This window comes from Heterocephalus glaber, unplaced genomic scaffold (assembly GCF_053883595.1).
Source record: "Heterocephalus glaber isolate CG9 unplaced genomic scaffold, H.glaber_assembly_v1.0 deba00001587, whole genome shotgun sequence".
NCBI lineage: Eukaryota > Metazoa > Chordata > Mammalia > Rodentia > Bathyergidae > Heterocephalus > Heterocephalus glaber.
In genome coordinates this window covers 3567375-3687677 of record NW_028258365.1, presented here as the reverse complement: position 1 = coordinate 3687677, position 120303 = coordinate 3567375, and the positions used below count along the sequence as shown (strand labels likewise).

The 120303-nt window shown below is 37.1% G+C and overlaps 2 protein-coding genes and 1 non-coding gene across 5 annotated transcripts; 2 read left to right on the top strand and 1 right to left on the bottom strand.

Annotated features, from left to right (window-relative positions):
- Positions 1-10752: 10752 nt before the first annotated feature.
- On the bottom strand, positions 10753-104147 carry Hhip (hedgehog interacting protein). Of its 3 annotated transcripts, none has more exons than XM_021247697.2 (14): positions 103299-104147; positions 97502-97694; positions 91637-91793; positions 90731-90932; positions 48101-48252; positions 47302-47475; positions 46549-46692; positions 42112-42230; positions 39816-39939; positions 38963-39093; positions 35991-36072; positions 20811-20959; positions 19037-19113; positions 18053-18222 (listed from the first exon to the last, which is right to left on the bottom strand). In XM_021247697.2, exons 1-13 carry the CDS (start codon positions 103575-103577, stop codon positions 19079-19081), a joined length of 1941 nt encoding a protein of 646 aa, XP_021103356.1. In that variant the 5' UTR covers positions 103578-104147; the 3' UTR covers positions 18053-18222; positions 19037-19078. The 3 variants fall into 3 exon arrangements, with proteins under 3 accessions (XP_004868964.1, XP_021103356.1, XP_021103355.1); XM_021247696.2 differs by having other exon boundaries at positions 18073-18222; positions 19058-19113; XM_004868907.3 differs by lacking the exon at positions 19037-19113 and having other exon boundaries at positions 10753-18222; positions 103299-104146.
- Positions 40343-40444, top strand: LOC147823370 (small nucleolar RNA U13). The gene has a single exon (XR_015443998.1). It is a non-coding gene; the product is annotated as a small nucleolar RNA U13 (small nucleolar RNA).
- Positions 103837-108029, top strand: LOC106008046 (uncharacterized). The gene is made up of 3 exons (XM_087193392.1): positions 103837-103917; positions 104146-104453; positions 106345-108029. The coding sequence occupies exons 1-3, from the start codon at positions 103837-103839 to the stop codon at positions 106544-106546; spliced, it is 591 nt and encodes a 196-aa protein (XP_087049518.1). The 3' UTR covers positions 106547-108029.
- Positions 108030-120303: the final 12274 nt, after the last annotated feature.

Below are 120303 nucleotides of genomic sequence, written 5' to 3'. Positions count from 1 at the left end.
TGAAATACTTTAAAACAATCTTCTAAGAACTCACCAAGTAACTTCTTAGCATGAAACAAAGAAGTATGGAGGCCAGTCTTCACATAGATCCATGAAGAAGTATGTAGAAAATAGGTTAAAAATGAGAGTTTATGTCCAGAATGATATCGCAATGCTTTGTGAAATAAATGAAATCGACCATCCACCAATTGCTGTGTCTGATATTCAGTATGCCTTTGAAAACCTCTCTGGATTTTGTTTTTACAAAGCTGCTAATATAGTGAGCCTAGCAATAAAGAGCAAACTTACCAACAAATTATGACTCCATGTATATTAAACTCATCAAAAATAAATATATGAAAATAAATGTTTTCATTAACTTGATAATAAATATTATCATTAACTATTAATAAGTCTTACTTATTGTGGGAGGTAATACAAATATCTAGAAATTTGGAGTAATTAAGTTATTGTGACTTTAATTAGTTTTTTAAAAAAATGAATGAACACATTTAAATAAACTTTAAATCTCTCTTCCCCTTTTCTCTTTATCAGAAATAAGCAATATTGTTTATGACGTCAGTGAGATGCTAGGCCAATTTGGTCTGTCAGCCCTTCAAAAAACTGTATTTGTGTCCATGGAATGCTATCTTCAAAGCATGTTCACTATATCATCTCATTGGATGTTTGCAAAAATGTAGCAGTTACCTTTGCATCTGTTTTGTGAAATATGAAAAAAGCAGGGATGATCATTTTTTCCAAATGTTGATCTCACAAGATGAGACAGTAGAAATATCACTAATCAGTGACTGCTGAGACTCTGACTCAGTTTCCACTGTTGGCCTAGCACCCTCCAGGCATGCCATTATCTAGCATAAGGTGGGTCTGAAGCCATAAGCACAGAGTAATTTAAAAAGTCAATGGCAAGTCATAGTCTGACACATGATCTTAAGCTACATTCTGAGGTCAAGTGAATGTAAGAATTGCTATTCTGGTCCATCTACCCTTCATCTATTGTGTAGCACTTTTCTAGGGATGTTCTCTTTGAAGCCATCCTTAAAATTCAGGTGTATTTTAATGTCAATACTCATTTAGGGCTTTTCCTTTTGCACATGTCTATTGGAGAAAGAAGACAGCATTTTGCTTAATTCTATATTTCTTCATTCTAATAGCTTGTTGGTTCCTTTTGAGAGTTTAGCATGTAGAAGTGCCTAAAACATTGCTACTTGACGAGGGCTGTGTGGAGCAGCAGCAATACACTGCCTTGAGAGCTTGAGAAGTGAGATCTCTCTCCATACTTAGTGGATCATTTTAACATGCATTTTAACTGGATTTTAACATGATCTCTTGTTACCTGGTGAGTACGTTAAGGTTTGAGAAGCACTGGCCTAAAATGAGTATTAATCAATGGAACTGGGGCTTGGAGACCTGGTCACTCGCAGCATCTAAGGTTGAAGAAACCACACATCTTTTCAGAGATATGGTGTCCTGATGGCTTAGCTGGTGATGCCTACTGTCCAAGGTTTCTGGGCCGAGGGGGTGACATTGGCCTGCAGAGCCAAATGAGCATGTCCTTTCTCCAGAAAACAAATGGCCATTTTAAAGTGACCTACTGTCAAAACTTTTTTTTGGTCTTTGATGTCAAATTTACTTCATTGGCAAATAATTACCGACATTTATTTGTTGTGAACTATGTGCTAAACACTGTGCTAGCCACTTGCTTTGGTCACACAGCAGAGAATGGACAAGAAGTGCTGAGGATGGATTCACCCAGGTCTGTGTGAGTATGAGCCTGGGCTCTGACACTCCTTTCCCTGTTCCTTCTTTTTATTCCTCCCCACATCCTTCCAGGGCAGGCATACTGACATTAGCGACTGAGACTCAGTTAAGATAGAAGAACAAAGAGTTAGTATATCTAAGCTATGGAAACAGTCTGGGTGCCTGTCAACTGAAGAATGGATTTAAAATGGAGTACTATTCAGCCATAAAGAAGAATGAAATCATGTCATTTGCAGGAAAATGAATGGAACAGGATATCATCATATTAAGTAAAATAAGTTAGGGTTAGAAATACAACTATCACATGTTTTTGCTCATGTGTAGGAGAAAGGAAGGGAGGGAGGGAGACAGAGAGAGGGAGAAAGCACTGAAAACAGAAGGGAGACTATTAGGAGAAAAGGAAGGGTCTAAGAGGGAGGAGGAAGAGAGAAAGGAGGATAACGAGGGGTGGAATGATTAAAGTATGTTATATGCGTGCACAAATGCCCCAAAACAAAGCTTATTAGTCTGCATAACTAATGTGGGCTAATAATCAAAAAAGTTAAGTTTGGATGTTATCCATTTTTGATGCACTTTCTTTGCAAGGCAAGAGAGCATAATGCTAATGCGCATGAGCTCCGCTGCGCCACACGTGACTGTTGATCCCTGGCAGTGTGACTAGTGTAGTGAAAAACTCAATGTTTAAATGGCTTCATTTTCAGTAGCTTAACTTGAAAATGTGTAACTTATTCAATATTTGGAAAGCTGTTCCTTGGCACAACTTGGGATATATGAATCTATTTTTTCAGTCGTGAATCATATGCAAACTAGATATAGAACAATATTTTTGATGATCATTTAGTGTTTGAATTAAGATGTGCTGTAAATACAGAATATCTGCTGGTTTTCAAAAACTATAAAATGTAAAGTGTTTCATTAATAGTTTTTATATTGATTGTATATTGTGATAATATATATGCATTGAATTATTTAAAATATATTAGCAAATTTTGTATCACATTTCTTTTTACTTCTTTTTAATGTGGCTAGGAGAAGGTTCAAAATAATACATGTAGTACATATAGTATTTCTATTGAACAATGTTTCTTCATGGCCAGCCTGCTGGGTTTGGATCTTCACTCTGACCTAATAGTTGTGAGACTTCTGTGTCCCTCCATTTCCTCATCTGTAAATAGCGTGAGAGTACTTACTTACCTCATATAGTTGTTGAGAAAGTTAAGTGAGTTAATGTATGTAAAGTGCTTTAGGGGGGATAATTCTCTGTGGATGTTTTGTGATTCTTCACATCTCATAAGCAAAAACATTGAACACCTTTTTTCTGAACTACCATTCAGATGCTTGTTTAGCAAACCATCTTAGAAGACAAAAATAGCTTCTCCTTCTAATGCAAAGGTCAAGAAGATTTGCCTACTTCCTATTAAAAAAGGTTTTGAATCCCTAAGATCAAAGTTCCTCTTCTGTAGCTCACCCCACTGCCCATGCAGATATCAGGTTCTCCCTTCTGTGTTCCCTGTGGAGACGGGGGCTCAGGGGTCTTCCTATTGGTTATAGCTACTAGCATGAGTAATAAAGTGCCCTCTGTTTCTGACCCGGATGTCTCCTGTCTTTTACCACCATCCACAAAATTGTGGCAGTGTGAACTTGTCAGCTCCTAAGCAGAGTGAAATCTCATACCCTCCTCAATTCTTAGAACAAGTGCATGCCACGCAGCACCTCACAGATGTTAGCTGTTATTGCTATTACTCCCTCACTTGTTTCTGTTCAGTTTAGCTTATGTCTTATCTTAGTTCACTATTTTAGTGTCTATTTCCATTTAGGAAGATATCTGTATTAGCTTTCCCATTGCTGGGGTAAATTACCAGCCCCTGCAATTTAAAGAAGGAGAGGTTATTTGGCTCATCATGGTTTCAGAGGATTCAGTCCATCGTATGCAAGCTCTAAGGCAGAGCATTGTGGCAGAAGGTGGTGGCAGAGCAAAGTCACCTAGTTTATGGTGGCTGGGAAGCAGAACAGGGGAATAGCACCAGAGAAGGGGCCAGGGACCATATATATACCCAAGGTCACGCTTCCATGACCCACCCAGACACACCTAGCAGTGTGCTCTACTAATCTCCTAGGTGGCTCCCAAGCTAAATGTTATGGCTTGTATCTAGTTGTCTCCTCAAAGCCTCATGTGGTCATAGGTGTGTCTTTTGGGAGGTGGCTGGATCTAGGGTGTGTGATGCTAGGATTAAGTCTGTGATGCTGGGATTAAGGGTGTTCCACCTTGGGTGTGCAAAGTACCAATCAAAGACAGACTATGTAAAGGTGCAAATTTCCAATGATGAATGTCATTATATTGTATACCTAAAATGTACCAATTATTAGAATGAATAATCAATAATGTAAAATAGGAATAAAAGGTCCAAAGGGGTAGGGGTAGTGGGAGGGGCAGGGGAAAGGAAAGAAGGGAAAGGAAAAAATGATGAGAAATGGAAAAAATGGAAATAAAGTCTTTGTAAATAGGGAAGGGTGGAGGGCATGAAGGGAGGGCTAGGAATGGGGAAAAAATAAGAACCAAGATGCATCATATAAAGGTACAATTCCCAATGAGAAATGTAATTGTGTTGTATACCTACAATGTACCAATAAAAGAATTTAATGCAAAAAAAAAAGAAATAATCTGAATCCAATACAAATTAAAAAAAAAAAGGTGTGCAGTGTGTGTGGGATAAAAGGGAGAGGCAGGCTTGCTGCTGTTGTTTCTGTTTTGTTGCTGCTTCACTGCTTTGTTATCTTCTGCCTGGCATGAGCTGTTTCTTCTGTGACGCCCCCTTGCCACCCTGGCTTGGAGCCAGCCGACTGAACCTCTATAAACTATGAGCCAAAATAAACTTTTCCTCCTTTAATTTTAGGTGTCCAGTGTTTTGTCTTAGCAACAAGAAAAGTAACTAAGACACCAACAAAGTTGACAGTTAAGTTTAACTGTCCAAACAGCTTTTACTCTATCTTTGGGTCTCTGTCGTTGCTCTAGCCATTGCTTTATTGCTTATCCCTCTCATGGTTATTTTAGGTTGTATGTGGTGAAACTATTAAATGAATTGACTCTTATTGATCAGTATAATGAATTTGACTTTCTTTTTTTAATAGTGCTTCTTGTTGTTTCCAAATTTTTCTCTTCCGGGAGAATTTTATAGTTTCATAAAAGTTTGACTAGTTAATATTGTTTAGTGAACAGCACTAAATTTGTCTCATAGGACTTTTTTACATCATTTCAGATATATTCACAACTCTAAGTAACATGATTATATCTTGAGATTAGAATAAAGTTATAAAACTTTATTTTGGAAAATTCAGTATACTCTGACAGCACCAAATGTGGCTGAGGATATACAGCAATAGGAATTCTCATTCATTGGTGGAAATTCACTTCAGGAGAGTCTTTCTTTCTTTCTTTCTTTCTTTCTTTCTTTCTTTCTTTCTTTCTTTCCTTCTTTCTTTCTAGACTAAACATATTCTAATCCTATGATTCACAGCAGAGCTCCTTGGGATGAGTTGAGAACATGTCCATACAAAAATCTGCTCATGGAAATTTACAGCAGCTTTTTTCATAAATGCCAAGACTTAGAAGAAACCCAAATATCCTTCAGTAAGTGCATGAATAAACTGTGGTATATCCAGATAATGTAATATGATTCACCACTAAAAAGAAATGAACTGTCAAGTCATAAAAATACACTGAGGAAACCTCAATAAGTATTTACTAAGTGAAAAGGCAAGTCTGAAGCAGCTAAATGCTCCATGATTCCAACTATATGTCATCCTAGAAGAGGCAAAAATACGGAGACAGTAAAAAGATTGGTGATTGCCAGGGCTTTGGGAGTGGAGGGAGAGGGATGCACAGAAAGAAGGCGTTTTTGGCAGTGAAACTACTCAGTATGATGCTACATTAGTAAATATATGTCATTATCCATTAATCACAACCCACAGAATGTACAATACGAAGAGTAAACCTTAATGTAAAAAATGGACTTTGGGTGATTTGATGTATCAGTGTAGGTTCATCACATGTGACAATGAACCACTTTGGTGGGGGATGCTGATAATGGTAAAACCAGTGCCAATGTAGGAAGCAGTGACATATGTGATGTTTCTAAACCTTCTGTTCCATTTTTCTGTGAAACTAAAGCTGCTCTAAAAATAAAGTATTAAAAATAATTGGTAGGGCACTGGGGATTTAGCTCAGCGTTTCCGCCACCTGCCTCGAAAGCGCAAGGACCAGAGTTTGATCCCCAGTACCCCCCCAAAAATAATAATAATAAGTAGGAAAATTTCAGTGTAATGCAGAAATTCACTTTCTATTTTTTTCAAGGTCTGTATCTTCATTTAAATATATTTAGTCATTTAGCTATTTTCCTTTTACAATTTTTTTTCCCAACAGGAATCTTTCCCAGTTTTCAGTTGTTACTACATATTATCTTTGTGTGATTTACACAGCCTAATGCTAATGTATGTTTATTTATAGTACAAATTACTTTAACAACTGAGCTTAAGTTTAATTTGAACAGAGGGATGAATTCCAACTCACATGAAAATATTGTACTTGTTTGTGGGAACATGACACTATCGCTGCAATTAAGAATGGCGGGTATGATGACAACAGGACACAGAACCAATATCCTGAGGACAAGCAAACACATGCATGCACTCAGTGCTGTTGTGTGTATTCTACACAGCTGAACCCAAGCCTCAAACTAAGAATTAGGCCATGCTAGAATTTGGATATGGAATGACCTCTAGTGTTCCATGTGTTAAAAGCTCGGTTCTAAATTGGTGCTATTGGGAGATTATGAAAGTTTAAAGGGAGAGGGCTTACAGGACCTATCCTTGAATGAAGTAGTGCAACAGCGGTTTCTTACTCCCTCTTTTGCTTCCAGCCATGAGATGAAGAGCTTCCTCAGCCACATGCTCCTGCCAGGATGTGCTGCTTCATCACAGGTCCAAAAGCAATGTGGCCACTGAACCATGGACTGAAACAGAGAGCCTCAAAATTTTTTGTCTTTCTAAGTTGATTAGAAAGCTAATATGGGCCGCATCATTATTTCCTTCTTAGAAGGAGATCCACTGAGGCTTTTCAAGTATTACTCTTCTGTTAAATAGTCTATCAATAATGAATTAGGCACTTGCTCCTCTGTGGCCCATGTGCCGGTTGAATTACCACAGTTTGTCAGAGATAATCTAAGGCTCTACCCCAGGGCTCTGAATTGGAATCTGTATTTTAACCAAGTCCCCAGATGACTAAAGGTATAGTCCATTGAAGTTTGAGAAGCACAGCTTTAGCCAATGAAAATGAGAACTTCCTATGCTCTGTAGCCATTCTGGGGGGCATCGGGGAGGGGTAACTGTGTCTCCTCCTCTTACCCCAGATTTTTGTGCTGAAGTCCTAACCCCAAGTACCTCAGAATGTGATCTTATTTGGAGAGAACATCTTCACAGAGGGAGTCAAGTCAAACTGAGGTCTATCTAATATGCCTTGGGTCTTTATACGGGGAAATGTGGACAGAGACACACATGTAGAGAGAAAGGGACATGATGAGATGAGGGAAAATATGGCTTAGAAGAAATCTTTTCTGCCCTTCCAATTCTGCTGGCCTCTTGGTTTCAGATTTCAGGCCTTGAGAACTATGAAATCATGTATTTCTCTGGTTTCAGCGGCCAAGTGTGTGGTACTTTGTTAGGCAGCCCAAGCAGACTGCTACTCACAATTATGCTTCTGTATCTTGAACTGACCACTTGAATCAGCTAGGAATTTATGCCCTTGTATTTGCTCAGAATACACTATTATCTGTCACGCAGGTGCCTACAGCCCTCCTCTTGGGTGCATAACTAGTTCCTGAGGGACAATGATGTTTCTGGCAGTTGCAAAACCTGATGTGAAGTACCCAGGCGGCAATGCAGCTTCTCTGTAACAGTGCACTTCTTGAGCATGAAGGAAATGCTGGACACAGCTCAGATGGTGTTTGGAAATTTAGAGTGAAAGCTGTAGGAGACATGGAAGGATTCAGGAACGAACCATACCAGGATGGGGGTAGAGAAAACGAACACCCCACCTGGAGAACAACCAGAAAAAGCAGCACAGAACCAGAAAGGTGGAAGAGCCAGGGAGCAGGGCAGGTTGGGAGATTAGAAGAAATAAGCGAGCCTGTATTTATAATTACTTAACCACCACAAATTAAGGAAATGGAGAAGTTAATGTGTCTCTAGCTGAGAGGTGTAATTTCAAACCTGCAAACCTGGTGGATCCCGGACTTAGTAATATTTCATATGATATGTTAGAGGTGAAAGGACTTGAAAGCTCATATTTTTCCATAAGGTAGCTGATTCCCAGTGCAGTGAGAGATGTGTCCAATATCACCTGGCTAATTAGCCGGAGACCCTGGTCCATGCCTCACAGCCTTAGGCCAGGGTCTCTGCTAGTATGTCTGGTGTGCACGGCTTTTGGTAGCTGTAGATCATAGAGCAGAGAGTCTATGATAACTTGCTTTACATGAAGCACATGGATTTTGCATCAAGGAGTTTTAATTATAAGACTATAAATCTGTCAAAGGGATCTGACAACATCTTATTAAATTACTAAAGTGAGCTCGAGTAGTTTCTGATGCTGGCATGGCCCCAGGAAGAATGAGTTTTATAGTCAGGATTTACCCAGCCTTCATCTTCTCTCCCCCTTCCCCCTCTCCTTTTTTAATTGTTTTAATCAAAGGAAGAAATATTGCATAGAAATCACATATAAATCAAATTGTAAAAATACTTAAGAAATTGTCTTCCTTCCTTTTATTGTTTCATTTTTTTAAAAAGAAAGATAGGATTTAATCTCCAGAGATACCTCTTTGGAACTCTAAAGACCCCCCTTTGTTTTTCCTGATAAGACACTAAGTGTGGCTGATATTTTTAACTGTCTTTGCATTAGAAATAGTACAGAGGTTTCAAATTTTCTTTTAAAAAGTTAGTACAGAAGGGGCAAGTTCATAGAAATACCAGTCACATTAGCTGTCAGACTCCAAGGGAAACCCGGATATGTTATTTATAATAGTACAAATGTGTGTTATGAAAATTCTCAGTGATGACTGTGGGACTAATGGCCTTTTTCACTGATAGCTGCCTTGGAAACATAAGTGTTCTAGATCAGCTTCGGAAGTGGAATTCCTCTAACCTTATTTTACCGTGATCACTCTGTCCAAGATACGGACTTACTAACATGTTCTCCTAAAGAAGATTTCATCATGTGCCTATTAATTTGTTTAATGGTGCTGGGGGCAAGACCTCTAGCATGAGACACTCCCCCCCGCCCCCCCCCCCCGCTGCAGGCCACTTTTTAGTCCCACCACCACATCTTCTCTTCATCTGTACCTAAGTCACCCTTATAGATAGGTATATCAATAAGAATATAAAAAAGAAACATGTAAACAACTTCAAATGTTTGTAACATGGGGAATTTAAAGCAGTGAATTGATTGCACCAATGATGGCAGAGCAGGAAGCCAAACGTGAGACAAGAAAGGAACCCAGAGAGGTTAGCTCCAGCAAGAAAGCACTTCCATCCCTAGGTTATCTGTATGTACTATTTTCTCCTACTGTGTAGGGACACTTCTAGGTCTGTCAGAGATTCACAAAGCAGAAGACACTTGCAGTAATCAGAGGGTGCTCTTGGGCTAAGCCAGGACGCATGCTCACAATGGGAAGGCAGTATCTGAAGGAGCACGCTGGTGTCTGGGCCTTGGTGGGAATCAGCCAAAGGGTGGTGTTAGCTTGCTCAACTTCAGACTTCTAGGAAGCAACCTGAGCTCTGTGACACTTCATGAGTAAGTGCCTTGTCACACATTTGATTCTCTTAGAAATGGCAAACTCTTGGCAGAGAGGCAGCTTTTCCTCTCAGTAAGTCAATGACATACATTTACCCAAGCGGATTGCACTCCTGATGAATATCAGCAGATTTTTAATTCATTTTTAAAATAGAAGATAACTGTAATAGGATGTCTTTAACTCTTTGGGGAAGATACTAGAAGGAAATAGCTGGGTCAAATGGAATTCCTAGTTTGAATTTTTTTGAGGAATTTCCATTCTGATTTCCATAGTGGGAACAGATAAAGGGATAAATAAAATGTGGTATTTACACACAATGGAGTACTACTCTGTCATAAGGAATGATAAGCTTGAGTCATTTATAGGAAAAAATTGATGCATCTTGAGACCATAACGTTAAGTTCAATAAATGAGATGCACAATCTTAAATACCACAGTCTCTCTTATATGAGAAACCCAAATTATAAATAAAGATCAAAATAAAGGCTAGATAATAGGAAGTAGGGAGATAGGTCTTTGTCAAATGACAAGACAATTAGAGATGGAGGGAGAGGAAATGGAGGGGAGGAAAGGGGATGAAAAAAGGAATTAAGATGTGCTGTGTACATGTACCAACTACACAGGAGGGGTGTAAACATGTACTGCAAACACGTGCTCATCAAATAAACAGCAGATCACACATTATACAAATACTCTTGATAGCATTAACTAGAAATCAAATGGCAAGGTCAGCAAAGTTCTGGGATATCTAAAATCAGCTTCTTTTTCATCTCTCTTCCCCTCTACATGCTTTTTCCCTTCAGTTTGGGAACTCATTATTCTAAATGCTCTTCTACATTCTTCTTTTGTTAGTTCTTACTCACTAGAAAGGATCAGATTGAGGCCATTTACAAATTAGAACAGATTTAAAGGAATGGAACATCTTCATGGTTGCCTAATATATCTATACAATGAAACTGACTCTGCCACTGACAAATATTTTGGGAGAAAATGTTAAAATTAGAACATGAGAAATGAAAAAAGCTAAAAATATTTGGAAGTAGGTTGGGTATAGAATTTTTAAAAAATCAACACTCATATCATCAGTCTGAATATTTAGGAAAAGTTTTTAAAATTCTAAAATAAAAAATAATTTTAAAATAGCACATATGCATCAAGTCATAAGATAAAGTTTAATACATTTGATCATGTTAAAAGACACAAAATAGAGCAAATCTAACCAAATTTCAGGCATGCATTTACATAAATATATTAAATTAAGAAAGGAAATTATACACTTAAACATCCTTTTTTCCTAAAAATCATTAAATCCACAGATCAACAATAAAACCAATTCTCTGCATATACCACTTCAAGATACAATTGTTCTATTTAAGATAACACAAATACACTTGTTAGAATTTATATGCATTATACATATATTATATATTACATAGATAGTGTGTATACATTTGTAGTGTTTGTACAGATAGATAAATATATTTACATGGGTGTGTGCACACATACAGATGCACATGGATGTACTTTAGGTCATCTGTACTATTACTGCTAGATTCTAATGAGCTGAATTGGAGTTGACTGAAAATGAAATTGTCTTTTGCTTCAAACATGTTCAGCATACCCATTGGGCTCGAAACCTTGTCCTTATAAACGTCCTTGCTTTTTCTACAGCACATAATCATGCTAGGCACTTCAATAAATGTTTCTGATAATCAAGGGATGGAAGGTGGAATAGTATATCAATCAAAGAGAACTGTATGTTACATAACTCGATGAAACAAATCAGATGAGCTCGAACTCAGAGGATTATGGGAATCAATAAGTTTGCCTGTTATTTTTCAGGAGAACATTTACAGAAATCCTAATGAGTTCATGTAACAACCCTGCTCCTTTAAACTTGTACCTGCCCTGCTTTTACTAATTGTTCATATCTATAGATCTATATCTATATATCTCCTATATATTCTTCCACTTACAGAAATCCAAGCATGGATTTGTTCTGAAATCTCCTATGAGTAAGGATATGGGCAAACTGCTCTAATTTTCAACAACCTAAAGGAAAATGAACAACTAGGAAAACCCACGTAGGTTAGAAGAATGAAACAGGTGTCTATTCTTTAAAGTTGGGCAAAATTAATCACCGATAAAACCAGGGAAGAAACAAGGTTTTCCTTTCAGTAGTTTTTCATGCTTGCTCATTATAACAATTCAATAATTTTTTCATGTAATTAGATAGGTTTCTTTTAAAAATAAACTCTACTATATATAGCATATCCTAAGGAATCCAGATAAAAAAGTCTATAGTAATTGAATATCATTTATCTTGTTATTTCATAGTTCTTGGTAAAATGTATGTCCAAACATACCCCGTGAGTGTAGTAAGATATAGGCAATATCTTATCTTTCCTAAGGTCCTTAATTTAGTTTCTCAATATTAGCTTATGAAAGGATCCTATTGTAGGTGAACTCTTTCTTTTTTGCGGTGCTCAGGATTAAATCAGGGGCTTGTGCATGTCAGGCAAGTGCTCTACTACTAAGCTACATCCTCAGTGCTTTTCAGAATTTCACTTTGATACAAGGTCTTATTGGGTTGCCCAGAAATGGCTTTGAACTTGTAATCCTCCTGGCTCATTCAGCCTCCAAAGTAGCCAAGTGTGTGCCACTGACCCTGGCTGAACTCTTAATTTATTCTAGGAAAGTCATGTATCTGAGGTTAAGAATATGAAGAACCACACAACATACATTTTGGCATAGGTCACACCAAACCTGATCACACCTTGTTCATGTGCATGGAAACTACTCCCTAGTTATTTTATTGCAGAGAAATGCACAAGAGTGGTTTCTGTGAAGAAAAAGTTTATGTTATATTTAGCCATTAGGAATTTCCCATCATTGTTAGTGATCAATTTTTCTGTACTAAATGTACTGAGTTATAATATGGTATTTTTTACTTACAAGGTTACAATTGAGATAACTCACCCTATGTATGTTACCCTGCTTGTATATATATGTGTATATATACTTTGAACTTAAGTATAAATATTCTACATATTTTTAAAAACCTCATATGAAACATGGTGTTTGCTTTATGATGTACATGACAGATAACCTTAGAATGAAGGTTGAATTAATGTTAGAATGAATGGTAGTGTTAGTGCCATTATTTTAAACATCACTGTTGTGTGGCAAAAACAAAAAACATTTTATGCATAAGATTTTATGATGATGAACAGAAACTATTCGTTATTTTTGATTTTTTAAACTGATTGATATTTGACCTGTACAAGTATATGGGAAAGGAAAGGAAATGATGGGTATATCTTATTTAATTAGGAATTTAAGAAAAATGCTAATCTTATACATGAACAAACCTCTTCATAGCATCTAGGGAAATCATGACTCTAAGAAAATAGCTCCACCATATTACCATGAATATGTCTCACTCTCCTAAAATTATTTGAGGACAATTTTCAAAACTTATTCAGAGGAAATAGGAGGAAGAAAGGTTGAAATTGACTGAAACTGGTGTTTGGAAGTTTCCATGGCCATGGTTCTAGATACTTCTATATATGGTTTCCCACCTTCCTTGCAATCATATTAATCATTGGAAATATGACCAATTTGTGTTGGTGTGACAGAGAAAGAAGGTAAAATAGCAAACTTCTATTTCAGATATTCTAAAGAGGAACTTTCTGATGGGATTCCTTCAGCATTCCCAGTAATATCCCCATGAACTTTCTGGGAGTAATGAAGAAATATATACATTTGCTAGGCATGGGACTTTGGTCTGAATTCTCTGCAAGTTCAGATCTCATCCTGGGGTAGGGAAAGAAGATTCTGAAATCTTCATTGAGGAAACACTTATTTTTTCCCTCATAGATTTGGAAAAAAAGATTCTTCAGAGTCCATAAAAATGGCTGTTGCTTGGGTAGGAAATAGCTTCTATTGTTCGGTATTATTAGCTCAAGCTCTTGAAGAGCTATCCTGTGGATAGAATATCATCATGGAACATCTGGATTGGCAGTCATATATGCTCTTCATTATTTCCTTCATTGACTTTGCTAGATCAGTCTAATATGTTATTTGTCTACTACTTTTCATGATACATATTTTGAGCAAATATGATACCAGATGAGGGCATTTTTCAGGAAACTAAAATATCATAACAGCAAAATCCACAGCTATCTGCCCTTGGACATCTTCATTATGGATATACTAAGGACATGTCTATTTACTCAAAACCAAAAGAAAATAAATGAATGGAGGAGAAAGAAGAGGAAAGAGATTAAAAGACAGGGAAAGAGAGAAAGGCTAGATGTGGGTAGAAAGAGCTAGAAGGGAAAGAGTGGATACAAATATCTTAGGTAACATTCTATACAGATCCTCAGAAATTAATTTGTTAATCAGCCAACTACAACTTCTTGTGATACATTTTTGTTTTTCCTTTTAAGAATGTAGATTTGGTGTGAGAAACTGAAAGTGTAAATAAGTACTAAAAGGTATAATAGATAATATGAAATAGGAAGAAAAGGGGCAAAGGGGAAGGGTAAGTGGGAGGGATAGGGGAAAGGAAAGAACGGAATGGAATTAATATGAGAAAATGAAAAAAAGAAACAAAGTCTTTGTAAACAGGGAGGGATGGAGGGGTTGAAGGGAGAGCAGGGGAAGAGGGAAAAAATAAGAACCAAGAGAGATTATGTAAAGGTGCATATCTCCAATGATGAATGTCATACTGTACACCTAAAATGTACCAATAAAAGGATATACAAAAAAAAGAATGTAAATTTGGTTTCTCTTTTATAGTCAAAGCTAGTAGACTGAACAGGAAGTTGGTCTAATAAAGGTTTAAATTAATGTGTACTTTGAAAGAATCTAGATGTAGCATGTAACCCCATTACACTTAGTAGGGTTATTATGTAATTTGTTTCAGAGATCAAAATAGCATCAAAAATATGGATTAAAATTACCAGTACATGGTTCTATAATAATTTTCAAATGAGTAAGTAGGGAAGAAGTGAGTCATGTGAATGACACAGTTCTCTGGCTAGGCTGTGTGTATGTGTGTGTGTGTGTGTTACATGAATTTCTTCACTACTTCATTGTGGGATAGATCTGTTAATCTGAGAAAATGTCTGAGTGTTCTTTATGATGAAATAGAAGATATATTTTACAATGGCTACATTGAAATAAAATTCTAAGAAGAAAAGGTATTCATAGAAGCACCTTTGCCATCACATAAGTTTCTTGAGTCTTTCTTCCCTTTCACATTAAGGACCTGCCAATTCAGTTTTCATTTTACAATCTTAAATAACTGTCAAAAAATCAAGGTTCTATGAACCAGGACAAAAGTTTGGCAGAAATAGTGGTAGAAAGGTTATTTGTAAGTAAAACAACCATAGCAATATTTCATATTCAATTGACACCCAAAATTTATGCTCTAGAGTGAATAAGGGGGTAATAATACACATTTGCCTAGTCTTTATTTTTCTTACACATACACATTCATACCAAGAACATTTTTCTTCTACTTTAAATTGTGCACTTTATGAACTAAACAGATTTTGCCTTTTATGTGATGAAACAATAATTTTTCCTTAGCTCATGCTTTTTAGCCAATTCCTATCTGCCTCTCATCATGAATTACTGAAGATTATTCCCCAGTGGGACATTTAAAAAATCTACTTGAAAGAAAGGGTCAAAGAGATTTTTTTTTTTGAATTGGCCACTTAGTTTAAAATGTGTAGCCATCAATTACCACGGCCCTTACTGTTTTCCTGAGAAGAACAACAACAAAAATAACTCCACTGACTTCACCTTTTTGGCTTGAGTTTAACATCCATGGATCTTGCTATCTTCCTTTTAGAACAATTTGGGCTTTTATTCTAACAACCCACAATAGGGAAGGCAGTGACACCTGGGGCGCATATCCCTTTCTCTCAGTCACTTGAAACTCATCCACTTGGGCAAAGGCTATATAGAAAAAGTTGGGTCTGGTCAATTTAATATAGATTAATTTAAATAGCAGAACTAATGGCAGGAGAACACCTTTTATTTTGGGAAAGAAATAGAAAGATTAAAGATGCAAGAAGAAACACTTAGGTTTAAAGATTTTGCTGAATATACAGCAGAACACTTATTGTTTTCAATCAAAGTATACATGGGAGAATGTGTAATAAAACTGCACAATTTGACAGATTTAGACAGCTGGCTCCCTCACAAGAAATTCACATTTTGTTAATGTCACCCACGTTGAATGAGGGATGATTAGATGGTAAGGTCCATTTATAAAAATGGTTGTCAGGACATTTTTTTAAATTGTAAAACTTTCTGTGATGGAATTCAGTAAAAGGGCTATGAAGAGAAAGCCAGGGAGACAAAAGATTGCTATTAACCTACAGATGCAGGCTACTGCATGGTTCATTGCAAGATTTGTCACACTGTTGGGCCAATGAAGTGTTAGTGAGACTAGAAGGAACCACCCCTTTTCTGGGGTAAGAGGGCAATTTGGTCTCCATGCTCATTTAATCCTGAGACTTCTTTGAATAGACTGTCAATTGAATCTAAATTGTGCAAAATTATGCATGCACTTTTTAATGCAGGCTATTGTTCACTAAGCACTGAACCAAGATTTCTCAACCCATTTCCATTTGGCATGAGGTCACTTGAAACTTAAGTAATCATATATGGAAGACAAGAACAGTGTACTTAACCAATCTTTCTTTCTACATTGTGGTTTCTATATAAACACTTTGCTTTCATTGCAACTCTCTCTTTAAAACAATAGAGAAATACTAGCTACCAGGTTTTGAAAATTATTTAATTGAGGCTCACATTCTTAAGGGTAAGGAGCAGGTTTGGAAAGTCAGTGCTGCATAAGCTATACAATTCTACAATTTAGATTCTAGAGGAATGGATGTTTACAGAAGAAGGACGAGAGTGGGTGTGCCCTTGTCATGAATAGAGGTGTCTTTTCAGCAGTGCAAAGAGGCTTGATGATTTTATTAACATCCAAAACTGTGAGAAGTGGCCAAACCATTAAGAAAAATGTCTACCAGACTCTTTGCAGTTTTAAGTTAGAACAATGTTATCTCTTAAAAACCTGAACGAATTTTTACAGAAAATTTATTGATACATTAACCAAATGGTATTTTCACTGAGGTCTGAAGGAGCATATACATTAAAAGTCATATTCAGCAGGAATTATTGTATTAAAAATTTGTACAAGTGATAGCTTACACAACTGAGATTGGATAAAAACCAGTGAACTCTTCTCCTGGGAGGTTTTGATTCAGTGTGAAATCTGCCACATTCTAATCACATATACTCTGACAGTCTTGCTATGGTGAAAGGCACTTTACAAATGTTTAATGCCGGAATTTTATAGGAATTAGCTGTTTTCTTGCTTTCTCATCTGTTGTTAATGATTACATGTTTGCAAAAGGAAACACTGTTAGATTAGATCCACAGCACATTAAAGACTGTTTGCTTTCTCACTCCCCTTCCTTCCAATTCAGTTGGTGAAAAATGTAACTTTAGTATTTTACAGGACAGGTAAAGGTGTTTCATCTAGGTGATGTCTATATTATAAAAATAAAATAAAAAATATAAATATGTAACACAAACCCAGTGCCTATTGTTAAATAAAATATACAATAAAAGCAGACCTTTCAGGAAGATTGATTTTAAAATATGCTGTTATGATTTAATTATAAAACATTTAAAAACAATCTTGAGATTAAGCTGAAGTAACCAGATTGCCCTGCCAGATAAAAAGGTAAGTGCATAACATTCTGTAATTGGATACATTGATAAAAATGAAGATTATAATTTTGTGTCAAGTTGCTCATTTAGAAATTGATCAGGGAGTTCTGAAACATTCTCTTATTTAGTCCTTTAATATAAAAGTATTGCTTTTTTATTAGATCCATCAGATTGCACAGTGGTGTTTCAAAACTCCATTAATGTTGACTTTAGTAGTTACAGACAGAAAATTCTCTGGAAGTCAAATAATCTCTTCTGGTTACATAAAAATTCCGTTATCAATTTACAATGGAATTTCTGTGTAAATTACTCTGCACAATGAAGCATATATATATATTTAAAAATCCATCTGGCTGGGGATTTAACTCAGTGATGCCACCGCTTGCCTTGCAAGGACAAGGCCCCGAGTTCAATCCCCAGTACCAAAAAAAAAACCCATCTGTTTTGCAAACACATGTATTGGGGTTGTGAGTGTAGGTGTGTACGTGCCTAAGTGAACAGACATACCAACATACACACAGAGGATCTGCACATTTCTGGAAATTATTTTTAAATTAATAAAGGAAAATGAAATCACAGGAGTGTGTAGCAGGATAGCAGTCTTTCTTTTTAATGACAGGATAAAAAATAAATGCCCATTGGAAGGAATATTAAAACAGTCCCAGGAACTATACAATGTAACTTGTTAGATCCAACAAATAAGATGTCATGTCAATGATCTGACCAAGAATACCTGCCCTGCTCACTCTGCGGATGTTTCTGTCCACTTGTTCACACTGAGGACCAAGATATCCTTTTTTACAGAGGCACTTGTTCGGTCTAACACAGACACCTCCATGATGACATGCTGGCTCACATTTTGCTGGGAGAGAAAAAGAGCAACAATATCACACTCGGGTTCTGTATGTCAGAAAGTGTTGAGTATGAGACCCACAAATATTTGATTAATAAGATAAGGTAGGGAAAGAGGAGGAAGATAGTCACAGAGTGATCTGAAAGATAAGTATGTAAGTAGGAAAGGTTTTCAGACCCATAGTTACTTGGGGGCCAGAACTCAGCAGACAGTGGGAGACATTTCTAGAGAAACAGAAATCATGAGAATTTGAAGAAATCATGAGAATTTGAAGAAGCAGAGATCACGAGATCATTTCATGATCATAAGACTATTTCAATGATTTTAACACAAAGATTTCATTACTGCCAAATCTCTGCTCCACAGGGACATTTCAACAGAGGCCCTTCCAGGCACGTGAATTCCATTCCTCCAGGATAGGATCTCAACAGGACCATACTGCCTAGAGAAGGAGGCCAGGTAAGGACAGCTTGGAGTTTGGTTGGGATGGACTATCCACCACATGGACCTCCTCAGGCTCCTCCTTCCCTTTGCTTCCAGGGGTTGCAGAGCACATGCTTCTCTTCAATTATGGTACATTTCCTAGTCCGTTCCTGGGACAGTGCAGTTGGCCAGCAAAGAATGTTCTGAACGTTCCTTTCTGGGTTACTCCACAGCACTGAATTTCTTCATTAAAGAATTTGTACTACTACAGTATAAGTGGAGAATGTAAAGTTTTACTGCTAAAATGAAACAAAGGCATAGAATTTGATATGTAAATTGATTGTAATTTGCAGATTAGATAAACCTGGAGAGTGCAGCCATTGCAGACAGAATCAAATACCTTGAGTACTTTGCCTTATACCTTGAGGGGTCAGGGTCATTTTCACCTTTTCAAGTGCATTTTCCAGGGGTCTGTGGCTGACACATGGAAAAGGAAGAATAAGAATTTTCTCATTTAAATTTGTGGGAGATGAGTAAATCATGTGGGTATATGAATAAATTCTTGCTTCGGTCAAAAATATCCAAGACAGATTACCTTTATTCAATACTCTGGCTTCTCTTATATGTTAAAACTACTTAAATTTAACTAGTAGAAAGATGGAAGGAATTTCACTGAAATAAAACTACATGTTAATTCAAAGAATGCCTATTTCCATTACATCACATATTACTTTTATCTATTAAGGTCTGTATAATGTCACCAAAATGCAAAATAATTTGTTTAATCTCAGTTTAAACATGTATCTCTAGAAGGCACTCCATAAATATTTGGTAACTGACTACCTACATGATACAAGAGGTAAGGCAAAATATAAAGTAAAGAGTCCAATGAAGTGGATGCTATATAAAAGAAACAGAGAGATAGATATTGTCAGGCATCAAGGGAAGGAGAAGGAAATACATTATCAGGAATTTGAATATCATTACAGTTGAACACTGATTCTTATTTTTTGGTCAACTAACAAAAAGGGAGGTAGACTGAATCAATACAATGTAAGCAATTGTTTTAAATAATATAATTACTTAATTTCTATTGAGTTTGAATTGATACCTCCTTCCTGGATAAGCAATCATGGTATTGGATATGCAATCATGGTATTAATCAATTACATAATGTAATACCATTAAATTGCTGAAGCAATTTAAGCTTAAAATGTATACTGTAAAAGTGACTTTGCATGTTGGTTATTTTTGTTAGACAATACATAAAGTAGGCAAGTTATGGTTATAATTTTTAAAACAAATAAATCCTTAGAATAAAAGATAGTATTTATGAATTAAGAACATTATTAAATATTAATTTGGGACTTAACTTTTCATTGGCAAGAGGTACTTTAATATATAAAATAGCAGGGGTCAAAGTATTTTCTAAGAAAGATGTATATATGCTGATTGCTTGATATGCATCTTTAACACATAATACCTTAAATTCTAGGCTTCTAAATTTATCCAATTTTTTCATGTCACATCAAATAGAACTTAAATGTCATTGCACAAAATTGAGGAAATCTCACGTTCAAGGATAGAATAACCCTGAATAAAAATCTCCTTTGCTGTCTGAACAGCTGCATACTTAGCTGATGGTTCACAGGGGAGTAGCAAACAGAATGAAAAAGTCTCGTAATATGACTCTGGATAATTACATTTTCCCTTTTATTTAGTAACACTCACTGAAAAACCCCATTTTTAGTGTGCTGTAGCAAGAAAGCAAGCAGTAAAGCTGGGAGGGCATTTATGGGGTGTTTGGTAAATGCCAGGACGGAGAGAGGGGCTTGGCAAACACTAAGTCACTGGCTGGTGTGTGCGCACAGAATCCACGGGTGGGCGCCCCATGGAGATGGCCTGGTTGGGCTGTTCTCATTTTTTTTTTTCTTTTTGAAAGGACTCAGTCATTTAAAGTTCTTTTATATAATGGTTAGCTTACATATGTGAATAGTTGGCATTAAGGAAATGGGAAACATTTAATTTTGAAGTTCAGAACAGATGAGCACTAGTATTATTACAAATAGCTAAATATTTTGAACACAAGGTGGTGGTAGAACAGGGATGCTATGTTACTGAGTACCTAAGAACTGTCCCACCCCCGGTCTTTCTGTGACCACAGAGATACTAACCGATTCTGCAGAATTCACCCTCCCAGCCTGGACTGCAGCAGCAGGTGCCCGTTGGGGTGCAGTAGCCGTTCCGACAGAGCGGGGCACACTCTGAGCTCAGGGTCTGTGCAGGTTGTACGGTGGCCCTGCAGTCCTCAGGCAGTAAAGGTCTGCACCAAGAGACAAAAGATGAAACTGTATACTGGTTGAAAATCATAGCAGAATGAAATCTAATGAGTCTATAGCTTATAAGTTCTGTCTCTTTCCAAAGACACCCTTTTTTCAAAGAACTCAGTCAATTCACAACTTAAGTGGAATAGAAAAAAATACCTACCAGGGAGGAAATGAACTAATCAGTTTTGAACCAAAGTGATTGGTCTGTCTGGCAATGTCACAGAGCTGACAGCATTCCTCAGAATGACCACTTGCCTCCTAAAAAGGCTGGAAATCAAGTTTTGTTTTCATTTTACATTTCTTTTGAGATAATTTTTTTAGTTTTTTTTCTCTTGAAAGGTTATATATCTGTATATTTGTGTGTATTCATAATCTTGGGTCAAAGCTTAAATTCTTCATGCAAAGAAATATGTATAATGGAAATTTTATGTATATGAATATCAGAACCAAATTATGATGTATAAAATCTGATTTTATCTTGTTAGGAAGAAAAGGAATGCTAACAGTAGCAAATTGAAAAATCTTATTGGAATGTAAAAGTTCATAGATTTTTGTTTTTATTGTTCTGTCACTGCCATCACTTACAGGGGAAACCAAGAAGCCTTGAGAAGATTTTTAGGGTTCTGTTTTGTCATGTTGTCACTCAAGATGGGTGGGTCAGGCCAGCCTCAGGGTCCCGACTGCTCATTACCTAATCTTCTGGGAGGACAACATGAATAGGCTTTCCTCTCAGTATGGTACCTGGGCCAGAGGGTAGTGAGAAAGCTCTTGCATTTAAAGAATGTAAACAAACCAAACGTCACCATCAGTGAAGTCACCTGCAATAGGATGACCAAAATAGTTGGGGTCTTTAAGAGCCATAACAAAGAAAGTGATCATTACAGGTCAAACCACCACAAAAAGTAAATGAGGGAGCTGAGCTGAGATAAGCAAGTAACCCTGCAGGCTCACTTTTCTACAGTTATGCCCTTATGGCAATATGAACAGTGGTAATAATTTAAGGCCTGCCTTCAGGCTGTTTCTATAATGACTTAATCCTGTATATATTAAAAATCAAAATATTAAAAATGTATAGCAACTTCTTCAGCTCCTCTCCCTAATAAAAGTCCCACTCTGCATTGAGAACACTGTGTTTTGCAACTTATGCAGTAATTCAAAAAACTTCCTTAAATCTTTTCAGCCTCCTATTTAAATCTGGAAACAGTCATTTTATGGGAAACTTCCTTAATGGATTCATGGACTGAATGTATTCCTATTCAGAAAACATTAACAAATATTTTCCACGTGTTCCCCAAGGTAGTCTTTCTGGGAGTAAGGATGGGGTGGAATAAAGTAGAGAAAATATTAAATGGTCATGCCAAGAAAAGCAAGGCCTTTATCTTCAGTGTCTTCTTGCCACTGTTGAATACCCCACGGCTGCTCTGCTTATTCCTCATATAAAATCCTTGTTTTGATTGTGAGACAATGGTGGTATTTCTCTTTTTACTTTTAGACAAGGTCTCACTGTGTAGTTTAGGCTGGCCTTGAACTTGTGAACTTGCGGCAATCCTCTTGCCTCAGCTTCCCTAGTGCTGGGATTACAGGTGTGTCTGGCTCATGATGGTGGTATTTTTGGCCACCTGAGAAGCAATTTTTCAGTAGTTAGAAATTTTTGTGGATCATGGGTATTGTTCTAATCTTACTGGTGACCGAAACTGTAGAATTTTGTGTATCTATGTGTTGCTATTTGTTTACCCTCTTTGTGACTGAAAAAAGAAGATACCCCAGGGTCCTGGGATTTACCTCAGTGGTGCTGCACCTGCCTCACAAGTGCAAGGTCTTGAGTTTGATCTCCGGTACCAAAAAAAAAAAAAAAAAAAAAAAAGAATATACCCCAAAATACAGTATATCCAAAATATATTACACAATGTAGGTGATGCAAAATATGCTTGTGCACAAGTCACATACTACTCCACAAGATGGTTTATGCTTAAGCAGGTAAATCTAAAAGATTTATCTTTTTTTATCTTGATCCTTTAGATCAAGAATGTAGCTGGACATGGTGATACATGCCAGTAATCCCAGAGCTCTGGCAGGTTGAGGTAGAAGCCTCAAAAGGTTGAGCCTGGGCAACTTAGCAAGACACTATCTCACACACACACACACACACACACACACACATACACACAAGGGCTGGGGATATAGCTCAGTGTGAAGGCCCCAAGTTCAACCCCCACCACCATACACACACACACACACACACACACACACAAAGAGTGCAGGTGAGTTCAGTTACTCAACAGCTAAAAATGTTCCCTGTTTGGGGCAGTGTATATGGACACTGGTTCATGCGCACTAGGAAAAGGAATGAGAATATGACAGATAGGGACCCAGTAGTGGAAGACAGTTCTTTAGGTAAGAGCAACTAACTATTGTTTCTCTCCTGACCCTCCAATTAGATGCTCGTTTTTGCACAGCACATTCCAATATATAGAAACTGAGATTATGAAGAAAGTTCTAAGTTTTTTTTAAACCCAAGTAAATGCCTATTTGTGGAAGTAATTGTTTCACATATAGGCATTATGATCCTCTCAAAATTTAATATAAATATCTGGAGAAATGACCTTTTTCTATTATGAGGTTAGTAACTAACATTTATCACTTAGCATGTTAAATAAATCTTCTCCCCTTCCTTTAAACTGTATTCTATTGGGGGCTCCTTTAACATGAAAATTTATGTGAAAGTTGCCTGTCGCTTAAAGGACTTCTCCTAAAGAATGAATTAGTCTATCTCTCTTTTCCATTCTCCATTGAAATGAAACTTTTCTGAGGACAGAAGCTACATACTCTTCAAGTCAATCATTTTCTTAAGCAAGTTCTATGCTCTTTATGGATAAGATAGGAATAAAACAGGACCCTGATCCTCATGGAAACTACAGGTGAGGACATGCATGAAAACACAAGAGTATAATGCAGTGTGACCATTGTTAAGATACAGGTGAACACGGAATATCATAGGAATAGAGGGGGGGAGTAATAAGTTTATGATGGAGAAAGAGATATCTCTGTGTCTACAGTTTAGAACTAAAAGTAGATGAAGATACAATACTTTGGTGACTTCTCATCTATATAATGAGAGATGACATTAGGAGCTGGGAAAATACTGTGTAGTGTGTCAGTAAATGCTCTTAAATTAAATTGAATTCACAGAGTAGTAACTTTCTTAAATAAATTCCATGAGAACAAGTATTTCCTCTCTTCTCTATATCTCCCCAGGACCTAGAAAACATGTAGCCCACACAAGATGTCTGTTGGATAATGAAAATAATAAGAATATGGAATTTTTAAAAGATGTTTGTTTCTTTTCTGTTGGATAAGAATATTAGGAATAATATATGGTATAGTAGTGGAAGAATATCATTAAATATAATTGCTATACTTTTATGTAATAAACATAAAACTAAAAGCACTTGCTATATTTCCAGTGTCTATTTTAACTCAATTATTCTAAATTTTTCTAAAGCCTAAATTCATTATATATGATGTATTTTAATACTAGCTGTAATCCTAGTAAGTAAAAAAAAATACTAAAAAGTCAGTGTAAGCATTACAATGACTGTTTTTTCTCCAAATGAGAATTAAAGTCAGCACATTTAAATTCATTTCTCTAGTAAAATATTTGGTAAAGTCTGATAAAGGCCATTAGTGATCCCAACTCTTCCCTTCCACAAGACTGTTGTGGTGACATTTGACCTTCTACTAAAACTTGAATAGGATCCCTTTACATGGAATAAGAAAAAGGGATGAAACAATATCCTTCAACTTTATCATTATTGCCATGTTCAAACAGCCCATGTTAAGTATACATAAATACCATCTGTCTGTCTATCTATCTAGGTAGAATCTAAACAAAAATCTAGACTATGTGGTTTGGACAGATTAATTCATTTTCATATTTACTTTTATTAGCCACACAACTGGGTGTTAACTTGGGTGTATGATCTAAAAGAATCACTTTAGGAGTCTTTTTCTTCCTTTAAAAAATTACTTTTTAAGCTATTAGAACATTAGCTCTACTGAATGAAGTCAGAAGTGCCTTTCAAAACAGAGAACTGAATAAAGAATCTATCAAGCAAATTGTAGTGGTGCCCTGCATTTGATCCCCAGTATTGACCAGAAAGAGCTTACTTGTTGACAACTGTCCCCATAGTCTCAAACTTAATTTAAATCAGAAAAAATTCATATTTCCTAATCTCTTCACATGCCAAATAATGAAACACCAAGGGGTTAGTGCAGAAAATTGCCTAGCATTCTTTAATATATAAGACATTATTTTCAGAAATTTAAGATGTTTTCTTAGAAACTTCCTTTGGCTGGCTTTGGGTAGTGGTGTAGAGGTTTGGATACTTTCTGGAAATAGAGAGAAGTTAGGATGCCTGAGTAATTAGGCACCTCATATGTGATGATTTCTTGTGACTAGGAAAGGCCCAGAGTGAATATCACTGGATAGCAGGATTATGGTGGCTTTGATTTAATGACATTTAATTTAATAAGTGAGCAAATAAATCAATAAATGAGAAGTCTTCTGTGAAATCGTGTGGACATACTGGGATAAATCGCACACGAACTGGCTGGCCCTTCAGAGTGAGCAATGCAGAAACCTATTTTGTCTTTCACAAAAAATAAAGGGCTCATTCTGAAATTATTAAGTATTAGATTTTAATTTAAGGGAAGGGTGGAAGGGGTGAAGGGAGGGCAGGGGAAGGGGAAAAAAAATAAGAGCCAAGATACTCATGTAATGGTACAAGATCCCAATGATGTATGTAAATGTATTTTATACCTAAAATGTACCAATAAACTTAATGGGGGAAAAATAGATTTTAATTTAATTTAATTGTGAAAATAAGATGAAAGGTCATGAGTAATTTATAAATGCTGGCTCTGTGGAGGGTTTGGAAGCTGTAATAATGCTATAACCTCTCTTAGCAATCTCCGTAAAGGGGAAGGTGAGGTAAGAACTGCCTGACTCCTTTACCCATAGCCACACCGGGTCCCCTGAATGTATTTCCTACAATTGTAACATTTATGAAACAAAATTTTCCTCCATGATTTCTTCCCATGCTTATGAGTTAGGGAAAATGAATAAGTCTAAATCCTCATTACTCAGTGTCCTACTAGTATGCTCTGGGATTTTCTTAGAAATGCAGAACCTCAGGCCCCAGTTTGTCAAATGATTTGCATGTATATTCCAGTTTTGGAGGCACTGTTTCAAATTAGAGCCATTTTCCAATCAGATACAATTAATGTGGCCATTAATTAGTGTGTTCTGGACCTTTCAAGAAGGGTATGTGGTGGATTCTCACAATTGGGTGGGGTCTCGCCTCTGCATGAGGAGAGTCTTTCAATGCCACAGCAGGTTCTAAGTCTGATGAATTTCCTCATTCTGTAAATGGTGTGAAACATGCTGATCCTTAACCACTCATTATTTTTAAAGCCAACACTCAGCTGTCTTCTTACTTCAAGAAGGAAATGGATAATTTCTCATGATGGAATACATTTCCTTGTTTCCCATCTGTGTGGCTCCAGGCAGAGGAATAAACATTAGTATACTACTCATTGTGCCATCTTTTAAATACTCATTTTAGTGCCTTTTTCCGAGGTCAACACATAAATCGATCTCCTCCATCCCCCATGTTTGCCTTTACTCTGGTTGTTCAGTGAGTTGTTTTCCTGGCCATTTTGATATTTTTTCTTTTCAGTGTCAGTGTACTAAGGAGGAATAGCATTCTAGATTGTGAGGGTTTCACACCATGTTTTGGGACTGTACACAGCCATTGGGTAGCAGATTTTTAAAGTGAATCTGACGGTATATTAATTCAGTTGGGCTGCAAGGAACCCTAAACATTTATAATACAATCATATTCAAGGTAGAAGAATGTAAAGAAATGGAACATATTCTTGTGTAAGCATATAATATCAGTCTCACAAGGACTTCAAGGCAGCCCAGATAGCAACTAACTTTTCCTAACAGTTTATCTGTTTGAGCATATCAAGAAATGCATATCACATGCAGGATGCAGAAATGTCTTTTTTATATTTTCAAGTAACCTTGCAATTGGAATAAAAGGAAAGAAAGCTTAGAATCAAGAACAACTGAATCTGTGTGCATTATGTATCATATTAAATTTTTATTTATATTATACATTTCTAAAATTTTAATTTGGAATGGATAAAGCCAACATTCTATATTATTTCTAGATAGCATCTGGAAATTTCTCTGTTCTGAAATATGCTAAAACAAATGGGTTTGGGCTTTGGCCACTGGCTATCTTCTCTAACAATGTCATCTGTTTTTGTTTTTGCTTTTTTGAGACACAGTATTACTACCTAGTTCAGGCTGACTTTAAACTCACTGTGTAGCCCAGGCTGGTCTCTACCTCACAGCAATCCTTTGCCCTGGCCTCTTGAGTGTTGGGATTACAGGTGTGCATCACCACTCTTGGCATAATGTCTTCACTTTGAAGTTTTCTGAGGTTTAAGTCTCTTCCCTCAAATGTTAGATTCACTTGCTCACCTCTGATGCTTACTAAGAGTGTTGATTGGCTTTAACATCTGGGAATTCTTTACTGAGTTGGCGCTAAACCCGAAGGAGGCAATAGTGACCTGGTGAGGAGAGACACAGCTTTGGCTGCCTAGTGCTAATAAGATAAAAAATTTCATAGTTACCTGTTCAATTTTGTTCTATGGTTAAAGATGCAACCATCATAAAAGCAAATAATGGAGTTACTTTCATGTTTCATTTTATCCCCAAGATAGATATTTGGCTTTGTTATTCTTAGATTTAAGAGATCAGGGTAGGTAGGAAAGATGAAGTGGGTTCACACAGTTGGTTACAGATAGTACTGGAATCTTTTCAAAGCCCAATGTTCTTCCCTCTTACTTTAGAAGAAGGTAGCAAGGTACTCGTATTTCAGGCCCTTTTAAGTTCACCATCTAACACCATTACCACAATACACAAATATTTAATAGGCCATGTGAATGGTTATGTTTAATTTTATCAACTTAACTCAATGTCTTAATTTCCATGAGAAAATCAGGACATGAAAAGTTATGAGATCACTTAAAAGCAAAACCTAAGAGAATGAGTAATGGAACTAAATGATAATGTCATCTGCTTTTACATAAAAAGACAAAATCCAGCTTATCAAATTGCCTTAGTTAGCTGTTATATTGCTTGAAATATCCTAACTTCTGGAGATGGCCAAATTACAAAGTATAGATGTTTCTACTTTAATTCAAAGTGTATGTTCCTGAAAATGTTTGTATTCCACAGAATTGCATACTAAAAATAATGTAGCTATTGGACTGAATGTTGTGCCTTCCCAAATGTATGTGTTAAGGACCTAATGCACAGTGTGATGTGAAGTAGAGCTTTTGAGGGGTAATAAGGTTTAGATAACATTGTGAGGATGGAGCCCAGAGAGATTTCTCACCCTCTTTCCCCATTGTGTGAGGGTGCAGTGAGATTGCAGCTGCTGCAAGCCAGGATGAGAGCCTTGTCAGGAATCTGACCATGCTGGCACCTGATCTTGGATTTCTCAGACTCCAGAATTGTGAGAAATCAGTGTCTGTTTAAACCACCCAGGTATTGTGTTATAGCAGCCCAACCTGATAATGTGAAAAGCTTTTATGGAAAAATCAAGGTCTGCACAAAGTTGTAACTGAAGCACTAACAACAAAATTAGTTCTTTGGGAGAGAGTGAAACAGCTCAGCAATAGCTGGAGGTTGCCTCAGGAGAGACTGGAAACAAGCAAAACCAAGGTGTAATGGAAGTGGACCCCTGAACACTGGACGAAGTCCAGTCCACAGATGGCCACGCAAGGCTGGGGATCTGACTTCTCACCTATGAAGGTTCTTTCTGCCTCAGCAACAGCTAGGCTGAGGGCAAGCTCCTTTCCTTAGCATTCTAGTGGGACTTGCCTGAAAGCTACATAACTTTCACGTATGCAAAAATATGAAAAGCTGCATATACTTTTTATGCTATTCAGTCATCATTCTCTTTTATATATGAGATGATTAGTGTTAAAGAAAATCTCACTGAGGCAGGACAGACTTGTCTGGCAAGCCAAACCATGGTGAAATTTACCTGCCTTCATATATCCTCTGGACCATTAATTTAGCAATTAATAGGAAAACACAGGGGTTTTGCATGCTTATGAAAATACAACCAATAACTTTTTTCCTGAATTTACCCATTTTCAATGAGATGAAATTAAGGATAGTGACATCTAATATTAACAAACAGGATGAATAAATTGATTATAATATAATTCAAGAAGATGCAATACTTTTAGCAATCATTTAAAAAATAAACTATTATCTCTTTTCTCCCACGTATAAAGCAGTAGATCTGTTAGTGTTTTAATTTCCATATTATGTGAAGGTAGAAAGCTTAAACATCACTAAATGCTTTTTTCCTGCCCTATAAAAGAGCCCCAAAATATCAGTTTACATTCTCTTCAAAGATTATTAGGATGAAAAACTCCAAAATTTTCCGTTACACTTGTTGATTTATTTGTCAGTGTTGACAAAGAAAAGTCATTTAAGCCAGAACTGTTTTAACTCAACTAAAATGAATTAGTATAAAATGATGCTGTTGTAGCTCTTTATAAGCTACAATTTCCTTTAGAAAGTGTCTTTTCACAAAAATTTCCTGTTTTAGACATATCTAATGCAACATCAAATCTGCCTTTGCCTCACATATTTCAGGAGCTGATGATACATTGCCTTACAATGAATGCATGAAATATTCAGACAGTCTAATAATGTCAAACTTCCAGCATTGTCCTAGAAGGGATGGTGTCTGGGGAGAGGAGGACATGGGACTTAAAAAATACTTTTAACAGTTTTTCACTCTTAAGAAACGAGTCTCATTTTGAAGAATATATTCTTCATTATTCATCTTCTCCATTTTATATATTTTTAACAAATCCTATTTTTAAGTGGGGATTCAAATTTTCATAGCAATCTATACAATCACTATAAGGGAATATATTCCAACATTCAAAATTAATAGGTTAAGAGACTACAATTAGTATAAAACATAAAATTTCTTTAAATGCTGTGGTCATCTGTCACAGCTCCAGGAAATGGGGTATACATACAAGTCATATATGTTCTCACCATTAAATATGAGAATTGATTGATAATTAGCTTGACTGAGTTACTGGACGTGATGTACATTTGTCAAAATATCATGTTGTACCGTTTTTCCCCTTATAGTTTTCTTTTCTTTTACTTTATGGTACTAGAGGTTGAACCCCAGCTTTCACATTGAGCTACATCCCAAACCCTTTGTTATTTTTTTGAGTTACTAATTTTCCCAGGTTGGGCTAAAACTTTTGATCTTTCTAACTTAGCCTCTCAGAGCACTGAGATTACAGGCATGTGCCACTACACTAACCTTCTTATAGCTTTCCATAGTTTCAGTTACTTGCATTCAACTGTGGTCCAAAAATATTAAATGGAAAATTCTAGAAATAATTAATAAGTTTTAGCTAACTTTTACTATAGCATACTGTTATTTTTTTATTTTTTATTTTTTTGGGTACCGGGGATCGAACTTGGGTCCTTGCACTTGCGCAGCAGGCGGCAAGACCACTGAGCTAAATCCCCAGCCCTATTTTTTCATTAGTTATTGTTGCTAATCTTTCTCTGTGTCTGAAGAATTTTTTTTAATCACAGGTATATTTGGGTACACTGGAAAAAACATAATATATATAGGGTTTGGTATTCTCTAGTTTCAAGGAGCCGCTGGGTGCTTGGAATATATCGCCCAGGGATAAAGGGAGACATATACATTGTAGACATATACAATTCTTGTTAGTCAATTATACCTTAACAAATCTGGGGAGAAAAAATTTAGAGTCATCTTGATGACTGAGAAACTGGTGAAGGATTTGTAGCAGGGCAAGAAATAGAATTAGTTTTGTATTTTGCAGTGTAAATATAAATTTGTTAGCACTTTGAATAAAGGCATCTGATTATTTTAAAAAATAGGACATATAAGACATTTAATAATATGATCGTATTATTTTTGCATAAATTATTATATATTTTCTATTTATTTTGATAAATCTTTTTTTTTGGTACTGGGGATCGAACTCGGGACCTTGCGCTTGCAAGGCAGGCAGCGGAACCACTGAGCTAAATCCCTGGCCCTGTATTTATTTTGAAATAGGTAATGAGTATGTAACATTGCACATATATTACCTCAGCATATGTAAGTGTGCCTGTATATGTACATATACATATGCAAATCTTGGTAAGGTATGAATAACATTCTAATCACACTAAGGCCATTGCCATATATTATATATTCCTATTCATCCATTCATTACATATTTTGACTTTGATCTTACCCAGTTCTTTTTGTAAAATGTCTTTAAAATTCCAGATGTTATGTGGCAGCTTAGGGAAGATTTGATGTCAAAAAAGGGATTTTTATTATACATGAAATATGGCATATTAAAAATAAAATACAAACTGGCAGAGAAGTGTATATTCATTTTTGGTTATTGGATATGCATAGTAATAACAGCAAAAATATGGAAAATGCTTCCTTGTCTTTTAGACTTCTAATCCACCATGCTGAATGGATTTTTATAGGGCATATACTTGCTCATGACCTCTAGTGTTAAGAAATTCTGTCATGTTTGAAAACTAGTCCCTTGTGGAGCCTGTATCCCTGTTAATAGCTGAAAGGTCAATGGAGCTGCTAAACAGTTTGCATTACTGTCAGGGTGGCCATGAAAACACCACCTGCTGCAAGAGGACTTGGCAGCTGGGTCAACAGGCACTGTGGGAATTTATCAACTCAGGGGGGCCACTTGCATAAAACTTTGACTGATGAATTGGGACTAGACTGGCTTATTGGGCTAAAGCTGCTCTATTATGTATGACTCTCTATGGGTTGACAGAGCTGCCTGAGACACATGTGAAGGATAAACAGAACTGATTTCTCCTCATGAAGTGATTTTTGGGGAAAAAAAGCATTCTAGCATCCTGCATAATAAGGAGCAGGATGAAGATGTTACAAAAAAGTAAACAAAGGGCAATAAGTGGCACCTTGGGGGAATCCTGAAGAGGGAAGAATGGGAAAGAAGCATGAGATGCAGTTTTGGATAGTGGTCACAGGAACCTGGGGACACAACATTTCTGTAAAGTGACCACTCCAGCCTGGAATTTGCATTGTTAAATGTATAGACATCTTAAGGGAATGGTCTCTGTGAGTTGGCTTGGTAACAGATAAACAATACACTGAAATATAGCTAGAGTGGGTACACAGTAAGTAAATCACCATGATTGTTCTTAATAAATGTTATTCTTAATAACTTTGTTTTACAAATTCCTGGAGAAATAAACCCTGGGAATATTTCAAAACAAAGATAAAAAAATCATTTGATCTAAGTTCATCTAAAACAAACTTAAAGAATCTTCCGTCTTTATTAAAAAATTTGTATTCTATCTATAAAGCTTGGACGTTATACAACTCTGCCAGAAATCTTTAATTTCCACCACCCAGGAGCATTTGATTAATTCTGAAAAGATTCAGTATCGAAAGCATCATAGGCACAACTTGAATATTTGAAAATCAGCTATTAAAAGCTTTTTAAAGTTCCAGGGATATCTGTGTCCCAATTTTGAAACTATGGGAACCTCAGAAGTTGAGATTACCTGAAAATAATTCTAGGATGCATGGAATGAGCACCAACAATACTAAAGAATTCAACAGGTTTTAAGGATGTTTTTTATAACCCTCCTGTGCCCTATGTAGAAATGAGGCAGGGAAAGACTGATCATCTGTGCTTTTTTGATAGGTAAAGAGGCACAGTATTGGGAAATAATTCATGTAGGGTTCTATACTGAAGGTGTTTCAGAAACCAGACCAGTTGACCCCTGTCCTGCCTGTACAGCCTTGCTCTTATTTGACTAGTTTCAGATGGCACTATTAAGAGAAATGGGAATTACTGCCCCGATCTTGTGCTCCATATATCTAAGTCTGTTTTCTGGGACTCTTAGCAGATGGAGGCGCCCAGGCTAGGACAAGCTGAATCCAGTACTGGGGACCCTGTGATTTCGCTGAACCAGCTGCATGGCTGTTATTGCCTTGATTCTAACCCCACTCTGCTATGAGATCCCATTGTTTCACCCATGAAGATATTTCTGATCTCCTTTCAATGCTCTAACTTAGAGGTGCAATTCATTCCTTTCCTGCTTCTTTACAGAAGTTTTTTTTGTTTTTCTTTACAGAAGTTTTTTTTTGTTTTTCTTTCCTTCAATAACTTCTGAGTTCTAGGTAAACTTGACGGAAACCTGGTTGTATTCTTTTATTTGTGAATTTTTATTTTCTTCATTATACATTTCATTTTTCTATCAAGTTACCTCACCATCCTTTTCCAAGGAAATTGCCCAACTGTTAATGATTTAAAACTTCTGTAAATGATTATGTGATTTATAGCTTTAGACCAAATTGTCTTTATAGATTGAGATGGTAATATTGGAAACTCATCTGCTTTTGCCAAACTTAGATATTACATGTGATTTCTAAATTCCTTCTGTATGTATGTGTGTGGGGAAAGCCTTAAAAAGAGATCTTATACTAAGAATATAATTGCTATATAGAAATCAATAATTTTATAATTTGGTATTTTCTCTTTCAGGACTATAAATCAATTGATGTTTGAAAGTTATTCTAAAAATATTCTAATACATCTAGGAGTTTCTCCACAAGAATAAAATTAACTTAAGAATTTAACTTGAGTTAGATTTTTGACATTAAAAAATATATATAGAGAGAGAGAGAGAGAGAAAGAGTTGATGAGGTTCTTTCTTTAAATTTTGCCTTAGAAGTTTTAGAAAAACAGTTTGCTCTGATGCAGATATCCTGAACACTGCTATGCTAGTAATTAGCTCATGTTTCCAAAATAATCTTGCTCACATACTTAAGTGTCTGCTTATACAGAACTTCAACTCATCTAGGAAAAAATACTATAATAATAAACTTTGGTGTCCAAATCGCAACAGCATGAGGCTCCCAACAAGTGTTTATGAAAACAGTTTAATTTTGGAAGTTATGCCTATGCCTGTGTACAAGGTTGGTGTCATTGGGATTCTGTCACCTCCCCCACCTCTTGAAAAGCAAACACAAATCTGAACCCTGGCCGCACACATGACATGACTCACCAGAAACAGGCTCTGTAATGAGAAGCCAGGCCTTCAGCTATGTCACTCTGAGACCACCCTACTTGAGGGGGCCCTACAATCACAAAGCCAAGGTCCCTTATGGAAATCTTGGTAATTAGACACTATTAATGGATTGAAGGTGTAAAATTCGCCTCCACGCACCAAGAGCCGAAACAATCCAGATGCTGAGATAAAGATTTTTTTGTGAGGGGGAGAGAGAATTCATTATGATACTACCAAGAAGCTTAGAAAAGCATATCAACTTTGACGATGTAATGGAACAACACTGACTATTTTGAAACTAATCTCATTAAATGTAAGTGAAATCCCTGTCCCTCATTATGAATCATTACAAGGCTGCTATTTTATGAATTAACATTAGCTTGACTTTTATTCTTAAAGTTGCCAACTTCAACAATCACCTAAGTGTCTGATAGCTTTTTCATTCATTGCTTTTCTCAAAAAGAACACTGATTTTACACTCAAGAAGGGAAAAGGAATCCCTCTGCTTTATGACACTGTATGGAGGGGTACTTTGTGTCCGAGAATATGTGCACTCTACAATAGAGAAGGGAAGCTATCAGTATTCGACATGTGACTGACATGTGATGTGCCCAACAGGCCATTGAAAGTTGATTTTTCTTTTTGTTCTGTAGTAACCAATGTCAACCTATATATCCTTCAGGAAAGAAAGTGTTTTGTTGTATTTGAAATGGACAAGAATTCTCCTTTCATAGTTGTCTTTTTCAGGAAAGCAAGTGCAATCAACAGTTTAATAGTTTTTTGTTTTTTGTTTTGGTACCCAGGATTGAACTTAGTACCTTGCGCTTGCGAGGCAGGAAGTGGCACGACTGCTCTAAATCCCCGGCCCAGACAGTTAAAAGTGGACCATTTGGTTAACTTTTCAGATCATTAATTTATTCTTTTGAAATAAACTTAAAATTTAAATAAGTGACTGTAGAAGGAATTTGAAATTGCAGCACAGTATGGCTAGAGAGTCACCACTACCAGTGTTCAACATGGCCTGGTCATATTTGTGAGGACACTTAATTTTGTAATAGTTGTTTCTGGTGACAAATGTGTATTAGACAGCATGTAACTGTAGCAGCTTCTAAGAGTATCCACCTCATCCATGAAATCAACAGCTGTTTACTTAGGGTTCAAGATGACTGGAAAGTTGTGTGGGTGCTGACGCTGAGGATAGGAAGGAGCTAAGGCAGGATAATTATATTCCTTAAAGGATTAAAACATTTATATCTTTGTTATTAGCTGAGGCAAATAACAAAACATTCTTCTATTTTCATTTGGTTGGTCATAGCAGTCTTCATGAGGAGCTGTGAGCTTTTGGATAGTTTTGAAATGAGGCTCAGATGTTGCGCTGCCAAAATAACATCCTGATTACCTAACAAAAATCATACTAAGCAGCTGTAACGTCTGCCAGCATGTTTCTCGTTTTCCCAAAAATAAGGGGTTTATTGCTTCCAACACCAGAGTTGAAGCCACTGCCTCACACGTTGGGTTCCTCTCCCGGGTTTTACCCGAGAACTTTGATTCCACAAATACAACGTGCTCTGGGATGACAGGAACAACTTGAATGAGCTTTTAAAGTCCCGAGAGGCCACTTGTGACCCTCATGCACTGGAGGAGAAGGTCCCCTCAGGACAGCCCATAGCATATGGGGAGGGTGGAAGTGTTCATCTCGGCCAATTGCCAACTGCATCGCTTCTATTACTAATTTGAATGACCTAAAACAACGTGAAGAAAAATATTACCTGCTTCAAAGGGATAAACAGAAATCTCACCTTTTCGGATCCACAATTTTGTAGAGTTTTCCATTGTGAGTCTGGGTCATACTTTTACTGCTTGATAAAATGTAAACTTCACCTGGTGAGAGAAATAACGGTAAGCTAATTCACAGCATGACACTGTTGCCAAGCAATTATTATCTTCCTCTCTGTCAATTTCTATCTCCATCCCCCCTCAGGAAGATCATGCGCCTAAAGGTTGTGGCAGTGTTTCACAGATCTGTCTTCACCATACATCCAAAATGCACTTCTTTCCACATCCCACTATGACTCCCACTGGAGGAAATAATATCTCTCACTTGGATTATGGCAGCAGACTTCTAATTTAGCACCCTATTTCTACCCTGTTCTGTGTTTATTCTCAACGTTCACCCTCCAGCCACCCTTTTTGAAGGAGTTAGATCATGTAAGTTAGGTCAACTTCCTTTGTTCCAACGCCCTCCAATGACTTCTCATCTCTCTCAGAGCAAAATGAAGTCCCAGCAGTGGCCTGTTGAGTCACTTGCTGCTCCTCTGACCTCATCTACAAGTGTGCTCCCTTGTTCACCCTATTCTGGCCTCACTGGCTCCTTGTCTTTGAATATGTGAGGCCGATTCTATCCCTGGATTCTGTCTGTCTCAGGCTCCTATATTCTTGTAGGTCTCTACAAGGTTCATTTCCTCCCTTCCTTCAAGACTAAGCTTAAATCTTACCTTTTCTAACTGTACTATTTAAAATTTCACCTGCTATACTTGGGATATAGCTCAGTGGTAGAACTGTTGCCTAGCCTGTATGAGGTCCTGGATTCAATCCCAGCACTACAAAAAATAAAAAATAAAACTGCACCTTCTCCAACTCCTCCAAATCCCTTTTCACTATTAGATTTTCTTCAAAGCATTGTGTATCAATTGACAGGCAATCTATATTTTTACAAAACATTTATTAGTGTCCTCCTTTACAACATAAATTTCATAATAGCAGTTTATATTTTTTTGTCTCTTGATCTGCCCCTGTATCCCCAACACCTAGAACAGAGCTTATTACAGAATAAGGTACTTGGTAAGCATTTGCATTCTGCAAATGCAGTGTTGAATGCATACATTTTATCTTGATTTATTTCTTGGTTATCCCAAGTTGTTACTGCTAATTAATAATTTGAGGTGAGATGAGGCATGCTCATTTTAATATTTAGATTTTAGGAAAGAACACCCTTGTTTATTACCACTTCTCCCATATAAGTCAAAGTACAGAAGGAATTACATAAATAGGAAATTAAAAACGATGATTATATGTTTATAAGGTTTTACAATTTATAACTGGTTCTCACTTATGAAATGGTCTTTGACTTAATCTGTATTTCTCTATTCTATTTTTAATTGTGCATCAAGCATACTTAAATACTTTTGTACTTCTGAAAAGGTTCACACTAAAAATACAGACTCAATAGAAAAAATAAAAATGAAGTTAAAAAGCAAAAGAATCTTTGTTTTCCGAATAGTTTATAAGTGTACTTCATTTAATCCTCACAACAAAGGCATCTTGATTTTATGGTTAAAAAAGTAACACATCAGACTGATTTTTTCACTCAAAAGGTGCAAAAATGTACTCATTTTTTTACATGGCTCTAGAGAGTTTCACATTAAAATGTAATTCATTTAAAGTGTTTTTATTTTTACTACAGGTTATACATAAGATGGGAGCATTTGGGGAGTTGAGATTGTACATGCTTTATTTTTTGGCTCTATTCACAAAACAATATAGTATTACAGGTACAGAGACATTTGGGATATTTTTATCAATGGTAGTGATGCTAATATGATTGCAGATGAGTAGTTCTTGTAGTGAAGTCTGGGAAAACAAAAATGATTCAATCACAATATCCAAACATACACCTCTAACCCTGCCACAATTTAATAATTCTTAAAGTTTGTGAATGAAATTTAAATTACATTACAGATTATATTTCTGATTCTTTTGAGTGGGAGAGAATATAAAGGAAAAACTAATTGTAAAATGTAAAATCAGATGGAGTTCTTTCCATCTCTGTATTCCTATGGCTCTGAAATGTCTTATGCAATTCAGGAGTCTTGTCTGAGGCTTTTATTAATCTAAGCAAATGGCATGAAATTATTTCTGATGAATTTTTTATTTAATGTAAAAAGAAAATCCATGTGGACTTTTACAGAAAATACACTAGTTTAGATAGGAAGCATGTATTCTTCTATTTCTATGCCATCTTTATCCATTTCTGAGGCCAAGGGAACATCATAGCCATAGTTTGAATATTGTTCCTTACAGAGAGATATAAAATATACATTAATCCCTATAATATAAAATAGTAGAGAATAAAAATTTCACTGTCTGGTTGATCATATTTCAATTTCAACTTCTTTTTTTATTTAAAGCTGTGTACATTTTGATAAACATGCCAAAACATATTTTACCTACAGATTGTCAATAAGAAAATTTCTGTTCTATTGGAAAGAAGATCTATAACTCAGATTATCTTGCACAAACGTCATGCTCCAATGGGTGAGAGAGAGAGAGAGAGAGAGAGAGAGAGAGAGAGAGAAAATAAATTTTAGATTTTGATAGCTGTTTTTCTATTCCAAGATACATGGATACATGGGAAGGTTTCTAGATAAAGAAGGTTTCTAGATTAAACATTGCTTTCATACATATCAGAAATATCAGCAGACATTTACAATGTTTTTTTCTGGGAGTCTCAAAGATTTTTCTTGCTCCTGTCTATTTTTCTGCTTTATTACTTTTATTATTTCTACAATGAAAATAAGATATGAAGACTCTCAGGGGAATGTTCCTGGAAAAGAATATGTAACTGAACCAACTTTAATCTCTCTGGTAGGTTTTCTTTGTTGGATTCCATTTCCAACAAGTAGAAGATGAGGCTGTTATTCTTTAGGTCAGAATATACTTTCTTGAGCAAGGAAGTGAGAATGGAACTTAACAGAAGTAATTTTTACAGTACCTAATTCATCTTCTCCAAATCCCAAGATGTGACCAGAAAAGTAGCCTCTACAGGAACCACTAGTGCCAAGACAGAGTGGTTTTTCTTGCCATTGCTTGGTCACAGGACTTTGCTGAAGAGTTAAGAAATTCCTACAACAAAAACATACTGTAAACCTACAATAAAAATATACTTTTGCTTAAAGATCACAATAAAATGTTTAAGATCAAAATAATTGTACCATGGACCTGACTTCTCAAAGGAAAAATAATATAGCTAATCATGTTTATGAGTGCTGTGAAATTCTCATATGCAGAGAAAGCACTTAAAGATATTTTGTTTGGAGGGAGCATTAAAGTACTTGAGTATAAGAAAAGCTCTTCCCTTCAACTGGAGAATGATACAAAAATTTAGGCTAAAATTTAATTTTGTAGAATTCCTATCTATAGATAGAAATTTAATTCTATTGCTCCAAGTCCTGAAAATCTGGTAAAATAAAAAATTTTTATTCTCCCAAGATAGTTTTTAAGGCGTTTTTACAACTCATGCAAAATAACAGGTTTCAAATTATTCCTTGTCATGGTAAATTTTTGTTGTGGATGAAGGGAAGAGACTACATTATACGAAATGTCCATCTAAAGACTTTTCTGTTTTAAAAAATTATTTTATAAACTTGATCAAGTCTTTTTAAAACCATCCCTTTGAGAATTCTTCAATTAGCCTTTATATATAGCGTAACAAAAGGAAATCATATGTGTGTTCCAGGTATGATGCCCAATGGGAGACAGTCACTTTTGAATGTTCTGTGGAAGTTTGTCAACTTATCCATGGATACATCATTTGATGTATCAAAACGAGACATCAGGAAACATACCCACTGCGATCTCCAAACACGTAGCTTCCATACAGTCTTTCAGATTGGCAGCCTCGGTAAACGAATCCACCAACCAAAGGACCATTACTGAATGGTTTGAATTCTAAAAGCGATGGCTCACTTTCTGGAAAGAAGCAGAGCATTAGATCAAATGAAAGTAAGAACAACATAGGCCAAGATATTTAGTGCAAATAATTAGTCTTTGTTTAAATACTATCAAAATTTATAAGACCTCTGTATACAGCTTAATGAAATGAAAATGGTCTGCAAATGCTTGCTCTTGTTATAATTGTCATGATACACTGAATTTTCAATAAAATTAGAATCTAGATATTTTAGAGATCATGGTAGCTTCAGAATCAAATTACTTTTAAAAACAATTTTCAATATTTTTGTAGAAATGCTTTTACTTATTTAGTTAACTGAACCAGGCATCTGTCAAATTATACAAAATTTTTTAAAGTTCACACTTTAATGAAAAGTGAAAGCATAGTGCATAAAAGATCTTTACAATTACATTTATTGTGATCCTTCAGTTCATGAGCATGATGACTGGGTGTTCATGCCACATGCATGAGATGTGCCACCCTCCAGCCTTCTTATAACTTTGGCACATTACCCATTTCATGTGAAAAAAAATTATATTTATTGTATATTTAAAAATGATCACTTAAGTAATATCTTCACTTAAAATATTGTTTAACAGTTATGTTTATGGAGTTGTGTGGTTAACAAAGTCTACTCCAATAATTCCTTTTGAATTACAAGTGTAGAGTTCCATTTCTCAATGTTTCCATGCAGGCTACTACATACGTGAGTATACATACACTAATTGCAATGGGAAAGCTCTAATGTCAGTTACAAATTAATGTGAAAATTACTTCTTAGTATTTAATGTCAAGTAACTCACCATCAACAGGAAGTGTTTTATCAAAAACCTTTGTGGAAAGATGGTAATTTAAAGCCCTCTGCTTCTCCCATGTGATTATGGTAAATATGATGTAATACAAATTAGAAAAGATTAGAGAAGTTTTAAATACTCAGCACCCCACAAGGCAGCATAACTGAATGATTAATGTCATGAACTATTGAGTCAGGCTACTTAAATCCATCTTTTCCCACTTTATGTTGTGTTATAATTCACCTTTTTGTGCCTCAGTTTCTTCATCTATACAATGTGGTCAGTGATAGACTTGCTCTATGAATGAACTGAGTAACATTTTTTTTCTGTAGGATTTGGCATGTGAGCACTGTGGATGTGTATTATATGTATGAAAATTCATAAATGCAGGGCTGTTAATACTGCAACTCGTTCTGGCTGAACCTCAGTTAATGTGATTATAGAATTTAGTTTAATCTACAGATGCAGCCAAAAGTCCAGAGAACTAGGGGCTCATTTGATTTTTTTGTAAACCACATTATACTTTGGTTTGGCTTTTATAAGACACACACACACACACACACACACACACACACAACTCTGGAAAAAAATTAAAAAATAACCAAATACCACATGAACTAACACAGCTGCTTCATTCCTGGTGCTAAATAAATATCTGTATTGAATGAGTAAATAGAAGAAGCAATCAATTTAATAATCTTAATCTACTATGTTCCCTGAATCCTAATAATGTTTAATATATTGCTTCCTTCAAAAGGACTATATACTAAAATATTAAAAATACTAAATGTTCTTGCACTTCATTATCCAGTTTTATATTTTATGTGTTCTCTTTAAATAGTAATCATGTTATTAAAATTAATTTTTAAACATCCCATTCTCATACCTTATTTTCACAAATCAATTACTTTGTCTAAAATGAACACTTTTTTTAAAAAAAAAAAAATCACATTCTTATATAAAACACTTACAGTTTTCCTAATAGCTGAGATTAGCATGTAGGTTATTGAGAAATTTCTCACCTTTAACACTTATTTTATTTCTGTTTATAAGATGTTAGCACAAGTTCTTCCTTATTACATTAAGTATATAGAAGTTATTCATCTTGATTCTTAGATGAGAATCATACAAGCTGCTAACTTTTGAAGTAATTAAATTGTGTGCACCTACTGAGAACCATGCCATCCATGGGAAATGTCATTAGCCAAATAGAGTTCTGAGGGCCTATAAGAGTTTCTAACTTCAAAAAGTGAGCAGTTTACTCTCTGGCCACCGGTAGGCCAGTGTTTTTATGTTTTCTCAAGTGCTTATTTTGGAAAAATCCTTTTCCCTTCAATTAATATGCTAAAACCAAACTCAAACTAACTCGAAATCAACAAATTATGTTTGACTTACCATAATCTTTTCCTTTTATTATCTGTAGAATTCTGGCTGATCTGTTTTTTCCATTGGAATCTGAACAAAGTATTGTTAAATTGATGCTTATATCAGTGGGATGTCGATCCACAGCACATCTGCATAACAAAAGAGGTGGATCCCCATTAACTCCTACTGGGGTATCTTTCAGACTTGGACTGGGGATTCCTGACATAGGACAAAGACCTCTGTGGGCTGGCAGAAGATCCTGTGAACAATTCAGTTTGGATTTTCTAGAAACTACTAAAAGAATCATTACATTTTTGTTCATTCTGTTGAAGCTTAATTTCTTCCAGACTATATTCTAAGTTTCTTTTGGCATCTCCCTCTACTATGAATGTTCACACTGTCTCAAAACATTTGTTAGCCTGCTGTTAAGGAACATTTCCTGTATAATAGTTGAAGCTGGGCATGGAGGTCCACACCTATAATCCCAACACTGTGGAAGCTAAGGTGAAAGGGTCATGAATGAGTTCAAGATCAGTCTGGCTACATAGCAAGACCTTGTTTCAAAGACAAAGCAAAAACCACAAAAATTGGTAACATATAATGGTTAAGAATCAATGTCACCGTCAACTCACATCTATAATGTAATAGTATTAGTCCTATTTTCTTATATGGACCACTACATTCTAAAGCTCAGGATGCTGTAACAAAGGGAAACACGTATGTTCCCATTCAGGGAATAAAATTAAAATGTACCCGGTCTCAGGAAGTGCTGTCTTTCGCATCAGCTGTCTTCATGTTCTTCACCCCTCATATGGGAGCCAGAATATCTGTGATGTAAGCCCCTGACTATAAGCTCTACTAGGGCAGGGATCACTTGAATGTTTAAGTTAGTGAGAGACTAGGACTGGGGGAAGAATAAAGTCAAATAATATAATTTTTGAAGTTCTCAAAAATGTGCAAAACAGGCCTCCATTGTTTTTAGGTTAGATCTTGACACTGTTGACATTTTGGGCCAGCTCACCTTTATTTGGAGAGGCTGTTCTACAGATTATAGGATGTTTGGAAGCATCCCTGGCCTCTACAACGAGATGATTGTAGCTCGCTCCACCCCCATCTCCAGTTGTAAAAAATAAAAAATGTTTCCAGACATTGCCAAACGTTCCCTGGAGGCAAAATCATTCCTCTGAGAATCACTGTTTTAAGCCAACAAAATCCATTAATCCAAATGAAACCAAACCATTGGGACCATTAAATAAATTTAAAAATCAACAAAAGTTTTGAGAGTGGGTGCCAGGTCTTAAGTGACATAAGAGCCATGTAGCAATTATTAAAAAGCAAAACAACACAACAACTGTTGTCTCCAAATGATCCCATTCATATGGAAACTGCCTCTGGCCTGCTAAAGATGGGTGATTTGCTGGGTGGCAACAGTTCCTTTACTGTCCTCTTTAACTCAATGACTCACATAATACAATGCCTGGCAGGGATCATGACAAAGACATGTTGGGACTTAAGGTGGAACTAAATTCACAAAGGGTAAGAAAATTTTCCTGCATCACTTTTCTTTTGAAGATGGAGAAACTATGACAAAAAGAGGCCTGACTTGTTTCCAACCAGAAACAGCAAATCCAGATGAAAAGGCCAGCTCTCCCAGAGGTGGAATTGCTAGGGGCTATGAGCATAGCTCTAGCTGAACACCAGGGCCACTGACTATTTGATCCTTCTAACCTTCAGTTGTTATGTTAAAAAAAAAAAAGGCCAGTGAAACTAACCAGGATGATATTATGACAGTGTATACACATTATTGTCCATTCGTCCAAACCTATAGCATGAATGTAAACAATAACGTAAGCTGTGGAGTCTAGGATCTGTTCATCAGCTGTAATAAGTGTACCATTCTAAGGGAGATGATGATACTGGGAGGGGCTATACTTGTGCAGGGGTAGGGGGTACCCTGGAAGTATCTATACCTTCTGTTCAATTTTGCTGCAAATCTCCACCAGCTCTAAAAATAGTATATTTAAAAAGGGGGTGTAGGGTGTGGGTAGGCGACAGATGTCATCTACCTCAGAGTACTGCTGAAAAGCTTAAAGGGGAGACTGTCGAGGGATAGCTGTTGAGCACCCTGCAGCAAGGAGTTTACAAACAGCTTCATTTTAGTTAACAGTTATTTTAGTTTCTTTTCTGCTTCATTAAATATTTTTTTGCTTAGAATCCTCTTGGAGGGAGAAAGAATATCAACACTGACTTTCCCTTCAGCCTTCTGCTGTCAGAGGACGTAGGACTCCATGGCACAGGCATCTTGCCTCACGGATGGTCTATAAAGCATGCACCCCCGCCCCCGTATTTTTGCACCATGGCTCGGAACCCCCAGGAAGCTTGTGAGAAAGCTCGCGCGGGACTGTGGTAACTCAGGCTGCTCTACTTCAGAGTCCTGCTTTGAGGTGTCTGTGAGTTCTGAGCTATAGGGATGGAATGTGACAGCTTCCACCACATCCTGAGCCCACCTCAAGTGTTCCCTGTCGAACAGATTTTAATATCTGCTGTGATGCCAAAAAGAAAATGAACTGTAGGCTTGGGCTTTGATGGAGGGGAGATGAAGGGCAAGAGGGATTATCAAAATAAAAGTTTGAGAAATACTCACCTTGCACATAGTGAACACTCAATAAACATTAAATAGCAATAATATTGAAGCAATACTCTTAAGTGAAATAAATAGGACACACATGTGTAAATAGTTTCTCTGGTGTGAGTAACTGAAAGTGTAAATAAGAACTAAATGTATAATAGGTCATGTGAAATAGGAAGAAAAGGGGCAAAGGGGAAGGAAGTGGGAGGGCTAGGGGAAAGGATAGAAGGGAATGGGATTAATACGAGAAAATGGAAAAATAGGAACAAAATCTTTGTAAATAGGGAGGGCTGGAGGGGTTGAAGGGAGGGCTGGGCAAGGTTGAAAAATAAGAACCAAGAGAGACTATGTAAAGGTGCAAATTTCCAATGATGAATGTCATTATATTGTATACCTAAAATGTACCAATTATTAGAATGAATAGTCGATAATGTAAAATAGGAATAAAAGGTCCAAAGGGGTAGGGGTAGTGGGAGGCACACGGGAAAGGAAAGAAGGGAAAGGAAAAATGATGAGAAATGGAAATAAAGTCTTTGTAAATAGGGAAGGGTGGAGGGGGTGAAGGGAGGGCTAGGAATGGGGAAAGAATAAGAACCAAGATGCATTATGTAAAGGTACAATTCCCAATGAGAAATGTAATTGTGTTGTATACCTACAATGTACCAATAAAAGAATTTAATACAAATAAATAAATAAATAAATAGCAATAATAACTTAGCTAGTAAATGAATGAATGTGGCCAGATACCTCTTAGTATGAATAAGGGACCACAGATTGGATGGGGCTTTCATCACAGAATTTCTATGTTATACTTCAAAGTATTTTTTAAGTGTACCTAAAATCTCTCATTTTATATACTTTGTAGTTTTCCTTTTTTTTTTTTTTAACGGTTCATTACAGTATACAGCACCAAGCAGCTAATATGAATTCCTTTAGTGTATATAATTTTCTTTCAAATAAAAAAATGTTAATATTTAGCTCAACTCCCTGCAAATTGATACTACTTCACCTATTTTAAGTGAGGCTATGATAAAAAGAACTACCAGGTATCAGGCACCTATTTTGTCCTTTACCTGTAGATTTTTATTTGCCCATCACAACATCCTTACACTGCCAAGATTTGAATACATCTTGCAAAGTTGATGTGTCGGAAACATCACCCTCAGTGCAATCAGCAGCATTAATGGGTGGGACCTTTGAGAGTCTCAAAGTGGGTCTCGAGAGCTCTGCCCTCAGGAATGGATTAATGCTATCACTGTAGGAGTGGTTCAGTTTTCCTAGGAGTGAGTTTCTGATAAAAGGCTAATTTTGCTACCTCTCTTTCCATTGTGGAATGCACACAGCAAGGGGGCCTTACGAGCTGCTGGCATTATGCCTTTGGACAGCCTCCAGAACCTGAACCAAATAAATTTCTATTGTGTATAAATTACCCAGTCAGTGGTATTCTGTTATAGTAGCATAAGACAGACTGAGACAACATGGAAAATAAGATTTAGGTGTTTAAATGAATCCAAAGCTTTATTACTTCCCCAAATTATTGAAGTCTTAGTCATTATACTAGTCCTGCAAAGTTTAATAGAACCCTTCAAATTTTGAAGTCAATTTTTCTCTATGAATTTTTTCTTTTCTTTGTCTAATCTGCTTTCTCAGTCAGATTCAAACATTACTAGAAAAAAAGAGGCCTAACTACTTGGCCATATAATGACCTGGTATGATTTTAGAGACTCAACCTTGGATACCATCCTTGGCTGCTCTGTGACTTGCCATCATCTTCCTTTTTCTACTTCCCAAAGCCAGGCTTCCTTTAAGTAGATAAGAGGATAGCTTTGCATTCTCACCTGCCTGGGTCATGGATCCCATAGGCAAACACTTCTGGAGGCTGGTTGGTGCTGTTGAAGTGTGGATTGCTTTGTGGGATGGAGTAAGGCACAATGCACATGTCTGTGTCCACATCCAGCCGTAGCACTGAGCCTGTGAAATCGCTGAGAAAATGGAGGATGGCATAAGTGTTTCCTGTTCAGGTGATATAGTTCACCTAGACTAAATGTGATAAGGTTGCTGCATGGATAAAAGAATCGTCCCCTTTTCTGAGAAAATTATCCACATTCCAGATCCTATATGGTCAGAAATGAAAGGAGGGTATTCTGCTTCCCTATGAGGCACTGCCCAAAGACACAGCTTGAAGGTGACCAAGGGCTGCAGTATCAGTAGAACATTGCTCTTTTGCATCTGTCCCCTTTAATCTTAATTTTTGCCAATCTATGTAATTTATACCTCCCAAGATGTCAGTTCCTTCAGCAGCGTGTGGGGAAGCCACACACGGGTAGGGCTGTCTGCTTCTGAATGCCAAGTATAGTAGGGGCAGCCCCCTCAGAATTGCACAGCAGTAACTCATTTTATGACAAAGGAAACATACACAGGGAAAATATTGAATCCCTCTGTATTTTACAAATGCAAACACTGACAACGAAAGTTAAATATGTATGCAGAGGGATGTACTTCAGAGATTGTTCTTAACTCACTGGTTCATTCCCTTTCTCCTGCCAGTGCAAACATCTTAGCATCCAGAGGCACTGTTGTCAGGTTTTTACCTTAACCCATCCATTTCTTCCATATCATCCAGTGTGATCATTCCATCCCCAAGAATGATGTACAAAAAGCCGTCAGGACCAAAGAACAGTTGACCCCCTAGATGCTTTCTGTGGAGCTCTGCAACTTCAAGAAACACTCTGGCTGTTCTCAAATCAACTTGATGGGGATTTTTCCTGCATCGTGAGGAGGAAAAAATACCATGATTGCTAAAGATGTACGGTGAATGCACGACTAGTAGTAAATAGTACACAAATAAAAAAGCAAGCATTTGGCACATAAAGGAAACAAACTTGAAAAGAGTTAAAAGAAGTTACTGAAAAACTGCATTAATTTCTAAATTTTAGAAGTAGTGTTTAAATTGAAAAATAATTGAAGGAAAGTGCTAAAGCTATCATTTTCCTCAATTTCTTTCTTTTTTAAAATAATTTTTTTATTAATTATATTGGTACATTTAAGGTATACAGTATAATGACATTCATCATTGGAAATTTGCACCTTTACATAATACATTTTGGTTCTTATTTTTTCCCCATTTCCCTGCCCTCCCTTCAACCCCTCCACCCCTCCCTATTTACAAAGACTTTCTTCTCATTTTTTCTTCCTCTCATATTAATTCCATTCCCTTCTTTCCCTCAATTTCTTTTAAAGATATGCTTACAGGGTTTTAAGCTCAGTAGAGATTTTAATTACTGCCACTGTATGGCTACTTATTTGTAATTTTTAAATCAAAAGCTTTTGATGAGATGAAGGAAAAATAAGATTACAAAATTTGTACGGTTCGATGCATTTGATTGATACCTGGATACTGTGTATTCCACGACCCTAAGAATGTGGTCATGAGGCCCAATGGCCCACCGTTCTTGGTTGGTGGTATAAGACACATACAGCTTTCCATTTTTCTTGTAATTGGGATGGAATGCAAGGCTTAGCAGTCCTCTTTCATCTCCTCCCTGCAGTCAAATGAAAAACACAAAGAATTGTGAAGTTAATTATGTTCCTTATTGTGTTTCAACTGGAACCCCGAAAGAGTCTCTTTCTTTCTTCTAGATAATCTTTGCCCAACCTGTCTTCTTTTCTTCCTTGCCTACTACAAAAAAGGATTATAAAACATTTTACTTTGTGGAACTCTTTAAGGGTTAGAACAAGACAATTGTCTTGTGCGGTTATCTACGCACAAAAGTCTCACGCCACTTTTGTCAAGTGATTTGTGTATGTAATCTTGGAAAGCTAGGAAGACAAGTTTAAGTGCTGTGAAGCATTCTTTCCTGGGTTACTAGGTTGCTTGTAGTTCATGGAAGACAAATAAAAAGGTTACAATCAACAGCCACTTCTAATCCAAGTCCTCAAAACCTAAAACACAGTGTGAGCTGCCAACTCCCACTGTCTTGGCAATATGTTTAGAAAACAGTTAAATTGCTTGTGTAATATGTAAACCTTTGTTTCACCCGGAGGCATCTACATCAGTTGTCGCAACGATGGTGGTCTGTTCATCATAGCTAGGTAACAGGCGGCCTTGGCCTGTCTACATAGAATGAGGTATTTTTACATCCATCCCTGTATAGTGAAGGATGAAAAGTGGGAAGAGAGCAAAAGGCCAGGGCTGGGGTAGATGGGGGAGAAATACTAGAGAAGAAACCGGACACTAGGAAATAAAAGAAAAATCCCAAACAACTTTCTTTTGTTATTATATGAATGTCAAGGATTGTATATATTAGGCATGCCAAATGCTGTAACAATTAAAACATCATCATGTTCTTAAATAGAAAGGCATTTTATCTTTATTTTCTGCTAATTCAGCTTGTTGAAATTCAATATGGGCTTAGGATTTGTTTTATCCCATGAGTAGTCTAGGAATTTCTATAATGAAATCAGAGCATCTAAAATTATCTAGATCAGAGACTTAAATTTCATATTCTAGTAAGCCAGTGAACATTTCTCTGCAGCCTGACAAGTTATCCACAGTGCTGAAAAACATGGCCCCGAAACTGAACACTGCAACTGCCTCTAACACATCACCTACTGATTCAATTAAACACCACAGTATCTCCTTTGGCACAAGCTATAAGAAGTTACTTTTGAAGCATTAGAGGAGGAAACAAAAATTTGTAATCCTGCAACTTTCTTTATGTAATCACTCTGGAGAATGGAACACTCTCATGTTTGTATCCCACAGAAATCATGTGTTACTTGCCAAGCATGTAACCATTTGTGTAGCGCAGTCTGCATGGATTTGAGAATTCAAAGTTTTAGGCATAAAAGTTCATCCAAAGTTTGAGAGGACTACATATAACAAAGTGCTTGAAAATATCCAAGAACTCTCAAATCATTCTCCAAGTGTCAAAAAGTTCAACCATTTTGCACACCACAATAAGCTTGATTTTAATTTAAACCATTAGATAAGATAATAATGACTATGATTTATGAATGAGCTTCTGTTTTTTGTATCATCTTGTTATGATGAGTTTTATATTAGCTGGATGTTGCTCTTTTCCTTCTTATATCATTACTAAATAAATGTCTCTTGGAGACTTCAGGAGCTGGGATGTATAACTAAGGGTGGACTGTGGAAAGGCCTTGGCACATTAAATCTCCTTGATGGGTTGTCTAAGGAGTCCAGGGGTGGGCTTTCGTTGGTGATTAATTCCCCTTCCGAATGTATTTCTCTTTAAAGCTGTGAGTGCAGGTTAAGTGCTGCATGCCTGGCTCACTAATGTTTGTGCTCACTATAAGAAGCTTTTGTTGAAAGTAGCTCTTTGTAGTTTTAATCGAATCATCTGATGAACAATTTGAATTGGATAGCAATGAGGTCTAAAACTGTGCTGGTTGCTTTTTCAGGAATTAGGAATGTAGATTAACACATTGAAAGAAGACAGATGAGAAAATTCTAAATCTATAAAATAGTAGACTGTCAGGCATCACATTTGATTATTGTATTTAATCTTATTCCAGGTGTAAAGTAGTGTTCTGATTGGCTTAGAAACTTGATTGCTTTTAAATCTTCAAAGAAAGACTTCCATAAGTATATTCATGTGAAAAATTCAATGTATTGTGTAAATATCCTAGACTGTTTCTCAAAATCAGCTTTTAAAGTTGTATAACAGGACTCCTAAATGTTCAGAAATTAGGAGGGACAGATATTTTCCTGCTGTGCCAGGAGATTAAAGTATTGATAGTGTCACATTTTCACTTGAATTCAGTTATTTTGTTCATTTAATTAAAATATGTTATTGACAAATCATGCTTTAACTCTCAAATGCAAACCTAACTTTAAGGTCAGAGTCACTTTTCAAGGACCATAGGAAGAAATATGTTGATTGGGCATTGATGGTTAACTTTGTACCAAGGTCAGATAGAAGCCACCCCACCAGTGACATCACCAGACATCCACGGCCCCCTGCCTCCACAGTCGCTCCCACTCTTGTTTTCACCAGGACTTGCCCCAACCCGAGAGCCTGAATGTTGGCATCTGGAGCCAGAACTGGCCTGCACGCCGGATGTCCTGGCCTCCTGTTCTTCCTTCCTACTATTTAGCCTCCTCCACCCCAGCTCTGGCTGTCTGTGTTCAGACTCAGTCTGTTGGTCAGAGCCCAATTCCAAAGGCTTGCTTCTTTTCTCTGTGTTTCAAAAATCTGAAAATTCAGCCTTAGAGGCCCAGCAGAAAGAATCAACTAAGCCCTATGCCAATGATACAGGCTCTGGCCTAACTCCTTCCCATCATTTCTCCTCATGATGGGTGGCTTTAGGGTTCAGAGTTTATGGAATCCAAATCATGCACTCTATCCAGAAATGTCAAGTTAATGAACTGCTTCTAGGGAACATCAGGGGAGAATGATTAGTGATTAGTTGAGCCAAGCTGGCAAAAAGGGGAGAAAAACACAATATTAATAGAATGGCAAATGGAAGATTCACAGTCCAGAGGGCCTCACTTTTCAAAATCACTGACTTTTAACCTTATACTTTTGAGGACTGTTATTGTCCAAATAGTCATATTATACTTTGGACTTCATTATTAATAACGAACTCTTTATGCATAAGTTGTGCTTCTGGGAATGTACAGACAACATTGCTAGAACCAAACTGGAGACAGCTGCACAACAAGGAATTTACAAATAGCAATTTAAGGTTTCCTCTGTCTGGATATTCTTTTTAACTAGCTGACTGGAGCCTGACCAGGCATTACAGCCTGCCGTGATACCCCTCCTCCCTTCCCTTTGCTCAGCTCTCCCAGGACAACTCTCCCATCAACTCTGGACAGCTCCACACCAAGCATAAATAACTGTTCAAAATAAGGTTGCTGAATGATTTGAAAATAATGTCCCTAGACATACATTTTAGAACCTTGAGATTGACCCGTGTTTCAGAGTAAACCATAGAAACCTCCTTAAACATTTTTAATAAGTAATTAACTGTGTGCCCTTCAGCTTATAGGAGCAAGTTCACAGGGTCCACAAAAAAGACACAACTCCAAAACAGAGTACTGATGCCTTTAATGTAAGTACCATATCAGTTCCACTCCTATAGTTTTGAGGTATATTGTCCCCTTGTGAGCAGATCAAAACTGTAACCAACTGACTAAGACTTTTACCCTTTTAGGAATAAATTGAAGTGTCTATTTGAAAAAGAGAAGTAATCATAAAATGATTATAACAGAAAAACATTGTTTTTTTCTTTTTGTCGGGAAATTGCGGAGCATGAGTCTTTGATTGTAATTTTATTATAAAGAAAAATTATTACTTCATATATTCAATATGGTTAACCCATCTTGATTTCTAATTTTTAAAAATTTGCCATTACCTCTTTCAGGGAATATTGAATTGTACATAGTAGGACTGGAGAGTACTGAGCTGGAGGCCGGAAGCATATTATTCATTTTTGCAGTTCTTAGTGACCTTTTGACAAGTGATGGACTAACCTTAAGTTTAGCCTTCACTGCAACCTGAATGGCCCTTTGCCATCTAAGGTAATGTATTCACAGGTTCTAGGCATTAGGACAAAGACATCTTTAAGGGAGGGGCATTATTTTGTCTACTACATAGATATTTTAATCTATTTTTAAAAATAAAAGACCTAAGCACTTATAATGTAAGTCTTCTTGGCTATGTAAGCCTTATTGTCCATAACACAGGCTATGGTACCGAGAAAGCAATGAAACATAAATAGTATGGTGCAGTGATCAAGAAATTACTTATTATTGCATTGTAAGAAAAATCTCTTTAAAACTTACTCAACAAATATTTATTGCATACCTACTAGGTATTAGGCATTACTGGGTGCTAGGGGAAAGACAATAAATCGAGGTACATCCCTGCCCTCAAGGAGCTTATATATGGAAGATAATAGAAGTATAATTTTTAGGTATTTTGATCCCACCAGTCTTCATGATGCTGACTTTTTTGAGAGTTTAAGCAATGCTTTATTATTAGAAATGTGCATGGCTGTAAAACAAATTTAGAGAATGGGTAAATATTCTGGGTAAGTTTTGACATAAAATAATTTGCATATTTGTAGGAGTTTTCTCTAAAACTTAGTAAAGAAAAGCAAAAAGCTTGGTCACATGGAAGCTAACATACATGAAGAATGAGGCAGGTTTCCTGCAATAGGAGGACCACCTTCTAATTTACTCTGACAAGACACAGTTGCATGGGTGTGAGTGAAGGCCTCCAGGAAAAACATAGCAACAGAAGGGTGGCATTTTTTTCTTACTTTGGCTAGAAGGCAGGTTTCCTCATTTCTGCCATTAATCATTATTTTCTTGTCTATGTTTGCTACACTAGGAAAGGAAAGAGGATTTGGCAACTAACATGCCACCCCCACCCCCTCCCCGCAGCAAAACTTTACTTTCTCTGAGCCCAGAACCTTCTGCTATTCAGAAATGAGAAAACGGGTTGTTTAAGAACTGTTATTTCAGATACAAACCCAGATTTATTAATTTTCTATTGCTCCTGTAAAATTTTACCACAAACTTTGTGTCTTGCAACAACACAGACTTGTTATCTTGGTCTACGGGGTTAGAGTCCAGCAAGGGTCTCAAAAGCTAATAGAAATGTCCACAGAGCCCTTCCTTTTCTAGAAGATCCAGGGGACGATTCATTTTCTTTCCTTTTCCAGTTTACAGAAGTCACCTCTTTCCTTGCTTCACATCTTCTTTCCTCCATCTTCAAAGCCAGCAGTGGTGGGTGGAGTCTTTTGCACATCACATCACTTGGACTTTCTCTGTCCTCTTCTGCTTTCAAGAATTTCTGATTACATTGATTACATTCTGATTACACTGAGCCAACCCAGCTAACACGCAATAATCTTCCTGTGTGCTCTTCAGCAATCTTAATTCCATTGCCACTTTAACCCCTCTGTGGTAGGTAATTGACTAATCTGTCAGTTGGAGTGGGGAACACCCAGCTGAATTGAGTCCGCATGGTTCTGGGCGTGGAAGACTCACGGAAGGAGGCTTGGTGTTGAAATGATATAAAAGGGAAACAAGAAGGAAGGATTTCAGTTGATCTTCCTGGGAAGAGCTTTGTGTGGCTGCTTTTCTTCGGGACAGTCCCAGTGGGTTTGCTTTGAGGGCGCTTTGGCTGCTTTCTTTCTTCAGTAGAGCTTCAATCTTCATCTTCATCTTGGATGCTGTCTCCTGGCTTCCAGTGCAGATGCCTCATCTGGCTCAGATCCTTCAGCCTTTCGGCACAGACACTTCAGCTTCTAGCACTGGCCCCTGGGCCTTTCTGGGGCAGATCCTTTGGAATCTCATCTTGAATCCTTTGGCTTCCTAATAGGGACTTGCACAGGGCATTGCCTTGGGCCCTAAGCCCTTGACTGGATCCTTCAGGTCTGCAGCGCAGACAGACATCTTGCACTCTCCTACATCTGACTCTAGTAAGCACTGACTAATACACCCTCTTTGCCAGCTCAGGTCACATTTGCAGGTTCCAGGGATGAGGACATCTGTTGAGCAGGGACATTATTCTGCCTACCATATGTTAATCTGTTGTTTTCAAAAAGGATCCTAAGCATTTATAACTTGAGCCTTCTTGGCTGTGGCCTGGTGTTAGCACCTGAAAGAGGAGGTTAGTGAAATTCACCTACAAGTTCACCAGGATGCACAGATACATAAGGAGAGCTCTGTTAGAGCAAGCTCATTATCTTAGTTGTTGGTTTTGACAGAACATCCTACACTCTTCAGAATGAACTGAGAGCACCTTCAGAATCCAGGAGGAGGAACAGGAGAAGGAGGACAAAGAGACTATTTGATAAAAATCATGTGAACACTAGACATTTGCATGCATCATTCAATCAAGAGTAAAGCTCCTGTGTTATTTCTGTGGATATTCAAGATACAGAAGGTATTAAATATGAGAAAACCATTTCTACTGCCTGGTGCATAATCATTGGATTTTAAGCTCATAAAACTGTATTGCTTTGGTCACAAGTTTTAAAACACATTGTAGGATACTGATTTCTTCCCAACTCTTGGAAAAGGTAAGAACCAATGCTTCTCAATAATTCCAGATGTCTAATTTGGTCTTACAAGAGGAATCAATGCTCTGAAGACCCTGAGTGAACTTGTGGGAGGTGATACATAATTTGGGGCTGTGGTACAATGAAAGAATATATACCTTAGACTTTGTCCCTAGGTCCTGACATAAAAGCTCCTAAAACTTTGGGAATTTCCTGAGTGATAGGAATGCCTTTGTATTTATAAGATGCTCCTCCCACCTATACCGCATATCATGCTAATAAGTTGACTGTTGGTGGACCCCTAGCTTTAGGGTGGGGGTCGTAGCCAGGGGAGCCAACCATGTAATTAGAGAGCTGGAAAGTTTTGCTCCCTTTCTCCCTCACCCTGGGAGAAAAGATGGATGTCCGGTTCAATTACCAATGGCCAGTAATTTAATCAGTAAGATTATGCAATGAAGCCTCTATAAACCCCCTAAACAATAGGGTTGAGTGAGGGTGGTATAGACAGAGAGGGGTGAGGAAATCCACAGAACCCACTCCTCTCAGAATGTTGCCCTGTGCATCTCTGCATCTGATCACCCTTGAGTTGTTTCCTTTATAATAGCAGTAAAACCAGTGATGGCAAGTAAAGCGGTTTCTTGCATTTTGAGTTATTCTAGTGAATTATTGAGCCTTAAGGGAAGAAGTACGATATTTGTTGGACCTTAGATTTTAAAAGGTATGTATTTCTAGACTGGGGGTATAGCTCAGTGGTTTAGTATTTGAAAAGCCCTGGGTTGGGTTCCCAGCACCAAAAAACAAAAACAAAAGGTACTCACTTTGAAGTTGAACTGGAAAGGGGTGATATATTGAGTAACTACATTGTTATACACAACAAAATGTCATATATATAAATTAGGAACTATGACAATTCATTACTGACTGCAAACTTCTTGAAGGTGTCTTACCTCATACCTCAACTCAGTTGGAACCTTGTCATAAACAGTAGCATGTATCGGGCCCTTGCTATGTAGTGGGCCAAGTAATTCCCAGAAGCTGGTTTGAACTTTATAGCAACTGCAGAATTTAATACTGTTTTACTGTTATTCTTATTTTCAGGATAAGGAAAATGAGGTTTAGAAAGATTATGGGAATTGCCCAAAATGCACAAATAGAAGGGGCAAAGCAGAGACTGTCTGTGATTGGAGGACAATTAATATCAACTATTATGTTTTACTGCTCCACAAAATAAGTCCTAAGTAAAGATGTGGGGACATAAAGGACAAATCAGAATCCCGCATACACACTCATTCATGAATGAGGTAGCTCTGAGACAGTCATACTTAGGCTCTACTTATCTTAACCTACAGATATTATTTTCACATAAATGACCCAGTTTTTTTTTTTTTTTTGGACCCGGGCTTGAACTCGGGTCCTTGCGCTTGCGCAGCAGGTGGCAAAACCACTGAGCTAAATCCCTGGCCCCCCCACTTATTTTAATTTACATTTTATATATAATGTAGCACATGCCTCAATTATTTAAAGCAAAGCTTAATTTTGTTTTTAAGGCAGTGTTGTGCTGGTAAAAGGACTAGCTCAGAAAAAATTACATTACTTGTGTAAATTTCTGTGGTGTAAAAGACTCTCACCATGGCCAATTTCAAACTCACCAAGATGTCGTTGACAATGGTGTTATGGAGAGATGTGTGCAACCAGCCCTTGAAATCCTACAGATATCACTGTAGAGTATTTCTACTCCCCAATTTATTAGTGTCCCACATTAGTATTGTGTTCTTTTCTTCTGTCTTAAAAGTTTGTTCTTTCAATGTTTCACAATTCATTTTCAAAATTAAGTGATGGTTTTAAATAAACAAACACACAAATAAATCAATAAATAATTCATTACATGAGAGAAGTGGAATTTCTTATTGGATTTTTAAATGTAATATCCATACAAACTTGTATATCACCCAAAAGGCAGCATGGAATACTCAAAGATCCTTTTATGGAATTTGCTTGGTTATTTAATGGTGGAAAGATGTAAATGAAAACTCCTCAGGAAATACCTTGGCCTTGGATTTCAAGGATTTCTTGGATAGTCAAAGAAGATTATGAATGTAAAATCATTTTACGAACTACCAAGTTCTATCTGGATTGCAGACTGAGATATTACAGTGGACAGAATGGTAAGAATCATCTTCACAATCAAATGCCTCATAAAATAATAAGATTTCTGAAGAAGGGAATGTGATTTTGCAGTAAAGAATGTGGAGCCTTACATTTTAATCTGATGAGAAATGCATTCGTACTATGTAGAGGAAGTATTCTCTTGCTCCCTGCCATCCAAAGCACTTTTGGACTTTAGAAAATTGCAGGCATGGAAAAGCATATTTCTACTTATATTTAGCACCAGGCTTACCACATACTTTTGATGAAGATCTGTGTATATTTTCTTAGCAGATTTAGGTGGTGTGTATTACCAGTAATTTATTAATGATTTGCAAGGCTTAAAGTAATATGAATTATTCTCGAGTTGAAACATACATACAATTTTTCAAAATTTCAGTTAAAAGAGAGTGTTTATATATTCTAAAGTCAAACATAAAGCCATTTATTTAGACAAGGGGTGGAAGAAACAAATTAATGCTTGTGTGTTCCCTAATAGTATGATGGCCAATAACAATATTTCCTTTATAACAAAAACAAACCTTACATAAAATGCATTGCCAAGATTTATGATAGAAAAATGTGTATTGTTGATAAATAGTTGAGAAAATTAGAGCAATGTGGGCTAATATAACTAATATAAACCAAAATGGCACCGAATTTAGATGCAAATTTGGATAATGAATTATAAACTTAGGAAGATATAAGACTCTCCAAGGAGTATGTGAGAATATGCATATCATTATATATATATTATATATATATATCTTAAAAAATCTGAGGCATACATATATACACACACACATATGTGTGTGTGTATATATGTATGTGTGTGTATATATATATATGTACATATAACCCCAGAGACCAGATAATGCAAAAAGGAAACATTTATTAATTGGAGAGGGTCAATTTTTCCTTCTTTCACTCTCTCAAAGATTTTTCTTAGAAATCATTCTGAAAGTGTAAAAAATTAAAATATTATTAAATTTACAAATAGTGGAAACATCTAGTTATTAAGGTAAATAATTCCTATGAGATGAGGAAGAGAATTTAGAAAATATATTAACTTCTTCATACCCCTTTATAATTTATTTTACTTTATGGGTAAGAAGAAAGTATTATCTTGTAACTTGGAAATATCTTTCATAGAACGGTCTGGACTATGATTAAAAACAGACGCTTTCATACTTTGATCTTCCAAACATAAGGACTACACACTAACATTTACCAGAATAAAAGTTATGCAATTATTTGGAATATTAGGTTTTTGTATTGAAAACTGGTGAAATAAGATGGACTTGTATGATTTCATTTGCCATGTTAAGGCTAAGATCTCTGAGATATAAAGTCTGATTGTTTTGTCTTAAATATGAAATCCAGGAATATAAAGTATGGTTCCTTTATAGTCCCCTGTGATTTGTATGTCTGTAGTTTGAAAAACCATTTGTTTCTTCTGAAAATGGGAGAGTCAAGGCCCTTTCAAAAAGAAAAATACTTGCAATATTAAAGATAAATGTTTAACTAAAGCAAAAGGTACAAAATTGCTTTTAATGAATTTGACCTCTTGCTTTTATAAAGTTTGTTTTTTATGATGTGTGGCTAATATGGTAGTCATGCAGCTAAAAGCATTATCTTCACATCATTATATAGAAATATAACACTGGTAAACTTGAATTTCTCAGTCATGTTTCACTACTTTCAGCAGTTATGTATTTCCTATTGTTACTCTAAATAAGAACTCAAATTGACTTATATGAGAACAAACATTAAGCAATTAAGTAAGATTATTGCTTTGAAAAGGAACCTTGAAAAAAACTCCAGCAGTTTAGACCACCAAGGAGTTCTAATAAATTTAAGGAAATATGAGGTTTCCTTCATGTGACTTCTCTTGAAAAGTTATGCAACAGACTGCTGAAACTTCAAGGTCACATAAAAATTATGATACTTTTAGAATTATTTTCTGAGTAGAGTTTGTATTAACATGATTTATATGTCAATTAAACTTACAATTTACCAAAGTAGCAAAATCAAATTCTTTGAATGTTTGATATTTTCATTAAGCACTATTTTAAAAAATGATCAGATGGAGAATTCTAACAAAACAGCAACACTAAAAGACTAAAATGTAATTGTCCTTTTTTACATTAAAAATCATTCTTGTTCCAAAATATCGTTAGTTACAAATCAATATTTAGGAAACAAACATTTGCTGTGCCTTTGATATCTAAATAAAACAACTCTGGTATAAATTTGATATTTTAAATATTTATACTAATTCTGAATAAAAACAATATATGTTTATATATTTGTGCACCATTGCATCATTACTATTAAATTCTGTAATAATTTAAACCATAAAATTTTTCTAATTCTCTGTTTTCCAGGACCAAGGAAAGTATGATGCTATTTCATTAAGATGGAGTAAATATGGGAACTATGTATTACAGATATCTGTAAGATCTGGAAATAGTTTAAAGATAGGAAAGTGATTTAAAATCAAATAAGATTAATAAGGACTAAAGGAGGACTTGTATTTAATAAGTTTGAAAAAGGAAAAAATCTGAGGCATACATATAATAACCTTCCTTGAGTCCATGAGGACTCACTGTAAGGACAGTGTCCAGCTGTTCACCTTTTCCACAGAAGTTTTGACAACAAGACAGGTTTCAATGGAAAGGTGCCCTGTTCCCTAATCAATAAAATTTTTACTTAAATACCTAGGAATAATATGATTTTAGACCAAAAGGCTGAATTTGGAGGAACTTTTGCTAGTCATGTTGCATATAGTAGCATTCTTATTTAATTGATGGATGAACCAAAGAGTGAAAGACAGTCCAGTGTTTCCTTGTGTGTTCATGATTCAACACATGTAGCAATTCAGACAAAACTGATGGCAATTAATGCTTCCCATTCTAATTCCCAGAACCACTATTCAGAGACAAGTTCTTGGTTCTAAATCATAGGGCAAATGAAGGGTTTATAGCAGTTCTATTTTCTCAACTGCCAACACCCACTCTCTCTAACACCTGCAATGCCATTAACATTTATCTTCACTCACCCGCTGTGCGTGGTCCGAGTCCAGCCTTCCACATATGCCAGTTGCTTCTGCATTGACATGCTTCCCATGTCTGTTTTTTATTGCACCTCATTGACGAGTATGAGCTCAGGGGTTTGCACCTTGGGACCCCCCCCCCCCCCCGTCCTGTTAGCTTTTTGACTTTGGGAAAGTTACTTTGCATCTCTGTGCCTCATTTTATCACTTTTAAATAGGATCTTTCCTGCTCATAAATTGTTGTAAGGAGTTTTGGGGAAAGACTGGGGAATGGGCCCTGACACACTGTTGGTGTTCCAGAAAAGTCACTCATTGTCACTGTGTGCCATGGTTTGCGCTATTGTGTTCTAGTTGGGTAAAGAGATTTTAAAGAAGTATGGCTACAAACAAATGCATAGTTCAATTTTGGAGAGGACTATAAATGAAAAGGATGAGGTGTTATGGGAAGGAATCCCAGGGGAATGTAATACAGTACAGGGGGTCAGGAAGGCCTCCCTGAAGATGTACATACAAGTTCAAACTTCAAGGGTGAGAAGGAACCAGAGGGGGAAAGCAGTTCAGAGAAAGAACCACATGTCCCCTGGAGGCACTTACTGGGTGCTGAGTGTGATTCTCTGGGAGAAGAGGAATGTGAGGGAAGATATAGAAATATGTACACTCTTGCACTCTTGCTCTGTGATTGTGGAGAATTTTGGGTATCTGAGGGCATGTGTAAATATAGTGGAAAGAATGTGGGTTCAATCACATGATTACAGGGTTTGAATCCTTGCTTTGTGACTTACAGGCTGTTTGACTTTGGGAAAATAATCTAACACCCAACCTTAAGGTTTTTTTTCTGTTGTAAAGGCATTATAACTTCTACTTCATGAGGTGCTTTTTTAAAGTGAAAAATACAGAAAGTAAAATTTAAAGTGACAAGCATTCAGCTGGCCCCTGGTCAGTGCTCAGTAATCAGCTCTTTCCTTCCTTGCACTGTGGGATGGGCCTGGTGCTCGTGCCCATGGCAGCAGACAGGAGGAGAGCTATCCTGTGCGTGAGGATCATGTTTATGATGATACCCAGGGATGAATAATCACATATTGTCCTATACTGAATTATCCTATCAGATCCACACTCAAACCAAGATTCCACCCATGAAATATGTAAGGTCAGAAATGATAATTCAGCCGAGTATGGTGGCACATGTCTGTAATGCCAGCACTCAGATGCTGAGGCAGGAGGACTGCCAGGAGTTCAAGGCCAGCCTGGGCTGCATAGTTAGTTCAAGGCCAGCCTGAACTACGAAGTGAGACCTTGACAAAACAAAAAAAGGAGAAATGGTAATTTAATCATTCCTATAGAGTACTTATACTTTTTTCGATTTTGATGGGGAATACCTTTTCTCCTCCACTTTGATGGTTTCAAGTAGAAAACTGCAATGGGTTAAAATGTTTGTTTTTTTCTCATTTGATAACCTTTGTGACAAAGAGACTTTAGGATAAGGGCCTTGGAAGGGGTATTGTCAATAGGACTTAGTCTTCTCATCTATTGCATTTGCAGTAGTTACTTATTTTACTGCATGGCTGGAATTATTTGAATTCAAGCAAAGGAACTAATTTTATAAAGGCATCTCCTTTCTTATATATGAAATTGAAATTTGCATATTTATTTAATTATACAAATTAACAAAGATACTTATGTTTATATTGATATATATTAAGTGTTAATATAAAAAAGAAAATATAAAGGCAAGCACACTAGCAAAATCTACATAGGTATTTTAGAAAATACTAAATAGTTATAAAAGCAAAATTCCAGAAGCAGTAGTTCTCCTCAGCTTAATTGTACATGCAAGAAGTATCAGGATAAACTGCCTTGTTCTGATCTTTCTTCAATATCTCCAAATACAGAATATTTTATCTTTTATGTCATACTCCTAAGCTTGAATAACAGTTATCAGAGACTCAGGAAATGAGAAATCACTCATCAAAATTAATACTCTTCTTAAAAAATGACTTAAAGGATTCTTTCCTACACTTGAAAATTATAAGGCTATGTTGATGTTAATATTAGAAATCTAGCTATCTGGAGATCCACATTTTATTACTGTAAAAATGATGCAGGAAGCCAGGTGTGCTGGAACATGCCTGTAATTTCAGCACTCTGGGATGCTGAGGCAGGAGGATAGCAAGTTCAAGCCCAGCCTGGGCAACATAGTGAGACTGTATCTCAGAAGTAAAAAGAAACTGAAAATAAAAAACAAAATACAAAAAAGGGCTGACAATGTAGCTCATTGTGAAGGCCCTTGGTTCAATCCCCAGGACCACAAAACAAACAAACAAACAAACAAACAAAAAGCAGACAAACAAACAAAAAAGAAAAGTGGGTTTTTTTTCTATTGGAAAACTGGCAATTTTCCATTAATACATGTAAAACTGTCATACTATGAAATATTATTTTGAATAATACTACACATCATTCCAGAATAGTCTAGAAGCAGGAAAGTGGCTTTATCTCAGGAATGCTGGGTTAAATTTGAGTTGGCTAAAACTCATATAAAGTTTTCTCTGAATCAAGCAATTTCCCCATACAAATGTAAATGGAGTCAAAAAAAAATCATGGAAAGTGTAAAGGGAGGTAATTTTTGTTTGGCTGTGACAGTTATTTTGTTTCTGTTGGTTAGAGCTGATAAGACACTGGTCTACCATTTATACAGATTTATTTAAAAATTAATTATTTACTTTGCCTCCTTAAAATAATAAAACAAAACTTTTTGATTTTTATCACCTATAAAATAAGCCCAAATGATTTTGCAAGGAACACAAGACCCTTAAGGTCCTAGGCTCTTTTTCCAGCCTTGACTACTGTCATTCTACCTCAAATTCGTGTCTTTCCAGCTATATTCAACTTCTCCTCAGCTTTAACATCTGATGTCTTTGTTTTTGTTTATTCCTTGCTTGGAAGACCATGCATTTCTACTTTCTCTGGAGAAAAATATTGGTCTTTTAAGACCACACTCCAGCTCTCCTGCCAAGTCCTTCCTGATTCCAGCTTTCAATATGCCTTTCTCTTTCACTCCTAGCACTTTCCATGTTCTCAAGGACACCACACCACTCATTATCATCAGTGTATATCGTACCTACCAGTTTCTCTTTCCCATAAAGAAGAAATCTTGAGTGGAAACCAAATTTTACTATTCTTCAGCTCTATCCAGGCAAAACTTAGCCCAATGGCTAATACTTCCAGGCAGTTAAATATTCATAATCATTACATATATAAACTTAAGATTGTAAGACCTATAGCTCCATTTCATGTATTATGTATATCTTTACTCCTTGCTCTTCTCTTTTAACACATAATTTTATCAAATAAATCATTTAAAAGGGTTTATACAGAAAAAGTGCTAAAGTAAGGCTTCAGCAAAAATAGATTTTTAATGACTTCCACTTGGTATTAGCAAAACAAAGAAGCATTTTGCTAAAAATACATAATAAACAGCTATGAATTGCCTTTCTCTAATGGTATCTAGTAGTGATCTACAAAATATTAGTCTAAAATTAGTTTTCAAGTTGAAAATAAGTCCTAGCAGTTCAGATAGAAATTATTTCCCATTTTAAGTTTTAAGAAATTTTGTTTTACCATGTTCTTCTTTCACTATAAAATGTGTAAAAAAAGAACTGATATAATAGTCCTAGAAAACATCAAGTATTAAGGGATAACACTAGAGATTTTGTTTTTCTTCACAACTACTTGTCTAAAGCTTCACAGCAAAAACACTAATAAAAGTCAGTCATCATTATGATGTCATCTAATAATTTCCTTAGAAGTAATCTAGAAAGTACAAAAAATATTTATAATGTACGACATCATCTATGTGCCTTTCCATTGCTCAAACTCTGGATTTATATTTAGTTAAGTTTCCTGTTTGTTATAAAGAACACCTTTGGTGTGAAATAAAATGGATTCATAAAAGTCCTCTGAAGTCTAACTATCTTTGCAAATCACATGTGCAGGGGTAGTTTAATTCTGATGGATGAAGACAATTGTGTGGCCAAATCCAGCAATTTATGAAAAGATTTTTTCATTTATTTTGTAACCCAAATTCTAGGGCCAGTAGTTCCCTGTCAGTGAATTGGGTATAATATCTACAAGTGCCAAATGATACCCGACTGCCAATAGGACATGAGCCCTAGGTAAGAGTTATAGCACACCAAACTTGTTGGAGAGATGCTCACTTCCACATTGATAGCTATGGTTTGTGGTTTAGATCCATAAAATGTCTTTGGCCTTTATGCAGCCCCAATTTACAAATAATTACAACTTAGAAGAGTAGACTCAGGAGAATTTTTGTATACATGAGGATGAATTTTTCCAGCTTTCCATTCTTACATACAACTTCTTAGATGGTGCCTCTTCTCATTTAACCTATTCTGTAACTACATCTGGCAGAGTTCAGTGATGCCTACCAGTTAACAAAGTTTCTTTGATACTTAACAAGCTCTCCATAATGAAGTGTCTTTTGGAGTATGAAGCTGACAAAGAAAGAGAACAAAAGAGCCTCAAGTTCCTTCAAATACATTCATTAGAGGGTATATCATCCTTTTGCATATGTTCTAGTATTTAGACTCCCAATTTATTATGGCAGAAAAATTAAACTTCTCATTCAGCCAGGATAGGAAAAAAAAAACTTATCTCAGCACAGGTGAGCCTTTTCCCTAAGACTTACATGAATTATGCATTTCACCTATTGGATGCCTGGGACTTTAGAAAAAGTCTAATTAATTCTACAGAAGGACACCCTGTCAACCAAGCTGGGGCTCTTCTAGCAAACCACTCTTAACTTTCTTTACAATCTGTGTTGCCTCTCAAGGCTAAATCAAGAAGAGTTTCTTTTTCTGCCTCGGCAACAAGCTGTTCTAAGGTCAATCCACACTTGAAAACAGAAGTTGACTGGAGCAGGACCACAGTTGCTGCCAAGCTTTGTAGTAGTTTATTATGTAATGCTCATAGAAGACAGCAGAGTTGAAATCAGTGCTGATTCTGGAGCAAAATTTCTTGAAATGTGTTCACAAGCTGGATTTTGGACACTTGCTATGTATGGATTGTGCCTGATGGTTGGAGTCAGACAAAAAAGAATTTTAATCATGATTCTGCCAATTGGTATATATCATTGGGAAGATTACTTAACTTTCCCAAACTTGAGTTTCCTTACCTATAAAGCAGACATTATCATAAGTAGATTATAAGACCATTGCAAAAATTAAATGAGGTATATTTTATGAAGCACCTAAAATGTAGTGGGGTCTCAAAAAGGTGAATTCTTTAAAAAAGTTATGCAGATGAAGTGCTAGGTATCGAATTTAGCCTTGATAATGCCTAGATGACCTACAGGCCAATAACAAGAAGATATCAAATAATTATTAGGTACCTTTAACATCTACAGCACTTGGAACAAATAACTCTTATGGCTTTGCAGTGGGCAAATGATGCCATTGATTATGTAAAAAATGAAGACACAGAAGCACCAGTTTAATCCAGGAAACCTCCACACTCAGCCAAAGGATTGGAAGCTACTGGCTTCTCCTTTTCCATTTAAAGCTCACTGAACTATAAGACACTTAATAAACCTTCATGGTTCTAATTTGGAGATCAAGATGTCCTCTGTGAGGTTGGTAGAACTTGAGCAGGGAGCAGCATTAAGCTTCATACTAGCCTACAGTTAATGTATTAATGCATACTCTATGCCAAAGAATATAGAGAAATGGCTGCATAAAATATAGGTTTGCCAAATACTACATTCAGCCCTTTGATTTGTGGTACCAGCATCATCCACAGGGTCATAATTTACATCATGTAGCAGTTCTTCGTCTTCTTCCCCCAAAGCACTCTCTTTCTCTGAAGCAAAGTTTATAGCAATGTACCTTCTCAGCAGGACACAAACAGAGAATCTTATTAGGACATCCTGGGAGTTACTGCATGGATGGCTGATGTCTGGACAGAGCAGCAGGATTGCCTGTTCTGCTATGAAGTTAAACCAGTGAGAAAGTGACTGGCTCAATCTAACAATTACATAGAGAGACAAAGCTGTGGCATATTATCAAATTTAAATCACCCTTGCCCTGAAGACTTGATAAGCTACTTTAAGCCATTCTGTCATGGAGTCCAAGAGATAAAGAGCAATACCTGGAATGGCAATGATTCATCATGAAATATTTCTTTTAGGTGTCTATGCTTCCATGTTCTCAAAACCTTTTTGTCCCTGTAACTGTTAAGCCGAGACTAAGATCCTCTTGGGAAACTCTGACTACTGCACCCATGCTTTGCTGAGAACACTGTGGCCTTAGGCTGAGCCAGGAAATGGCCCAAATTCTCATTTCTTTTTCCCTCTTTACACTCAGAGTCATCTATGTCTTCAATAACATTTTAATAATTTATATCATCCACAACTTCATCATCTAAACTGTTACTAGAAAAAAATTTAAGTACAGTTTAGTTTGAATAAGCAGAGAGCAAATGTCTATCTAATTCCTTTTAGGAAGATTTTCTATTTTTCCCTTATTTTCAATATTTCTAACATACCTTTAATCTTCCACTGTCCCATCCTAATTCCAATAGCATCTTTAACCCCAAGACACTTTCTTTTTGAGATATTGACGCAATGCTACTCGAGATCACAGATAACAAATTGCCATATTTGAACCACCTTTTATTTTTGAACAACTTTTATGCATTTCTACCAATGAAAAAATAACTTGGTAACATTTACCCCCAAACTGCTTCTGGCTAATTTCCTGGCTCTTAAAATCCCCTTTCTTTAAGTTTGCTGTCATAATAATACTTCTTAAAGCCTCCAGGGAGTACACTGAACTTAATTATATTCTGGCCACTGTAATTTGGCAGGTCAGCCACACTGACTTCCTTAACCAATTCATTCGCTACTCAAGGCGAATCCAAGAGTAACCTCTATGCTTCAGCAACAAACTGTTCCAAGAAAGCAGTTGTTTATAGTATTGAGAAACTGTTCCTCCAAGCCACATCCCAGTGTAATGTTCAGTTGGCAAAAAAGAAGGCTGTATGTTGTTCAACAGGGAAATCTGCCTCATTCGACCACCCAAGAGGGCAGCAAAAATAAGTCACCTAGTAAAGGTGGTCTTTATACAAAGGTCAAACAGAACTTTACTGGAAACTTTGGGTGGACTGGAAAGTCTTGGCTTAATATAGTGAACTGCATAATTTAAAAATGTGCCCAAGTTTTACTGTATAAGCAGAGCATATTACAAGATCGATGCATGCCCATAATGCTTAAAAAACAACCAGTGAATAAAAAGGGAGAACAATGGAACAAGATGGCTCGTGCAAGATATTGCTTTCTAAGCGTGGTACACCCTGAAGTCAGCCCTTTCTTACTCTTTTTCCCCCTTTCTTTTATTGACAATCATCTATAGGGATGGCCACGTGCTTTTGTTGATGACAGAAAGGGGCAGAAGGCACTATTGACATAGGAGAGCAAAAGGAGGGCTGGTCATTGTGCTGCTTCTATCAGACATGAAACCATTAGTCCGAACTATCTGACAGTCATCACTTTTTAACTCACTTTTGTTTTTGGTCATCTCATTGCCATCATCCAGGTCATTTTAATGTCTATTTTATACGTTTTCAAATAGTCAAATATGGTACAGTTAAGGAACTTTTATAATTTTTAAATTACAAAAATTAGGGTGGTCTATGTTTCCATTTGGTCAGACACAATTCTCTTTTATGTTTGGATTAAATTATTCAGGGACTCCTGCATTCTCAAAAATGACTCAATTTTATGATAAATTAAATAGAACCTTTAATACATAATGTGACTATTGAGCTTGGGTAGAAAAGGGAAATTCCAAAAGGATACTTTAAGATATAAATTTCAGTTTTGTAGAGCAAACAATAGGAGAGGCTGCATGCGGGAAAATGACATGGGTGCGGTTCCTCTCCTCCAGGAGCACATGAAGCTCAAAGGAAGGCAATGTCAGAGTGAGGTGATTAGTGCTGAAGAAAATAACTCCTGAAGAGCAGTTCCTGTGCTATCTTGTAATGTTGCAGTTCTACACAGAAAATGTTATATTCTTCTTTGTTGTTGTTGTTACTGAGGATCAAACTCAGGACCTTGAGCTTGTGAGGCAGGCAGTGGAACCACTGAGCTAAATCCTTGGCCCAGAAAATGCTGTAGTCTTAGCAGCACTATACCTGGGGGCCAAGATATTGGGGCTGGGATTTGGGATAAATATACAATTTGTTGTGCTAATGATGGCAGAAATCCTATCAGAGTCATTTAGAGCTGAGAAGAGCAGAATAAAATCAAAAGCACCCCTGTCACTTTCTTTTCACTCGTCTCTTATATGGAATTCTTAAAAAGAATCTTTTATAATGGTGTCCTAAAAATTGCACAACCCTGGGAAATCTAAACCATAAATAATTATGATTTTTTCAAAGGCCAGGTTACCACAAGTAATCTACAGATTCAATGCTATCCCTATTAAAATACAAACAACATTCTTTACAAACTAGAAGAAAATCTTACAATTCAAATGGAAGTGCAGAAGGTCCAGAATAGCCAAGGCAGTTCTGAGCAAAATGAGCAAGGATGAGGTATCACAACACCCTGTTTAAAGTTTCCAATGAAACAGAACAGAAAGGACAGAAATAATCCCATGCACTACAGCCATCCGATTTTTGACAGAGGGGTCCAAAACATGCTAGAGAAAAGAAACCCTCTTTAACAAATAGTGCTGAGAAAACTGGGTATCCATATGCAGAAGATCAAAACTGGGTCCCTTCCTCTCATCCCACACTAAAATCAAATTAGAATGGATCAAAAACTTAGACAGAAGACTGGAACCTTTGAAACTTCTGGAAAAAAACATGGAAATACTGGAAACCAGAGGCACAGACTTCCTGAACAGGACTCCAATAGCACATAAATAATAGGAAGAATCAACAAATGACTGCATCAAATTACAAAGCTTCTGCACAGCAAAGGAAACAACAAAGTGAAGAGACAATCTACAATCTAGCTACCCTTCTGATACAGTATTAATATCCAAAATACATAAAGAACTCTAAAAATTACCCCTTCAAAACAACCCAATCAACAAATAAACTAAATAGACATTTCTCAGGAGATTAAGTACAAATAGGCAATAAGTATATGAAAAAATGTTCAACATCTTTAGTGCCATTAGGGAAATTAAATCAAAACTATATTGAGATTCCATCTCACAACAGTCAGAATGGCTATCATCAAGAATCCAAAAAAAAAAGAGAAACCTGGGGGAGGAGCAGGAGAAAAAGGAATGCTCTTACACCACTGGTGGGAATATAAACTAATAGAACCACTGTGGAAATCAGTGTAATAAATGTACCATTTGACCCAGCTATACAATTCCTTAGTATATTTCTGAAGTAGGTAAAGACAACATTCAATAGTGGTATGTGGATACCCATGTTTATAGTGGTACAATTCACAACATCTGTGCTAGAAACAGTCTAGATCAGTGGTGGCAAACCTGTGGCACATGTGCCCCAGTGGGGTGTTTGCATCACTGAGAGCTCTAAAAGATTCGCCATCACTGGTCTAGATGCTCATCAACCCCATGAATGGATAACGAAAGTGTGGTATATATCCATAATGGAATATTATTCAGCCATAAAGAAGAATGAAATCATGTCATTTACAGGAAAACAGATTGAACTGGAGATCATGTTAAGTAAAATTAGCCAATCTCAGAAAGTTAAATACCATGTTTTCTCTTACATGAACAGTCTTAGTAAATAAATACAGGAGAGATGAAAGGAAATTAGAAGGTGGACATTTAGAGATGGGAAGGGGGTCAGAGGGAGCAGGGAAGGAAGGGAAAAGGAGGTAGTAGGGATGGAAATCAGCAAAATATGCATGTGTGATATGCCAAAGTGAATTGCATTTTGTTATATTACTAATATGCATCGATAAAAAAAGAAAAAACAGGATTCTTTCAGATAGGTCTAAAATGTGTATTTAAAAAATATGCTAAATTTTTCAGAATATCCCTAAGTTCATGAAAATATACTTGTGGAAATATTTAGTGCCTTCAAAGAGTTAAAGCAACATGACTTTTCAGAGGAATGTACTGAGGGCCACTAACTGATCATCCAAATCTACAGTCAGTAAACTTTTTCTTAAAGGGCCCAATAGTAAATGTTTAAGGCCTTGTGCACCATGTAATCTTTATGGCAGTTACTCACCTTTGCTGTTGCAGCACAAAAGTTGCCACAGGTAATATACAAACAAATGGTATGGCTCTGTTCCAATAAAACTTTATTTACAAAGACAAGCAGAGGGCGGATTCAATTTGTACATTGTCAATCCCTAATCTAATTCATTACCACATAGTATGTCTTAAGTATACTTTACTGTGGCCCACAAGGTATAAAACATCCACATATGTGGAAGTAGTTGACATGATTTATTATAAGCTTTAAATTCAACATTTCACTAAAATCATAACTTTGATTTCCAAGAACCATCCATTGTAACCACAATAATCTTTTATTAATTCCTTACCATTTCTAAAACAAAAGGAAAATATTTTAATTAGCCCCTAAAATTGTAAGGCAAAGCTTAACTTTTATATTCATAAACTTCTAAAAAATGTACCACATTTATTCTTTAATTCTTATATAAAAGTGAAGACTGGAACAAAAACCCTAACTCTGGTCATTTATCATAAGTGAGGGATGAAATTAAGAAAACATTTTTGTTTCTATTCAATCTGATCCAAGTTTATTTTAAAAAGAAAATGACAAATACAAGAAGCCTCAGAATTACTGAACAAGAACAGAAAATCCTATCACTTAACAAAGGAGATTGATTCTAGCAGTCATTTCTTTATTGTGGGCTAGGTTATAAAACTAGAAACTCTCTCTTTCTGTGTGTGTGTGGGGGGATAACTGAACCCAGGGCCTTCACACTGAACTGTATCACCAACCCTTTTTATTCTTTGGTTTGAGACAGGGTCTCCTAAATCTCTAAGTTCCAGGCTGGGTATGAATTTGTGATCCTCCTTCCTCAGCCTCCCAGAGTGCTGGGATTACAGGCATGTGCCAGAAATTTTTTTACAGGCCCAAAGCCTCTTAGGTTTTGCCTTTCTCTCCCCACTGAACACTATTTTTTCCTTTCTGACCCAAAGATTCTCAAGCTTTCTGCATATCAAAATCTGTATCTGAAAAAAATGCTGAAATTTACTTCTCACTAAGCCAAAAATACAGTAAGGATAAGAGCTTTCTCAGGAAATCTGCATTTTAATAAAAGCTTGGCTGATGAGCTTTACAATATGTATTATACACACCCTCTCTTTGGTAAATACAATTTTAAGTGGTCCTTAATATCGTACTGTAATTTTTTTTAAAAAAGATCTCATTTGTACTTTCTTTCACTAAATACACTGTCTTTTCATGAAAATTAATCATCAATAGCAGGAATGCTGCTGTTTCATGTCTCTCTTCTCACAGTTGTCTGTTAAGAAAATTTGATTTAATTGAAATATCATTGAGAAGTGAATGCAATCTCATTCCCTCCTTCTCTAACTTGATTTTTAATAGCAGTTTTATGTTCATAGGAAAATTGAGCTGGAGATACAGAGATTTTCCATGTACCCCAGGACCTTGCAGTTCTTTTCTTTTTAACACTGGTATTTTGAAAGAACGAAATAAGATCCAGGGTGAACAGCTTGGCAAAACATGGCGCCCGGTAGATCTTCACTTTTTCATGGGAAAACATTGTTATTTCCTCTGGTATTGCACCCTGAGATGGGTCTGTTAGTCACACTGGGTAACTTGCATAGTAGGTTACGCAGGATTTTGTTTTTGCTTTTATTTTTTTGTACCAGGGATCGAACTTGGGACCTTGTGATTACGAGGCAGGCGGCAGAACCACTGAGCTAAATCCCCAGAGCACGCAGGTTTTTTCTGCTCTGTAAATCTGTTGCTTCCGACTCTGCTGTCAGTTCCCACTTCTCAGTAAATTGAGTCTCTCAGGTGCCTTCTACACTCCCCATACTTCTTTATTTAAAGAAATAATAATTTCTACTGTTCATATGGTTTATTGCAAACACGACACCTTCTTATGTAATCACCATAGGCTTTATAGAAAGCTGTATAATTATAATCTCTAGTTCACAGATAAGGAAATTGACGCATGGAAAAGTGTAGTAACCTGTCCATAGTCACACAGCTCATAAGCAATGAGGCCAGGACTTAGGCAGATGAATTTTAGAGTCTTTGCTTTAACCACCATGCCATACCATGCACTGCAAACAAAACTTAACAGATTTGGTTAAGCCCTCCAATGAACTATTTTCTGATTTCATTCCTTTTCCAGTATTTCCCAGAGAAAACATTAAAGTTATCTGTGTACATTACTCTTATGCATATATAGTTAGGTTACACATTTAGAACTTATTTTTACACTTTTAAATTTATATAAATGTTCTACCATGTATTAGGACCTGGGTTTGATTCCTAGTACCAAAATAAATTTTCAAATCACTCTGGAAGGCTGAGGCAGGAGGGTCACAAATTTGAGCCCAGTCAGGGCAATTTAGCAACTTAGACTCTGTCTCAAAATAAAAAGTTAAAAATGGGCTGGTAATGTAGCTCAGCATGAAGGCCTCACATTCAGTCCCCAATAATGCAAACAAAGACAAAATACAATTTATGTAAATATTAGACTCAATGTGTATTATCCTTAACTATTTTGCAAATTTCTTTTTCTCTCCATCTCATGTTTTTGAGACCCATATGGATCATAAGATAGTTTTGACTTTATTTTCTTCTCATAGTTCTAATCCACTGTTCACTATTGCTCAGAACTCTGATCATCTGGCAAAACAGCAAAACATCATGATACCTTCATGCATCTCTTAAATTATCAATTAATCAAAATATGTAGTTAATGAGGTTCCCACTGCTAGTTACCGATAAATGAAAATCTTATGCATGTTAGTATTTTTCAAGGCAATATTGGGGACAAGATCGTCTCTTACTCTGTAAATAACAAGTAAACGTGGAGACATTTGAACATGGTTAGAAAGTAATCCTGGGACACATATCCAAAAGCTCTCATATCGTCCCTCTTTTTCTCTTTCTAATAGTATAACTCTCTATGTGAATGTTTACAGTTAGTTTATCACAACATTTCCTAGTTCCTCTGGCTCAATTAGAAGATGTCCAATAAACATTTGCTCAATGAATAAATCTACCAATGAGCAAATCAATGAATGGCAGCCCCATAGCCACACTCACCATGGGGAGGCGAGCCTACTGTCTTTGCAGACCAACAAAAGTCAGAGAAAACATTTACTAAGTTCCCACACAGAGACCTTTGGAAAACGAATTATTCCTTTGAGCTGAATCACACAACTTTGTCATCTTTTTGATCAAGCAGAAAGTAGCTTTAAAACCATCTTCTGGTAATAGTGTTCTGGCTGGATTCCACCTGGATCTTCCATGAATGAAAAGCCAGTTTTAAAGAAAAACTCCTTATCATCATTTGAGATGATCATGGGACAGAATGAATACCATGACAAAGAGTCAAGGTGGTGAAATAAAGCAGAAGCGTCAAGTTATTTCGACTTACTCCATGAGCAAATTAAACACTGCTTTTAGAAGGAATGGATATGAAAGACAAGGTTTGATATACACTAAAGAAAACAAGTAAATATTTTTAATAAGGCATCATGAGCACATAGGGATTCTTTTAGGCAGAAAGAACTAAAGGAAAAAACCTGTCATCTACATAATACTATTCCTATTTAAAACTTAAGCCTATAAGACATAAAATGGTTTTCTTTTTCATTAAAAATAAATTCGAGTTTTATTTTTCAATCTTCACTTCATAGACATAGTCAGTGTTAAGTTCAAGAATATGTTTAAATGTGACAAAGACTGTAGTAAGAAAACAAATGACTAAAGATATTTTTTCCTAACTTTTGAGATAAAATAAAATCACATTTTTGGGTATAGTCAGGATTTGTGCTTTTCAAACTGTGTCTTGTTTTCACTTAAGTGAATAAATAAGAACAGATTTTAATATGCATATTAAATATTCAGGAAAGGCACACTAGCAGGCTCATGGGAATATTTTGAAGCATTTTATATATTTCAAAATGTAAAGAAATTATGACCATATTACATTTTAAGTAGTCTACAGCACATTAATTATACTATTATGACTAAAGACAAATTAAAATATGTAATACTTGTTTACCAAAGTTAATTAAATCGCACATAATAGAGCTTAACATCATTGGATGGAAAATGTGAATTTTAAAGCCGCAGGGGACAAATATTCCAAAATTATATGTTACGATAGTACAAAACTTTATCATTAGGTGTTTCATATTCTCTATTAAAGCATTTTGGAGGCAGCTGCCTATATATTTTGTTATTCTTATAGGTTTGGCTACAAACTCTACAGTGACTCACTAATTAATGGATGGAAGTGAAAATGAAATTATACAAAAGTCTTTCAAAATAAGGAGAAGAATGCAAATTGTGGGGATATATTTCACATAAGGCCTACCATATTTTGGGGAGATGGAACTAAAAGCTAGGTCAGTCTTTCGGACCTCATTGTCTCTGGAGATTTAGAAGCATTTCCTATGCATTTAGGGTTATGAATGCATCAGAGATTCCCAGTGTTTCTGGGTCTACATGTCTTAAAATACAAATCAGATAAAATAAGTAAGAAACAAGTGATGTGTGGAGATTAAGACAACACCACCTAATCAGGAATACTATGCCAAATGAAAGCTTCAGTTAGATTGTCCTACAGGCCTCAAAAGTCCCTAAAATGTTTCTTAGAAGAAAACTGAGTAATGAGAAGCATGGGGTGGAAGGAAGGCAGGACTAGTAAGACTCCAAGTCCGTTTCTGCCCAGTAAGTGGTAAATCTCTATTTTTTAGGCTGCCCAGAATCCATTCACTCCTCTCTGGTAACAAGGGCCTAATTTTACCTTGGAGAATTACCCCATCCGTACTGGTGGCTCAGTGCTTTGAGCTCTGTCTCTGGCTCCAGCAAAGAAGATATGACCCAGTCCTGGCCAGTCACGGTAGCATGTTCTGGGACCCATGTGTGGGTGATTAGGGGCCTCCTCCATGAGCCTTGTGTTGGCATCTTGGGGAAAAGCAGCTGTCATTCGCATGGATCTGCTAACCTGGCAGATGTAATCCTGGATCCGTGTGCAGGGAGAAAGACTGCTAAGAATGAAGCCAACACAGGGGAAGTAAAACAGGGAGGTTTTGTGTTTGCTTAAGCCCGTCTACACTGAATTTCTGTTTCTCCTAGAATTTTCTCCCTGTGCAATCATGTCTTGATTCACTTCATAAGCTATCTTGCCCTCCAGTCCGGGAGATACTCCCAAATCGCTTACAAGGGGCAATAGGGCTGTCACAGTAGCTAAATGACATTTGCCTTAAGAAACCAACTGGTCACACAGGACTCTAACACATCACTAGGGCATAGCCATACTGTCCTTGCTGTCTCCCACAGGAAGAAACTCTGAAGCCCTACCAACATAAAATTCTGTATAGGTCCCCCCACCCCACCTTGGGCTCATTTTACATGTTTAGCCTGATCCCAGTCCTTTCTTGATGCTTCCAGCATCACAGGTGCTTTCCTTTTCTCAACCTTAGGAATCATTTCCTAGGTGAGGGACAGCCAGCCATCCTCAGATGGATGGAGTTACCTGTTCTTTTCTTGGGCATCTCCCAAACTAAACTGCAACAACAGAATGTACCAGGTCATTTATATTTTTTCTGCTTCTATTTCTTTTCTCTGTTTGGATTTAAGGTTCTCATTTCCTTGCTGCTTTTCCTGCCCATTGTCCACTTTTTTTTTCCCTGGACAATCAATGCACTCTGATTTTCCTATGGAAAACTACCTTCTACTTCAGGCTCTGTGTTTTAGCCTGGGGCTCCGAGATGGCTTCAGGGATGGGCTCTTTTGGTGCCTATCACATGTAATGAGTGTCTCTCTTGACATAGGTTTGATGGCATCAGAATAGAATGATAATGTGGAACATGCTGCAGTGGTCAAAATCACCAAGTACTTTCATCATTTGAAATTTTTTACAAAATAAAAAGACAAAACACCTAGCTATATCTCAGTAGTATACCAATGACAACTGAGACTTTTGGCAGGGTTACTTTTGGCAGCAAGCAGTATAAGAAGATTTGGATATTAGTGCCTTGATGTGTCATTTATTTTGTTCTGCTGTTTCCAAATTTGTTTCAAGACTTTGAGCTTGGTTGTCATTTTCTCAAGTAAAATCTTCTTAGGGCTATCAAAGATTTATGCCTGCATTCCATATTACTATTACTATTATCTCTCCCAGATCCAAAGACAAATACTGTAATGGAAAAGAGGGAGCATTTTGTGCTAAATTATTTGGAAGCACAAGGCTGTGATTCCCAACACCAGTGTCATGAATTTAATGTCTTCCCCACCAAATAAAGATGTCTCTCATTTGTTGACAACTTGTTTACTATGGGTCCTCCTGGATAGCATTTAAAAACTATACCTAAAACTTCCATCTTTGGGCCAGGGATTTAGCTCAGTGGCACCACACCTGCCTCACAAGTGCAAGGTCCCGAGTTTGATCCCTGGTACAAAAACAAAACAAAAACAAAAACAAAAACAAAACTTCCATCTTGTTTATGTACACTCACAAGCCAGAATCTTTTGTTTATAGGGAAGAATTTGTTGATCTCTTCCTTCCCCCCTGAAAAATTACTGAAGTTACATTACTTGGTTTTATGCCCGCTTATTGGTGATCTCAAAAAGGTTGATATCAAATGTAAAGCTCACACTACCTGGCTTTGCTTATGTTACAATATGAAACATAAACTAAAGTGATTATAGAAATAGGCTACATACGGGCTGGGGATTTAGCTCAGTGGTTCTGGCGCCTGCCTTGCAAGCTGAGGACCCAAGTTCGATCCCAGGTACCAAAAACAAAAAAAAAAAGAAATAGGCTACATTTAGTCTATATATTCATATATCTAAACATTGGCTGGTTAAAAAGTAGGTGTGTAATTTTTTGAAAATGCTTAGCTTTAGTAATATTTCACTCAGTCATACTGTGTTTTATTTATATATATGCTATTTCTTAATCATATGATATACTTACTAACAGTAAAATTAAACTGTGAAATGATTTTCTTTATGCAAGAAAGCAAAATACTGGCCCATTCAATATCAGCTAAAACTAATGAAAAAAATAAAAAAGAAAGAGATAGCTGTGGTAGAGCTGAAACGTAGATATCTGGGTTTGCATGTTACATCCTTATATGGAAAATTAATAATCCTTTGTGTTCTCTAATGTGTAAAAAGCATTGTTTTCCAATACTTTCATCTATTTTTTAATCTAAAACTGAATCTAAATACTTATGTCTGCTAATTCCAAAAAGCTGAATTTAAATTTGTTACTATCCCCCCAAAAGTACCATAAAATCTTTCTCATAATGGAGAAAAAACTGACAAGATTTGTCTTAAATAATTAAATATTTTGTGAAAAATAAATAAATGAATTCTTTTCTTTTTTTTTTTTTTGTTTTGGTACCGGGATCTTGTACTTGCCAGGCGGGCACAGTGCCACTGAGCTAAATCCCCAGCCTAGTAAATGAATTCTGATATGATATCTGATATCATTCATGATTATGGTTCTTATAAATTTTCAAGTGCCACAACAGATTCAAATTAACAAGACTAGAAGGATTAAATTTTCTACAGTGACTTCCAAATGTCACCCAACACAGTCATAATTCAACTATGATCTGTTTTAAATTCCTATTTCTCATTACATGTTTGGTATTTAAATTTAAATTGTAGAAATAAAATGCATACTTGCATGCCCCATCTGGAAATTAAACAAGAAATGTGTGGTCAATGCTGTCTTCTGGTAGAAGAGAGGTCTCTCTTAATATGCTATCCAACAATGCCACTAGCTGCCTCCCAGAAATTTAGAATTAGAGATGTAAAGGTTAGATAAAGTTAAAGGTCACCCCCCACAGGCAAGAGAGGGCCAGCTCCCTGCTCAGTTTCTAGCAGACCTGCTTCCCTAGGGCACATCATAAAAGTAATTTACTGACAACTCACCTTACCAGGGGTCAGCTGGGGCCTCCAGTTTTCTGGAATTCACTTTTAAGAAACATGATTAAGTGGGGACAACTATTGGCCCTAAAGTATTTATGCTAAGAACAAATGTCTGTCAGAATTAAGTTCTCTGTGTGTGGTAGTTTCAGACTTAAAAAGATGTGTGCCCTGATGAAAAGCACATATATTCTATTCACCAAATTAAATCTTAGAGTGAATATTAGTAAATTGATTTATTAGGTTTTAAAAAAATATTCCAGAAACCCAAATAGACAACACAGACTAATAAAAAGAGAATGCATTTACTGAGTTAGTTATATCCTTTTCGATCTTTTGTGTTCCAGTTTTTTTTCCCCCTCACACTGGGGAAAAAAATGCATTCACGTTATTTCAAAGGAAAACGATGGGGCCGGGGATTTAGCTCAGTGGTTTCACCCGCTGCTGCCCAAATGCAAGGACCCGAGTTCAATCCCCGGTACCAAAAAAAAAAAAAAAAAAAAAGAAAGAAAGAAAGAAAATGAAGATGGCACTTAGACCAAGCCAAGAAAGTTGACTTAAAATTATTTTTGTAAGAAAAGCTATTTCCCAATTAAAACAAATCTCCAGCTTTTAGTTTTATAAAAATATTTTTTACATAAAGGATTTGGTTTAATATTAGATAGAGATGGCTTTTGTATATTTCGAAATTGCTGAAAGTTAAAAATGTGTGTGTTGGATAAAATGAAAACAGATTATTTGACACTGTGTGTGGGATACAGCCTAATCTATACAGTAAATGGAAACGAAGCTGGTGCTTTCAATTGTGCAGCACACATCTCAGTAATAACAGGGAATGAAGCAGACAGTTTCAAGGAACACCCACAATGAAAATTATTCTTTTCAAACAGAGAATTGTTTTGGAATAAGTTAGGTTAATTGGCACCATGGGATTTCTCTCAAGGAAACAGAGCACAGAAATCCTTAAATGTGCAAGTAAAATGACCAAGCATTACCCTGTTTCCCGTTTCAATTTTTCACATCTAATTTACTCTATCCACAACCAAATTCACCTGTATAGATTCATGATGCAGGTAAGAGAAATAGAGAGATCTTTGCTAGTTTAACAAACAGCCTAAAACACTGATTTGTTAAATGAGGTTATTTGTTCAAATGCCACGAACAAGGAATCCACTGAGGATACTTGGGAAAAATCTTTTAAGAATGAATGATGAGTACTTTATAAGCAAGGTCATTATTTTATAATTTTAAAAGAAATTTCCTTATAATAACATTTCCATAGCCTCCTTATTTGAGGTCTATATTTTTATATCCTGTTATCATTTTAATCTTCTCTGACTATAGAATACCTGGATTTTGACCACTTCTTTATGCTAAGTCCAAGTACAATCATTCTTTTAAAAAGTAATCATCTGATCCCCTTCCCTCTTTAAATGTGCATTTCCCTAGGAAGAATAGTCTTTGGTTGTGGTTACCATTTTCATGAATTAGCACTTACAACTGGCCTAGAGTGAGCCCTCCTTCTTTACCACAATTGATATTTTCCTATAATTTACAACCTTTTTGAGAGCCCATTAAATATCCTATATTGCTAATGTACTGAGTTTTGAAATTGGGACTTTAAAAGTGTGAGAAAGAAAGTATAAATTCAGGAAATACCATGTGTAAAAATGCTTATGCCAAATAAGGAACATTTCTAAATATTCCTCCTAGTACTGACCCACTGAAAGTTGAAACTGAGAAGAAACTCCAGTATTATTGACCTCTCATTTTACAGGTAAAAAAATTGAGGCTGGGATAGAAAAACAAACAACCACCTGGCTTACAGGCTCAAGGCACCCTTCAATAGAGTTGGAAGTAGAAAATGCTGTTCAATCTATATCCTTGCGCCTGCCCTTGCCCTTCCAAGTCTATACTCACAGCATGGCTGTTTTTGATCATGATGAGAAAGTTTAAGTCAGATCATATCATTCTTCTGCTCAAAACTCTCCAGTGAGTCCCCATTTCGTGCTGAGTAAAAGCCAGAGACAGTGGCAGAATCTCTAAGATTCTCCAGAATCTGATGCACACTTCCTGCCCGCCCCTCAACAGCTGCCCAACTGCAAATTCATCTCCTGTCACTCCCCACTCTCCCTCCATTCAGCTCTGGGCTGTCCCTTCCTGCAGCAAAACGAGCAAAACCCAAGTTTGGAAAATCATTACGCCATTATCCCCATACATTCAAAACATTATCTTTCCACTGACTAAACCCCAAGTCCCAGAACATGCTGAGTTACTGTAGGTTTGACAGGTTTAACTGGGGCAGGGATGACCACAGTGTCATAAGGTGGAAGATGTTGTCTGGGTTTCTGGATCACGACAAAAGTGAAGAACTAACTAAATAAAATCAAAATAAAGCAAAGTGAGCCTGGGCAGGCAGGGAGTGATCTGACCACTTCTCTTGACCATAATTCTCTCAGAAACCATCCAAAAACTGATTTTGAATTGTACAGAGTTTTAGAGCCAGGAAAATACAAGGTATCTCTTATTTTAGTCCTCTGACTTCAAAGGTAAGGATTCAGAGGCCCCAGAAGGATAAATGCATTGCTCCACATCATATAACTGCTTTGAGGCAACAGAGGCACCGCTGTCTTGGTAGTGGTGGGTACAACTGGACTGGATGGCTTCTCACACAAACCTGACCGAGCTGCAGCAGGAGTGGGAGCCATCAGGGCTTAGAGACAATGAGAACTGATGTTGCCACCAGAAGTTTTACTTAGCTGCACTTCTAGTGATTCTTCTCAAGGGAAAAAGCTCATCTAGTCATGTCTGGAAGGCTTGGCTTTTTTGTTAATTTTGCCCATAAATTTTATATGCATTGACATTTAATCAAAGCAAAAATTTTAATAACAACAAACGTCCTTGGCCACAGAGACCATATCTGTTGGTTGTAATTAAAGTCTGATGTTAACTGTAGGGCAAAGCCCTTTGGCAGAACAAAGCACTTTACAGCAAGGCACAGAAGTGTAAGATCAGCCCCAGGGTGATGTACAGAGAAGCCTCGGGAGTAAATATATTATTAATGTCCTGGGGTCATCTGATCCTCCAAATCCATAGACATGAAAACAGAAGCCTTCGTGGTGACACAGGGAGAAACCACAAAAAGAATGAGGTGCATGACTTTTTCAACCTCAGGTCACAGGCTTGAGTCCAGACTCAAGTAGTCTCTGATAACTTATGACAGCTGTTTGGGAACGCCTGTGTGGGGCAGGCTGGCTCAAGTTCTGGCTCACTTCTCCTGGATAGGTGTATCCACACACACCCACAACGATGTTTGCGCCGTGGGAGACTCACTGCCCAAATCTCTCACGGGCAGTCTGAGAATTTAATGGGAATCTTTTTATCCTTTGAAGAGTAGCTCTTTCCCAATATTTCCTCCAACCTTATATTTTCCTTTTTTTACTGTGCATGCAGGCTTTTTTTAAAAGAAATTCTTCTGAACATTTTCAAACTGTGGCTAAGGGTTGTGTGGAGCTGATAAACTCCTCTACCTACAAAGAATCCGAGGACAGATGTTGTCTTTTTTAATGTTGTGATCCATTTGGATCATAAGTGCTTTGGGCTATGAGACTGGTTTAGAAATAGTTTATTAGAATTAAAAAAAAATGTTTTAGCCATTTTTAAAGAGAAAGCCAGAATATTTGATAATTGAATATTTGAAAGGAATGTTCTTTTCTCAAGAATTTTGTGGCCATCCATAAAACTTTAAGATCTCTTTTCATGTTTTATTTTTGTGTTACCTGTAGTTTTCTAGATTCAGTTCTATAATCAGATTAAATAATCTCAACTGCTAGCAATGATGGGAATAGTTTAGATAAAATTCATTAATAGTCTCTTTTGTCCTAGCCCTACTATTTATAGGTATAATAGAGTAGCTAGCACCTACTTATCATAGTAAATTATTTTTAAATAGTTTTTCTAATGTTTTGAAATTTAGGTCTATATAATATTTAAATGAGTTAATGGACGAACTTATGATTAATTGTATGTGGCACACTAAGAGTAAAATGGAAATTTGTTAAATAAAATATTTAAAATTTTACCTATTTTTTAGTGATAATTCCTGAGCACCAATGTGACCCTATGCATTGTCACTTAGTATCACAAAGTTAGACAAGGCTAGAAAATTACAGGATTTAGAAATAAAAATTCTCAAGCTTTTCACACACATTTCAGAATAGTCTTGATAAATAGAATCTTATTTTTCAAAGCATTTTTTTACTGAAAAGTGCAAAGATGATTTTAGTTTCTAACCAATGATTGAGTTTTTAAAAACACTTTATATATCCCTAGTTCTGACCACTTAGATATGATAGTTTGACAAAATTACAGACTTTACAGGCTTTAAAATAACTGTCAATTGATGAATAGTACCAACAATACCAACAAATAAATTAAAATGTATTATAGTAGCTGATAATATATTTTTGTACATGTTCACTGTATATGAATACTATAGATTCCATACTGACAATTATGTACAGAGATGAAGGAACTCTGTTGAAAACCATATGCTATACTGTATTATCAAACTCCCAAAGTTAGTCACAGAAAAGCAGACCCAAACCAAAGAGTAAATTTGCTTACTGATTTGGAAGACTGTCTATCAATTTCCGAGTCAGGATGACAGGAAGAAGGTATTTTGTGGCCTGAGGGCTAAAGGGGGGTTAGCTGAGCTGATTCCACTTAGCTATTCTTACACCTGACCTTCAGCACATTTCACCAAGTTTACTGATGTTGCCTTACTGATTAACTTTAGAATTTTTAAAGATTTTTTTCTCCTCTGACTTCATACTGTTTCACCAGTCTTTTTTAAAAAAATAATTTGAGTAATGCACTGTCTGTAACACAACATTACATATTAACTTTATAGCGAGTTTACCCATTTGCCCTCCTTCCAACTTCTGACATTCTAAATCAGTGTTTTGAGCAATAGCTACTCATGGGCAAAAAATATGTGCCTTCTTAGTTTTCAGTCCCAGTATATTTCCTTTGCAAATCCTACAATTTATTAACTCCATGGCAGATTGACACAAACCATGTTCCAAAATAAACACAAAAAAGACCTACATTACTAGAATATCCAGGTTGAGAAAAACTACTATGAAAGCAAGCAAATTCTGATGAAAGGTTGCTGCCATACTCAGGGGTTGGCTGCCCTGTGCTTAATCACCATAAGGCATGTGCCCTGAGAAACTCCAGAACGGGAGGCTTTGGCATCATGAGGTAGGTAGCAACATCACAGACCTAATCACAATAGATGGGGTTGTGGAGTTGAAGGTGTTATTTTTCTCTAGAGACATATTTAAATAGCAAATGGCATGGCCTAGGTTTATCTTTTTGAGATAAAGCAAACTCCACATGCATCAGTGAACTTTGTTTCCGTGGGACAACCATATTGTTTAGGGGCAAACACAGTCACGGTTTTCCTATAAGTGAAGGGGGTCTGTTTGAATATCAGGTAAGAGAACTGCCTGGTCACTAGAGCTTGTGGGTTGTGCAGAAGAGTGCTGAGCATTTTCCCTTTCTTTCCTCTCCTTTTCATGTATGATCTTAGATGACCATAACAGCTGAGGCTTACAAAGCACTTCCCACTTATAGGACATCACGCACACAAAGTGTTAGGTGCCACTGTTTATTATCTATTCAACAGATGAAAAAACTAAGCCTAAGGAGGCGAAATTAATTCCCTCAGGGTCAAACCATCAGTACATGGTACAGGTGTTGCGTGGCTAGAACCCAGGTCTGTAGGCTGGTCTTGTCTCTAGATCCTACGCCCTCAGCCTCTGCTGAGCAACTCTCAGTAATCTAGTTGGCTTCTCTTCCTTTTCTATCCTTTTTTTCTTTTTTGTGGTACTGGAGATTGAGCCGAGGGACTCAGATATATCAGGAAAGTGCTCTAGCACTGAGCTCCTTCCCAGCCCTTTCCATCTTCTATTTTGAGACATGGTCTTGCTTAGTTGTCCAGGTTGGGCTCAAACTTAGGACCCTTCTGCCTCAGCCCCTCAAGTAGCTGGGATCACAGGTGCGCACCATGTCCCAGCCCAGCACCATGGTATGATTGAGAACACAGTTCTCGGACAATCAGCATTTGAAATCTGGCTGTAGCATTTGGAGCTGTGTTATCTCAGGCAGTTTATTTATCTGGGCCTTGGTCTCCTTATCCGTGAAATGGCACATTAATACCTACCCTACAGGGTATCTGCAGGATTACAGAGATGATCTATGCAATAAATTGGCAAAGTAGGTGCTTACAAACTGGTGGCTATGATAATAAGAAAGACCACAGGATCCCTGCACCAACAGGGTTTGTCTGCAGACTGCAGTACTGGACTATATTGTATACTTGCTATTTGCTAAGAGGGTAAATCTTAAGTATACACGCACACACGCGTGCACACACAAGTGCGCATGCACACACACACACACCAGGAAAAAAAGCTACTAGAGATCTTTCACAGGGAATGTTGTGCTACCCTCTACCTCTTGAAGGTAATTTTGTGATCTCTGATGTTTTCTCTTCCTGAGGGAATGTTGCCATTGGTAAGCCATGACAATCATCTTCACCAAAGGGCCCTCTTTGGTCTTCTGGTTGATGGGTCTCTAGGAGATGGTGGACATAGCAGAGAAAACTTTTCAAGATGACAAGCCTTGTTTTAAGGTCCAGATTTCTTGGTATTCTGCTTGCTTGACACGATTACCATAGAATTTCTCAGATTTATAGCCTCTATTTCCTTTGCCCTTTGAGTCTTCAATAACTAAATAGACATTAACATAAGAACTTTCCTTGTTTCACCTAAGACATAGGACTTGACATGTAGAAAAAGGAGGCCTTTTTCTACTCAGTTGTTTGGACATAGAGCACTACTCACGGTTAAAATAAAATGCATGATTGAAGACAACTTAACAGGTGAAGCTGTCTATATACACATATATACTTTTATTTATCAAAAAGGTTCTATCAATAGAATATCAAATTATAAAGTAATGAAAGAATAACAGAAGAGAAAACTTAACACAACAGAAAATTACACCTAGATTTTTTTCACATTACAGGTCAAGTATCCCTTACCCAAAATACTTGGGACCAGAAGTATTTGGGTTTTAAATTTTTTTGAATTTTGAAATATTTCCATCTATGTGATGGGATTTCCATAGATGGTTTGGGGTGGGACCCAAATCTGAAAATGAAAGTTCATTTCTGTTTTACATATACCTCATGGATATAGCTTGAAGATAATTTTATACAATATTTTTAATAATTTTGTACATGAAACAAAGTTTCATGATGCAGAATTTTCTACTGGTGGTGTCACGTCGGTGCTCAAAAACCTTTGGATTTTTGAAGCACTTTAGATTTCTGATTTTGGGATTAGGGATATATAACTGTAGTAAGGGACTTTTTACTTTCTAAAAAATAATTTTTCTCTGTGGGCATTAACAGTGGATTCAAAATGAGATAAATCTCATTTAAAAATTAAAAATGATTTTTCACAGTGGAAGCATTTTGATGTAATATATCAACAGCACTCAATAAAATATTTAGATATTTAAAATATTAAAAAATCACTACTACCTTGATATTAAAAATGACTGCACTCAAACATTTTTAACACAGATCTACATGTTAACTGAATGTTATGGAATCAGAATTCTAAACTACCCCCCCAAAAGGAGTACATTATAAGATTGCAGCTATAAGATTGCAAAATATGTTCGGACTTAAAATTTTTTATTGCAGCTATAAGATTGCAAAGTAGTAACTTCTAAGCAGTAATTTGATATGTCAACAATTTTTTAAATGGCACATAGTTTACAAAAATTTTCCAGAATGGTAATTCTTCTATTGTAATGTTTAACAAACATAATTTGCTGCTTTCTTTCAATTGAACATATGCTTTCTTTCAACTCAAACCATGCTTCAATTCAGAGTTCTAACAATCTTTCTAAGGAAGCATTTTATATGTGGTCCAGTCATCACCATATGATACATCGATGCATGCTATGCACTTTTGAAAAGTAAATTCGTTCTCATTTCTGCTTTGACTCATTTCCCTCAAGCAAAAACACAGCAACATTTCATGGCAGCTATAAGATTGCAAGTCAAAAGCAAGGAAAAGCACGAAAGGTTAGGTCCCTGACAATGTTCAGAGAAATGGAACATCCCACCCCATTTAATGGCTTATGGCACTTCGATTTTGCTGAACTTTCAAAGCTCATAGTAATGCCTGTAATTTACAAGCTTGTGAACTCAGATGCTACCCAGGAAGGACTTGCCCTGGTAGACCCTATGTTTTCCTCCTGGGACTGTCAGGCACCCACACTGCTGTCTCTCAAGAGTTCCCCCTCAATGGGTTTATTCACCCGGACAATCAGCACTTTCAGCCTTACGTCCTCTCCTCCTCCAGTAAAAAGACTGCTTCAAAAGGCATCTTTTGAAGTGAGGATCCAAGTAGATAGGGAGGAAAGGGTCCAGTGACACTTGTCTCAGTGATAGAGAAGTCTTTCAGCTGTGTCTGCTGCACAATGCAAGCTGGGGGCTGCTGAGGGCATGAGCCTCTCCAACCTCTGACCACTGGGGAGAGCTAAGTGACAGAGGACGATGCCCGCCAGTCTCCTGCAGAGGCCACCCTGTAGGTGACAGGTGCAGGCCTGTCCTGCCTTCTGCACACATGCAACGCTAAGGCTGGCTTTCAGGTTTCTGGTAGTCAAAGGAGCTTTGGTGAGATTTCACTAAGGACACCTCCTGGAGTCCTGGTCCTTTAAACAAGGGTTTGCAGACAGAAGGGAAAACTACGTATTTTAGGAATAGGAACAATAATAATTTTGCCAGCTAACTGAGCACCAGATTCTAACATGAGAAAATAAATAAGTAAAATAAAAACAGGAGAAGGTGGAGTAGGTAAAGCAATTTCCCAATTAGAATTAACTATTAAAATATCATTTTCAGAACTTTATATCAAGTACCTTCACATTATCACAGTTAACTTATCTTCTCAAACTGGACAAGTAATATGTGTAGACCAGCTACATAACAAAAGGTATGGGGCAAATGACAACTGGGGTCCAGCCACGTGCTCTCAAGGGTCCCATCAGTAATAGGCAGAGAAAATGTGTCTCATTCTTTATGTAACTGATCTAAATGCTTGTTAGCTCAGTCTCAACAAGAGGTTTTCAAACTGACTACACATTGAAATTACCTGGGAAAACTTTATGCCTGGCTCCCAATACTAGATACTCTGATTTAATTTGAGTATTGCCATTTTTGGAAACTCCCAAGTGATTTTGATAAGATGAAGCTAGTTCTACTTGCCAGATATTCTGATTTAAAATTCAGATAAAAGCTAATCACCAAGTACCTTAAAGACTTCCCCTAGAGATATTACAGTTTTTGTAATTTCCCCCTTGGGGATGAAAAAAAAAAAGAATGTATATGTACACACACACATACACACACACATACACACACACACACACGAAATGAAGATTCTAGTGTCTTCTCACCAGAATGACACTTGGGCCATTCTATGATGTTAGTGATTCCCTTGCACAATCTACTGTCACCAAAAATTTATCAAATTACTATATATTTTAAAAATATATTTCTGATTTACTCTTTAATCTCAACCCCACAACTTTCTTCCCATGGCAAAATGAAGTCAGTTCTTTAGTTTGTGTTTTGCATGTAGCTTTTTGGAGATAACTTTTCCCATGTGAATTGTGTACAATTAAACCTCCAGTATATTACAATCTCCTGCAAATTAGGCAGCCCAAACTGGCCATTTAAAAAATCATCTTTTTATCTTTGGTCAAGACCCAAGTAGGAAAGAGTTGTCCAAATTCTTTAATGATTGGCTCTTGCCAATGGCTTTCCTCTAAAGCAGTCAGAAGAATCAAGGCTGGGAGAAGTTTAAGATCAACTAAGTCCAGCTCCTTGCCACAAAAAAATATCTGCCTTTATCACGTGACAGAAATCACTGTCAATTCTTAATAGATAATTAGTGGAGAATGTATTCCAGATTTTTTCATCACCAGCATTAGCTTTCAGAAATTATTACAATCAGGAATTCCTCTTATTTCTTTTCTTTTCTTTTTTTTGGTACCGTAGATCAAACTCGGGACCTTGTGCTTGCGAGGCAGGCGGTTGAGCCACTGAGCTCAATCCCCGGCCCTTGGATTTTGAAATTTATTTTAAGCTCCCAAAGACCTGCAGCTCTTTTGGAAAAGAGGATGCCATATTCTACAAGATTTTCTGCAAGTTTGGCCAAGTTATGCAGAATTTCTAGAGGCTCACAGTACAAACATGGAACTGTTATATCCTGGTTTGTACCATTTCATTGTGTGATGAAATATTTCCAGGTCAGAACAGAATATCCAAATGAATCTTTCATTCAATGTCCAAATGAGTGGATGTAAACTGAAATAGAGAAACTTCAAAGTAACACAGTTTTAAGGGTGGCCAGACAGCCATTCTTTAGACAGAAATTGAAATAGAAATATTATCAGTTCTATTATTTCTCACCACTAAATTTCCCAGTATTGTAAGCCTTTTCTACATCTAATTTTATCATATATGTATTTTATAATACCAACACTTTTACTCAATATTTGAAAACTATACATTGTTTCCTCAAATATTTAAAAATATACTTTAAAGCAAATTGGCAATATGTATTATGGTATTTATTCTTCAACTCAGTAATGTTCTTTTTATGAATAAATATTAAGGAAATAATCTACCAACCAAGTTAATTAATATGTGCAAGGATGGTAAGTAACATTATTTACAATGATAAAAACAAAATATTGGAGTCATTCTTAATGTCTCATAATAAGAAAATGGAACATCCAAAAGGTTTAAAAAATAAGTCTTTAAGAAAAGTTTCTAAATATGGGGCAAGTCTTTAAGACATATGGTTAAGTGAAGAAAAGGATTAAAGAATATATATATATATATATATATATACACACACACACAGATATATGTATATATATACACACACATATGTATGATTTGATTTTAATTTTATTTCAAAGTTGACTGGGAAAAAGTTTTAAAATGTTTCTTGCCTGTTTTCACATTTATTAACATGGACCTGTATTATCTGTGTAGTAAGAAAAAAATTCATTTAATTTTGATGTGAAAACCAGGAGAAAGTATATCAAAACTTTAATAGTGGTTTTGTTTAACCAATGAGATCACAGAGGATGATTTAAAACTATTTTTCCCCATTTTCCTTTTACAGAGAGTATGGTTAACTTTTATGGGAAGGAGCAGTGCCCTGAGCATGAGTAACATATTTGCTGCTGTTGCTTTCACTCTCCTCATCAATCCCCCTGGGAGGAGTTTCAGTTTGGAGGTTATTTATTACATACTGATATGCAAAACACTAAAGCTGCATTTTCATTATTTGCTGTAGATTTTAATGAAAAGTTTTATTGGGAGAGAAATGAAACCACTGAGTTAAAAAGGCTTTTCCAAATGAGCCGTGTCTTGGTGCTAAAGTCCTTTTTCACAAAAAGGTTCACTTCTCTTAGGAGCATGTCTTGGGGCCGTCACACCATGAGCCTGAGGCTGGGTGATCTTGACTACCTGGCATACTTGTGTTCTAACTGACTCATTCTAATTCTTTTTAACCTGGTAGGTATTAAATAGATATCCAGAATATAACTTTTTTTTTTCTCACTTGTTTCTTTCAGTTTGGGTGGTCTTACCTTTGAGTAGCATAGGAGAGTAAGAAGTTCCTTTTTATACAAGTAGAAGAATGCCAACCTTTCTTGTTGTTTTTCCAGTTAAGAAGTGAAAAGGATAACCTGATCTGGCCAAGTTATACTATTACTTTGTTTCTTTCTAAAATAGGCATCAACTGTTAAATGACTTAATTTTAGAATTCCAGTATTTGCTTTATACTCTCCTATTGCTAATTTGTACTGTGTTACCCAGATGAAACAAACTTGACAATAGTTTTATTTGCGTACCTAGATTATTTAACCTGAGAATTCAAATTAGAGAAGTGGGAAAGAAGGGAATAGGCATGCTTATACATTACACAGATGATATATTACAGGTAAAAATATCTGACTTACCTGTAAAAACATTGTACAAGGAAGTCATAGTCTAAGAAGTGTTTTTTTGACACAGACACAAAAATAGATATGGTGAAAGAATGATTTGCGATTAAAAAATACAGGGCCTTTGTATCTAACAGGAAACACTGATATACAATCCCATTATGCCTGTTAAGAAATATTTAGAGAAACACTGTATAAAACCAAAAATTATTTCAAATGTGAAAATTACATGGGGAAAGCATATCAAAGTATCAGTCTGATTGCATTGCTCAGTAGCCAGCAAATAACAGAAAAATTCAATGTCATTGCCTCATTAAATTGCCATAGTAACATAGCCCTTCTGTGGCGTCTACATTTTCTCCTTATTCTTTCTTTTATTATGAAGAAATATCTTGGTATTTAAGTGTTACATTTATAACATTTATATAATAAAATATAAACATATTTATATTTTAGTGGTAGAAGATAACACTAAAATCAACATAGCCAGAGCAAAGGGAAATAAAATTTTAAAAGCCAACCTTTATTCCACTTTGAACGAGTTTGTGAATGTCCAAATAAGGCTCCTTGAATATTTCTCCTTCAGGGGTGAGTATCTTCACGTAGCCTTCCTTTTCCAGGATGAAGAGCCGGTGTGAGCCATCCCCGCTGTGCATAGCCCCAACAGGCTGCCGTAGCCCACTCACAACCTCCTGGACACAGAAGCAGTTGTGTTTGTGTTTTCTAAACAAATTAAGGAAAAGCAGTAAGTTTTTCTTGAGATGAAGTAGGACAAGGACGCCCTCAGTATCCTTTTCAAAATGTATTTCCCCTGGAATCAATAGTTGTGAGAAGCAAGAAGTATTGCTAAACCAAGTACCATAACGAGCCTTTTCAGTGATTCATTTAAAGTCTTTTCAATGGAAAAAAATAAAACAGCCTTCTGCCAGAAAGTAAAAGTGAGAGCCCAAACATGTATATGTTTTCAATTTTTATAAGTTCATTATCTCATCTTTCAGTAACTGTAATTAAAACTAGCTTTTACTCCCAATAACGAAACCTGACAAGAAGGCACTCAGAAAGTTCTAAGATCTATTTATAAGAAGGTTGACTTCTTTTATGGAGCACGTCTTGTCTGATTTGCCAGTAACAGTTGTGTAGAGTACTTCCACAGCACCATAAGCTAACAACAATCATAAAATTCAAGTTTAAAACTATACCCATAAAATTCGGATGAGTCATAGAGAAACCAAGCTTGTAACACAGAATTAGTAAACTAAGCATTCAAAACATTTAAGCTATGATTGTAGAGAAGCAAAGTACCAAAAAGAAAAAGAATCAAGCATCTGGAGGACTTAGCTCCTGAAGATAACACAGGCAGATGAGTCACTGTCAAAACCACAAGATTTGTCATTTTTTAAGATTAAAGAGTATTTATCTGTGTGGACCTGCTGATCTCTTCCACTTTGTTATATTCTTCCATCTGGTCCAAGGAGTTAGATGCTGGTCCTCTCATTTGTTTTCTTGGAAAATCTGGAAAGCACAACCCGCCATCTTTTCTTGCGTAGTAAGAGCAAAACTCATCAGCAGTTGTTTGAAGAAAACCTTTTTCAAAAGTAAAAAGGTTCATTAGAAACATTTAGGGTCCTAGCAAAATCTTCTCACTCAAAAGACATAGGGAAAAAGAGAATTTTTAGGAATTATGTTAATATTCTAGGAAAAACCTAGGCTAAAATAAAAAGAAAGGGAAAAATGTGTGTGAGAGGGAGTTGGGGTTCTTATTTTTTTCTTTAATCAAAATTTTAAAATGTCAGTAACAGTGAAATAATGGTGTGCTGAATATTTTAAAGGCTTGTATAGAATACCTGTGACACAAATCTAGCATTAACCTTGATCTCGCATTTCCTCTTTGGAAGCTTCCTCAGTGGATGTACACTCTACTTGTGACCTTACCTCATCATTAATTAGCATTTTTTGCTATAGTACTAAATAACCTCCTGAAAAATATAAATTAGAATCGAGAAAGATGACAGGCAATCAGGTACCAGTTTGGATGATTTCACAAGTCTTAATTTAGTGCCACTTACATATTATTAAATAATAAATCTAATGGATATTGCCATGATAAATGACTGACTGCGCAATATTCAAGCAATGAATTGATGTTACTAACAAAGCTTCTAGTTTCAATCACATAGGTGCCTTTTCCCCACACTTTATTCACAGGTGATAATAATTATTTTGTAATACAAAAATTATCTTTAAATTACACCACCTCTCTTCTTAACCAGAAAAGTTCACACACCATCCAGTCCAAGCAAAAATACAAAACAGACTGACTTAATGGGATGTAAAAAAAGATGCTTTTTCTTTTCTTACATATTAAGAATTTTTATCAAACAGACACAGCTATCTTTGAATACAAAAGAAAGACTTCATGAAAAATTTTGGACACTACTCTTACTATTGAGTCATAAAGTATTGGCTTTTTGTGCATATTAATAATACTTCTATATTTCAATTCTCAAAATATGATGTTACCAGAGGTTCTAAATTACTGTACTACTTCTACCAAATTAGATGATCATACTCTATTAATTTTGTGATAAAGGCACTAGGTGACTTATCTGAAGTTTAGAAGCTATATAACAAATTCAGGCTTAGCAAATATTTCTAAGAACAAGATTTTGGTGTCAGCAACACGAGGCTTATCAATGATGACAGAAAGACTCTTAAGAGTTCATTTCTGTGAGCTTGACCTAGGTCTCTTCAAACCAAAAACCAACCTTAGGATGTGAGGGTATCGGGTAATTAGAGTTTAATGCACATTTTGACCTAACTTTTGGGGGAAATTGTGTCACCACCCTTAAATTTCTGAGAAAGACTCCCTCAGAGCAATTTCCAGTTAGGCTATTAGGAAAGCTACTGCTTTTGGAAGTGGGCAAGGAAGAGCAAGGGAGAGTGTACATCCTGTGGCAGAGGGCAAAAGACAAGGGTGGCCCAGGGGAGGGACAAGCCACTGACAGATTATTTTTTCTTTGGAAAATTCAAGCATTAGAAATTGGGAAGAGGAATGAAGGCCCCAGCAGCATTTATTCATTTTCAGCAATTCACTGCTGGCAAAAGATAACTTTTCTCCTCTCAAGGCGAGGGACTCAGGTGAGAACTGCCCAATACTGTTAAACTGAGAAGGAAAACTGAATTGCTGAGTCCAACTTTTTGCAAAGTCTTGGGCTAGCCTTATTTTGGAGAGAAACACACATGCACATGCATGTATCCCATCTTTGAAGTATTTACCATCAGGCAGTGAGATATTCATGCCAATATTAGGCATGCAGGAAGACTGTCATGCTATGGATATATTTATAACTGAATGGTGTCAGTGAAGAATGTTGTTTTAATGTGATGCTTGTCTACAGGGTCACAGAAAGATGTCAAAATGCAATTCATAAGAAAATTCAAGTTTGCTTAAAAAGAAACGAAAAAGAAAATCATGTGTATATCGCAGCATTACAGTCTGCAAACCATCTTAAAGGGAAAAAAATGAACAATGCTGGTGGCTGGTTCCCTTTTATAAGGACTTATTAGCTAAGGATAAACACAAAGAAATGAAAAACCATTTTCAAATGGAGTACCTTAAGATTAATGAGTGCCTATTCTTAAATGTTGTGGCTTCAGAGGCACAATACTTTTGGCAAATTAAAAGATAATACAGAATGTTAACAGTGCATTTCTCCTAGTGTCTAGGAAAAACTAGGCAAAATGTGGAAGTATGAAGGAAGGAGCCAGCTCATGAGAATTTTACATAAAAATATGGGCCTTTTTTAGTCATGATATATGAATTGAAGTATCTAATACTTTCTCTATTACTTTCCTTAAAATGATCTGATTTTGCTGTAGAGCATGATGAATAAGACATACTTTGTTGTAAAAAGCGAAAAGGTCTTGAATCCAGGGCATTGGTTGACATTTACTGCAAGGGAAGATACAATTTACACAATGGTGCTCTTTTGTTTGGAAGAATACACTGATCCGCATTTCACTGCAAGCTTATGCTTAGCTTATCCTGGTCAATTCTACTATCTATGGACAAACCCTGAGTCTTTCAGAAGATTTTTTTTTTAAACTCTTGATAATTTATCAAGTATCCTGGGCCAGTAACCATTCTCTCAGATAGTGAATTGAGTCCTGCTATAGCATGGAACACCCTGTAAAATACTGACACAAAACAAATACTCCCTGTGGAGTACTCTTGAGTTCTCACTTTTTTTCTCAGCATGTATTCAAGGGAGGTTATTTTTCTTCATTATATGTGCATTCATCACAATAAGGAAAAAAAGAAAAAGAGCTCCAAATTCCCTGGCAGGAAAGCCTACACTAAAGAGCATATTCTGGTAGATGTAGTAGATTTTCTTGTGTCTGTCAAACCCCACTGGTTTTCTCTCCTTGGGCCTAATAAGACACATATGTAAGGTATCTGATGGAGCTAGGAGCAGCTGTGGACTAGAAAACTCAATGGATTCATACCCTTGACCTTGGCCTCATTAGCAACAGGATTAAACCAATTGTACTAATTGTGTGCAGACCTTTCACACTACAATAACGGGCTGCTGAGGAGATGACCAAGAGTGATAACGTCATTATGATAACAGGTATAGAGAAAGAAGTCAAAAGTCCACTGACATGCCCTCCACAGTGTATTATGCCATCTTTTAGAGAACAGCAAATTATCACTCCACTCATTCATGCAAAAAAAGATTTGCAGGTGTGGGCAAACATTCTCTGTGTTTTTCAAATGTAATTTTGGCAGTTTCAGAAATTTTAAAAATTGACCTCCCTAAGAAAGGTAGGGTATGCTTGTTTATATTGCTTTTTAATTTCTTGTCCCTTATTTAGGAAAATAAATTGACCATGACTATTTCTGAATTAAAATTTTTAGAATGAGCTATTTCTGCGGTTATACGAATATTCTAAGATGGTCATGCTTTTTTTAAGTCATGAAGGTGAGGCAAAGAGTTAGTTTATACATTTATTTCTTCATTGTTAGGCAATAAGGGAAAAATAAAGATGTCTCTCAATTTACTTTCTCTCCCCTAATCTCTTTTAGCATTTTCCTTGTTTTAGCAAAATGCATCCCTCAGGGTACCTTTCTCCTAAAGTTTTTGATTTGTAGAAAGATTAAGGTGATTAAAGAGGAGGGTTATGCTTTGTTGGCTAGATTTTTCTATACAAAAGAACCCCAAAGAAGCTGTTTTCCACAATTTTGAACTTTAGGGAAATGTGGACCATATCATTAAATCCACTAAAGAAGGCAAAACTACTACAAATTTGCCTTTGTAGCCATTTCTAAAAATTCACGTTCAGAAAACCTAGACATTTCTGTGTTTGGCAGCAGGAGCTGAAGGAAGGATTCTCATCTTATCGATCCCACTTTAAGAAATGGTAACCTATGTGCCAACACTCAGTCCAGCTAACAGCTCGATTCACGTTAAGTGAGGCAGAGTGTGTTATTATAGCTCACTTTGGGGACAGGTATTTAAAATGAGTATTAGCATGTGGCGTAGGAAGGAGCAGCCCCTCTGCTTGTTGTTTAGGTCTCCCCAGTCTCTGAAAAGCAACCTTTTGCTTCATTCACCAAGAGTGGGGCTTTCGTCAGGTTATCTTTCAAAGCAGCCTGGGTGGCCCCCAAAAGCACTTCACATCTTGACGCACTTCAGCAGATTTACATATACACAAACTGTGTAGAAAAATAAATTTTTCATTCATCACTACAAATGTAGACCTGGGGAGTGAGGGGTGCATGAAGTTTTTGGATGCTAAAATAACTTTAAATACAGAAAGACCCCCACAGATGGGTCTGCAAATTTAGCATGTTGTATTTCTCTAAAGGAGATAAAGGTAAATGAAAATGCTAAGTGTTGATATCACTTTCAGCATATGGTCATAAAGGCAAACCTTCAAGACTTGAAGTCTGCAGCAAACCTTTATGGTTTTTAATCTGTTAACACCTCTCTGTGGCCATCTAGACAACCATGACCTCTTCCACTTTGCTTTGGGAAATGTGATAAAGAGGAAGAAACGGCTGGTTTAAGAAAAGTCTTAGGAACACAGATAGGGTTTATAAAGACAACAGCATTATTTTTACATTAAGTGGGTACATGTTATGCTATATACAAAGGGAGCAAGCAACCCTAGTCAAATGTTTCTTTAGGTTGAGTTCTATTAAAAAATACAAAATTCTTTTCTGGCTTGGAAAAGAGGTAAAATGTGGATAGCAGTTTAAAAAATTACCTAAGTGCATCCTGCAGTTCTTCAGCATATCTTTTTCCTTAAATATCATTTAGTTTTTTGGGGGTTATTTGTTTTGCTTTTTTGAGACATGGTCTCACTATGTAGTCTAGTATGGCTTCGAACTCATGATGATCCTTCTGCCTCAGCCTGCCGAATTACCATTTAGTTTTATAATCTGCTAACTTCAGTAGAATTGTATGTGACTGCCTAGCTAAACAGATTCTGTATCATCAAATTCTTTGATTCCTCTAAGTTGACTCTTCCAATTAAAACAACAATCACCCAAGTTTACAAACTTTTGATGATAAATTTATTCAATGCCCAAGAATCTATGTCTATTAAGGTCTGAAATATGATTGTGACCAGGTGTCTTTGTGATACTGTATACCTCAGAACTTCTGTATCCATCCTATCACCTTCTCATTTTATAATTTTGCATAAGGCATATCACTTCTCCTGGGACAGTTTTCCTCATTTGTCCAATGGAGAGAACTCTACTGTTGCTACTTCACGGGGTTTTTGAGGAGCAAATCACTCATTTTATGTGAAAGTACTTTGTAAGATGTTACTTCTTGGGACTCCTAGTTATATTTTATTGAAAGGAGTATCTTAAGTATCAGTGTACATTCTCCATCAGGCACCAGCTGTGTAGAATAGGCTGCCTTCATACTGATGCTGTCAGGTAAAGAAAACTCCAACAAGAAATTCGTACTGGGGCTGAGGTTGAAGCCCAATGGTAGAGCACGTGCTTAGAATGTGCAAGGGCCTGGGTTCCATCCCAGCACCACATTAAAAAGTTTGTACTGATAACCTTATGTGTATTAAAATACCACCTGTTTTGTAGACTAAAATTATAACACTTCTTTTCATCTCAATAAAACTTACGACTTTGGGAAAGCTAATTGTGAAGTAAAATGGGATTCTGAAAAGTGAGATGCATTTTTACATCTCTTATAAAAGAGCATTTAAAAGTAGGTACCTTGTGAGGATATTTATTTAACTGATGCATTTTCTTTTGTTACCTGGAATGTGGCTCCGGCAGGTGTAAAAGAGTTCTTTGCAATAGTCTTTGCAGAGGAAGGGAAGTACTAGATCTCTTTCCAGGACTTCTCTCTCAGGTGAGTGGAAAAGGCTCTGGGAATGTGGAGAGCAAAATGCACATTTGATTTCTTCCAATAACTTCTCACATTCTGTGTTGTTGGTAACAGAAAATATCTGAAAGACATAAATCAGAAACAAACATCTTTTTAGTTATGTGAAGTTAGATTTGTTTGTATTTTTTTGCAATCCTTTAAGTAGCAAAATCTCCAGCAGCCAAGGAAGTTTCCTGAAAAGAATTACTGTGTCACAAATCAGAGGGCCTTCATAAGGATACAAGTTGTCTCAGGGACCGAGACAGGAAAACAAAAGTTGGAAATGTATAAAAGTGCTTCTTACTCTCACAAGTCAGTCTATGAATCTTTCAGGTGTGAAAAATTTAAAAAACACTTATATGTAGATTGTTTAATGCTCTATCACTTTATTTTGCTTCAAAGTAGCTACAGAATCAGGATGACATTTAATTTTTAAAAATTCTTAATACCTTTATCCAACTTCATGCAAAACACAATTTTTAAAGAGATAACTTATTTGTGTCTTAGGTAAAAATCTATTTCATTCCTGAAATTTCTAATATGACAGTCTCAAAAATGTACCTGAATAACATTTTTAAAAATTTTGGTTGATTTTCAATCTATAGACTGGGTAAGGAAAGTTTTCTAAACTGTCTTTCATATTCTATAAAAGTACTCTAAACTGAATCAAACAGATTTAAGACCAGTCTTTATTATTCATTATATCTCAGCCAGAAAAAACTTTCTAACTAGCTTCTCGGCTATGTTATATGCATGATTAAACACAAGAGTTTAATAAAAGTGCTTTTGCATAATAGTAAGTTTTAATGAAAAAAAGTACATTTTTATTACTATTTTTATAATGATACACCTTTTCTTTCAGTAAGACGAATTTGGGACTTACTGATTCATTGCTAGAATAGGTTTTGGTATCTGGTACAACTTTTAAAAACTGACTTAAGGAACTCTTGATAATATTAACACAATATTTGGGACATGAAATGTGCTATAGAAATCAAACATTGATTTTTTTTTATATTAAAAGCACCACAATATGAATGAATTATACTTTCCCAACTATCTGACTGTATTTCTTTTGAACTATGTGCTAAAACAAAGATTTAAAACTCTATATCATTGTTTAAAGCAAATATTTCATTCCCGAGCTGAGCTTCCAACTTTAGTAAATCACAGCCTCTAGTTTTCAAGATTATTATATTATAGCTGATTACCAAGAACTGGATCTGGAGGAGCAAAGTAACAAAAAAAATCATTGAGCCGAGGAGTTAGCTCAGTGGTTCCGCCACCTGCCTTGAAAGCACAAGGTCCCGAGTTTGATCCCCAGTACCAAAAAAAAATTATTTAATAAAAGCATGCTAAAATTTAGGCATTCAGTATTTAAGTCAATCGGAGTTATGCTTTGACAGGAAACATAAGTAGTAACTATGTAATATTTAGAAAAATTACTAATCATAATTATATTTACATTTTATTTTTATCAATTTATTTAAATGACATCTGCTTAAATGGTTAAAGTTTTCTAAAAGGAAACATACACCAGACACTTAGAATTTGCATTCCAAGAATGTTTTAAATGTCTTTTATTGTCCACACTCTGGCAGACCTCTCTAGGTCTATTCAATATTACTAGTGCTCAACTTAGTCCTGTTTACCATACAGCAGCCCACTAAACACAAAGCAATTGCAGGACACTAAAGCCACCTCTTTTCCTGGCTAAAAACCTGGGTTGCAAATACCTCTGGGTTTTATGGAGAATATGCATGCTTCCACTTTTTATAGCTGAGATAGAATGATCCCCATACACTCTCCCAGCTGCTATCCAGGAAGAGCTTGAGTTTTAGTGCCTCAAGAATTTTGTCTTTTCCAATTTTTGGAATGTGTCCTGGCCACAGGATCTCTCATCAAAAGTTTCAGAAGTAGGATTCAATAAATTATCTGAAATCAAGTATAATATTATTCTTTTTAAAGTTTCATGCTGTTCCGGCCCAGCAGGATGGTAACAGTTTGCTCTGTGTGAGGTCTGCAGTGTAAATACCTATTTGAAGATAGATAGAGCCATCATTCTGGCTTTGGTCTCAATGAACCAATAGTCTTACTGAAGTCAATTAAACCCACCCAGCCAAAGCTGCAACACTGGTTTAGACAGATGAGTACTGGTATGTGCAGGGTGATTTTTTTCTTTTCTTTTTCTTTCTTATTTTTTTGCCTATGTGTCTGTGTCCATATAGGTCCTTAACTTGATGTCTGACAGTGCCATCAATCTTAAGAAGAAATTTAAGCTAATTTCCTGTTTTGATTTTTAAAAACCATTTATACAAAACCATCAAATTACAGTGGTCTAAACTATGTATACTTTGGAAATCATGTAAAACTTCGAAACATTATCACAGCATGCCTAGTAATGATTGTGGCTGTTGCTGACTAATTTGTAACATCTGGTAGGTCATCCTTTAATCTGTGGCCACATGAAAGTGAAATCCACAGAGGAAAGTTCAGATAAATACTGGAATACAGAGTAAAGTGTGTCCTATAACTATAGCTTATCAACAAACAGTAAAATGGGTGACAGAGACCTTCTGTATTTCTCTTTATTTATCAACTAACTAAACAAAGAGGGTAAAAAGGCACCCACGTGGGTTGAATGAAGGGACAAAAGGAGAAAATACATGACAGTATATTAAGATGTCGCCTTAAGATCACTTGGTACACAAAATGTTATTTCTAAAAATCATATGCCTACAAGGTTGTTCAGCTGTTGTGTAGAACACATGTGTCTCTGGACTATAGTGCTGGATTATGTCATTAAAGAGTTCAGTTTCAATTTTAGGCTAATATGTAAATAGATCATTGTACTAAGGCAGCTGTTAAAGGGACCCTAGGATGAGTTATTTGTTTAGTTGGATGTGTTCAACAATAGCCTTTGTCCCTGAAAGAGCCAGAGCAAACAAATGATTGTAAAAGGGCACACTTGAAAACAATTACTTTTCACCCATTCCTTGACAGCTTTGGCTGTGAAACCACCCAAGGTAGAGTGAACTTGTGCCACTGTGGCTCCAAGTTTTAGAAATAAGGGCATTTTAGTTGGTTGTGGATTCATTTCAGCTAATGGGAATTAGATCTTTTTGGCATGCTATATTCAGGAGCTACAAAAATATTGCTGAGATAATCTAGCTTCCTAAGTTTTGGCAGTACTGACTTGGAATGGTAGTTAACAATCTTATTACAATATACATTATTAAAATGTACCAAGAATTAAAATATAAAAACATAATATGGCACTCAATGCTAGTTTATTAAAGAAAATTTGTTAGTCTGGAAACTGTACTCAATTGCATAGCTGTGCATTTTCAATATTCTTCCCTGTTTGTTACTATCTGTCTAAGAAATTTCTTCCCTGAGGAAAAAGCTGGTATCTTAGTTTCTTGAAAAACTGCAGAAATCTTTCTTGGGGACTTTTTAAAAATTTGTAAACAAAAAAGGGCCCTCTCAAATTGCCGTTATCGCTCCTATATGTACATTGTGAAATAAGACTCTGACATATATTATAATCCAGGAAGGGCTTATGAGAAAAAGAGAAACACTGAAGTTTATTATAAAATAACATGTTTTAAAAACTATTAAAACTTGAGAAGTCACATAGGTCAAGAATGTGTATGCATAGCTATATCAAATTGCTGTTTTGAACAATTTGAGTATTGTTGCTTTATAAACCACTTGCAATGGAACCAGTAAAGTCTAATGTACCCAACTTAATTCAGACACATTTTTCAAATGAGTAGGGATTGCTAGAGATTGGAAGCACTTACATCAGAAAGGAATGTGGATAGCTAAGGTGGCCGATTGCTTCCTGAGTAATTTTTAAAAAAATTTTAATATAGCCCCTTTTAAGAGTTATAACTCCTTTCCTAAGGGTTGTAAGTCCCACCTCCCTTCTGCCTAATATATTTAATGAAGAAATTAATTAATTTTCATTCCACATGTTCCTGGAAGAGGTCAGTATAGCTAGATCATCCCTATACTTGCACTGTACATAGCACACAGGGACATTCAATGGCAAACATTTCTAAACCTTTCTCTGAATTTCCTGGTTCTTTGGGCTCCGGGTAAAACCTTTAAAATGATCTGAATGCAACTTAATTCAATTATGACACTGGCGCTTAATGACATTGTTTTGAATAAAATGCTGGAATATCTGTTCCCTGAATTTCAGACTACTGCTGCATATGGTAAGAATAAAGAGTGAGTTGTAGCTGAAAACCTGCAGCAAGACAGTTCTCACTCATCTGGGAGTTGGACAAATGCTCCCTCAAAAGGCATGAACATTTGGACAGAGCTGGGGACTGAAAGAGAATGATGTTCTCTAGTTTCACCCATTAGTGAACCAACTAACAAATACAATGGTGTTGTTGTTATTCTTTTGCCATAAGCAACAGGACTCTGTGTGTGGGCAGCAGTTTAGTGGGGAGGAGGATAAGTCGACCCCTTTTTGTCCTATTGATTTTTTCCTATTTGCATGACTTGAGCAAATTAAATGATGCAATATGGCTTTTTGTTACAAAACAAAGTGAGAGATACCACCCAGACACATATGTTGATTCGTAGGAGCTGTTTACATGAGAATAGAGTGAAATCTACCGTGAACTGAGCATAAAAATTAGATTCAGCCTGGGTATTTTTTTTTAATGCCTGGGCCAGCAAGACTGAAGCCCAAGTTTTCCACGTCTCTCAGACCTTGACAACTGCAGGGGTGTAACAGAAGAATTCTTAATTAAACCTACAAAGGGGAAAGGGGGGAGCAAGGACACCTGATGGTTTATTTCATTTGCAGTGATTGTTAATGACGATGTGACCCGACCCAGTAGTCCTTCCTTGGACTAAAGTAGACAGCACACATTACAGCATCTCAAGGCAAGAATGATATTGCAAACTCAGAAATAAGCATGTCTCTGCACGGAACCAACACTATTTGCTTATCTGGTTAAATTTATCAACACAAGGGAAATGTAAATGCCACTGTTCTTTAAACAAATTCCTAGAGAAAATCTTCCGAGACAACTCACTGAAAAGCCTTAATTTACAATGCTACAAAATGATGGAGAATCATCTCGGTTTTAGGGGATAAATACGTTCCAGCGAAATCTCTGGCCAGTTTTTCTAGGTTCTTAACTGTAGGTGCCAGGAGTTGCTGTTAGCTGGTTTAACTATCGTAATTCAAGACACCCCCTCTGACGGGCTGGGGAACCTAAACCAAGCATGCTTCGAGATCCTTCCTGTTTCAATCCTCCCAACAGAGCACGTGGAGAAAAACTGCACCAATCTTTTTACCCTGGACAAATACGCCGGAAACCACGGCCACCTTAATTTACAGTTTCACAACAGCCAGTGCCCAGTTTGATCCCAAAACACTCAGTGGATCGCCGTTCTTGTAAGATATTAACCCAGCCCAGGATGCAGGTACCACAGAGGAGACGTCTCTCTTCTGGGACAGGCGAGTTTGCACAGCATCCGGACCGCGGACTCTGGGGAACCCAGTGGAACACACGACGGAATCACGTTAGCGCTTTACAAAAAGTTATCAGAAGAGCTCCCCCAAGAAGTTTCGCCCTTCTTCCAGCTCCCAGAGCCACAGGGACCCCCCCCCCAGCCGGCGTGCCAAGTTCGCGTGCGTGAGGCCGACAGCGCCTACCTTGTTCTCCAGGCGCCCCAGCCCCGGGCTGTCACTTCGCAGGCAGCAGGACAGCCGAGGGTAGAAGCCCCCACACGGCACCTCTCCGCCACTCAGCAGCTCCAGCTGGGACATCATCCGCCTGTCTCTCCTCTTCAGGCGCTTTGGGGGGTTCCCGTTTAGGCATCTCCTCCTCCTCACTCCGCTCCCTTCGCTTCTTTCCCCAAACTTAGCATCTCCTTCGAAGAAGCCCAGAGCCATGGCCAGCAGCAGCAGCTTAAAGGACAGCATCTTCAGCATCGCCTGCCGGGAGCGGCAGGGGGGCGCGGTAGGGTGGGGGACCCGCTGCCCACGGGGCCACTAGGGCGCAGCTCCCGGGGGAAGCTGCGGGGCGCTAGGACACTCGGGAGGCGGGCGGGGGGAGGTGGCGGGGGGAAATATGTAGAGCGATGCAACTTTGCAAAAAAAAAAAATAATAATAATAAAATAATAAAACAAAAGACGAGGCGATGGGTCCAGTGCCTTGGAGGAGCCGGAGCAGCCAGATAAAGTTGTGCTGATGACACCGTCCGCAGTTGTGCCAGTGTCAGCTGGGTTAGGGGCTTTCCGCGGAGCCCGGGAAGTGGGAGGAGGAGAACGAGTTGGAAGAGAAGAAAGAAGAGGAGACGTTCACAGAGGTTCACTTGTCCCTGCACCGGGAGCTGTTTAGGTGCGACAGTAGCAGGCACAGAGGCGGCGGCGGCGGGGCAGGCGAAGGCCGGGAGGGCGCGGGGCTCTGGATGATGCTGAGGTCTCCTCTGCCGGCGGCTGCAGCTTCTCACACAGCCTCTCATGTTTCGCTCCCTCTTTTCTTCTTCTTTTTAACTAGCGCGCGGGGAGGTGCTGCCACCGCGCGCCCCTTGACGTCACCGCTGCTCGTGCGTCCCGGGTCCGGGAGGAGGGAGGGCGGGGAGGGGCTGAGCGCGCGCCCTGGGGGCCCCCGGCGGCCACGGGCCCCGGCAGGGAGGGGACGGACGGGGACGCCCGGGTGCCGAGGCCGCCGAGCCCCCGAGCCAGCCGCGAGGGTGCCTCCTCGAAGTTCCGGGGCTGCCTGGCGGCGGCTCGCTCTCCTACACGCAGCCCCCGCGCGCTGCCCAGGCTGAGGCTGCGAGAGAAAGCAAGAGTGGGCCGTGGGAGGTGAGAAAAGGGGGCCCCTGCCAGGGCGACCCCTGCCTGGCTCCTAGTCTGGGGGTGGGTGGGCAAGAGGGAGTTTTCGACCTCTTTCCCTTTCGCAGACGCACCGAGAGACCCCCCTGGTCCCCGCAGATCCTGGAGATCTGACTTAGAGGCGAAGTGGGGAGAGGGGTTTGGAGACTTTTGAGAAGAGCCACCCAACCCTCGCGGAAAGTCCGGCAGCCACTGAAGGGCCAGAGACCCGTGCGGGTGGCTAGGGTGGGGAGGAGACGGAGAGCAGGTTGAGTCTTCCGCTAGAGGCTTCACCTGGGTTTGCGAAGGCTGGCGCCAGGAACCCCTTTCCAGGCCCCCTGAGCCCGGATCCGAGGCAGCCCCGCAGATGCCGGTAGGCAAACTCAGGTTCCTGTGCCCTAGGTGGGCAGAAAGAAGCAGGCTGGAAAATCAACTTTCCTTCTAAATTACACACACACACACACGCACACACACGCACTCCCTGGGTTGTTAATGCAGAGGTGTTAGTTCTGGAGCAAGAATTAGATGCAGGTGTGTCCAGAAAGAGTGCACCCTCCGCCCTCATGTATACAAACACATTAACCTTTCCCCTGGCCAGACGAAGACTGTGAAGTATTTCTAAAAAATTGGGTGTCCTCGTTACCAAGAGCTGTGGCTTGATGTTTATTTCGTCCCTGAAAGTTGGCAAAGGGACAAACCTTTACGGGGTTGCACACAAAATGTGCTTTTGCCCATTTGGGTATTTAACAGGGGAGCTGATGTTCTGGTGGATGGGTTTTGATGAGGAGATAAGGGCAGCTTCCCATTTTGGCAGTGGAGGAATGTTCACCATATTTGGATTTGCTTCACTTCTTGGACACAGATTCCCAAAGCTCATGTGAACGTTGGTGATGGTTCAGGTGGGTAGCTGATTAAACCAACTCTAAAGTGGTGTTAGTGGCTACATAAACTCTCTGGGCTGGGATTTACTGGTGGAGCTAGGGTTTTACCAAAAGAAGTGAGCAGACTAGAGTGGCTGAGAAGAACCAGCTGGAACGTTTGACCCAGTCCAGATCGTAAGGTAGGGCCCTGAGTAGGTACTTCACATTTCTCCCAGGGGAAGAGCCAGGGGTGTGGTATCCACTTGCCTGCGACTATAAATGCTCCACAGATTGTTTTATCTGACATTTTTCCTGCTTGGAGAACCGCTAACATAAATCACTGTAAGGCCTTCAAGACTTTAGACTCTGATTTAATAGATCTTGAGATGAATCCCATCAAGGTTAAATCATTTGCACAATTCCATCTAGTTAGGTAGTTTGAAAACCAGGACCTAGGAGCTCAGTCTAGGTGTTTTCCACTATTCTTACACACCCATGCCAAGTGATTAATTCATGTTAGTGGTTTAGGGACAGCCCTTCTTTATGGGTGTGTTTCAAGACCAAGGACACTTAAAGTAACTTAAAACTGTTTTTAAAACATTGTATGTCTTTTACAACCTGTGACACTAAGATTCAAGATATAGAGCATTTATAAAAGATTACCAAAACAAGACATGATCTTTCTTTCCTTTTACTTTCCAGATTGGGGATGAAATCCATAGACTTCAGACTGAAGTACATCCCCAGTCCTTTCTACACTTTTTATTTTTGAGACAGGGTCTCTCTCACTAAGTCACTACACTGTTCAAGTTGGGCTCCTCCTGCTTCAGCCACCCAGAGTACTGGGAGACATGGGACCAAGAATTTTTCCTGTCTACTGTTTATGGAAGTCAAATAACTACACCACTTATGAGATAGCTAAGCTTATTCTTAGTGCCATGATAAAATTTCCAAATAGTCGTTAAGAAGTGTGTAATAGTCATTACCCAAGTGAACTAACTTCTGATTTGTTTTTTTTCCAGAGAGAAAATTGCAGGCCTCACCCACAGCCTTGACAGCGTAGTTTCTTGGAATCAAGAGTCAACACTGGGCTATTTCCAAAGATTAAATCTTGAAAGCTCGGTGGGAGGCTGTAGCAGGAGGGCAGAGATGTCCACACACTCAGATATGAAAAATGGTCTTCCACTAGGAAGTCTTCCTCTTCAGCTAAGGCCCTGGAAGTAGTGAAGAGAAAGGGGCCCTTTCTGACCATGCTCACAGGGATGGATTAAACAGGCCCTATTTTTGCAAGAAATGGAGCTGCACAGGGTGGCCAGCTCATCATCAGCTGCTCATGTCACCCTGTTGGGGGCTGTCACCTGTATGTGGGTCAGGCCCAGCCCAGGGCACGCAGAGTGGAAGCTGCAATGCTGCCCTCCTTCACTCGCCAAGCAGTATGTATTGGGTGTCACCATGGCCACCTAGACTATCTGACTCCTCCTTCTAATCTGCACCAAGGTGCCTTGTATGGGCAATGCCAGTACTGACTGTCCCACCCTGTTCCCCATGCCTGTCCAGAGTTACTGTCCTGACTTTGGGTGAATTAACAATGCTCATGAACTAATTATGTTTAATGTAAAAGATGAGCTATTTTATCTCAATTTTAGATAATTTTATAGATGAACATAAAAATATTACCATTTATGTGAAGTATGCATGTATATATAAAAGTGTGTGTATATATAGATATATAGATAGTTGGATATACATTTTTATGTATCAGAAGTTAGGACAACTTTAAAAAATAAAAGAAGTCAAGATGATTTAAATTTGGTAACTTTAAAATAAAAAAAGCTGTTCTGCAGTTTGGAATCAGTTTTATATATGGATTTCTGGGCTTCACAGAAATATGTACTATTTGATTCCATTTCAGCAGATAGCCATGAAGTGCCAGTCACTGTACTAAACAATATGTATAGAGTAAAGAAAAATGATGCAAACACCCTGTGTCTACCTAGTAATCTAGTAAGGCAGGCAAATGATAAGGTCCCAAATAGATTTGCAGCTGTAAATTATGATGAGAACTATGAGAGAAATGCTAAGATGGAGAATAACAAAGCAGATCTATTTCAGATTATGTGACTGGTAAAATCCTCAAGTGAAACCCGAGGAGTGAGTTGGAAGGAGTTTATGAAGTGAGTCCATTCTGCCATTTAAAGTATAGAAGCATTTGAGTTCAGAATAAAATTTGATGTGTTTAAGAGAAAGTATAAAATAAAGCCGATAACAAAGAAAAGAGAGGCCAGTGGCCAAATCCATAGTGTTTTAGTTTGTAAACTGCAAGTAACTAATGATGTTACACCTGTGTATTCGCCATTTGCTTTTGCAAGTGTCCTTTCTTCTTTCCTCCCTCATCCTCATCCATCTTTGTCTCTTCCTTTAAATCCTGGCTCAACGCTCAGTCTTTTCTAGGAATTTTTCTAGTTGGAACACCCCTTCAGCCATGGTTCTTCATTTGCTGAGTATGTGTGTACTATGTTTATTTTCCTATGTGTTTTGTTGATAACATCAGCCTTCACTCTCATATGTGTGAGTTGAGTATCCATGGAATTGTAAATGCAGGGGATCACAAGGGCAGGAATTACATTTCCTTCTCTGGTCTGGCTAAGTCTAGTTGAGTCTCACTGTATGGTGGCCAACCTCTCAATAAATGCTGGTACCTGGGTGATCTTGTTTGACTTGACGTTTTTTAAAGGTTTAAAGAGGAAGAAATACATATATTATAAAAACCTTTCATTGTTAAGCAGATGGGAACACCCAGTGCACCATCCCGAAGGGAGTTCAGGAGACCTTCGCACTGCAGTGTGATACCATGGAGCTTGAAGGGCAGCCGACAAACTCAAAGAATAAATATACATCTTTTAAAAATTAAAGATTGGTTGTAGTTTTAGCCTACCCACACATACCAGCTGCTGATAGGAGTTTATCCATAGTTCTTCAGTCTTTCTTTCCAAAGTCAGCACTTGCTGTGTGCCAGAACCTGCTCTGGGTGCTGGGGATAGAGCGGTGAACAAAACTTCTCTCATGGAACTAGTTTTCCTGGAGGGGCGAGAGAATAAGTTGTTACTGAGTGTGGCTGATAGCAGTTAGTGCTGTCAGAAGAGGAATCTTAGGGAAAGGTACAGGGGTTGGGAGAAATACAGTAGTACCTCAGTACTTATTTATTCTAGGAATGCAATGAGCACCAAAAATGACAAGAACCAAGCACATTGTTTTGGCTGGAAAGGGTAATGAGTCACATGGCATATGACACTGACAAGTTCTAGCTTGCAAGGCAAGTATCAATCAAAACTAGGACAGAAAGGGGCCAGGGATTTAGCTCAGTGGCTCTGGTGCCTCCCTTGCAAGTGTAAGGTCCCAAGTTCGATCTCTGGTACAAAAAAAACCCAAACAAACTAGGACAGAAGTTTTGTGTCAAAATGCGTCCAGTACCAAATTCCATGAGTCTTAAAGCAATCATTTATAAACATTGCCAAGAAAGGTGTCTACTGAGTAGACATTTGGGCATACATGAAGCAAGCGAGCAGGCAGATATCTGTAAGCACAGGGAGCAGCAAGTCAGGCTAAGAAGAAAGCATGCTTGGTATGTTCAAGGATTAGCAAAGAGACACACATGGCTGGAACAGGATGGGTGACCAAGAAAATGCCAAGAATGAGGGCAGAGAAGTAGCCAGGGCTCAGATTGTGTAGGATCTTGAAAGGTATACTATGGACTTGAGCTTTCACTCTGACTGAGATTGTTTTCAGTTAGGGGTCCTCTGGCTGACCTATAAACTGTTAACTATTGTCACAGGGTGAATTAAATGGAAGGAATTGGTTAAATGGGTAACAAGAATCACAGGAAGCTGCTCCCATCCCTAACTTCTGGGGAGCCAGAAAAATTGAAGATGGTACAAGCGGAAGCTTCTGGGGAGCCCCTGAGGACCTGTGGAGACACTTGCTGTCCAGTTGCTTCTGGTCCCTGAGGTGCTGATGTGGAGTTAATGGTAGGAGGCCTGAGAAAGCTGGGTGCTAGAACCATGTGATGTACCTCGAGGGGAAGCATCCCTTCCTGAGGGTGGCCTAACAAATACCACAGAACTAGATGGTTGAAAACAACAGAAATCCACTGTCTTATAGGTGTGGAGGTTAAAAATCTCAAATTAGGTGATTTTTTTTTTTTTTTTTTTTTTTTTTTCCTGAGGGATAGAAGGGAGACTGTCTGGGCCTTCTAGCTTCTAGTAGCCTCCACCATTGATATGTAGGTAGGGTTCTCTCCACTTCTCCCATGGATGTGTCTGCCTTCATGTGCAAATTTACCTTGTTGAAAGGACAACAGCCGGATTAGGATGCAGCCTAATGACTTCCTCTTAATTAGCTGCAAAGCCCCTATTCCCAAATAAGGTTAAATCCACAGATATTGGCAATTAGGACGTCAGCATCATCCATAACACAAGACAAGAGGTTAGAAAGGAACACATGCTAAGGTAAGGGGAAAAAGCAGGTCACTTCTCTCTTCTTTTTGCCTTCTAGCTTTTTTATACTATTTTCTTAAGCTAGGCATTTCTTTCTTAGTACTGCTTTAGCTATATCTCACAGATTTTGAAATGTTTTCTCTTCATTTTCATTCAGTTGACATACTTTCTAACTCCCTCTCGAGTTCTTCTTTGACCCATAGGTTATTGAGAGCTCTTACTTAGCTTCCAAATAACTGGGGACTTTTTCTGAACACTTTCTGTCATTGACTCTAACCCAATTCCATTGTAATTAGGGTGTTGTCTTAGTATCAACAGAGCTCTGGAGACTGGAGAACCTACCTAAGATGTGGGGCTGGACTTCCAAAAGAGGCTATCTTGGTATTGGCAGGTGACAGTGCCTGCACCTGTAGCCAGGTATGTGAATGCTACTGATAAAAGATTGATCATGTTTCAGACATGACTAAAAACCAACTGTAAGACTGTCTGTAAGGAAACTCAGGAAGGTGCCATCTGATGTTCTAGGGATTTTATACCTAGCAATAAATGTTTTTAGTTAAATAAGTAAATGTAATGTGTGTAGGATCATGAATAAGATATAATTAATATGTAGTATTTAAGTGTTTTTATAATGAATTAATTATAAACTAAGTACAATGAATTATGAATGAATCGAATCTAAACAATACATCAATTATAGAATTATATACAGCTAGAATTTTTCTTTAGTAAATGTCGATTTCCTATAATTCCTGAATCAGCCACAGTACTATCAGTTTTGAATACATTTTCCTTCGATGGAATTGGAGGGTGAGCTAATGGGACCAGAGTGTGTGCAGAAATATCACCAAATCGCAAAATAATGGAAAACAGTCTACATCACGAATTACCCCATAAACAGAATGATCACAGGTGAGATGATTCAGTAATTAATGTTTACATCAATTGAATTAACTCATTTGTATCTCAGCTCTATGTAAATGACATGAGAAAGTATAATACCTTACCAATGTAAACAGTGAATAAAATATGGAAAACATGCTAAGTTCACAGAATTGAAGCCCACATAACTATAAATTAATTACTTTCATGTGCATTAGGTGTTTTGGAAACTCAAGATTAATTTCCTGACTTTGACTCATTAAGACCACCCTGTAGAAAAGTTTAATTCCTCCGTGAATATCTATTTATTAATTAGCTAAATGTGGGGCAACTAAGCCACCAGAGCAGAATATGTTAGTGAGTATTTATTTATGATTGAATGAAACTGATTTTTACATACTAGAGCTTCATTTCTAGATGTTTTAAATTATAGAATAATGTAAAACTATTAAGACTTGTTTATTCAAAACAGGCTACCTTAATCAAGATAGAGAATTAATCCTCAAAGATACTAAGCTGTGGACAATTTTGGCAATTTGACAACCTAGCAAAACACGAAATGGGCAAGATAAGTATAAAACAAATCTAGTTAGATCGAATTAAAATACATGATCATTTAAACATTGTCAAGTGAACATTTAAAGTGTCACCTAGAAATGTTCTGAAGAAAATACTATATTATAAAAGTCTTTATTTTGTAGCTTAAAATGTGGATTTGCAAGTATATTTGGCTGTTTGGTCTGGAAGAGCACATATATTTCTGAACATGTGTTCTGACAAACTAAAACAAAAAAAATTAGCCTTTAAAATTTTGGACCAAAGAAATTGTTAAATTTATGGCAACACAATGTCTGATTTCATACAATATGATATAGTTTAAAATTTATTTGTATGATGTGGTTCAAGATAAGAAATTCTGCCTTATTCTAAAATTCATGAATTGCACATAATTCTTTAACTTTCAAAATGTGTGGTTTACTCATAAAGAAATTCTTCAGTTATTTTGTTGGAAAGAGGTCAAAATTTTATGTTCTGCCCAAGGGCATGAAGTTCTGCAAACACTTTCATTTATTAATGCTTGCAAACACCTGGGAATTTTGTAGACATTACAGATATTTTTATGTGGATAAATTCAGAATAAATGTTGAATATATGGGAAGGCTTTCTAACTTTAAAATCTATTTGTGTTTCACAAGACCAGAAATTCATTGAGATTCAAGCTTTTGATGTTTGGGTTGGTTTACCTTACATTATATGTGGGTTTTTTTCCTATTTAAAATATCAGAAAAAAATATATATTCAAACATGACATAGTTCTCAACGTACATTTGGATAGTTATAAATTATCCTATGTTAGGATTCCATATCCTTTAAGATGGAATTTTTATCTTCTTGTCAAAGGGATGAAGAATTACATTGTGAGTTTTTCCTTTTGAGTATAAACCAAAAATATATTAAGCCAGACTTTATTTTTCTTGTATTTGTGTAAAATTATAAGCATGTTAGGGAAAATGGTACAAAAACAAGGTATATGTTACTCTTAATACCAGAGCAAAGTTTCTCTACAGTTCTTTTGATTTTTGTTTTGTTTTTGTTTTTTGGTACTGGGGATCGAACTCGGGATCTTTCTACAGTTCTTTTGAGAAAATCGGTTTAGAGATCTGATTCCATAACAATTAGCAACTCTTCAAAAGTATATTGATGCCTATCATCATTCATAATGAATGATGAAAGATTTTTAATTTTATATTCTAATTTTTAAAAAGAGCACTGTCAAAAGCGATGATTTGAGGAAAAAAATAGAAAAATAATTCTGTCCTAATTACCATATATGCATTATTTATTGCTTTTAAAAGATCTCTTAAAATGATTAATAAGCACCTGCAGAATAATTTTATTTTCTTCTTGAAAAAATGGCCATCTGAACATGAGGCCCAGCCCAAAGCCAGCACTACAGCTGGAGACATGACATAGTTCTGAAACAGTCTTTAGTCACAACTGGGAGAAAAAGACCTTTCTAAAATGTGCCAATCTTGTGAGGAATGGATGTCAATTTAGTGTCTCCTGGAAAGGGGGAGAATGAGATCATATTTCTGAATTTTAGTGTTGCATTCTGTAAGTTTGTACTCATGCCTTTTCTCCCTTCTTTACAATTGGGGTTTTCCACTTCATTCTTTTGGGACATAGTGAACTCTCAGTTTCTATTGTGTTATTCTACTTACATGGCTGATGGCTTCTTTTCTTTGTTCTTGTTTTTCAATTTCTTCTAAGCACTTTCTCTCTTGAATCTGTTTAATCAATTGTTTTTGTGAAACAAGTTTCTCCAGTGAAAATCCTGCAGGAAGAACTGTACTTGAGGTTTTACTTTATCCTAGATATAGTGATGTGTTTTACAGCTATGATCTCACTTAAACATTTGCAGCAACTACAATGAAATTTTATAGATAAGAAACAGAAACTCAGTGAGATTAAAAAAACTTCTTATGGTCATGTAGCTAGTAAGTCACAGAGCTATGTATAAACACAAACATGTTCAAAGACCAAACTCAATCTGTTTACTATGGTGTTTCCAAAGAGCTGGCCTATGATGAGTACTTAATCCTAAACACAGATGTCTTACTATTGTTCTCATGCTCTGATTATCAGTCTACTGCTATATCTTTCTTTTTTTGTCTCTTATTAGTGTATGTCTGTAATACATAATAGTTACGTTCATTGTGGAGAATTGGTACATACATATAACATCTTGATTGTTTTCAATCCTTTTATCTTCTTTTCCCAGATGCCCCATCTTCTTTCCTATTTCCAAAAAAGACTGTCTTCTTGTTTCCTACCACCTTTCCTTTATCTTATTTATTTATATTTTAGATTTCTCATACAAGAGAAACCATGTGCTATTTAACTTTCTGTGTCTTATTTAATTTCTTTTTTTTTAATTCACTCAACATTATGGTCTCAACATCCATCCATTTTCCTGCAAATGACATGATTTCACTCTTCTTTATGGTTAATATTCATATATATCTATGAAATACATTCATATGTATATATATATAATTTTCTTTGTCCATTCATATGTTGACAGGCATCTGGCTGTTTCCATGGCTTAGCTATTATGAATCATCATGCTGTAAACATGGGTATGTGTGGGTGACTAAAATCACTATAGTATAACATTTCCAGTTCTTTTGGGAATATATCCAGGGGAGGTATAGCTGGGCCAGATGAAATTTCTATTTTTTGCTTTTTGAGGAATCTCATACTTATTTCTTTTCTTTTTTTTTTTTTTGTTACCGGGGATTGAACTCGGATCCTTGTGCTTGTGGGGCAGGCGTCTCATACTTGTTTCTGTGATGGTAGTAGTTTACATTCCCACCAGCAATGTAGAAGTCTTTCTTTTCCTCACATTCTCACCAACATTTGTTGTTTTTGTGATCTTGATAATTGCCATTCTAACTGGATTAAGATGGAATCCCAGGGTAATTTCAATTTGCATTTCCCTGGTGGGTAAAGATGAACAGTTTTTCATGTACTTAATTGGTCATGTGTATTTCTCCTTTTCAGAAATGTCTGTTCAGTTCATTTTGCCATTTATTACTTGAGTCATTTATTTTTGGGGGGTCAAGTTTTTTGAGTTCTTTATATATTCTAAGTATTAGTCCTCTATCAGAATAATTGGCAACTTTTTTTCCCAATTCTATGGGCTATCTTTACACTGCTGATTGTTTCCTTTGCTGTGGAGAAGTTTTTAATTTTCTATAATCTCTCTCTCTCTCTCTCTCTCTCTCTCTCTCTCTCTCTCTCTCTCTCTCTCTCTCTTTGTTTTTGGTATTGGGGATCAAACTCAGGACCTTGTACTTGTGATGCAGGCTCGGTGCCACTGAGCTAAATCCCCAGTCCTCTGTTGATTCTTGATATTAGCTCCTCTGCTACTGAAGCTCGGTTCAGAATGTTCTTGCCTGTGCCTTTGGCTTTAAGTATTTTCTCCTATAATATCTTCTGGGACTTTCAAAGCTTGCTTGTATATATAGGTATTTGGTCAATTTTGATTTGATTATTGTACAGGGTAAGAGATAAGGATGTAGTTTCAATCTTTTGCATTTGGGTAACCAGTTTTCCTAGCACGGTTTGCTGTAGGGGTTGTCTTTTCTCCAGTGTGTGGTTTAGCCCCTTTGTCAAAGGTCAGATGGCTGTAGGTGCATAGATTTGTTTCTCTGACTGACTATATTTTCTGCATTCATTATGTGCTTTGTAATGATACTACAAAAACTAATGGGACTTTAAAACAAAACATGTTCATTTTCTCACAATGTCAATGAATTAGAGATACAGACTTCGGTTTGGAGACTCTCAATTTGCTCTACAGGTGTTGAGTGGGCTTCAGTCTCAGCCAAGGTGAGAATGGTGAAGGATCCCCTCCTAAGCTCATATGGTTGTTGGCAGCACTCAGTTTCATGCAGCTGTAGGACTGAAACATTTTGTTTCTAGTTGGCTGCTATCCAGAGAGATCTTCAGTTGCTTGTTACATGGCCCATAACATAGGCTGGCTCGCAACCTGACAGTTTGCTTCTTCAAAGCCAGCAAAGGAGACTTCTTTCAAGATGCCCCTTACAGTCTTACATGATATTGTCCTGTGTGTGCGATCATGTACATCTCATTCCCTTTGATATATTCAATTGACAAGTCACAGGTCCTGGCCACAAATCAGCACCAGGAGTGCCAGGAGGTGGGCTTCTTGGGAGTACCCTAATGTCTGCCTACTACATCTTCCTGTATTTCAAGGCTTCCTGTTTAACTATTTCTGCCATGCCTATTCTTGTACCTCATGTTTCTGTCTAGGCTGCTGATCTCTCTTCCTTTTCCTGATCTGTCAGTCTCCTCCTGACTTCACACTTTTCATTGTCCTCCTTAGACTGTCTTTGTCATTTTCAATAATAGACAATAGTAGTTGTTTTTTTCATCCCTTTCACAATCTGACTTCTTTTTCTTTAAAATTCATTAAGTTTATTGGTACATATTAGGTATACAATATGATGACATTCATCATTGGGAATTTGCACCTTTACATGATGTATCTTGGTTCTTATTTTTTCCCCATTCCCCTGCCCTCCCTTCAACCCCTCCGCCCCTCCTTATTTACAAAGACTTTGTTTCCATTTTTTTTTCTTTTCTCATATTTTTTCATTTCCCTTCTGGGAAACAATGTGACTTCGTAAAAGAGGTGTGAACACCAACATTCGCTTTTACATTCCTTTCTCTGGGTTGTCAATCCACCCCAATCAGCCTTCTAACTCCAATGTTCCACTGAAATGGTTCCTGCTAATCTCACCAATGGTTGCCATGTCCAAGTATTATAACCAAATAATACTTTTCAATTCTCATGTTATTTAACCACTCAGCAACATTCAATAAAGTTGAACACTGTGGTCTTAAAATATTCTTTTCCTTTTTTTGCATATCAAGACACATTCCACATTCCTATTCTTCTGATTGCCTCTTCTCAATCTTAGGTAGATTCTCCTTCTCTATGAAACTATTAAGTGTTGTGATGCCTGTCAATTCTGCCCAGTTTCCTCTATTACACTCATTTACAGTGCACTCTGTCTAGGCAATCCTTATCTCCTCCTATATGACTTGCACTTCTATCACTATGTCAAATAACTCCAAATTTAAATATGTAGATCTGCTGTCTCACAGAGCACCAGAATCACAGTTTTTGGATATCTCTACTTTAATATTTCATGAACATTTCAAATTCAATATTTTCAAGTTTAAATGAATAATCTTCATTACATAGACCCTTGCTTTTGTTGTTCTATTCCTCAGACAAATAGCACTATTATTTATTGGTGACCTGCTCAAGTCAGAAATCTATGAATGATCCTGATCATTGTTCTTCCTTATTCTCTATTTTTATCAGTTATCAAATCCTATTCTATATACCTTTTAACTAATCTCTCTACTCCTTGTGTTCACTGAAATCATATGAATTTGTCACATCACTGAAAACTCTTCCCCACCTGAACTATTGTGTCATTCCTAACCTGTCTTTTAGTGTATGTACTTTTCCTTTTCTAATCCATCTTCTACATTATAACTGGAGCAATCTGAAAAATACAGACCTAATCAGTTGCTTCCTTGCTTTAAGGAACTCTAATACTAACAGTTCTTTATTGTCAAAGGTGGAGGGGGTGAAGGGAGGGCTAGGAATGGGGAAAAAATAAGAACCAAGATGCATTATATAAAGGTACAATTCCCAATGAGAAATGTAATTGTGTTGTATACCTACAATGTACCAATAAAAGAATTTAATACAAAAAAATAGTTCTTTATTGTCCTTATAACATCAAATTCCTTAGCATAGCTGATAGGGAAAGTCAGATCCATGAGGGCTGAGTCTAGTGTTTTGCTGTTTCTCTAATGCCTCCTAGGTACAATACCTAATATGTAGTTGGTGCTTCATAAATATTGAATGAATTAATTATAACTATAAGAGTCCATGTATTCTGTGCTCTGTTTATGTCAGTTAGCTTTTTGCTATGTAGCAAATCATCTCAAAATTTAATAGCTTAAAATAAAAACTTATTTGCCCATAATTGGCTAGGTCAGCACATTTCTTGTCTGGGCTGTTTTGCTGGGTCTATGGGATTACCTAGGTGCCTTGCTGGAGATGGTCTCTCTCATATTGTTATTGGAGTCCTAGGTCAGAGGGCTGACTCTTGGAGGTCCCAAAAGACCGGATTCAGCCATTTGCTGTGACAATCCAATTAAGAGAGATAAGTGGTGGTGAAGCAGGAAAAAAAAAATTAATTTTAGTGTGGCTACTCCAGGAAGGAACAGAGGTTTTAAGAGGTTCTAAGCCCAGTCTTGGGGTACTGACAATGCCTAAAGAATTTCATAGAGGGCAGGGGACAAAACAGTTGCATAATTAAGCTGTTTTGTTCCAACTGTACTATGGTTGAACATTATCTCAAGTCTGGTTCTGCTGGGTCCTGTGGGCTCGGGGGAAATTGTTCTTTCTTGAGTGGAGCAATCTGGTTGCAATCATGAGATGTTTACTTCCTTTTGATGGGTGAAGCATGGAGTGAACAGTTTGATTGGTCATAGGATGACCTTTTGGAGACCCTGGAAAGAGACCTTTGTCCATCATAAAGTCATTGCCTACAGGGCTCCCTGATTTTGGAACTTAAACTAAGGAACAGAAATAACTCAAAGCATATATCAGAGGAACAAAATGGAGTCCTGGAACAAAACTGGGTTCCTTCTTCAGGGTTGAGCAAAGGACAGTTTCAAAGGAGCCCCTGATACAATATATCTGGCTATTGCAGGCTGGTTGGTTTAACAGGGCCCAGGATGGGCAGTATATTTCTGGTCCAGTTGGGCTGTCATTCTCCAGTGTTATGGCCTGTGTCTAGATGTCCTCCCAAAGCCTCATGTAGACATAGGTGGGGCTTTTTCAGAGGTGGCTGGATCTAGAATGTGTGACCCTGAGATTGATTTATGGTGCAACACTAGGATCAAGGGTACTAGGATTAAGGGTGTGAGTGCTTCTTACCCTAAGCAGCCTGGATAAGATGTAAGGGAGAGAAAGAGCCGTGGATATTCCTTACTTGCTTTGCTACCTTCTGCCTGCCACGAACTGTTTCTCCTCTGCAATGCCCATCTGCCATGTGCCACCCTGCCTTGGAGCCAGCCAACTATGGACTGAAACCTCTATCATCTGTGAGCCAAATAAACCTTCCCCCTCTTTAACTTTTGGTGATGAGTATTTTGTCTCAGAAATGAGAAAAGTAACTAAGACATCCAGTAAGTTCAGGCTTATTCACAAGTGGTGATGTTAGGGTTCCAAAATGCAAAATGAGAGTAAAACCTTTTTGAGACATTGTTAACACTGTATCTGGTATTTTCTTATCGATCAAAGCAAGTCACATGGTCAAGGTACCCAAAAGTGTGAACAAATTGAGAGCTTGTTTTAAGTCACTTTCTTTATTGGGGACAAAATACCTAACACTCACAAGGAGGAAAGGATTATTTTGGCTCACAGTTTGGAGAGGTTTCAGTCCATGGTTGGCTGGCTCCAAGTTAAAATGCCATGGCACAGAAGCATAGCAGAAGAGAAGCTGCTTGTAGCATGGCAGCAGAGAAGCAGAGAACAAAGGATGAGCTGGTGAGGGAGATATACCCTCCTGGGCCATATCACCAATGACCCCCTCTTCCGACCTGACTCCACCTCCTAAAGTCAGGCAAGCTATACCACCTCCTAATCCAATCACCTTCCAAAGGTCCTGCGTATGATCATATGAAAAAGACCAAATCCAAAATCTTCTCTGAAACTGAAGGCAAACTCTTAGCTGTGAGCCCCTGTAATATCAAAAGGAAGTTAAACACTGTGGACATTCAATAGCACAAGATAAATATTCCCCTTCCAAAAGGTAGAAATAGGAGGAAAAAAACCAGTGGAACCAAAGCAAGACCAAGACCAAAATCCAGCAAGACAAACGCTAAATCCCATTGTTCCATGTCTAGCACCTGGGGTAATCTGTGATGAGATGTGAGTGCCAAAGGCCTTGCAAGACCCTAACTCTACAGCATTGCTGGTATTTGCAATTCTTATGGCTTCTTTCTTGGGCTGGCTTTGTTCTCTCCTTGCAGCTTTCCTCATTCAGACATTTAATGTACCTGGCATCTCCAACTTTCCATGGCCTCTACTCCACTTTTGGCTTTACTTTCCCAGCTTAACACACTCCCCTCTCAGGGGCACACTGTCTGGCCTCCCAGGTCTTCTGAAAGCTAGGTGGAAGTCTTCCTGACCCCAAAACTCTTGAATTCTGCATGCTTATAAAACCAGCACCATGTGGATGATATTAAGGTCTGCTGTCAGCTTGAGCAGTAACAAGGCTCTCTTAAATGTGGCTGTACTGGCCTCTAAGTGCCTGGATGGCTGAGCACTTTGAACTGAATCCTTAGGATAATCAACGTTATAAGTTGTTAGTCTCTGCCTAGGAGCTCACTGCCTGGGGCTCTCTTCTGAAAGAAGTCTTTTACTTTTGCAACTTCAAGCCTGCAAAGGGAGGGGTCCTACTGGTTCCTATGATGCCCTCAAGCCATCTTTTCTATTGTCCTATTGTAAAGTACTTGGCTTCTTTTTATTGCTAATCTTTTTAGCCACCAAACTCTCCTTCTGGTAAAAGTGAAAACTTTTTAAATGAATTTTTTGTTCCTGATTTTCAGTGTAAATCTGGCTAAAAGGAGCAAGCAGTATCCATGCTACAGCCTGAATATTAGACTGGCTTGAAATTTTCTCTGCCACATTAAGTAGTCTGCCACCCTTAATCAATCTCCTACAAAGTCTCAGGATATGAGAACAAAGTTGAAAAATTTTCTACCAGAACATAACACAAGTGGCCTGGAATCCAACTGCCAATCCATCCTTGTTTCCAACTGAAACCTCCAAGTGTCTAGATAGACTTTACCAACTGCAATACTTTCAGCATTCTGTCTTCTGAGGTTTGACTAGAATCTTCCATCCAACTCAGTTTACAGCATCCTAGAGCTTCTCTAGCCTACATCTCCAAATCTTTCCAAACTACTCCCATGAATCAGTTC

What these genes read in the sequence shown, in the direction of transcription:
- Hhip (XM_004868907.3), bottom strand. Translation starts at nt 103,577, where the DNA reads ATGCTGAAGATGCTGTCCTTTAAGCTGCTGCTGCTGGCCATGGCTCTG. An exon ending in TCGTTCAAAGTGGAATAAAG is followed by an intron (nt 48,253 to 90,730) that starts GTTGGCTTTTAA and finishes ATTTGACTGCAG; the next exon opens with GGAGGAGATGAAAGAGGACT. An exon ending in GGGTGAATTCTGCAGAATCG is followed by an intron (nt 18,223 to 20,810) that starts GTTAGTATCTCT and finishes TTTCTCTCCCAG; the next exon opens with CAAAATGTGAGCCAGCATGT.
- LOC106008046 (XM_087193392.1), top strand. Translation starts at nt 103,837, where the DNA reads ATGACACCGTCCGCAGTTGTGCCAGTGTCAGCTGGGTTAGGGGCTTTC. An exon ending in AAGTGGGAGGAGGAGAACGA is followed by an intron (nt 103,918 to 104,145) that starts GTTGGAAGAGAA and finishes CTTTTTAACTAG; the next exon opens with CGCGCGGGGAGGTGCTGCCA. An exon ending in GCAAGAGTGGGCCGTGGGAG is followed by an intron (nt 104,454 to 106,344) that starts GTGAGAAAAGGG and finishes TTTTTTTTCCAG; the next exon opens with AGAGAAAATTGCAGGCCTCA.